The following is a 144179-nucleotide window of genomic DNA, read 5'->3' as shown; positions in this document are numbered from 1 at the left end:
CGTAATTGTGACAAAATTTCGTAATATTACTACAGCCGCAGTTCTGACATGCATGCTGAAGGAACAGACATTGTAGCCGGCCGAAGTGGCCGAGCGGTTCTAGGCGCTTCAAGGTCTGGAACCGCGCGACCGCTACGGTCGCAGGTCCGAACCCTGCCTCGGGCATGGATGTGGGTCATGTCCTTAGGTTAGTTAGGTTTACGTAGTTCTAAGTTGTAGGTTGGCTGATGACCTCGGATGTTAAGTCCCATAGTGCTCAGAGCCATTTGAACCTTTTTTTTTAACAAGCATTGTAAAAATAAATAGATAAGACATTACTTAGCAGGGACGTACTACGACTATTTATCATATTGAAAACGAACACTGGGAAATCGCGATTTATGTGAAATATACTGTAAGCTTCTGCAACAGGCTAAAAATAAATAAAACGACATAAATATAAGAAGAAGGAGAGAAAGAAGAGATGACGATCAAATGCTGTTAGTGATGATACTGTAGTTAAGGTCTATAAAAAGGGGAGGAAATGCTAATTACTGGGAAAAACTGAGACTGCTTAATTTTCTGAATAGGAGATATTTTTATGTCGTTCTTGGTGTGAATATACACTCCTGGAAATGGAAAAAAGAACACATTGACACCGGTGTGTCAGACCCACCATACTTGCTCCGGACACTGCGAGAGGGCTGTACAAGCAATGATCACACGCACGGCACAGCGGACACACCAGGAACCGCGGTGTTGGCCGTCGAATGGCGCTAGCTGCGCAGCATTTGTGCACCGCCGCCGTCAGTGTCAGCCAGTTTGCCGTGGCATACGGAGCTCCATCGCAGTCTTTAACACTGGTAGCATGCCGCGACAGCGTGGACGTGAACCGTATGTGCAGTTGACGGACTTTGAGCGAGGGCGTATAGTGGGCATGCGGGAGGCCGGGTGGACGTACCGCCGAATTGCTCAACACGTGGGGCGTGAGGTCTCCACAGTACATCGATGTTGTCGCCAGTGGTCGGCGGAAGGTGCACGTGCCCGTCGACCTGGGACCGGACCGCAGCGACGCACGGATGCACGCAAAAACCGTAGGATCCTACGCAGTGCCGTAGGGGACCGCACCGCCACTTCCCAGCAAATTAGGGACACTGTTGCTCCTGGGGTATCGGCGAGGACCATTCGCAACCGTCTGCATGAAGCTGGGCTACGGTCCCGCACACCGTTAGGCCGTCTTCCGCTCACGCCCCAACATCGTGCAGCCCGCCTCCAGTGGTGTCGCGACAGGCGTGAATGGAGGGACGAATGGAGACGTGTCGTCTTCAGCGATGAGAGTCGCTTCTGCCTTGGTGCCAATGATGGTCGTATGCGTGTTTGGCGCCGTGCAGATGAGCGCCACAATCAGGACTGCATACGACCGAGGCACACAGGGCCAACACCCGGCATCATGGTGTGGGGAGCGATCTCCTACACTGGCCGTACACCACTGGTGATCGTCGAGGGGACACTGAATAGTGCACGGTACATCCAAACCGTCATCGAACCCATCGTTCTACCATTCCTAGACCGGCAAGGGAACTTGCTGTTCCAACAGGACAATGCACGTCCGCATGTATCCCGTGCCACCCAACGTGCTCTAGAAGGTGTAAGTCAACTACCCTGGCCAGCAAGATCTCCGGATCTGTCCCCAATTGAGCATATTTGGGACTGGATGAAGCGTCGTCTCACGCGGTCTGCACGTCCAGCACGAACGCTGGTCCAACTGAGGCGCCAGGAGGAAATGGCATGGCAAGCCGTTCCACAGGACTACATCCAGCATCTCTACGATCGTCTCCATGGGAGAATAGCAGCCTGCATTGCTGCGAAAGGTGGATATACACTGTACTAGTGCCGACATTGTGCATGCTCTGTTGCCTGTGTCTATGTGCCTGTGGTTCTGTCAGTGTGATCATGTGATGTATCTGACCCCAGGAATGTGTCAATAAATTTTCCCCTTCCTGGGACAATGAATTCACGGTGTTCTTATTTCAATTTCCAGGAGTGTATCTCTGTCATATCGATAAATTGTACAATTACTGTTAACAAATTATTCCTCAAAAAAAAGGACGTGGTGTGATGATCCAACTCACTGTCGGAGACGTTATAGAGGGCGCCGAAGGAGGCAGATGTCACACGCCTTCGCGATGACGTTGAACCCAGCGACATGTCTCTGCTGTACAATCTCTTTGGACACTCTGCTCGTTGCTCGCCCATGTGCGTGAAAACAAATGACACCAGCAATAATTTAGACAAGTCAATGTATGTCGTCGCAAATTTAACTGTATCGTTCTTTCTTAGAATTCTTTCCGCTTTCTTATTTGAAGAAATTTACACAGAAAAAAAATATCAGTCATAGAAAATACACTGTTGTGATGTGTCTGCCGGACAGTCACGATCTGTAAGATGAAAACATAGTACGTGCAAGAGATGTTCTTCCGATGAACTACCTGATCGAAAATATCCGAGTTACCGGACAACCCTTTGTAATGTGAAATTTATCAAAAATGGTTCAAATGACTCTGAGCACTATGGGACTTAACTTCTGAGGTCATAAGAACTTAGAACTATGTAAACCTAACCAACCTAAGGACATCACTCACACCCATGCCCGAGGCAGGATTCGAACCTGCGACGTAGCGGTCGCGCGGCTCCAGACTGTAGCACCTAGAACCGCTCGGCCACCCCGGCAGGCGGAATTTATCACTAGAAGTCATGGGAGGCAGGGATTACTGTGTTCTTACTAGAGAAACAGCGCCAGCAGAATAAATCGATCAAGCAGAGCTCAGTGACTTCGAATGTGGACTATTCATCGGATGTCATCTGAGTAACAAATCCATGAGCGGCATTTTCACCCTTCTAAAACTGGACAAGTCCACTGTTGCTGATATGACTGTCAAGTGGAAACACATAGGTTCAATTATGGGTGAAGCAGGTGGTAGACATCAGTTTATTGGTAGAATGTCTGCGAAGTGAAATCAGTCTACAAAGGAGATTGCTTAAAAATCACCCATGGACCGGTTCCAGAATACTGCTCAAGTGTGTGGGACCTGTACCAGATAGGACTAACAGGGGATATTGAACGTATACAGAAAGGTCAGCACAAATGGCACAGGAAATTCTTTAATGTGTGAGAGAGTGTCTCAGAGATACTAAAGGAACTGAACTGGCAGACACTTGAACACAGACGTAACTGTCCGGACAAAGTCTATTAACAACGTTTCAAGAACCGGCTTTAATTGATTACTCTAGGAATATACAACCGCCTACGTCTTGCTCACATAGGGGTCGTGAGGATAAGATTATTGCACAGAGGCATTAAAAATCATTCTTCCCGCATTTCAAACGTGAGTGGAACAGTAAGAAACCCTTGTTGTTGTTGTTGTGGTCTTCAGTCCTGAGACTGGTTTGATGCAGCTCTCCATGCTACTCTATCCTGTGCAAGCTTCTTCATCTCCCAGTACCTACTGCAACCCACATCTTTCTGAATCTGCTTAATGTATTCATCTCTTGGTCTCCCCCTACGATTTTAACCCTCCACGCTGCCCTCCAATACTAAATTGGTGATCCCTTGATGCCTGAGAACATGTCCTACCAACCGATCCCTTCTTCTTGTCAAGTTGTGCCACAAACTTCTCTTCTCCCCAATCCTATTCAATACTTCCTCATTAGTTATGTGATCTACCCATCTAATCTTCAGCATTCTTCTGTAGCAACACATTTCGAAAGCTTCTATTCTCTTCTTGTCCAAACTATTTACCGTCCATGTTTCACTTCCATACATGGCTACACTCCATACAAATACTTTCAGAAATGACTTCCTGACACTTAAATCTATACTCGATGTTAACAAATTTCTCTTCTTCAGAAACGCTTTCCTTGCCGTTGACAGTCTACATTTTATATCCTCTCTACTTCGACCATAATCAGTTATTTTGCTCCCCAAATAGCAAAACTCCTTTACTACTTTAAGTGTCTCGTTTCCTAATCTAATACCCTCGACATCACCCGACTTAATTCGACATTCCATTATCCTCGTTTTGCTTTTGTTGATGTTCATCTTATATCCTCCCTTCAAGACACTATCCATTCCCTTCAACTGCTCTTCCAAGTCCTTTGCTGTCTCTGACAGAATTACAATGTCATCGGCGAACCTCAACGTTTTTATTTCTTCTCCATGGATTTTAATACCTACTCCGAATTTTTCTTTTGTTTCCTTTACTGCTTGCTCAATATACAGATTGAATAGCATCGGGGAGAGGCTACAACCCTGTCTTACTCCCTTCCCAACCACTGCTTCCCTTTCATGCCCCTCGACTCTTATAACTGCCATCTGGTTTTTATACAAATTGTAAATAGCCTTTCGCTCCCTGTATTTTACCCCTGCCACCTTTAGAATTTGAAAGAGAGTATTCCAGTCAACATTGTCAAAAGCTTTCTCTAAGTCTACAAATGCTAGGAACGTAGGTTTGCCTTTCCTTAATCTTTCTTCTAAGATAAGTCGTAAGGTCAGTATTGCCTCACGTGTTCCAGTATTTCTACGGAATCCAAACTGATCTTCCCCGAGGTCGGCTTCTACTAGTTTTTCCATTCGTCTGTAAAGAACTCGTGTTAGTATTTTGCAGCTGTGGCTTATTAAACTGATTGTTCGGTAATTTTCACATCTGTCCACACCTGCTTTCTTTGGGATTGGAATTATTATATTCTTCTTGAAGTCTGAGGGTATTTCGCCTGTTTCATACATCTTGCTCACCAGATGGTAGAGTTTTGTCAGGACTGGCTCTCCCAAGGCTGTCAGTAGTTCCAATGGAATGTTGTCTACTCCGGGGGCCTTGTTTCGACTCAGGTCTTTCAGTGCTCTGTCAAACTCTTCACGCAGTATCGTATCTCCCATTTCATCTTCATCTACATCCTCTTCCATTTCCATAATATTGTCCTCAAGTGCATCGCCCTTGTATAGACCCTCTATATACTCCTTCCACCTTTCTGCTTTCCCTTCTTTGCTTAGAACTGGTTTTCCATCTGAGCTCTTGATGTTCATACAAGTGGTTCTCTTATCTCCAAAGGTCTCTTTAATTTTCCTGTAAGCAGTATCTATCTTACCCCTAGTAAGATAAGCCTCCACATCCTTACATTTGTCCTCTAGCCATCCCTGTTTAGCCATTTTGCACTTCCTGTCGATCTCATTTTTGAGACGTTTGTATTCCTTTTTGCCTGCTTCACTCACTGCATTTTTATATTCTCTCCTTTCATCAATTAAATTCAATATTTCTTCTGTTACCCAAGGATTTCTACTAGCCCTCTTCTTTTTACCTACTTGATCCTCTGCTGCCTTCACTACTTCATCCCTCAAAGCTACCCAATCTTCTTCTACTGTATTTCTTTCCCCCATTCCTGTCAATTGTTCCCTTATGCTCTCCCTGAAACTCTCTACAACCTCTGGTTCTTTCAGTTTATCCAGGTCCCATCTCCTTAAATTCCCACCTTTTTGCAGTTTCTTCAGTTTTAATCTACAGGTCATAACCAATAAATTGTGGTCAGAGTCCACATCTGCCCCTGGAAATGTCTTACAATTTAAAACCTGGTTCCTAAATCTCTGTCTTACCATTATATAATCTATCTGATACCTTTTAGTATCTCCAGGGTTCTTCCAGGTATACAACCTTCTATCATGATTCTTAAACCAAGTGTTAGCTATGATTAAGTTGTGCTCTGTGCAAAATTCTACCAGGCGGCTTCCTCTTTCATTTCTTAGCCCCAATCCATATTCACCTACTACGTTTCCTTCTCTCCCTTTTCCTACACTCGAATTCCAGTCACCCATGACTATTAAATTTTCGTCTCCCTTCACTATCTGAATAATTTCTTTTATTTCAACATACATTTCTTCAATTTCTTCGTCATCTGCAGAGCTAGTTGGCATATAAACTTGTACTACTGTAGTAGGTGTGGGCTTCGTATCTATCTTGGCCACAATAATGCGTTCACTATGCTGTTTGTAGTAGCTTACCCGCATTCCTATTTTCCTATTCATTATTAAACCTACTCCTGCATTACCCCTATTTGACTTTGTGTTTATAACCCTGTAGTCACCTGACCAGAAGTCTTGTTCCTCCTGCCACCGAAATTCACTAATTCCCACTATATCTAACTTTAACCTATCCATTTCCCTTTTTAAATTTTCTAACCTACCTGCCCGATTAAGGGATCTGACATTCCACGCTCCGATCCGTAGAATGCCAGTTTTCTTTCTCCTGATAAAGACATCCTCTTGAGTAGTCCCCGCCCGGAGATCCGAATGGGGGACTATTTTACCTCCGGAATATTTTACCCAAGAAGACGCCATCATCATTTAATCATACAGTAAAGCTGCATGCCCTCGGGAAAAATTACGGCCGTAGTTTCCCCTTGCTTTCAGCCGTTCGCAGTACCAGCACAGCAAGGCTGTTTTGGTTATTGTTACAAGGCCAGATCAGTCAGTCATCCAGACTGTTGCCCTTGCAACTACTGAAAAGGCTGCTGCCCCTCTTCAGGAACCACACGTTTGTCTGGCCTCTCAACAGATACCCCTCCGTTGTGGTTGTACCTACGGTACTGCTATCTGTATCTCTGAGGCACACAAGCCTCCCCACCAACGACAAGGTCCATGGTTCATGGGGGGAGGTAAGAAACCCTAATAACTGGTAAAATAGACTTATCCTCTGTCAAGCATCTCACGGTGGTCTGCAGAGTACAGATGTAGATGTAGAAGGAACAATCACCGCTAAAACAAGACCAGGAATACCTTATCTACTGACAGACAGGGACTATCGAGCATTCCAGAAGGTGGTTGTAAAAACCAGTATGAAATCAGCGAAGGAGCTGGTCGTAAGTTCCAAAGCGCTTACAGCAATCCAACTAGCGTAGTGACCGTGCGTAGGGAGCTGAAAAGGTTAGGGTATGGTCTAGCAGCTCCTCGTAAGTGACATATTTCCGTGGTCAATGCTAAACTATGCTTGAGGCAGTAAAGAGCGCTGTAAAGAGCGAAGTCACTGGACAGTGATGTCTGGAAAGGGGTGATTTGTAGTGATGAATCACGCTATACCCTGTAGTAACGCATTGGAAAGTTACCTGCCGCCATGTGTAAGTCCGACTGTAAAGTACGAAGGAGTTAATGTTACGATATAGGAGTTTTTCTCGTGGTAGCATGTGGTTCCCTTACTGCACTTAAGAAAACGTTAAATAAGGAAGGATATGAACACATTTTACACCTTTGTGTAATGCGCAGAGTAGTGGAACAGGTATGAGACGATCATTATTTGTATTAGCTTGACAGTGCAACCTGTCACTGGTTCGTCAACAATAAAATTCCAGAAATGCAGTGGCCTCCCTGCGCCCAGACCAGCACCAAATGGAAGACGTTAGGGATGAGTTAAACCGCTGATTCCGCGCCAGACCCCAGCGTCTGACGTCGCTACCTACTCTTGTTTCGTCTGCTGAGGGAGAATGACCTGCTGTTATTCCACGTACATTGAGTCACCTCGTTGAAAGTGGCCCCAGTAGTGCTGAAGCCGTCGTAAAGGTGACACATCAGCATCCACTGACAGACATCCAGAAATTTTTTATTAGATTGTATATGTACAAACTCCTAAGCAGTAAAAGACAATCACAGTTCTACGGGACTGGCTATTTAAACGAAAAACTGTACACACGTGATTCCAGACTGTCAGTTATTTTTCTGCTCAAATAACGAAGCCCAGCAACTCTCATTTCCTAATCTAATTCCCTTAAGTTCGACCAATTTGATTCCATTACATTCTATTACCAATGTCTTACATTTCCTGACATTCAGATCATCTTATAATCTCTTATCAAGATACTATCCCTTTCGTTCAACTGCTCTTTCCAGTCCTTTACATCTCTGACAGAGTTACAGTGTTATCGGGAAGCCTCAAAAATTTTCCCCTAAACCTTAAGTTCCTTCCCAAAATTTTCCTTAGTTTCCTTTACAACTTGCTCAGTATACGGATTGAAGAACATCGGGGATAGGCTACATTCTAGTCTCACTCCCTTCTCAACTACTGCTTCCATTTCAAGTTCTTCCACGCATGGAAGACCAATCCCATTTCTGCACAAGTCGCAGAAAAGCTTTCGTTCCCTGTATTTTTTCCCTGATACCGTCAGAATTTCAAAGAGTCTATTCTAATCAATGTTATCAAAACTTTCTCTAAATTTAAAAAAGGCTTTAAATGTAGTCATGCCTTTCTTCAAAGATGACTTACATGGTCATTTTATTTTCAGACTGAAGTCCCATTTGTTTTTCCCTAACCAAGACGATATTCGTGCATTTGAGCTCCGTTACAAATTCAATCAAGGGAAAGGAATACAAGACGCTGTTAGTCGTCTGAAAATGGTTCAAATGGCTCTGAGCACTATGGGACTTAACATCTGAGGTCATCAGTCCCCTAGAACTTAGAACTATTTAAACCTAACTGACCTAAGGGCACCACACACATCCATGCCCGAGGCAGGACTGAAGCGCCTAGAACCGCTCGGCCACAGCAGCCGGCGTTGCCCGCTTGGGGATGACAGGACAGACACTGGTAGAAGTTAACAGAGACGTACGTCTGTTTTATAAATTGGTAAATGGTGTTTGACAGAGTCAACTGAGGAACTTCAAGGGTGTTGAGGTAGAGTAGATGCATAGGATACTGATAAAGTAACTGCTCCCAAGGTAAAAAGTGGTGGTAAGTCTTGGTGATAAGTAATCACAAAAATTGGCTGCTGGAAGACTTGCTGAACAAGGAACGCTTTTCAATATCTGTGCTGAAAAAATAAGAGGTAACGCATTAAAAAAGGAAGGAGTTTTAATGGTGAGATGAAAAACCGTGAAGACTATCAAAACATGGAGACAGGACCGAGCAGTTCGGGCTAAGAGGAAGAACTAATTTATGATGGAAATGGTCGTAAAAGTAGGAAGAAGAAAATTAAATGGGGCTAAATGTAGGAAACACGAAAGTAAATAGAATCAGCAAACATTAAGAATCCGTTAAAATATTACCGGAAAGGAAGACCGTGGAACAAGTAAAATGTTTTACACGTATAGGAACCTTGGTGAGAACCTAAGAAGTAGAATATCTGTGGGTAAAATGGAATTGGAAATGAAGTCCCATGCTTCTTTACAGAGCGTAGGGGAACGATGCGGAGACCCGCACCGCTTTACTAGGCAAGGTCCTAGTTGAGGTAGTTTGCCATTGCCTTCCTCCGACCGTGAAGGGGATGAATGATGATGATGAAGACGACACAACAACACCCAGTCATCTCGAGGCAGGAAAAATCTCTGACCCCGGCGGGAATCGAACCCGCGACCCCGTGTTTGGGAAGCGAGAACGCTACCGCGAGACCACGAGCAGCGGACATCTGTTCGTAAAAGATATCCTTAAAAAGTGAAACAATTGTTTAGAGTAGAAGGATTTTCAATAGAACTGACAAAGAGACTGACCATTTGGCTGGTACACGGAAGTCAAAAAGAAAGACAAAAAATACTTGGCTACTTACGAAATATGGTTGTGGAGAAGAATGCTTAACCCTCCTACCACCAGAACTTTTGTTGTCTCATTGAGTACTACTGGGGTCATATAGACCCCAAATAATTTACAGCGGATATACTGACAGTATTTTAACGAACTAATATGAAAACATACGCTACAGTTTTCAATACGGCATTAATGATTCCATTTTCATAAACATTACGATCAAGAAACAAAAAAATTAAACTGGTGTCCTATTGATCCCAGTGGTACTCAGTGCAAAGACCATGGGCAAATTTCTATGTGTTGTTAATGCAAAACCGAACAAACGATCATTGGATGTAACTGACTGAGAGAAAAAAGTAATCATTCTATTCTGGTAAATGTTACGTTCAAGAAACAAGCGAACAGTTTACGTTGGTGTCATACCGATGTCTGTGGTAATCGCAACAAAAACCATGAATAAATGTTAATGGGTTTTACATATAAAAATGAATGAAACATTGGATGAAATTGACTCAGAGGGAAAAAGTCATATATTATGAAAATAATAGTTTTGCAAACAAAAGAGATACCTATTTCTAAGGTTGTGCTAGGAGGATTAAAGTTAATGGACTTGTAGAAGGATGAATAAAGAAGTATTGCTAAGAATAGGAGAGGAAAGAAACTGCTCGATATGATAAGAATGAGGAAAACATCTTGGCTGGGGTACACATTGCGAATTAATTACTTGCAATTAAAAGACTTCGAAGCAAAGATTACAGGGAAGCGAGGGACAAAAATACTCCCAATGCTGGATGACATCAATAATTTAGGCATGTCCCAGGGGAGAGTGGTGGGAATCCTATTGTTCGTGAAGCATATTATTAACCTGTCAGACATTTATGGTAACCTCAAATATTCTGCAGATAACGCAGTTATCTACAATGAAGTACTGTCTTAAAAAGGTACACAAATATCTAATCAGATTTTGGTAAGATTTGAAGGTAATATAGAGGTTGATAACTTATTTTAAATGTTAGAAATGTAAAATTGTATACTTCACAGAAATAAAATAAGTAGTATCCTGGACTCATTCAACTTACAAGGGATATGAAATGGAATTATCAGATACTATTGAATTGATGCACAAATTGGTAGCGTTTTTCCGTAAGTTTAACAAACACATGAGATACACATAACAGAGACTTCAGTCCTCAATAATATATTCTCCTTCGCTATTTACAACAGTCTGTCAACACTGAGGTAACTTTTCGATTCCGCAACTGTAGAAATCACGTGGTTTTGAGGCGAAGAACTCGTCGAACCATGTTCGGAGTGCGTTTTCATCTGGAAAGAAAGCTCCTTGAAGTTTGTTTGGTAGAGAGCGGAAAAGACGAAAATCTGAAGACGCAAGACCAGGTCAGTAAGGAGGGTATGGAATGACTTCCCAACCAAACTCCCGTATATTTGTCAGTCTAGCAGAATGCATCTGGGCAACACCGTGGAGGATCACTTCACGCAGTCTTCCTGGGCGTTGTTCTTGGATTGCGTCTGCAAGACGTCTTAGTTGTCGACAATAAATGTTAGCCAGTGATGGTTACATTTCGGGGAAGCAATTCGTAGTACACCACGCTGTCGATGTTCCACGCTCAACCAATCCTTTCTTTTCCTTATATTAGCATATAGACGCCATTTCTCGTCACCAGTAACCACAGAGGATAGGAATGGTCGGTGCTGTCCACGAGTTAATTGATGACGAGCAAGAAGAGATGCACATATGGCCCACCCGCTGATTTTTGTGATTTTTGGCTTGGAGCATGCTATAACCATACATCTGATTTTCTAACCTTCTCCGTTGCATGCAAAATCGCACGATGGTAGGATGATCACAGATCATCATATTTTATAGTTCTCTAGTACTCTGACGTGGATCATTGGGGCTAAATGCGTTCAAACGATCTTCATCGAATCTCAAAGAGCTTCTTGAACGTGGAGAGCCACTAATGTCAAAACTGTCATTCTTAAAAGGAGAGAATTATTTTCTTACCGTGCTCTGTCCAATGGTATGATCCCTACACAAGGCGCAAATGGTTCAAATGGCTCTGAGCACTATGGGTCTTAACATCTAGAACTACTTTATCCTAACTGACCTAAGGACATCACACACATCCATGCCCGAGGCAGGATTCGAACCTGCGACGTAGCGGTCGCGCGGATCCAGACTGAAGCGCCTAGAACCGCTCGGCCACATCGGCCGGAAAGGCGCAAATGTTCTGGCTCCCTCCGCTGCTAGTAAAGCCCTCTATTGAACTCAAACAGAAGAATATAGCGGAAATGTTCATATTTCTCCACTTGACATTACGTTTTCTAGCGTTCACAGCTCCATTGCCGGCCAGAGTGGCCTTGCGGTTCTAGGCGCTACAGTCTGGAACCGAGCGACCGCTAGGGTTGCAGGTTCGAATCCTGCCTCAGGCATGGATGTGTGTGATGTCCTTAGGTTAGTTAGGTTTAAGTAGTTCTAAGTTCTAGGCGACTGATGACCTCAGAAGTTAAGTCGCATAGTACTCAAAGAGCCATTTGAACCATTTTTGAACAGCTCCATTCATTATCTCCAAATGACAAAATGACAAAATGCAAACTGAAATAGCAACAGTGCACTGTAAATGAAAAATGACAATCGATAAATAAACCCACAGAAACCGAAATACCAACATGCGAAACAAAAACACCACGAACTTATGCACCAACCTAATAAATCGGACCAACAGGGAACATGAAATGTCTTGTGGCGAGGGCCTCCCGGCGGGTAGATCTGATCGCCTGGTGCAAGTCTTTTGAGGTGACGCCACTTCGGTGACATGCACGTCGATAAGGGTGAAATGATGATGATGAAGACGACACAAACACTCAGTTCCCGAGCGGAGGCATTCTCCAACACAGTCGGGAATCGAACCCGTGTCCCCTGGCATGACAAGCCGGCGCGCTGTCCACTCAGCAACGGTGGCGGACAACAGTGAATATTGAATGTGTACAGAGAAGGGCGGCTCGAGTAGCCACTGGTTTGCAAGACTCGCGGAGATAGTCGCGAAAAAATGAAAGTCTGCTAACGAAGTTTCAAGCCGCGGTATTGTCAAGTGAAGAATCAAAAGATAGTTTTCATCCTCTTCGTATCGCTCTCGTAAGGAACCTGCAGACAAGATTAAAGGCTACTTACAACGCGCACAGAGAGGGTTTAAGGAAAATATACACTACTGGCCATTAAAATTGGTACACCACGAAGATGACGTGCTACAGACGCGAAATTTAACCGACAGGAAGAAGATGCTGTGATATGCAAATGATTAGCTTTTCAGGGCGTTCACCCAAGGTTGGCGCCGGTGGCGGCACCTGCAACGTGCTGACATGAGGAAAGTTTCCAACCGATTTCTCATACACAAACAGCAGTTGACCCACGTTGCCTGGTGAAACGTTGTTGTGATGCCTCGTGTAAGGAGGAGAAATGCGTATCATCACGTTTCGACTTTGATAAAGGTCGGATTGTAGCCTATCGCGATTGCGGTTTATAGTATCGTGACATTGCTGTTCGAGTTCGTCGAGATTCAGAGACTGTTAGCAGAATATGGAATCGGTGGGTTCAAGAGGGTAATACGGAACACCGTGCTGGATCCCAACGGTCTCGTATCACGAGCAGTCTAGATGACAGGCATCTTATCCGCATGGCTGTAACGGATCGTGCAGACACGTCTCGATCCCTGAGTCAACAGATGGGGACGTTTGCAAGACAACAACCATCTGCACCAACAGTTCGACGACGTTTGCAGCAGCGTGGACTATCAGCTCGGAGACCATGGCTACGGTTACCCTTGACGCTGCATCACGGACAGGAGCGCCTGCGATGGTGTACTCAACGGCGATCGTGGGTTCACGAATGGAAAAACGTCATTTTTAGGACGAATACAGGTTCTGTTTACAGCATCATGATGGTAGCATCCGTGTTTGGCGACATCGCGGTGAACGCACATTGGAAGCGTGTATTCGTCTTCGCCATACTGGCGTATCACCAGGCGTAATGGTATGGGGTGTCATTGGTTACACGTCTCGGTCACCTCTTGGTCGCATTGACGGCACTTCGAACAGTGGACGTTACATTTCAGATGTATTACGACCCGTGGCTCTACCCTTCATTCGATCTCTTTGAAACCCTACATTTCAGCAGGATAATGCACGACCGCATGTTGCAAGTCCTGTAAGGTCCTTTCTGGATACAGAAAATGTTCGACTGCTGCCCTGGCCAGCACATTCTCCAGATCTCTCATCAACTGAAAACGGCTGGTCAATGGTGGCCGAGCAACTGGCTCGTCACAATACGACAGTCACTACTCTTGATGAACTGTGGTATCGTGTTGAAGCTGCATGGGCAGCTGTACCTGTACACGTCATCCAAGCTCTGATTGAGTCAATGCCCAGGCGTATCAAAACCTTTATTATGGCCAGAGGTTGTTGTTCTGGGTACTAATTTCTCAGGATCTATGCACCCAAATTACGTGAAGATGTAATCACATGTCAGTTCTAGTATAATATATTAGTCCAATCAATACTCTTTTATCATCTGCATTTCTTCGTGGTGTAGAAATTTTAATGGCCAGTAGTGTATTTCCCGCACTCCATACAGTACGTGAATGGAACGGAAAGAAGCACTACCCCATTCTATGTACTTCTCAGTGGTTTTCAAAGTATGAATGTAGATGTAGTAATTCCGCAGTGAATCACTGTCGCACTGAGTAATGTGTGAGGGGAGACGTTTTACGAGCTCACAGTAAAACATACCAGTCACCGCCGAGAAAACAGCTCTGCCAAACAATAGAGATTTGCTATCGTATACAACGTGAACGAGATAAACCGCGCACTGTTATGGAAAGATACTCGGAGATCCAGTTTCTTGTCGACAGAGAAGCGGAACAGTTCATTATTATTCCACTCGCCAGCTTCCCGCTGGGTTTTGCGCTTCACGGAGTGCGAAGCCGTGCGAGAAATAGACGACTGGAATTCAAGACAAATGCACGATCTGGTAAAACGGAGGAACACCATAAAGGCTGCCCATTGTGAACAAGTTACCCCAGAACAGTGTTGCCAACTCAGTTTCGACCATGTCCCTATACGGCATATGAAAAGTCCCTACATTCACCTTGAAAGTCCCTACGGACGCAAAAAATCGTAGACTAACAGTAAAAAAAGGAAGCTGATCACGTATTGGGTTGTAACATTTCCCCCTTATTAACGGCTTTGTACACTGAACAGTCACTATTTAAAAAAAAAACTTTGAATGTTATTTGGGAAGCTTGCTGCTTTTAGTGTTTCGAGCAATTTTAGAATCGACGAAAATGTCTTTTATGAGCTCACCTATATGGTCTATTGTTGACACTGACAGTGAGTGCTCAGCAAATGATGTCACCACCGTTACTTTAGCAGCTTTGGTGTCCTCTGCGAGCTTCATATTTACGGTGCTTGTAATAGGTTCATGCACCAACGATGAAAGCACTGACTGTTTATTGAAATGTGACACCTGACTTTTGTGCGGATCGTTATTTGTCTGTTTCAGTAGTTCGCTTCTTCCAGCACACAAACCAATATCACACGCCTTCCAACGAGTAAGATAACTGTTCTTCGGATCCGCAGTTAACCATCCTTTAAACTGCTCTTCCTCTTGCCACACTTCGCTAAATTTCTGATTTCGGCTTTGACTGTCACTGTCTTCTAACTCTTTCCTTTTTCGGTGCTGAAGCCATAATAAAAAAAACACTAATATTACAGTTACACTCTCCAAAAAAGAAAATTTAGAACCTTATGTTAAGGCTAAAGAAACTGAAATCATCTTCGCGAGCTGTTTATCCTATTTTTTTCAACATGTGAACACACAACAAAAACAGAAATACGATCGCCGCTGCGGAAGTTAAGAATGTATCTATGGAAGTAGCAGTGGTGCAGAGATTACAGTAGACGCGCTGGAAGTTGCCTGGTGGGCCCCTGCATTCGGTCGTCGCCTGTCGATCCCATTCGGATGTTACTGGCTCAGGAACCACAGTCCGCAGGTTAGAAAGCTGTCAAACCAACAGACCCAACCTTCAGACAGTATTTAGAAGATTATTACCGTCCGTCAGTGTTTATACTTTTTCTCGATCATTCGTTACATGAAATGTATTTAGATTCCCTACAACTTACCTACAATGAATCAGACATCTACAGAAATTGCTATCACAGAACTTCAGTGATAAAGATACAGCACGTTTTTCAAAGTGCTGAAGCATACTAAGACGATGTTCCTTGTTTTGTAACTTTGAAATTAGAGCTACAAATTTAGCAACAAAAGGACGAAAATAAGCCAGAATCTCCAGTAGACGCCTATAAAAGAGCAACGGCGTTGCCAAATATTATGGACTGTTGAGTAATCTGTTGTGTACATCTCATGTAATAACGGCACTGCAGAGATATCTTTCGCAACCTTACGCCTTCTGAAGATGTGTCTTCACAGCAGGACTGGCACTGATGCATATCCATCGAGATATTACATCAACGATGAACGCTGAGGAAGTGTTGAATGTTTTCTATAGGAAACAAGAGGGGATCACATTTAATAATGACTATAATATAATTAATTTCTAATATACACTGATAGAACATTATGGCCACCTACCTAATAGCTGGTATGTCCACCTTTGGCAAGGCTAACAGCAACGACACGTCGTGGCACGGAAGCAATGAGGCCTTGGTAGGTAGCTGGATGGACTTAGCATCACAAGTCACCTAATTCCCGTAAATACCTAGGAGGGGGGCGATGAGCTCTGAGGCCACTTTCACATTCCAGATTTGATCAATCGGGCGCAGATCTGGCAAGTTAGGGGGCCAGCACATCAATTGGAACTCGCCACTGTGTTCCTCTAACCACTCCATCACACTCCTGGCCTTGAAACATGGCGCATTATCTTGCTGAAAAATGTCACTACTGTCGGGAAACATGATCGTTATGAAGGGGTGTTCGTGGTCTGCAACCAGTGTACCATACTCCTTGGTCGTCATGGTGCTTTTCCCGAGCTCCACTGGACTCATGGGTGCCCACGTTATGCCCCAGAGCATAACGGAGTCGCTGCCAGCTTGTGTCCGCCCCGCAGTAAAGCTTATGTTCCACTGGAAAACGACGGATTCACGCCCTCTAATAGGCATGATGAAGAAGTTATCGAAATTCATCAGACCATTCAACACTGTGCCACTGCGCCAACGTCCAGTGCCGATAGTCACATGCCCATTTTTCGTAGTTGCCGATGTTGTGGTGTTACTATAGGCAAATACATGGCTTGTAGGCTGCGGAGGCCCTTCATTAGGAGTAGTGTTCAGTGCATTATGTGTGCAGACACTTTGTACTTGTACTCTGCCCACTATTAGAGTCTAATGTTAGTTCCGCCGCGGTTGGCCTATTTTCTCAGTCTGCCAAGCCTATGACGTCCGACATCTGAAATGAGAGGTTGTCGCTATGTCTGGACATAGTTTCACCTTGGTTTCGCCACCTTCCCTCCCACTTACCCACCCACTCACACACACACCCACCCACGCACCTACCCACCCATCCACACACACACACACACACACACACACACACACAAACACACACACACACAGCATGTACATAAAGTATGGGAACACTTTCAACTATTTGTTGCACAAGAACAAAACTTTGTACAGATGTCATACATACTGCATTTTGAAGAGAAACTCTAAGCATTTGATATGCGAACCATGTGTGACCAAGCAGACGTCAGTACGGTAATCGAAGAGCCATACCTGTCCCAGCATGGTATCGTCGACCGTGGCAGTCACTTCCCGTATTCTCTCCCGGAGCTCTGCTACTTCACGTGGTAGAGGCGGTACACACAGCAGATCTTTAATGTATCCCCAGAAAAGAAAGTCACACGGAGTGAAACCTGGTGATCGGGGAGGCCGTTTCATGAAACAGCTGTCCTCTTCTGTAGCACAGCTGATCCATCAACGCGGCAGTTCAGTGTTCAGGTACCCACGAACTTGCACCATGAAAATGGGGTGGAGCCCCATCCTGCTGAAAGATGAACGAAGAGCCCAACTGCATTTGAGGTATCGGCTATTGCTCCAACATGTCCAAGTCTCTCGTTACACATTCCACATTCACTTCACTCACACTGGGACGTCCGCTTCTCTTTGCCAGGCACAAGAAACATGTCGTAACGAATTTCTTGTGCCAGTGGTAAATGGCTTTCCTTGTTGGTGATTTCTTACCGTACTTGGTTGTAAACATTCGTTGAACAGCTATAGCACACTTGTTTTTGTCGAACTACAACACAGAAAGCTTGCTCTGCATCTGAATTCTCCACGTTTGCGACTAGCGCTGACTATCGGCAAATTAATAAACTATGCTGTGGCGGTATACATGAAAAAATACTTTCTGGGTTTCTCTTCAAAATGACATACGTATGATGTCTGTACAATGTCTGGTTCTTGTGCAGTAAATAATTGAAAGTGTTCCCAGACTTGATGTACATCCTGTATATATGGTGCAGTTTGAAGGATGAAGAAAAATGCCCGCTCTCGGACTTCACAGTGCGGTTCCTCATATACTAGCAATAAGAAAATGCTCTCACAACATTTCGTCCTGCGCACATTTCGGGCAGCAAATGGACGTTAAAGACTGGCAATCTGGCAACACTGTAATCACGTAGTCAACAACTACCTCTGTCAGGATGTAGCAGTTGTGCTGTGCAGTTGGTGCAGTACACAGCCATTTGAGTTAGCATGCAGCAGACCAAGGGTTTGCTTCTGGAAGGAGGTTCGTTTATTTTTATTTGCTAAAAGCAGTCTGCGTGGTATGGTATCTGCTGTGGCGTCTTAATCGTCATACAGTGCTTACAATGGGTCTTCGACAAAACATTTGCAGCTATGTGCTACAAACACAGAAATGAAAATACAAACGTTTTCAATGGTCAGTTTTTAATGAAATCTTTTGCACATTATGGGCACTAATTGTATGGCACGGTTGCATCTACTATATTCCAAACTTGTTTTGTTTGTACCCTCCTCCAGTGGTCCTATCGATTAATACCAACTATTATTCTTGCCATGTTCGGGTTTATTACATGTCGTTAGGGCATCACGTCACCAGTGGGGCTAGTAATATGCTTTGCAAATAATTTCGATGTGACCATTGGGTGAGGATACACAGAAGACAGGTAGAAGTAGTGGAGTGAAACAATTTGCATCCACGACGTGCAAAAGACTTCTTTAAAAGCAGACCAATGAAAACGATAATATTTCCATTTCTGTGTTTGTACTACGTAACTGCAAATGTTTTGTAGAAGACACACTGTAATCGCTGTATGACGATTAAGGCGCCAGATAACGTACCTCACAGACTACATTTAGCAAATAAAAGCAAATACGCCTCGATGGAGACTCGAACCCTCAACCTGCAGCATGCTAACCCAAGATCCTTTCCACTGTACCAACTGCACAGCACTCTGAATCTACTGGCAGAGTTAGCTACCCTACATGTGATTGCAGGGTTGCCAGATTGCCAATCTTTAACGTCCATTGGCTGCCCGAAATATGCGCAGGTCGAAATTTTGTGAGCGGCATTTTTGTATTGCCAGTATGTGAGGAATCGCCCTTCGGGGTCAAAAAAATGGTTCAAATGGCTCTGAGCACTATGGGACTCAACTGCTGTGGTCATAAGTCCCCTAGAACTTAGAACTACTTAAACCTAACTAACCTAAGGACATCACACACATCCATGTCCGAGGCAGGATTCGAACCTGCGACCGGAGCGGTCGTACGGTTCCAGACTGTAGCGCCTTTAACCGCTCGGCCACTCCGGCCGGCTCTTCGGGGTCAGTGCACGAATTTTTCTTCACTCTACACTATATACGTTTGTGTGTTACAACGCTTTGAGAGAGGTGTGTAGTGAATCTTAGCACAGTATCACCGCGGTCTACCAGTTTCCGTGAAGAACAGGTAAGCACTGAGCACAACCCAAGAGGTGGTAGGCCAGCAACTGCAATAGTCTACACCATTCAGGTGACTGTTAATGACATTTTGAGAGAAAATCGTCGAAAAACATGTGAGAAAATTGCATATAAAGCCAGAATGTCTGTCACTTCAGTTTACACAATCATAACTGAAGAGTTAAAAAAGAGAAAAGTTGGTGTCAGATAGGTTCCGCATGATCTGAGTGAAGAGCAGAAAGTACGTCGCAAAAGAATCACAGAAGAATTTCGAACAGAAGGAGAACGGTTTCTGAGAAGGATTTATGTACTTGATGAAACCTGGACACGAGATTTTGAGCCAGAAAGTTCTTACACTCCACGCCCGAAAAAATTCTGCCGCCTACAACTAAAGGTGAAACCGACGATCTTGCGACATGAATGTAGTCATAGCTAGAGCGCCCAAGGGGACGTCTGTAACAGCGCTTACTACAAGCTGTTTCTGCAAAATGTTTTACGCCCGAAAATTCGTCAAAGAAGGCTTGACATGCTTGCCACTCGTGTTCTCACATTGCACAAGAAACGTAAGACCGCATATTATCCTACCACTCAGAGAAATACTGGACAAATATGAATGACAAGTATTTCCCCACTTACCATACATTCCAGATATGAGCCCACCAGGTTTTGACTTGTTTCCCAGATTGAAGGAACACCTCCGTGGAAAAGGTTTAATACAACTGATGAAGCTTCCAGTGAGATGACCTGAGTAATCAGATAGCTCAGAAATGAAGGTCCCCTGTTCAGAATACAGAAGTTGCCAAAATGTAGGGAAGCTGTCATAAACAAGAATGGAGATTATATTGAACGTTTGTAAAGGTATTTTGTAAAATAAATTTTACACTAAATGAAAAGCAAACTGGTGCTTTTCATTTATTATGATGTTGTTCTACCAAGAACTGACGGAAGGTTCTGTTAACATAAATTTTATACCTTTGCCAAGTCCTTAATTAAATGACAACAAATGCTTACCTATTTTTCCACGACGTACTCCTGATTATTTCCCAATACCAATTGCATTCCCAGACGTGGTATACGCGTAATCATGTGCCAAGGTACAGTCGGCTTTATTTACAATGTAGTGCTCTTTATTATGAAGTTTAACCCACACTTTTTTTTTCACTAACTGCTTATATTTTATGACCCACCGTCTAATTTCTTATGGTGGGTCGTATATTGCCACTTAGCCGCTGTGACTGGGTCCGGGGTCCGGAGTGACTGAAAGTAACACCACACCGGCTCCCGTCCCCACTCACACCGTTGCCCGTGTCCCGCCACGTGGAGGCGGGCTCTGTTTAGATCCATTTGATATCTTTTTTTTGTGCAGCATTATAAATACGTATAACTAATACAAAATCAAGTAAGATATTAATAAACAAAACGAAATTAAATATTTAGAAAGAAGGAAGGAAGAGAACTGAATAGAGAAGTTACAGGTATAATATTGCCCGTCACCTGGTTGTGGGCGGCGGCCCGGGTCTTGGAATGAACCTCAAGACGCTGGCCGTTGCTCACCATGCCTTTAACATCTACCATCCTAAAAACTGCCTTAACTAGAAGAGATTAGGGTACGTTAAAGCTAGAAACTAAGACTAAGACCTCCATGTCCAGCCTACTAAACTATTTACGATATACAATAGAGAGGTAACTGATTTTGTGCTTGGCTCAAAGTTGCTAATGAAAGGGTACTCGTAGTAAAATTAATAAGGTAATGACGCTAACGGTTTGTGTTGAGCCTACAAGGCTCCTAGTAGAGTACATCAGGCGCAAGCACCTCCCGGCCCCGCCGACAACACGACCTGAACTGTGGTTTTCCCCGATCTACCATAGGTATCCGTCGGGTTGGGCTCAAAAGAGAGGAACCACAATTAAGATCCTTCCATCCAGGACGTGCGCCGCCTCTTACCAGGGGGGGCGTGGGTCCCTTGAAGAGGTGCCCAACTTTAAGCTTCAGATGAGAAGTTCTTAGTATAGTGGAGGTTGAGGTATAGGCTGTGTAGGTTAGTTGTACAAACAGTTCACACTGAGCCAATGAGACTTACAATGATACGTGGTGTGGCAGTTAGCATCTTCCGGCCCCGCCAGCAACACAGCCTGAGCGGTGGTTTTCCCCGATCTACCATAGGTATCCGTCGGGTTGGGCTCAAAAGAGAGGGACCACAATTAAGATCCTTCCATACAGACTGTGCGCTGCCTCTTAACGGAAGGCGTAGGTCCCTTGAAGAGGTACCTAACTTTAAGCTCTTATTGAACATGGAGATGCTGTTAACTGTTTATATATAAGGTGCAATCTGTTTTTAGGATTGTGTGTGACTTGTGCACCTCTTGTCGGTTGTTCCACTCTGTTCTTTGAATTTAACTTGGTTGACACTATGGATCATCCACGCTGGACGCTTCAATATCTGTGTTGGTGCCCTGGTCTGTATCTGTTTCTTCTTCATCACTCGTGGTGCTAATCATATCTGTGTCCCCCTGGGCATCGTGACGTCTGTTTGGACCGACTTGCCTTCGGTAGGGTCTGTTGCGCAAGTATTCTATTTGTTGGATCTTCGAGATTTCGTCCGTTAGTTTGTTGAGTTCAGTCCACCTTTCCGGGTCGCGTATTATGGCATGTAGTTCGTTCTGTGTGTTCAGGCGATTTATGTGTACTGTGTGTCTTATGTTCGTGCGTTGTCCGCAGAAGAAGACAGTATGTTCAGGGGAACCTTCTTCCCAGCATGTGCATCTATTAGTCTGCTGCAGACTCACGCGGTACAGGTGCGAGGGATAAGGGCCATGTCCTGTGATGAAATGTACCATACCGTGGCTGGGATCAATATGTTTTGGTTTTAGTCTTTCCCGGATGTCAGGGAAGAAGTTGTATACACGGCGGCCCTTATCGCTGTTGGCCCACTCGCTCTGCCAGGTATCCACTCGCCATGCTCTGAGTTGGCGAGTTGTCTCAATTGGTACACCAGTGATCTGCCGAACCTGGTTTATTCTCCCCATCCTAAGCCAGTACATTGCTGCGCGGTACCTGATGGTGATATCTATGGGGAAAATTCCCATGACGACACATAGTGCGTCATTTGATGTTGTGTTGAATGCCCCTGTTAGTCGAAGTAGAACACTTCTTTGACCTCGACGTACAATGGTTCTGTTGGTTGAGAGATTTAACCTGTGGGCCCACGTACTGGCAGCAAAGCATAGTACTGACTCGAAGAGAGCGCAATGGTATGTTCGTGTCACTAACAGGGGTAGTCTGAATTGTTCCTAATTTAGCCTAGCCAGTTTGTGTAGTATTTTTTCAGCTTTGTTTGTGCATATTCGCATGTGTTCGTGGAAGTTCAATCGTTCATCAATGTATACTCCTAGATAGCGTGTGACTGCTAGTCTTTTTATGTTTGTGTCCCCGATTTTGACTATTGGGTTCCTGCGCAGGATACCCTTTAGCAATGTATAAGTTGTTTTGTTTCCTGCTTTCTTTAATTTATTATCTGTGCACCATTGGGTTATTGTCCTAAGTGTTCCATTGGCTCTTTCTTCTAGCTGGGCACGGTTATTTGCTGAAACTACGACGAGTAGATCATCAGCATAAGCGACAGCTCCATCTGTCAAGATGTGCTCCTCTACTAACAATAGGAGCGGTTCTATAACTATGTCCCAGAAGATGGGGCCGCAGATCGACCCTTGTGGACAGCCTTTTGTAATTCGTTTAATCAATTTCTGGTTGTCCATTTGCCAAACGACCGTTCTGTCTCTGCAGTAGTCCATGAAACTATTATACAGAGACTCCGGTACCTGCAGGTGTCTGAGCCTCTTGAACAAGGCTGGCCACCAGAGGTTATCGAAGTTTAACCCACAGTAGGTCTACAACCATTCGAAATGTGAAGTCTTTATGATACATCGGTATCTTAAAGTCGGTAGATACTGCGAACATAATGACCTCGCCCACGCAAACTAAAGGATTCCGAAACACCGATCAGGTGATACCTGACTCCTGCTTTTTTCCTCATGGCATCCTGAAAACCTTGGATCAAAGCCGTCACCTAGATGAAGTATTTCTTGACTTCCTAAGAGCATTTTATTCATACTAAACCTTACTGGCGGCCGCTGTGGCCTAGCGGTTCTAGGCGCTTCAGTCCGGAACCATGCGGCTGCTACGGTCGCAAGTTCGAATCCTGCCTCGGGCATGAATGTGTGTGATGTCCTTAGGCTAGTTAGGTTTACGTAGTTCTAAGTCTAGGGGTACTGATGACCTCAGATGTTAAGTCCCATAGTGCGTAGAGCCATTTGAACAATAAACCTTATTTATCGAAAACGCGGTTGTGTGTGGTATAAGCGAAATTAGTGACGGAACTGAGAATTTCTTCGTAGGGAGAACGCAGCATGTTATCTCGAACGGAGGGTCATCGACAGATGAATTAACTTCAGGTGTGCTGCAGGGAAGTATATAGGGGCCCTTGTTGTTCATCTCACGTATTAATGACCTTGCAGACAATATTAATAGTAACCTGACTTTTTGCAGATGATGCGAGTATGTACAGTGAAGTACTATCTGGGAAAAGCTGTACAGTTATTCAGTCAGACCTCGATAAGATTCCAAAGTGGTATAAAGACTGGCGACTCCCTTTAAATCTTGAGGGATTTAAAATAGTACTTCACAAAACGAAAAAACTTAATATCCCATGACTACAATATCAATGAGTCACGGTTGGAATTGGTCAACTCTTGAGGCGCAGTTCCACCGAGGCGAGATTGGATAACACGTGGCATTCGGCTATGACGCATGCTACAAGTAGCAATCGAACCGGGCGACAAGTTGCAACACGTCGCATGCGGCATTACAACATGCCACAGTGGGCAAATTGTCGACAAGAAACGTGTTGTCACTAGTCACCAGCTTTCCGACAAAAAAAATGGCGCTGAGCACTATGGGACTTAACATGTGAGGTCATCAGTCCCCTAGAACTTACAACTACTTAAACCTAACTAACCTAAGGACATCACACACATCCATGCCCGAGGCAGGATTAGAACCTGCGACCGTAGCGGTCGCGCGGTTCCAGACTGTAGCGCCTAGAACCGCTCGGCCACCCCGGCCGGCAGCTTTCCGACAGTCAGCGGATCATTGCAGCTTGTTTCGGGCGGCACTGGAATGGATGACTGACAAAACAGCTTCTTTTATTGCAGATTATCGTAATTCACTTAGGTTGTGGGAAATTAAGTCCACAGATTTAGTGCACTTTTTGTAATAACCTGGCACTGTGAATCTCAATGATCCAGAGAAATACGATGTTTCTTTAGTCAGAGATTAAATACGTAAATATGTTTGTGGTTTTCAGTTTAGTCGCCATTTCCTTGCATTATAAGAATTCGCATTTCTTCTTGCTGTACACATATCAGTAGTGATCTTGACAAGGTACACGATGTTCACGTGAGGTATGGTACCTCATAAACTCATCCCGTACGTCTTTTCCTTCTAAAGCTGACCTCCATGGACTGTGTTGCAAACTCTACATGTCAATATCATTCTGCATTTCGGAGCTCCATCATCCACGAACAAAACTCTTATCGCTTGTGTCGGCATATTAATGTTCCTTAAGTAGAGTACAGTGATTTAGAAGTGGAGCTTTTCTCAAGAACTTCCGAAGTAAACTCATGTTGTAGTAACAATCTCTGCATTTTACACAAAAGTGGTTTTCTAAACTGTTGCGAACAACTGGAAACGAGCGTGCGAGTCTGTAGCCGCAGCTACCGTCTTCTACGAAACCCTCGTTCGTGGTGCCTTGAAAAGGCTTCATAATATGGTCCTGCAGTCGAACCGCATCAACAACCATAAATACACATTGTGACACATTATCGTTCACAAGATATGTTTCATTACTACTGTACGATCATCAGTGAGTTGTATTTATTCCAAGGCTTTGTTCTGCAATCTACTGTTACTTTTTATGATATTGTTTGTTACATTTCTGCCTAAAGCATGCCATCCATGCTGCTGGATTGGTAATTTACGAAATAATAGGGCATGTCTTCCGTTTTAATAGCGTTTTGTTTAACTGGTGCCTTCTTGGCCAGCTCTGCCAGCAAAATTCATATTATATGTGAGTACAGGCTTTCTCGGGGAATTTCATATATGAAGTCTTCACGGGTTGTCAGCCGAGTAGCGTCGTCGTCTCGTAGCAACGTTTCGATGGAATGCGTCTCCATCATCTTCAGGCCTGAAGATGATGCAGACGCATTCCATCGAAACGTTGCTACGAGACGACGACGCTACTCGGCTGACAACCCGTGAAAACATCATATAAAAAATTCATATTCTCGCAAATGCAGTGAAGTGTTTTCTATATTTTATTAATTTTGATTACTTGATTCAGAATGATGTTAGTTAATTGCCCAACTGAGACACAAGGTGATGAATAGCAAAAGAGCAAAAAATTAAACGCTTTATTTTAAACATACTACAAAGTTCGCATAAATAACGTATAAAGAGATAAATTACAAGTGGTGATTACAAAGATGCTAGATTAAGAAACGATATACTGGAGCAACTTGCCAAAAAATATGGTTACAGTGATTTGGAAGCAAACAAGAAAATAAAGATTTTAGGGACAGCATCCTGTCGTAAAAGCTAAAAGCTGCCAAGTCAAAGAAAAGTGGTACATCGCCTAAACTAGAAGGAAAATAGTTTGCATTTTGATCTACGAGTATCTTATAAGACATTGCAGAACCAAGGGAAAAGATATCAATCTTGAGCGAAGCGGAGGGCTCTGAGGTCAATTCATATCAGTGAACCATATGATGATCCAGTAATACTGGGAGTGTTGTAGCTCTCACTATGCTTGCAGATTTAAAACTGAGTTAAACATTCTACCTGTCTTTTTTTCCTTCTGCGCAGATTTAAAACTCACTTAAATATTCGACACTCCCTTTTTTTTCCTTCTGTTACTCAAGGTTACACCAAAGTGCGCAGTTGCTGCCATCGTTTGAAAAGACATGCTGCACTGTTCTGATATTGCTTCAATAGTACTGACTGAGGTGCTGGCTCTATACAAACACACGCAACTTGCGGCTTGCGACTCCAGGCAACACATTTTCTGAGCAACAGCAACTGTGAAGCACAGTTTCATGCCGTACGCGAGAACTTGGAGACAGCACTAGGCGACGTGCAGCATGTGAATCGAGGCAACATATCACCTGTTGCTGCCTCGGTCGCATTCCACCTTTACTATTATCTGATTCCAACAATTTATAGGGATGTGAAAGGGAACCATCACATAGGTCAGTGAAAGGTGAGGCAGATGGCATACCTTGGCTCATTGGTAGAATGCTATGGACATACTTACGAAACACCCGTCCTAGAATATTGCTCAAGTTTATGGGACTCGCACCCAGACTAACAGGGGATACGGCACGCATACAAAGGAGGACAGACAGCATGAATGGTCACAGGTTTGTTTGACCAATGGCAAGGCCTGCCCCCACTTTAGTTGCCTATCCCCGACCAAGAATTCGGAAACGCCGGACAACTGGGTCAAATCGAATTATTTTTTTCGGGCATACGCGGTCTGTCGATGATAAGTTGGGCGATGGGCACAGCGTCCCGCGGTGAGCAGCGACATGAAAAGGGGGAATGTACAATGTAAATTGAACACTAGAATAACAAGAAGTTTTGTAAGTGCTTCATACAGACGTTCATCTTCAAATGTGGCATTTCTAAACGTTAAAGTAGATGTTCGAAATGTTGTCCATGTATCTAAATGCAACACTGAACCCGTGTCTGAAACGAGTTGCGAATGCTTTCAGGCAGTCCTGGGGAATAATGTAAATGCTGGAAGGATGCTACAATCCGCAAGCGTAATTCCCCAAGAGAGTTGAACTCGGTAGAGTATACCAGGCTTTTGACATGACCTCACACACAGGGTTTAAATACGGAGACCCTTGAGGCCATGGTACAGGCCTGCCTCTACCTATACAAAGTTGACCATATGTCCGAGTTACAGTGAGTCCAAAAAGTATTCGTCTAGCTGTAATTTTTTTAAAAAAAACTAAGTATATGTCACGTGAAAGGAAGGGAACATAAAATGTAAACATCCAGTCATATGCAACGAACCTCGGTAAGTCATATTTATTGATGGACAAGGAAATAAGTACGTCTATAGCGATAACAAATTTGACAAAATGGAGAATTTATTCAAGGGCTACTTCAAAAAGTATTCGTCCACTCATATTTTTTTTAATTTACAATATGAAACTATGATTTCAATTACAAAAATTTCCCTATACAGCTATTAGTGCTTGTAGTCGTCTGGGCATCGAGTTGACCAAGTTTGCCGTCAGAGGGGCTGCAGTTTTGTCTTGAAGTGCTTCTTTTAGGTTTCTTCTGTTAGAAATGTGTCTTCTCCAGATGCTATCGGTGTACTTCCTTTCAGCCCCATCGACGGGACGAAGTTCCCCTCACTCGGCTTCGAATAGGCCACAGCCCTATGACGCATGGCTTCCTTCTCCGGCGAGAGGACCCTCCAATGTGTGGTGCTTGTGGCGTCCAGGTCACTGTGCGCCACGTTTTATTGGATTGCGTTTTATTTTCTGACCAGCGGGTCGCGGCTGACTTGCCAGCGGACCTGCCATCTCTTTTAGGCAACACTCGGACGAATGTGGTTAAAGTTTTAAAGTTCTGTGCCCTGTCAAATGTTTTTACAAAGATTTAGGAAGAAGATTTTAATTTGCTCACTGTGTGACAAGCTCGCCCATATTTTATGTAAGTGGCCAGCCAATAACAATTTCCTGTGACATTTTTGTTGCTATGTTTCCCCTTTCCTTAGGTTTTACTTTCTTATGTAGCATTTTCCTTCTTTTCCTGCTTTCTTTGAGTGTGCGCTTTAGTTTTCTTAGGTCTGTCCGCATTCGTTCCTTTTAATGTGTGTCAGGGCGCTGATGACCTCGATGTTGAGCGCCCATAAGCCCCAACACACCACCACCACATCCAGTACTTTCCAAAGGTGTTCAATAGAATTAATGTCTGGGTGTTAAGTTGTTTTGGGGTATTGTACAGGAGCCACAGCCTTGTATTTAGAGCCGTATGCATTGAGTCGTTATCTTGTTGAAAAATGTAATTTCCTTGCAGACCTGATTTTTCGGTACTAGGATTCAGATTGTCCTTTAAAATGTTGATATACATATGGTGATCCATTGTACCTCCTATGAAATGTAATTTTTCAACACGTGCAGCACTCATACAGTCCCACACCATCAGGGAGCCACCACTGTGTTTAACCCTTGGCACAAGATTGCGTGGCAACATCTCCGCATTCTTCTTACGCCACACCATTCGCCTGCCATCCGACCCGAATACGTTATATTTACTCTCATCGGAAAATATTACTCTATCCCAGAAGTCTTCCTTTTTGAATCATTGTTCCATCGCAAAATGAAGTCGTTTCTTTCGAATCTGTTCACTGACCCAAAATTTCTTGCGCGCTACCAGGCCGTGAGACGCATACGTTTTGAAGGTATTTCTGATTGTGTTAGCACTTACTTTGTTTCCCCTAGACTCTAACTCCCCAGCCAACTTAGGAGCGCTGATTTTAGCTTTCTTCTTCATTTCCCTCATGATAAATCTCACGTCTGTATCAGTCAAAATGTGAGGGCGTTCGGCACGTGGGTGGTTTCTTAATGATTTTGTTGCGCAAAATCGATCTATTATCAACTGAACCGTCGATCTAGATCTACCGACTACTTTAGCAATCTCGTAAGATAATTTGCACTCATTGTGTAAGCGCAGAATAAGTTTCCTTTCGATCCGCGTCGTCTCACTACCCCAGCGGCTCATGGCGCTAATTGCACTGCATCGGCGCCGTTCAGAACCACAACAGGCGATAGAGTGGGGCCACGCGCAGTTTACTGTAGCGTGTGCCGGGGGTCGGCGTTATAGTTTAATCACTGCGCGCAGAATTTCAGCGCGTTCAGATGGTGGACGAATACTTTATGAACTAGCTCTTGTACAGGGTGTCCACAATGAGACTCCAACATTTGAACTCATAAAATCTGAGAGGAAACACAATTGAATGACGAACAAATACAGGAAAATCATACAGCAGTTCATCAAGTTTTCATACACAGGTGGGCGGTTCAGTACACTTGAACATGGGCGCCACGGGATGGCGCGAAGAATATCAAGTCTATAATCTATTTCGTGCCATGTGTTGCTGAGTATCTGTTCTGTGACAGAGTTAATGACAATTCGTATGGGGTGTTTTAAGTCTTGCAGGTCCTTTACTGGTGTAGCGTATACCCGGTCTTTCACATAACCCCACAAGAAAAAATCGAGGGGGGTTATATCGAGCGAACGTAGCGGCCAATGAATTGGACCTCCACGGCCAATCCATCGTTGCGGGAATGCGTCATTTAAAAATTTTCGGACATCAAGGCTCCAATGGGGTGGTGCACCGTCCTGTTGAAACATCACATTTGGCTGCAGGTCTGTTATCAGTGGCACGGCAAATTGTTCCAACATGTCCAGGTAGATGGCTCGATCCACAGTCGGCTCCTGAAAGAAAAACGCCCCAACAATGCGATTTATCATCAAACCACACCACAAATTAACTTTCGGACTGTCGCGCATGTGTTCCCTAGGTGCATGTGGATTTTCTGACCCCCATATGCGCACATTGTGACGATTGACAGCCCCTGACACGTGGAAGGTTGCCTCGTCAGTAAACATCACGCTTGATAAAAATGTCTCGTCCGCGGCAATGCGATCTAACATGACACATGCAAGTTCTTCTCGCTTTGGTCGATTATCAGGCTTGATTTCTTGCACAACCTGCACTTTAAATGCGTACAAACGTAATCGCTGATGAAGCACTTTGTGCAGTGTTGAGCGTTTCATACGAAGTTCTAGTGCTGCCTGTCGCACTGACTTCTGTGGACTTTGTTCGAATGACCGCCCCACTTGGTCCAAATGATGTTCGCTGATCCCAGGCTTACCACCACCACGCCCTTTCGCAACACTCCCAGTAGCCAAAAACTGTTCACACGACTTCTTTATAGTCTTAAACGACGGGGGCGCTTTGTTGTAAACTCGACGAAAGTTTCTTTGCACTTGGGTCGCCGATTTTGTCTCTGCATACTACCAGACCACTTGTGCACGCTCCTTCATATCCTCCATTTTGCTAAAACAATTGATTGCAGCTCCACTACGGCCACTTGGCGTATCAGATTTGCACACCACAAACTTGTTGAGTTGCTCTGTCTGCTCCTTCAGGATTCACAGGTCCACCATCTGAAATGAGAAAGACATAGGATATTAAAATGCTGGAGTCTCATTGTGGACACCCTGTATTACATTTTCTATTTTGCTAGCCTTGCTGTCGATTTGGATGTATTTCTTCCCCTGCTTTTCAACAAAAATGACTTACCGAGGTACTTCTTACATGAGTGGCTCTTTAGATTTTATAAACATTTCTTTTCATGTTACACAGATTTCGTTTTCTAAAAGGTATGCAGCTAGACGAATACTTTTTGGACTCACTGTAGAAGCTGGCACACTTGTAAATGAAAATATGCTGGAGCACCGTCATGCATGAACCACATGTTCAGGCGATGGTTCAGTGGAACATCATCATGTTCATCTGGAGGTGCAGTCCTCAGAAACTACATGTTCTGCTGCCCAGTTAGTCTCTGTGGTAGGAAACGTGGTTCAATTATGCGATCTCCGAGCAGTCCTGCACAGACGTTCAACGAATAACGCTGCTGATGTCGCGATACGTGTGTTGCATTAGGACTGACATCTTTCCAAATGTGACAATTATGGCTGTTGAAAACACCGTCACTGGTAAATCCAGCCTCATCCGTGAACACGATACTGCTTACAAACAGGGGAATCAGGGTACAATGTAGGAGGGAAGTCCGCATTATTTGAAGGCTTGGGCTCGCTCGACATGATATGGATACAGTACTTGCTGATGTTAAATACCTACACACTGTTATGACTCAGGACACGCTCATGGGTAGAGATCCTCCTTGTTGAAGTACTCGAACTTTCGTGTACATTGTGTAAAACCCTTTCGTCAATATCGGGTAATATGGATCTGGGTCGACCTCCTCGTACGTGATGTGCGAAACTCCCGGTTTCTCTAAGGCGCTGAAGTAACAGGCTGAAGGTACGTTGTCATACATGAAGTGCGTGTCGACGTACTCTTCATTGGTGCAACCTCTGTCCATGGTGTCCTCATGTTCGTAACTGACTGTGAGGTCGGTACGACACAGTGCACGGGGGAGGGGGGAGGGGGGGGGGGAAGGGAAGTATTTTTGCATGCGTAATCAAGCAGATAGTCGATCCGAACTCTTGAGGTACCAGCGTAAATACTGCAGTATCCAGGGGCGTTTACAGTTGGTTCCCAACTCGAATTAATGCGATACCTCAGCAACGGTAGATTTGAGGACCCATGTTTATTGGCACTTTTTAGCTACTTTTGGCCTGTACTTTCATGTGTGAATTATTGACCATCACTTCAAATGGTTCAAATGGCTCTGAGCACTATGGGACTTAACATCTATGGTCATCAGTCCCCTAGAACTTAGAACTACTTAAACCTAACTAACCTAAGAACATCACACACATCCATGCCCGAGGCAGGATTCGAACCTGCGACCGTAGCGTGACCATCACTTCTGAAGCACCCTGTTTATACAGGGTGTTCAAAAAAAAGTGTCGAATAATTTGAGAGGTGGTAGCACTCATCGAAATACGAAAAATAAGTCTAATAAATAAGGCTCCGGAAACACATACTTTCCGAGATAAACACGCGTTTCTAGATAGGGTTGTGTGACGTTTGGTTGCGGATATTGACGCTCCATCAAATCTGTCGGCAGGGTATTATGATGTCTTACCGTACTCAACCTACCATTAGCTGGTCTGCTGTCAGTTGTGTCGTTCGAGTCGTGTTGTAGACTACGTTAGTTTTCGTAGTGTTTGTGTGCCTTACGTACTGTCAATCCAGGGTAGGTATCACGATGTTTACCTTCTTCCAAACGCAGATTCACTTATGAGTTTACTGTTATTGCGCTGTTTGTACATACAAATTGTGTAGTACATTTACATTTTCTCTCTTCCACCACTTGTTAGCAACGAAAGCCTACAATTCGATAAGTGAAATGGCGGATATGATATTCTGACATGGTTTAGCATGTTGACGTAGCCTGCAAGCCCATGCCCTCTGCTGCAAAATATCCAAAGGACAAAGTGCCCTCTGATAAGCTGCTCGGTAGACTGCGTCTGAGGGACCTCAGAAGACTGACAGTGGAAGGCCCCCCACAGTCCACACGCCTGACATTGAGGAGCTTGTGCTACGTTCGGTGGAAGAAACCCCTGGGACCAATGTGCGATGATTAGCAGCAGCAGAAGCCGCGTCTCGCTCTCTTATCTGGTCGATACTTCATGAACAATTAACGTAACCATACATCTGCAGTGCGTTCAGGCCCTAAGGCCACAGGATCATCATGGCAGAGGCAGTTTTGTCAATGGCCGTTGCAGAATTGTGTCGTAGATACACTGTTCACATCCAAGATTTTATTTATTGATGAGGCTGGATTCACAAGAGACGGTGTTGTGAATTTCCACAGCCAGCATGTATGGATAGATGTAAATCCCCTAGTAATTCAGGAAAGAGGGCATCAACACCGATTCTCAATCAACGTATGGGCAGACATATTTGACGATATATTAATGGGGCATGCGTGCTACCACAAAGGTTAACTGGGGTACAGTATCTAGACTTCCCCATTAACGTATTGCCTACCTTGCTGGAGGCTGTGCCATTGCAGCAACGAATACATACGTGGTTCACGCATGATAGTGCACCAGTAAATTTTCGACACAGTGTGCGCAAACATCTGACGCAGACATTTCAGACTGCAGGATTGCTCATGTGGTCCCCATACCTTGGCGTGCTCATTTGCCAGACCTCAGTTCCGTAGAAATTTGGTTAAGGGGATATTTGAAGGGATTGGTCTACGTCACACCAATGTGCGGACACTACAGGGCCGCATCTTCAGTGCCTGCCAGGAGGTACAACAACAACAACTGGGTATACTTCAAAGGGTGCGTCATTCCTTACACCTTAGGGCAGAGGGCTGCATTGTCATGAGTGGACGCCACATTGAAACCTCCTCTAAACACGTGGTTATCGCAGAAAGTATGCATTTCCGGACCTTGTTTATTGGACTTATTTTTCTTGTTTCGATGAGTGTTATCATCTCCCAAAGTATTCGACACTTTTTTGAGCACCCTAAACAGAGCGAGAGCGAGCGAGAGAGAGAGACAGAGAGAGAGAGAGAGAGAGCTGTTTTGAATATAATACATACAGAGTGCAGTCTCATTAATGTGACCACCACTTATGTTCGACGTCAGTGCAAAGTAGCCACTCTGTCGTTAGGTGGCAGCATTAGCAGTAGAGGATATAAAAAGCATTTCAGGAGGACGCGGAAAACAGTGCCAACATCGTCGTAGCTAATGTGGAAATGAAGTAGTTTATCTAATGGCCATAAGGGCATGATCATTGGCTTACAGACCAAGGGTGGAAGCATTCTGAAATGGCTAAGTTTGTAAATTCTTGGTGTGCTGCCATGGTTAAAGTATACCATGTATGGCAAAATGGCACTCTCAAAAACCAACACTAAGGTATTTATGGTACACCATGGGCCTTGGATGACAAGGGTGAATTACGGCTGCGGAGATATGTACTGGCAAATAGAAGAGCAACTGTTAAACAACTGACCATTCAGATGAACCAAAGGGCCATCAATTGTGTTTTCTCAATGACGATTCAGTGAACACTGCTGCGTATGGGCCTCTCCAGCAGCTGCCTGGTTCATGCTGACCATTGTTCATCAGCGACAAAGGCTAGAATTTGCACGACAATACTGCCAATGGACCCCCTCTAAGTGGGGACAGGTGGACTTTTCAGATGAATCACGTTTTATGCTCCATCGGGCAGATGACCCTTGACGTGTATGGCATGAAACGTCTGAAGGCAAACACGCTCTAAACAATCATCAGAAGGGTACAGGCTGGAGGAGGGAGCGTTATGGTCTGTGGAATGTTTTCATGGCTTTCCCTGAGTGAGTCGTCATTGTGGACGCCAGAACGCATCAACACAAGAATTTATCTACCCTTGGGGACCACCTCTAACCCTACATGCAATTTGGTTTTCCTCAGCACGAAGGCATCTACCAGCAGGACAATTCAGTGTGTCACGGAGTTATGTGCCTGGTCTGAAGAGCACCAGACTAACAGACTACCCAGGCCACCAGACTCCCTGGATTTAAACCCAATCAAGAATCTGTAGGACTACCTTGATCAGGCTGTTGGCCATGGCACTTGAGTGGGCATGGCTCCACATTCCTGTCAATACCTTCCAGAACTTCACTGGTTCCCATGCTGCATGTCTCACAGCAGTCTGAAGTCCAAAGGTGGTTATTCAGGCTTTTGACAGGTGGTCACATTGCTATGACTGGACCGTGTATCTCTCTTTCTAGTTTCATATTGCCCCCCCCCCACCAAGCTAGTATTTTTCATAAATGATCAATTATCTGAAAAATGAGTTATCAAACATCCGCAGTCCTGAACTCTTTCAGATAATTAGTGCTCTGCTGTGGATGGATCCGAATGGTGGTACTGCTTCTTTATTCAAGTAGTTCCTCATTTGGCCTCACAAGGCTGAGTGGATCTGGTTCCAGACCTCCCACTCTCAAAAAAAATCTGAAGAGGTATTAGCAATCTAACCTCATTCCTTCTGCACTGAAGACAGTGATACTAACTATTCTCTTTTGCTATCTTTCTTTCTGTCTATCTTTTTCTTCATAATTTTTCTCCAGTAGCCCTGTGAGGATGTCACATGACATCTCACCAGTTCCATCAACGAAAACTTCACTCAGTTTTTTATTTGGTTGCTTAGGTGTTCGTGACACATGTATAGCAATAAAAAATTGTACCACTGCCCTAATGAAGTATTCAAAAATGTTTCCAGATGATACAAGACAAATCGGTTACCAATAAATTTTGAAAAGACTGAGTGCATGCAAAGATAATGATCTCAATCAGAAAAGTCTTAGTCCACCTAGCACTCAGTGTTACTGCTATACATGATTTAAAAATGAATAAATTATTTCATTCTGCAATCGTCCAATAACTAATGGGATATGGAATCACTTTTTGAGGATACCTGACATACAGGGACAGTATATTCAGATTACAGAAGCATACTGCAAGAAATATACACCGGCTGGAAAAAAATGTAGCATCCAGAAGAGGACAAGAAAACGAAATGGAACATCACAACATCATGCAGACAGTTCATAGACATACATGCCATGTGTGGATGAGCATTATTCCGATGGAAAGTGGAACCACAATACTGCCACATGAGAGGCAACACATGAGGATGCAGGATGTCCGTGACACATTGTTGTGCCATCAGAGTTCATTCAGTCACTACCAACCAAGACCTGAAGTTGTAACCATTGGCTGCCCACACCATGACACCAGAAGTAACACCACTGTGCCTCTCCAAAACATTGTAAGAATGAGATCTCTTCCCTGTCATTGACATAGTTGCTGACGATGGTCATCTGGGTTATTGCAGAACTGTGATTCCTCACTGAAGACAGAGCAATACCATTCACCTTGCTTCCTTGTCATGAAACAACTCCAATGCAGCCATTTGTATTGTGTTGTTAACAGCAACCTATGCTTGGGATGGTAATTCCCTAGTCTGTTTCCTACTGCTGGTCTCCAACCAATGGTTCCAGATGACCCAGAATACTTGTTCTCAGATAGCAGGCATAGGTGTGAAGGGGGTACAGTGTGCTTGGTATATAATATGATGAATATCCCATCTTGTGGTAAGATGTGATCAAGCAACAAATATACATGAACTCACACTCCTATCGTTCCTATGCAGTCCAACATCGGGCCACTGTCACTTATGAATGCCCCACAAATTTAGGATACTGCATGATTCAAGTAGCTGGCCAAGTGGAGACCCACAATGAGACTGCTTTCAAACTCTGTCAAGTGCTGATGACACTGTCTCATACGAGTACTCAGCATCTCAGACTCCTTCACAGTGGTGACTCTACATCTGATGCTCTTCACTCCCCTTGTATACCCAACCAGGCATTGTAAGTACATAAACAAAAACATTACTACTGCACTTTGGTGGCCATTCTATCTGTTAAAGAGAATTGCAGCTCTAATCATTAACTTACATGTCAATGATGTGTATGTATTCAAAGTTACATTGACATCCCACTATGTTCTCTTGCTGCTTCCCCTTTGTTTGTCAAGGCAGAGAATTTGGGGTTAACACTAGAACCGCCAGAACTAGTACTATACTTAGAACCGCTGATGTGGTCAAAGTGACCACTTTCTTTGTAAATACATGATTTGCTGTTTAATGTAAATATTAATGACCTTGATAATGCTGCGCTGTTTAATGTAAATATTAATGACCTTGATAACATGTACCACTTTAACTACATTTAATAACAGTATCATTGTATTTTATGGCAACAATAGGAACATAATATTACTAATATTAAAGAACATAGTTCACAATATTTATCTCCAACCATACTAGTTGTATTGCAGTAGTTTTAAAATTAGTAGAAATTAATCTTACTGGAGAAACTAAGTACCCATGAATATGTTAAGAGAAAGACCAATCATAAAATATGACCGTGTATAGTACTTAATCCTATTTAGAAGCATTACAAATTACTGTCTTTATTACTTTATATGTACATGGCCCACAAACATATCTTCTGCATTTACTGCACACTTCATTTGCCTTGTTTCTGCATTTCCTCGTTTGATATAGTTTTCTTACTTTCGCAGCAATTTCCACTTCTTCTCTTTCTTCATCACCATCGTCCTTTTCTTCCTTTTCTTTTCCATCCCTTGACGTCCTTTCCTGATTTCTGGTTTCCATATAGACTCTACATAATTCTTCTGCTAGATTTAGGATGAAATTCCTCCTACTTATTTTGATCCCTGTCACTAGCTTGAAAATGATCCATGCGTTGATGGCTACTAAATCAAGGATATTGTGAAATACGTGTACAGACGTGTAAAGAGAAGTTTTCATTTTTTTTATAGTGTTCGGCATTTCTTATCTTGCACGGTTGATAGTGCTGACAAGACTAGTTTTCTCTTTTCCAGTCTCTCCCCAAGTGTGACCATAGTGAAAAAAATATCAGTAGTCACATTTCGCCCCTTATTGCGATATGGAGCTACCAACTTCATTACTACTTGTTCTGGAAGTTTCCCATTAGGTGGCCTCTGTTCGTTCTTTCCTACATAAAGGAACCCATTACAAAGATATTTTGTTTCTACATCTGCTAGAAGCCAGAATTTGATTCCGAATTTATCAGGCTTATTCGGATACCTGGTTCTGCAGGGGAAAAGTTGTTCGTCAACAGTGACATTTGATCCAGGTATGTAATTCAACTGACAGTTATCTATAAAATGCTTCCAAGTAGTTGATATAAGTGCAAATTTGTCACTTTTCAAATGTTCCAACAGTGTATGTTTTTTTCATCAAAAAGCAGATATTTCAAAATTTCTTGAAACCTGTTTCTGCTCATTGTGTCAGTGAAAAATGGAGCTCCCCACTTTTTTGACCACAACTCATCTACTTCAATACATCTGGCACCTAGTGCACCATGAACATATGATAAAGCAACAAATGCATCTAATTCTTCTAAATGCAAACTACAGGAATCATTTCCAAGAAGCTGTTGTGCCTCTGCTTCTGTGCATTTCTTTATGCGTTTCAACATTGATTGATCAACTAAAAGGCGCCAGGCACTCGAATCATTATCATCTGAGACGTGCCATTTTGTGTGTGGAGTCGGTCCCCATGTTTCTTTCAATATATTCTGTTGACCTATCCTACCTGGAGTAGTAACGCTGAAGTATGCTACAGTCCACTCCGTGATCCTGTCCTTCCCCAGGAGTTTTGAGACAGTTTCTGGAAGTGAACCCCCACTTCGTTCTCCTCTTCTACGTCGATTCTGTATTGGTCCACTTACAGGAGGCACAGTTCTTTTTTTACCCAGGGTAGGTCCTTCTCTAGCATTGTTTATATTACTGCTTGGTCCTGGTTCAGCAACTGTGTGAGGAAAGAGACAATTAGAATTCTACAACTCATTATAAAGATAACATACCACACAATAAAATAGCAATAACAGAAGTAGCAGTAGAAGTGTCAGCTTTACTATAATAGTGATCATTATTCATATAGTAACAATAATAATAATAACAATAATAATAATAATAATAATAAAAGTGAATGTAAATTACCTTCATCTTCAGTCTTGGAGCTGTCACTCTCCACATTAGCGACAGGTTGGTAATCTTCATCTGTAGAATCTTCCACAAGGTCCTCAACTTCAGGATCATTTTCAGCATCCGATTCATACAAAAGTGTGACAATTTCTTCATCTGAAAGTGGCCGTGGCCGTGGCTGTGGTTTGTATCACTGTGACATCTGAGCCATGTCTACTGCTCTGAGACCAGTACTCAAATAATCAGTCTTGTTTATGCAAAACCCAATAGCAAACAATAAATGACATATTGCATTGTTGAGCTTTTAAATTCAAACAATGTGAATAAACTTCAGTAACCAACATATTTAGTACATTGTTGACGAGTGCTAAGAATTAATCCGGGGAGTGACACACAACAATCTTTAAATAATCTGTTTTCAAATATACATGTAATGTGGTCAAAGTGACCACTCGGCGGTTTTAATTATAAGTGGTCATTCAAAGAAAACTAATGAAGATAAAATAAATATTGGACTATTTATATGATCTACAAAAACATTTAGGAAAAGTCATTAACTCACAACAGCATAGATTAGAAATTGACCAAATAATAACATGTTAAAATATAAAAAGTGGTCAAATTGACCACTCGGCAGTCCTAGTCTTAAGTCTAGTACATACTGTACAGTCCTCTGCAAAGACTTGGCGTTTATTCAACTATTTCACTATATATAACCCCCTTTGTCATTACAAACGTTTATGTTTCTCTGAAAATATTGAAAAGCGTGAATATAACACTAGGACCAAAATCAACCTCTACAGAGACTTAACAGTATTACATTTGTATGGAAAGAAGCCAGGTACATCAGTACACAATGTACCAGTGCATATTAAATATCTCACACAATTTCTTGTCAAATGCTTAGAACAACTGAAACACTGAGTTTATTAAAACAAAACATATTAATGGTACCAGTTTATAACAGATACTTATAACCTACAATGTTCTTAACTGAGGAATATAGTTTTTATGAGATTTAGACATTTTATTTTTGTGTCACGTAGAACATTCAGCTATATTTGAATAATTGCTATATTCAGATTTTGGTAATTTTTGCCATGGCTTGAAAACATGAGAAATACACACATTAAATAGGAGTTAAAATGTTATTGGAAGCTTGGATAAATGTTTTGTGGATTTCTTGCTATGTCAGGTTCATATTCAATCTCAAGTTGCCAATGGTTACCTCTATCATCACCAGTAGGAGTCATCTATGTACCTTCCCCTACGCACTCATTTTGATATTCTGGTCAAGGTTTTCATCTTGCCCTAAGAGAATAGTAAAAAAGGTACTGAGTACAAGAATAGCTCAACAGAAGTATTATCTTATCAGCAGAAGATTTTAACACACTATCGGGAGCACCAAAATCACCAGAAATACTACTTTTTCCAACTCAGAGATGTCTTCCTGGTCTACATGGTGGCCACTTGTTGGACACTAATTCCATTGGAGGTATGTAGGCCTCAGTAAGTTTCTACTTGTGTAAATCTCCTCCATTTGTATTTGACTGTTCATTAGTAGTTTGTATGCCTTCTGTCAGTATTGAAAAGTAATTACTGAATTTGTTTGCAGTGGTTTGTATGTGTCATTTTCTGCCATAGCTATTATCTGGAAACCAATTGTAAGTTATCACATTCTTTCATTTATTTCTTGTTTTATAGTTACCAATATACAGATCATTTTCTGTTCATTCTTGAATTAATGTCTTGTTTGTAGAGTATCCATATCATGTTTTCCCAGTATGAACTGTGGTTTTACAATACAATTAGTAATGTTGTTTCAGATCTGGATACTGTCTGTCCTCTGAATTAGATAACTATCTCTGCCTGAAATAAGACACTCCAGCCACTATATTTAACAAAAGCCCAGAAAGAATTTCCCATATGAGTACAAACTCAAAGGATGAAGATTACAAGCTTACTTTGTGCCAAGGAGAGCACCATCTAACATGACTTAAAAAGTTAGAGTTGAGCCAAAATCAGATAAGAAAGAAGCATTGTGATGGAAGTGAGTTCAGTCAAGATTTAATCATTGATCTATTAGAAATAATACTTCAACTTCTATAGGGCATGGTGTGATGACATGGAGGTAATTGTGGAACCAAATAGTAAGTGGACATTAAACCAAGTAATAAACTAGTAGGAACACTCAGTGAAACCATAGCACAAAATGACCACCATTTTATTTGCATGACCATACAGTAGGGTTGCCAACTTCTACAGCACTCCAGCAAGGACAATATTTAACTCCATGTCACAACTGAAGTCTGTTCAGTAGATTCTTGTCTGATAATATAACTGTGAATATTCCTCTTTTCACTATCACTATCTTGTATCGAGGCATTGCGTAAATGTAGATGAAAGATGTCACAGAATTTCATGGTATTGCCAGTGTGATGCTCTATTTTGATTCTCTTAGCACTCAATCTCTTGATTGGTCCCTATATGTAACCTTGATAACACATTTGTACCTGGATGTTGTTGCAGTGGATGATAATAAATGGAATATTAAAAATGTGATAAATATAAGGTCCAGTGTTTGAGTCAATGTGTAGTATGGTTGGGCATCAGGCAATTTAAATTTTGGCCATGAAAGAAAAGGTAAAATTTTTTTGTCAGGATCTAGATTTTTTTCATTATAAAAATGTTTTAAATTTCTGTACACTGAACAATTGGCACAGCCTTGTTTTGGACTTGACAATATTATTCTTGTGGTAACATTTTCATTATTAAGGCCAAAGGTCTTATGCAATAAGCCTGTACTTATACCTTGCACATAGGTGCTGGTTGCTAACGCTAGCAGTGGACCTGATTGAGATGCCTCTAATTGATTTTTACAGGTATTTAACCATTTGAATTTTGTGCCTTTCTGGCATAAGAGGTTTAAAACATGAAATATTTCACCTGCTTAAAGTACAAATAACATATCCGTTATGTCAGTGAGGGAAAAAGTGTTTTTAACTTCCAATAAATGTTAGTGAAGTTGGGCATAATTTTTTTAAAAAGGAAACCTAATGTGAAAATGTGAATCACACAATGAGAGCTGATAGAGTAAATATAGGTAAAATATTGATAAAAGAGCAAGATAATTTCAAGCAAGTGTTTGTTGTAGCCAAAAGTGTCTGCCATTTTCAACAGAACTACGTGAAGCGTTCAGATAGAAGCAATCAACTAGATGTAGATTGAGTGCCTTCAGTGGCTATTGTATTGACGAAAGTAGCAGAAAATTCAACAAAATTATGTGATAAAGTGCAGTAGTTAGTGTGCTGTATCATAATTTTAAAAAAAGGGAAAATCCTTTGACAATATGTAACCTCAGTATTAAAAATTAGAGAAATGTATAGAGTAGCGCTATTTTCAGTGAACTACTTGTAAGCAATATTGGCCAGTTGAGAATTTTTTATCCAATGTTGTTCAAACATTTAAAATGATTGTTGATCCTTACTGAATGCAAAATACTGAAGAACACAAATTACAGGAATGCTAAATCTCACAGATTGATGTTAGTAGAAAAATTTCACTTTTTGTAATCTGGAGATTCCGTATGGAGTTTTACACATGCTGTGTGAACACCAAAACTAAGTATGTTGACATTTGTTAGTGAAATTTGATCAGCTCTTATTGACGTACTTGAATTCTTTGTACAATCATACTACAAAAAAGTATCCTTTATAAATGTAATTATTTGGTTAAGTTGTTTGAAGGACGAGCTCACATGTGTCCAAGCTAAAAGCTGTTAAAGAATAATTTCGTGTTGAGGCAGACAGAAGGCAGGACAACAATTTACAAATGTGTATTTAGAAAATTTTGTTTTGTTTAGGTCACAAAATATACATATAATATTTACCTTCAAATAAATCAGGTTACAGTGACTGTAACACAAAAGTGAGCATCCCATTCATTAAGTAAAAATATAAGAAATATATTTGCTCAATGTTAGTCCACCAAATAATGAAATTCAAATGAAACGGTATCTGAGATTGAACTGTGCTGAAAGAAACTACTAAACATTTGAAACATGACTTATCTGCCAGCAAGCTGCACATGTACTGATGACTTGTACTGGTCCACAGATGGAAGTAAACACACTGAAGTAAACAAATACACAGATAAGCAATTCTTATAGGTTCTGCCTCACAAAACAAGCTCTCATCTTAACCATAGTACACTATAGATCCATTGAACATAAAATTGTACACAGTGATTAAAAAGAAGCACATGTCATAGCTCATTACGAGAGGGGTAATAGAAGTGATCCCTAAAATTACCCTCTAATCTCACTGATGCATATCTGTTGTAGAATCCTAGAACCTATTATGGGTTCAAACGTAATGAGGTAACTCAAACAGAGTGACCTCCTCCATGTCAATAATTATGGTTTCCAAAAACATGCATTTTTCTCACATGACTTCCTGAAAGCCATGTATCAAGGCAGTCAGGTAGATACAACATTGCTTGACTTCCAAAAAGCAGCTGACACGATGTTTTAATATTTATAAATGAAAATATGATTATATGGGGTATCAAACCAAATTTATGACAGTACTGAGGAACTCTTGGGAGCCAGGTCACAGTATTTTGTCATGGGTGGACAGTCATCGACAGACATAGAAGTAACTTCAAGAGTGACTCAGGAAAATATATTGAGAATGTTGTTGTTCATGTTGTATGCAGATGATCTGATGATGCAGTTATTTATAATGAAGCTCTATTTGAAAAAAAAAAAGCTGCACACATTTTCAGTCACATCCTGAAAAAGTTTCTAATTGTTTAAAGTTTGGCGCCTTGCTTTAAGTGTAAAATTATGTACTTCACAAATTGGAAAAATGTACTATCCTATTACTACAGTAAAAATAATTCACAATTAGAAGCAGTCAGCTCAGAATATGGAAAATGCAGTCAGTCTACAGATGAGACCGCTCACAAATAACTTGTGCATCCCAATTCTAAAAAGGATTAACAGGAATGCTGAAACAAGGGTGGCTTGAATGGCCAAGGTATGTTTGACTCATGAAAGAGCATCACGAAAATAATGAGACACCTGAATTGGAAGGTGGCTGCAGATAGCTTTAAATTATCTGGTGAAAGCATACTTACAAATTTTCAAGAACCAGCTTTGGGTGAAGAATCCAAAAATATTCTTCAGCCCCCTTACAGCACTCTCATAGTAAATGTGAAGACAAAATTAAGCTAAAATAGAGCAAATTTTAATAACTTTTTATCTCCACATGCCAGTGATGAAGTCACAGTGTTAGAGAAATAAGAGAAACTCTTTTATATTCATGAATAATAGTCATCTTTATTGTGGGATTAAGAAATCCTGGATTTTTAGTTACAAATAACCTGACAATATCTGCTTCAAATATTTTCTTTTATTTTCTTCAGCTACAAGATGCACATAGAACAAGGTGACATATACAGCTACAGATGCAGACACAGCCCAAGATACAGTCCCATAGGATTCCCCTGCCAACATATGTAAAAAAAAAAAAAAAAAAAAAAAAAAAAAAAAAAAAAAAAAAAAAAAAAAAAAAAATACTCTGAATCTTAGCTGCTGCACAGAAAATGGGATCATACAGCAGATGTACACCATAACACAGAACTGCTGCTAAAGGTTACAGATTATATGTGAAATTATAACCATCTGTTCATTGTATCTGTGTAAATTAAATACTTTTTTATCTCCCAGAAAGCTAAATTAATTAAATTTGGTGATATGAGTGACCATAACACCAGGCCCAAAATTAACTAATTTAGCCAAAGAATGAAAATAAAAGTTACAGACTGGAACCAATACATTAATGGGTTGATATGGAATAATAAGCTGCCAGAGTTGATGAAAAACGGTAATAAAAAATCTCAGATCATAACTAAAAAATTCATAATTGAGTTAATGAATTTTAAAGCAGTCACAATTAAGAGCCTACTGACGTATTGTGACACATTTATGCAAATTAGATGCAAGATGTTTCAAATATCTTCATAAATCAACAAAGCAATTTCTATAAAACAGAGAATTTACAGAGTGAGGTAAATTAAGGACATTTTTATACTAATGTATGTAAAGAACATATTGTATTTTGACAAGCATTATTGATTGTGTACATTTATTACCTGTATTCCTAAGAGCTAACTATGTGTGTTGTTTGCAAAACCCATCATATTGATGACTCCACAAAAAAAATCTAAATAAATAAGTAAAAAAATCAAGCAAAGAGAATTCTATTGCTTCCAGAATGAGATTTTCACTCTGCAGCGGAGTGCGCACTGATATGAAACTTCCTGGCAGATTAAAACTGTGTGCCCGACCGAGACTCAAACTCAGGACCTTTGCCTTTCGCGGGCAAGTGCTCTACCGTCTGAGCTACCGAAGCACGACTCACGCCCGGTCTCACAGCTTTACTTCTGCCAGTATCTCGTCTCCTACCTTCCAAACTTTACAGAAGCTCTCCTGTGAACCTTGCAGAACTAGCACTCCCGAAAGAATTGGGATATTGCGGAGACTTGGGCAAGTGCTCTACCATCTGAGCTACCGAAGCACGACTCACGCCCGGTCGGTAGCTCAGATGGTAGAGCACTTGCCCGCTAAAGGCAAAGGTCCCAAGTTTGAGTCTCGGTCGGGCACACAGTTTTAATCTGCCAGGAAGTTTCATATCAGCGCACACTCCGCTGCAGAGTGAAAATCTCATTCTGGAAACGTCCCCCAGGCTGTGGCTAAGCCATGTCTCCGCAATATCCTTTCTTTCAGGAGTGCTAGTTCTGAAAGGTTTGCAGGAGAGCATCTGTAAGGTTTGGAAGGTAGGAGACGAGATACTGGCAGAAGTAAAGCTGTGAGACCGGGCATGAGTCGTGCTTTGGTAGCTCAGATGGTAGAGCACTTGCCCGCGATAGGCAAAGGTCCCGAGTTCGAGTCTCAGTCGGGCACACAGTTTTAATCTGCCAGGAAGTTTCAATTCTATTGCTACTTATCAGTCATGGGTGTGGTCTAGGCTCACAGTTGCCTGGCACATTAAGTAAGCAGCAGCAAGTAATCGACATTTTTAAATGAGGTGCTGCACTAAACAAGGGGACAGAAGAATTATGGGCCTCATGTAAGAAGTTTACCAGGGAGGATTAGGCAGTGACAGTAGCAGGGGCTGAGAGTAGTCTTGGTAGGGACTGGGTTTATGATATAGAATAGCCTAGATTGAAACTGGATTTATTATATTTACAGTGACTTGAACAGGACTACTACTCAAACTGAAATGACTAATGTTCACTTTATACAGCTGTTCCTTCATTACAATCAACTCCATCTTGACAGAGCTGTTATGTGAGTAAATATGGGAACTGAGAGGGTGCTGATGACTGCTGATAAGGCATACATTTTGGTGGTGACAGATGAAAGCATCCCTATGACCAGCTATGCTAGACACAACCTACATGTAAATAGTGTTTCGATGGGATGGTTGCTGAAGCTTATAATTGACAGGACCAAATTTTAGTGATAATGTGTAGAAGTGATTGACCTTTTTTCAGACAATAGCCAGGTAGGAGGTATCCTTGCTTGAGGAAGGTTTCTTCAAAACTGGAATATAATTAATTAAATAGGGAATGCAAAATGCAGATTGTACAGTAAATATACTTCATCATAATATTAGGGGAATTAAAGGCAAATTAGATAAATGCCAATAGATTTTGAGACAGACATTATTTGTATATCAGGGCATCAGTTATGTAGTGAAGAAATACCAAGCCTTTATTTGGAAGGGTGTGTCTTATCTGATTTTTATGCAAGGTGGAAGTGATGTACCTTCACTCATAATGCACATGATTTCAGAGATCACATATCCATACACTTCACAGGGCCACTTATAGAGGCCATCTGGGTCACCCTTTGGTGCACATTGGGAAGCTGCCAAAGAAGCAGTATTATTTAACTGTATGAAAATAAATGTTCTTCCTATTCTGTAATCTGTATTACTGTTGTCCACTCAATGTGTTCAGTGCTATGTGCCACCTGTACTTCATTGTGTTTTACATTGGCCCTATAAAGTACAGTGTTCCTCAAATCTTGTTTGTTCTTGCCATAATAAACTTGGCAATAAGTGAGGGTTAAGTACTCTCTGCGTGTTAGAGTCAGTACTAAGTCACCTGACAAACATATTGATGGAAGAAATAAACCAATGTATCACTGCCCAAGCTTTCATGGAACAGAAGCAGGCTCTCACCACCACTCTCAATCAAGTGGTATCTGCACTTTCATAACATGTTACTCTTCCGTCAGTGCAACCATCACCCGTTCTGGCATATGATGAATCAGTAAAGGATTGGGACTCCTATGAGACACAGTTATGTCAACAGTTCAAGGTTTTTCATTAGGGGATGCAAACCTGTGTAGGGCTTTCTCTATTTCCTGGATTTCATCATGCACGTATCAGTTGTTGTGCCAACTTGTGCCTTTGCAAGAACCAGTCAGCTTATCATTTGATGAAATTTGCAAGCTTCTCACAGCCTATTACTGCAACAAGATGCATGTCATTGTATGTTTGTAGAATATTGCCATCATCAGAAATGCCCAACCAATCTTTCAAAGCCTGGGCTGCAGAATTACATGGGTTGAGCCATCATTGTAAATTTGTCACTATGTACCCATCATGAACCCTATGCTGATCACATGGTGCATGATATTATTTGTCTGGCTCTGGATAGGGAAATCTGGGAAAAAGCACTTCAATGTGAGAATCTGATATTTATTGAAGTAGTCAGTATAACACATTCCTTTGAAGTGTCACAAGCCACAGGTGACCAGATTGCTGTGTGGGAGGCAGTATCAGAAGCTGCTCAGTCAACCACTGTTAGGGATGCTGCAAGCACAGGTGCTGACTCCATGGGTCCTGAGCTCACTCAAAAATTCATTTGGGGGGCCTCAGCCTCCCCCCCCTCCCCTCCAATAATTTAAGAAAATTATTAGTCATATTATGCTTTGTAAAACCACAAAATTTTGTTGGAACCTTTTATTTTCCTTGTTTGATGATAGTTACCTTTTAAGATACCTTCAGTAATGAGTTCAAACAAATATTATTATGATGGCGAGCAGGTTAACTGAAAATGAGTGGTGTGACTCACGACAGTGTTACAGTGCTGCGGGCACACTTAGAATTTGTCCTGATACGCTAATCATCAGGTAAAGTCTGGCGCCGGCGAGCCAGCGCTGTGGCCACAGTGACATCAAAAGGACTGGAGCAGAAGTGCCTGGAACCCTCCACCTTGCGTTGCCTTGAGACTTCAAGACATTAAGACGCTGTGGCTATATAAAGCTCACCCTGATGTCGCAGTCATTCAGTGTGGATGGTTTCATTCAGTGCATGCTGCTGATGTGTTTAATGTTCTGACTTTAGTGTCTAGTGGACTATTTTGTATGATTATATTTTATTCGTTTACCTTAGTCTCTTAGTGTATCATGAATTAAGTTCGCAATGGATAAATTTATTACCAAAAAGGCATGCTTGGAAGTAGTTGATACTGCAAGTCAACCTCCAACAATTAGTATGTCATCAATTGCTTCATCATCTTCAGGCAAGAACCATTCACAGCCAAAACCTGTACAATCCAGTAAGGGAAGATCATTTCAGAAGTCTTGGTTGATCAAATATACATGCTAGAATGTGAAGAATCTACCAAAATTTTTTTTCGAAACCTGCAAAAAGGCAGATGCTAAAAATCTGTTACAATTTTCTCTAAAAAAAGAAGATGCATTTACTTCCATAGGGTTTTCTAACAAAAAAGGCTTTGGAAAAATTTCATCTGCATGAAAATACGTTTATGCATAAAGAAGGTGTTCTTAAATTAAATTCTATCACTAACTGAAGTGTGGTCCCCTAGCTGAATGAACAGTTAGATAGTGATATGAAGAAAGGCCATTTAGCTCTTGAGACAATTTCTATGCTCACAAGGACTAGCAATTAGAGGGCATGAAGATGTAAACTCAAATTTTTTTCAATTGTTGGAACTCCAAAAGAATGACATACCTGAGTTTAAAGATTGATTAGGGCATTTGGGGTATAAGTGGACGTCCCACGATATTCGAAACAAGATCACTGATCTACTAGAAAAATCTGTGTTGAGAAAGGTATTGGCTTCAATTAAGAAGACTGAACATTTTTCTATTATGATTGATGAAATAAGTGATTCTTCGATTCATGAACAAGTGTCATTTTGTATTCATACTGTCAATGATTCCTTAATCATCAACAAAAACTTTATTGGCTTATACGAGACCCCCAACACTGAATAATAAACTCTGTTTAGTATTTTAAAAGACATTTTTACTCGTCTCGATTCATCAATGGATAACTTGAGATGACAGTACTATGATGGTGCCTTGAATATGAAATGTAGCTTCAAAGGACTAAAAAAAGTTAGTTTTGGATATACAACCAAAAGCACATTATGTGCACTGCACTGCTTACAGTTTAGACTTGGCAGTTTTAGACTGTCTCCACCATCTTATGTCTATGAGGGATATTATGGCTTTAGCCAAGGACTTAATAAATACCGTAAGGAATCCAATAAAAGGATGGGACTTTTCAGAATCATATGCTGTCAGAGCACCAATGACCAAGCTGTTCTATGACCCTCTTTGCCCAAGTCGTTGGACTATGCAAGCTTCTAGTATCCTGAGAATATTGAAAAACTTTCAAGAACTTCTAGAGTTTTTGGAAACATTTTCTGCAGAGGACAAAACAGAGGCAGGTTACAAATGTTCAGGCTACCTTGAGTCAGTCTCACAATTCAAAACTTATTTCTTTTTACCAATAGAGGATGTCAATGAAAAAATTCAATGCTCTCATCTAAGTGGTGCTGATCTGGAAAAAATGTATGAGGGCTTGATTTGTATACTGAATGGAAGGCATGATAGTTTTGAACACTTTTGGGAATTGTGATAAAAGAAAAACCTTCACAAGTAGATGATCCTTCACTTCCTCAGAATCGAAGTATACCAAAGAAGTATTAAAACAATGAGGCCAGATCACCGCACTCTTTCAAAACCCCAAAGGAATGTTACAAAGCTATTTACATTGAAGTTTGTGCAACAGTGCAGACTTGCATTACTGAGTGGTTTGCTTCAACTGGACTCACACAGTTCATTGCAGTTGAACAAGAGTGTTTGCTTTTAGTAAACACAGGTGAAACAAATTTGGAAAAATCAACTGAGTTTCTCAAAAAGGACCTAGACATTGAGAGACTGCACTTACACTTGAGTATGTTAGCTTTTGTGGCGGCGTTCGTAGCGACAAACACTTCGCTGTTGAAGCGGCTTACGAAGTCACCGCCACACTTTTAATAGCGGGTCGACCGGTCCGCTGGAACAGTGAACAGAAAGATGAAAACCCAAACACTCTGATTAAATAAAAGTCGGTACTTATCTTTATTAACGAAGATACCGAAACACAGTAGTGAACTCCGTGTCTACAGAAATCTGTCTAGTTCGAGTCGGAGCGGCTAGGTCAGCGTCGGCTGACGACAAACAACAACTCTGCTGCGATGAACACACAACTGACTAGCAAGTACACAAATCGGTGGCGAGTATACCACTGAGCGGCGAATACAGAACTGTCCTAGCGCTCGCGACTCCAGCGCTTAAGAAGCCAGAAGCCAGCGGTGGCGCGCGCAGACTTGCGGCGATTTGCTGTATCGCTGGCGCTGCTTATGCGGACGGCGTCCGGACTTTGATGCTGCCAACCTTTTGGCAGCGGGCTCGGTTGGCATTACTGGCTAGGATATAACATTAGCTGGTATCACTAATAAAAAACAACTAGTCTTAAAAAACATGCTTGATGTAAGAAAGTACATTTCACAAATGAGTGCACCTGGAGAAATGTTATGTGAAGTAGTGAAGTGCAATAAGCTTCTCCAAGTAGTTCCAATCATAACAGCAACAGCAAAATGGTCAGTTAGCATCCTTAGAAGTCTGACGTTATATCTCTGATCAACAATGGGACAGAAGCAATTGAACAACTTGACTGTTCTTTATGCCCACTGAGATGTTTCGGATGAATTGGATATCTGACCAGTCATCTACAACTTCATATTCAGTAATCCAGTCATATGGTTGACATTTGCACCTTCCTAAACACACTCTAGCCCTAATACTGACATTTAGATCAATATTAAAAATCTTTATGCAACAGAGAATTAAATACATGCATAATGTTAAATTTTCAGTTTCGAAATATTAATACTAGTTTAGTACTGTATTACTATAGTACTGCATTAGTTATTTTCATATAAAGGTACTTAAATATTTTTACGGTGTAAGACCCAATTAGAACCTGCTATTTACATACTTTTTGACTGAAATTGTTAGGCATTCTGTATTAACTTTATTAACTGTATTAAAGTATTAACTTTGAGATACTGTTTTTATTTAATGAACCCTAAGTCTCATTCAAAGTAAGCTTAAATTAGCTATTTCAATTATTAATCAAAGTGCTATTACTGTGTGACAGCAATATTCTATGTTTTATTCTTTTAATAATAGATTAGGAGTTATTTAAATATAATTTCAATCACTTCAGAGCTATACATTCACTGCTTTGTAATAGTCTATAAGCATGATTATTACTGTAAATTAAATTAGCTTTTTATGAAATACCATGCATGTTTATGTTTTGTTTCTTTTTTCAAAGCCAAAAAATGTGTCAGGCTCATTGAGTTTCCCAGAGTGTCGAGTTTTCAAGAGCCCAGCTTTTAGTGTTCTAATGTTGATTGTATGACTCTAAAATGCTTAAAAAACTTTAAAATTCACTATTTTTCATCTAAAATTTAGAAAATTTCCCAGAGCAAGACCCCCAGTATGCCCCCCCCCCTCCCCCCACTATTTTTTGAAGTCGGTGGCTCTGGCTGGAAGTGTTAAGGCAATGAGGAAACCATTGCAGCAGACCAACCTTCGACTCAGTGTCACACGGGCAGCATCGATTACGGCCACAGAAGCAGCAGGCCATGTCACATCAGCAGCCACATGCCCTCCTTCCATCTTGCCCATACTGCTTCATCCAACAAGAGTGTGCTGCATGCTCTAAGCTTTGAGCTGCTTGCAAGAAGTGTCAAAAGAAAGGTCACATTGCATTGGTGTATAACTCCTCTTCAAACCAGGCAGAAAGAGTAATACCAATGGATATAAATTGTGTCTCTGCAATGATTTTCTCCCTGAACAAATTGTTTATTGACTTGCGTGTGATTGATAAACCACTAAAAATGCAAATGGACACAGGACTGTAGAGACCTTAGTAAATGCACAAATGTACATGGACTTGGGCTCCACTGTCCTCGCAGAGGTTTCACAGAAATTGGTTAGCTACTATAAACAGCAGATTCTGATCTTATGTCAGTTCTTTGTTCCTGTATCTTACAAATCTATTGTTTCCCTCTCTCTTCCTTGTAATGGGTTGTTCCCATAGTGCAGCTCTGTTCAGGTTATATGCGTTTAACGCTTTTCGTTTCTCCACCGTCAATGAGATAAATTTAGTGTCAGATCAAGTTCCATATCAGCTACTGGAGTCCCTCTGCTCTGAATTTTTGTCACTTTTTACCCCTGAGCTCAGTTGTGCTACTGGTTTTCAGACCTACATTACCATGAAAGAGTCACCCGCTCTCATTTTTTTCAGGCGTGGCTGGTGCCTGTCACAATATATGATTCTGTTAAAGCTTCATGTCAATCACCCTATTCCTCCAGTGAATGGGCTACACCATGATTCTTCGTTAAGAAGCTGATGGGTAAGCTTTGCCTCAGCTGCAACTTCAGTGTCATGATTAATGCACAGTCTGTGATGGATACATACCCTTTGCCCCACCCTAATGAGTTGCTCATAAAATGATCAGGCAACCACTACTTTTACAGGACCAATTTGTTTTGGAAGTGTACCTCCAGCTACCCTTGGATGAGGCCACTAGGTGCTTTCTCATCGCCAGTACACCTTTCGACCTATATCAATATTAACGCTTGCCTTTCAGTGCGCTAAAAATTTTTCAGTGTTTTTTAGAACAGTTGACAGCCTTTGTGCCGAGCTCCATCAGCTACCTCAGAAATATCATTGCCCCATGTTCTTGCATCAAAGACTGCCTTAACAATCTCTGATTGTTGTTTTCTGTTGTGTGTTCTGCAGGCCTCAAGTGTAATCTTGCCAAATCTCAGTTTTTTCAGTTTTCAATTGAGTATCTAGGTTTTGAGATTTCTCACACAGGGGTCAAGTTTTTGTATCACCATGTTGATGCAATTGTACCTTTGCCAAGGCTGACCTCCTTTAAGGAACATCAGGCATTTCTAACTAAAGTTGCATATTAATATAAACTTTTACCAGACACAACCACTGGTGCTCAGCCCATGGACCCACCTTTGCATAAAAACATATCTTTTTTCTGGTCCCCAGCTTGGGACTGAGTATTTTCTTTGCTTAAATCTAAGCTTCCATCTGGCCACTTTTTAGATCAGTCAGCATCTCTTGTTGGCTACAGATACCTCTCGGCACAGTCTTGCCCCTTTGCTTATGCTTCTAAGACTTTAACTCTCACTCAGCAGCAGTATTCTTAGATGAAAATGAATGATTTAGCGACTGTGTTTGCTGTCAAAAAAATTTGTATCTTCTTGTATGGTTATAAGTTCGATTTAATCACAGATGACAAGCTGTTGGTTGCACCTTTTAACCCTTCGACTTCTGTGCCACAGAAGGCAGCACATCTTTTGCAGTGGTGGGCTCTCTCTCTCCCATTGTCATTATCAGGTCCATTAGTGGCCAACAGTGCAACATGCCAATGCCAATTTCATATCTCACCTTCCGATTGGATGGATCCTCATTTTAGTTGGGTCCTCTCTTTTGTGCAGAAGGGGTGGGATGGAAAACCACTGGGCCATGCCTCGGATCCCTTGCATAATTACTTCTCCTTCCAGCACTTTCTTTCTGTGTTTGACCTTTTTTTTTTAGCTGCAGAGGATGCTGCTCCCTGGATTGTGACTCCCACCTCCTTACGATGTAATGTACTGCAGCTTCTGCAAGTTGGTCATTGGGGAATCCCTCACTCTAAAGCTTCGGCCCACTAGCATGTGTATTGGCTGGGCATAGTTGGGACATTACTGGCTTATTGCCGCTTGCACTCACTGTGTTCAGCAGTAGGTGGCCCCTTGGGCTTCTTTTTCCGCCTGGTTGAAGCCACAGCAGACATGGCAGCATCTACATGTCAATTTTTTTTTGAGCCCTCCTAAATCAGTATTGGCTCAATGCAGTGGACCTATGTTCCATGTTTCCCTACAATGCACATTATCCATCCATGTCCATGGCAGGCACCGTTTTGGCCCTGTCTAAGGTTTATCCAATTGAGTAACTTCGTATATCATGGTTACCGATAATGGCCCCCAGTTGTTTCTCAACAATTTGCATCTTTTCATCAGGCTCTCCTGTTTCACCCTTAACCTAACTGTGAGGCCAAACATATGGTTCATATACTTAAAACTCAGATGTAGAAGCTTGTATCTGGCAGGTCCCCTGGAGCTGCTTTAGACCATTTCTTGAGTTTGTACCATTTCACTCAGGTGGGAGACAAGACCACAGTGGCACTGTTCCATAGACACCAGATCCTCCATCACCTGCTGCGTTTCACTCCGCATGCTCCATGATGGTTATGGCCAGGTGTACCTGTCTGTGCTCGTGGGTTTGCCTGCACACCAAACTGTATTTCTGCCATCATCGAGCATCACTGGGGCTGGCACCTATGGGTCACCCATGCTCCCAATGGGTGGACATCCTGTTATTTTGACCAGCTGTGGCCACGCACAGCAGGGTCTGTTCTGGAGGACCCACCATATCCCCCGCCACTGCTGATGGCTGTTTCTGTGTCACAGATAGTCCAGTTCACACTGCAGCAGGGGTCCCTGCCTCTGCCCCCACTCCTCAACTGCCGTTGCCAGTGCAGCCCCCACTGCACCTCATGTCACGACCGCCACTGCCTCTGTCCTGTGTGGCCATCGTCACCAATGCCTCCACTGATGCCTCTGCCACCACAATGAGGACATCACTGTGGAGATGCCATCCTCAGTCCTGCCCTGGGGTGGATGGTGTTCCAAATCACCCCCTCACCAAATCCACCCCTACTCGCAGGTGCCGGCCCACCACATGTTGTAGCAGTTGCCGTCGTTCGGTCATGAAGTGGATTCACTGCCATCATTGGTGATTTCTGTGACTACTAATCTCAGTGCCTTGTGAGATCAGTGCTTTTTTTCACAGTACCAGTGCTTTTTCAGTACCAATACGTTTTCAGTACCAGTGCTTTTTCAGTACCAATGCTTTTTTTGATAGCTATGCTTTTTTACTGTACCACACATTTTTTCCATACCATGCACTTTTTCTCTACTGTGCATTGTTTTCTGTACTGTGTATTTTTATGTGCCTAGTGTTTTTATGTAAGTAAGTGGTTTTCCCATCGCCTAGAAGGGGATGTACCTTGTGGGCATGTGATGTACCCTCACTCATGGTGGTGCAATTTCAGAGATCATGTGTCCATACAGTTCACAGGTCTGTCTACAGAAGCCACCTGGTTTGACTCCTGGTGCACTTTGGTGAGCTTCCAAAGAAACAATATTACTGAAGAGATTGCAAATGAGTGCTTCGCCTATGACGTAACATGTGTTACCATTGTCTACTCATTATATGTTATGTTGGCTCTATAAAGTAGTATGTTCCATAAATCATGTTTTTTTCCAGTTATAACAGAAATAAAGTGGCCATCTATGTCAAATATTGACATATCAAAACATTGCAAAGATCAAATATTTGAAAATTATACAGGAGATTTTGAATTTTCAGGGGAAATATATTTCTTTATAGCCCTATGCAGATTCCTTCAGTGCAAAATGCATAGTTTGCCTCTGCAAACTTGACATGGTGTTGGCTCTTAAGCAAGACATGAAGTTTATGTTGTATGAGGATTTAAAAATAAATTTTATGATTGATTTTCCAGATAAATGAATGTTAATAGATTTGCTGGAATCTTAATATCTGGTGCTGATCTCTAGTTGGTGGATATAGTGTAAGAAAACTAATGGCCTGTCAGACCATGATGCACTGATGTTAATACTGAAAGAATCAAGGCAAAATCATATTCTAAAGTAGTAAACAGGCATTTAAAGACAATCTCATAGAGTAATTTGATAAGAAATCTACAATACTGACAACTTTAAAGATAAAAATAATACATTTCTTCAAACATGTATCATGATCTTTCATAGTTTTTCCCCATTTAAAAAGGAGCAGCCATATCTGTAGTACTAATACAGTACTGACTTGGATAATTGATGCTATTAGAATACCATGTATGAGGAAATAGAAGCTGTTTCATAGTATTAATGATAGTCAGATCCTGGTAACAGGATTTGTGCTGATAATAAGTTACTGCAAAGTGTTGAGGAATATCAACAGACAGCCTTAAACAGTGCATTACACAAAAATGATAAAAAGCTTGCAGAATGAAATTAAATCTATATAGTCAGTTGTGAATAGGGTGACCAAGATTTGGTCACAGTGTTAAGAGAGGTGATCAATATCTGGCCATGGTTTTAAGGGAGATTTTGTCACAATAAATTTCAGCTGCACAACCACATCACATTTTCCTGTAATGTGTTAGAATGGAAACATAAATATTAAAAAACTGGGATATTAAGCTTACTGTTACTGTGTTATGTGATATGGTAGCATATTTTGGGGTAATTCCACAAATCAAAAGTTTCTAGAGTGCAAAAGTGTGTAAAAAGACACATTTGTGGTGTAAATTCAGAGACGAGTATTACACTGATTCTTGTCATTTTTGTGTCTTTAGAATGAAGAATAAATCTAATCTAATCTAAACAAATTATATATTTGTTTGCACATATAATACAACAATATAATCACAATAAAACTTAACAAATTTGCAACCATATATTATCTCTACCCCATAAGTGCTTATTTATAGAAGCTGCAAAAAACTGCAATTTTTTATCTTCCTGTTCAAATTTTTAAAAAATCCTCTTTCCAAGTAGAATCAAAATTTATTTCAATCATAAGCTCTGACCTAATCAGTTTTAAGCTGCTGCTGTTTTGCTGATCAGTCCTTTTACTGTCCATAAGGGAACAAATTGGCTCAAAGTATTGCAGAATGTGTTGTGTGAGTCAGTTGAGGAATAGATAATGTAATGAATGTGTTTAAACATGCATATCTCTATAATCAAACAATGGAAAATCCAGGATGGAATGTAACAATATTAGAGAAGGAAAGTTGGAAAGTTGCTACTCACCGTATAGCATAGATGCTGAGTCACAGATAGGCACAACAAAAATATTCTCACAATGATTGTTTTTGGTCATTACAGCCTTTGTCAACAATAGACACACACACACACACACACACACACACACACACACACACACACACACACACTCATGCAAAAGCAACTCGCACACACGACTGCAGTCTCTGGCAACTGAAGCCACACTGCGAGCAGCAGCACCAGTGCATGATGGGAGTGGCAAATGGGTGAGGGTAAGGAGGAGGTTGGGGAAGGGAGTTGGAGGGATAGTATGGTTGGGGTGGTGGACAGTGAAATGCTGCAGTTTAGATGGTGGGCAGGGAAGAGGTGGGGAGGGGGGAGGGGGAGAAGTAATGGAAAAGGAGAAAAAAAAGAAATAAAAAGATTGGGAGTGCTGGTGAAAAGAAGGCTGTGTAGTGCTGGAATGGAAACAGGGAGGGGGCTGGATGGGTCAGGACAGTGTCTAACAGAGGTTGAGGCCAGAGGGGTTGTGGGAACGTAGGATGTATTGCAGAAAAAGTTCCCACCTGTGCCATTCAGAAAAGCTGGTGTTGGTGGCAAGTATCCATATGGTACAGGCTGTGAATCAGTCATTGAAATGAAGTATATCATGTTTGGCAGCATCTTCAGCAACAGTGTGGTCCACTTGTTTCTTTGACAGAATTTGTCGGTGGCCATTCATGCAGACAGACAGCTTGTTGGTTGTCATGCCTACATAGAATGTAGCACAGTGGTTGCATCTTAGCTTGTAAATTAGATTAGATTAGATTTACTTTCATTCCAATTGATCTGTAGTGAGGAGGTCCTCCAGGATGTAGAACATGTCAGAAAAACAACAATACATGACAAATGTTTACAACTAAAACAAATAAGCTAATGTACCATTCCACAGGTCCCAAGTGGAATGCTCGTCATTTTTTAATGAACATTATATGAAAGAGTCATTTTACAAATACTAATGCACTGAATTTAGAATAAAAAAGTTTTTAAATTATTTATAAGGTAATAAACATGTAATACAACTACTATAATAGTTATTTACAATGAACACATTACTGCACTGAAATGGTGCAGAAGTTAGATTGAACTTACACACACACACACATATTTGCAATGAACACATTACTGCACGGAAATTGTGCAAAGTTATATTGTACTTATATATATAAACAGATCAGTTGGTTTTACTGAGAAATTCACCAATGGAGTAGAAGGAGTTGGCCACCAATAAATACTTTAGGCTTCTCTTAAACTGAATTTCATTGGTCGTTAAGCTTTTTATGGCTGCTGGCAAGTTATTGAAAATGTGTGTTTCTGAATAATGCACACCTTTTTGTACAAGACTAAGTAACTTTAAATCCTTGTGAAGATTATTCTTATTTCTAGTAATGATTCCATGAATTGAGCTGTTGGTTTGAAAAAGTGATATATTTTTAATGACAAATTTCATTAAGGAATAAATATATTGGGAAGCAGTAGTTAATATCTCTAGTTCCATAAACAGGCTTCTGCAGAATGTTCTTGAGTTCACACCACATATAACTCTTACTGCACATTTTTGTGCCCGAAAAACTTTAGCTTGACTTGATGAATTACCCCAAAAAATAATCCCATATGACATTATGGAATGAAAGTAAGCATAGTATGCCAGCTTTTTTATTTTTATATCCCCTATGTCTGACACAATTCGCATTGCAAATAGAGATTTGTTAAGTCGCTTCAGCAGCTCTGTGGTGTGTTCCTCCCAGTTGAATTATTATCAAGCTGTAGTCCCATGACTGGTTTCACAGGTAGCCCTGCCTTTGATGGGGTAGGTCATGTTAGTGACCGGATTGGAGTAGGTGGCAGTAGGAGGATATTTGTGACAGGGCTTGCATCTAAGTCTTGCGCAAAATATTTAATAATCACTTCCTGTCAGTAGTCAGCAAGTTATATCAAAATTTTATTGGTAATGTACAAAAATTTTGAAAGCTATTGTTCTGAGACAATTGCATCACATGCAGCAACAGCAAATGGGCAAATATAAAACTGAATTAATTATTACGACATTGAATATTAATGGCTCTCATGGGTATGATTGAATTTCAAGTACAATTATGAAGGTCAGTGCACTATACGTCACCTATGTACTCATTCTACTGTGCAACAAGTCTGTCAGGTGTGGTCAGTTTCCTGTCAGGCTGAAATACTCATTAGGGAAACCATTTTACAAAACTTGTGAAAGAGATAATGTATACAGTTACCAGCCAATTTCTCTGCTAGTAGCATGTCAGATATTTTTTGTGAAAGCTTTGTTATGTGAGAGTATTAGCACATCTCAGTACACTTAATTTGCTCTCAGATTTTCAGTTTAACTCCAGGAAAGGAATATCCACAGAAAATGCTATTTATTCCTCTGTGTGTGTAGCATTAGCAGGGCTAAATGATGGGTTGATGACAGTGGATATTTTCTTGGATTTAACAAAAGCATTTGATTATGTGAATTGCACAACACCCTTTTATGAGTTGGTATATTATGGAATTAGGGAAAAAGCTCAACTATGGTTCACTTCATATCTGCAAAGTAGGAAGGATGGGGTTGTCATCCAGTGATGAGTTTTGAATCTGAGTGGGGTTATATCAACAATCTGCCACTAAAAATAACAGATGATACAAAAAGTTTACATTTTACATGATAGAAACAGTACAGCTATGTATTTTTACAGACATTATTATTTTCACCAGTTCGTGCAGGCAAATAATGTAAATCAATTATTCCCTTTTGCAAAATATTTTAATTGGGATGAAGTTAATGAATTAATGGCAACATTTGTATGTGCATATTCAGATTTTACATGAATAAACATACAAAAAACATGGTTTACCAAGATATGTTTGAAGTGCATCACTTCTATGCTTTTTAAGCTTGTACAAATTGCATCAGGGTTTGCACAGATGTAAATAACAGAATAAATTAAAAACGAAATTTTATATCTGATAATCTTTATCCATTGCCTAGATATGATGTTTAAAGTTCAGCTAAATGTATTATGTAAAATATGTTCTTATGAGAATGGAATGCACATAAATGGTTTAAAGTGCATCAAATTAATTTAAAAAATGCAACCTTACAATAAAATTGAAAACTCACTTTCAAAATTCTAGCTTCATTTGCATTTTATGTGCAAAATACAGGTTTTTGAGAGGTTTTTTCGTGTGCCACTTCTGTGTTTTAAACTTATGAAAATTGGTTCAAATTTTTTAAGAAGGTAGACAAATATATATAATTAATGACTATCTTGTTGTTTTGTGAAAGTTATATCTGTTGCTACAATATTAGCAAATTGGTTTGAAAGACAATAAAAAAACCTATACGAGATCAGTGGTTATTCGAGTCACCAAAAGTCCTACATTGGTTGCAACTCTATTGTCGTCTAATGTCAACATTATGATAGAGCACAAAATAGGAACCAGAATGAAAAATGCTCGTTTCATAGCACAAAAAAAGCCAAATATGTCGTGGTCAGGGTCAGAAATGTAAGCAAGGAAAACTAATTTTTCGACTTATCTGCTAACGTCAAAGACATTCAAATTGATACATCATGATGTATTCACACATTTATACAAGTTAACTCTAATTCCCTACCACAGTGAGCTCTCTTAGCTGCAAGGTGTTGGCACACTTACTTCTTCCAAGTTCCTGATCCTGTGCACAAAACCCAGACGATTTGCCAGTCATAGGCAATTATATATAATCTTGTATGGCTGAAGAGCAAATATGTAATAGCTGGAAAAGTTTTTCATAAGGATAAAATTTATGTGGGTGGATATGTTTGTGGTTAGGGGGAGGGAGAGCAGTGCTAAAACAATTTTTTTATTTTTTCCCCCAGACCTATGCCCTGTTACATGTATGATGAGGGATGTAAGAACAAATAGACACAAATTTATGTGGCTTCAAGAGAGTGAGATGCATCAACAATAAGAAGTATCCCAGAGTGGGGCTGTATGCATCCTAAACTTTAAAGACATATTGTGTCATACCAGATGACAAGATAAATGCCATGTTGAATGAGATGATGGCATGTCTCATGTTATATGACATGACATCATGTATCATGTTACTTTACTTGACACAATGCATTATATTACATGACACTGAAACTAATACTAACAAATAAAAAAGTGTAAATATGTTGAAGTGTTTTGATTTGAATGTCTTCAAAGCTGTCAGATAAGTCAAAAAGCTAGTGACATCTTTTACATCCCTAACTCTGCCAAGGACATATTTATCTCAATTCTGGTTACATAATACGCAACAGTTTACTATTTTATTTAAGTTATTTATGTACAAAATGTTAGGTGATATCCTTTAAGTTATTTAATTATGTACATAACCTTCAGAAGGGAGTAGTAGTTGCTATATAAGCAAAAATGAAATGTATGAGTATTTAGCACTTCTGAGTTCATAGTCATTACACAGCTTGTATTTGGAAAAATTCTTATCAAGTGCTTAAATATCTTTGTGGATTGATTATTGTGGAGCTCTTCTATGCTGTACGAGTAGCAGTTAATTAAACATGCCTCCAATCTGACTAAAATTTGATAAAGTATTAAGTGATTTAATTTCTTGCAGTAACCTATTGCAAATCATTGTTCCATAATGCAATATTCCTTCAAGTCAGAGGCAAGCCTTTAGTTGCTAAGTGTGAAAATGTGCTTTTTTCATGTGTGGAAATCTTGATTTCTGAGGTGCAGAACTGAATTTTCAGTTTTATGTTTCTTCCTGATTATTGGAGGCAAAACGTTTTGCTGGTGCTCTCTGGTGGCATTAGGTATCATTTTGTATTGGTTACACCCATGATAGGCACTGAGGCATAGCCACTCTGCTGTATGCAACCATATTTTGTGTTACATCTGATCTAGTCTTTTGCTCATTGTGTAGGGGGTTGGACCAATCAAAATTAAAGTTCCTGATTTGCTTCTAAAAAATCTTTAACTGATTAGAGACATTCATTCTTATAGTATTCTTGTAGAAAGTGATTCTAAAAATTTCTTGTGGCAGTTAGTAAGTTTTCTAAAATCTGACTGCTCCAGGATTGGCAAATAATAAAGAACACCTAGTACTGCTGGCAAGCATCAGTGTAAACATTGTCACATAGAGGAAGGTGTAATGAAATGAATGAGGAACACTAACTTCGCTTAACGAAGGTTTATTCAGCAGTTGCACATACAAGAGCATGGAGCGAACTGCCTCCAGCCAGAAGACATACAGTATATATACAGCTACAGAGCATTCCACTTCAATGATTCTTAACATTTGTGGATACTTCTGCAATGTACTCAAACCAAATATAGAAATTAAAATTGCACAGTCCAGGTGAGTTTTGAACTCACAATACTTTATGCAATAGTTAAGTATCATAACCACAACACCACAGAACTACTCAGCTTCTTTTGTGACATTGCTCTCTCCTTAAGAGAACAGCATCTTGGTGTTATGTCATCCTAGTCCGGGAACGAGTCATCAGTCCCGCATACTCAGACTCCTGATGATTGATTCTCGCCCTGGTGGTGATCTTCTTAGAAATTCTTTTCCCACTACGCTCTTTGTCACCTTTCTGCTTGTTGCCTGTTGCTGGAGCTTTGAATTTACCCTGCATTGCAGGATCTTACAGGGCTTAATTCGAAGGATGAGGACTGTATCTCTGACCTTTCGTCATCTTATGTCAGGGGTGAAATCTTCAACTTCATAAGTAACATCAGACAACTGTCTTACAACCTTATAAGGTCCAAAGTAGCGCCTGAGGAGCTTCTCAGAGAGACCAACCTTCCAAACAGGAGTGAAGATCCAGACAAGGTCACCAGGCTGGTAGACAACACGGCGGTGGCTCGCGTCATTCCTTCGGCGATCGTTTTCTTGAGCATGCACCATGCAGAGTCGAGCTAACTGCCGAGATTCCTCAGCTCTGGTTAACACCTGGATGATGTAGTCGTCATCCACATCATCAGCACGTAACAGAAATACACTGTCCATCACCATAGTTGCCTCACGCCCATGCACCAGGAAAAATGGCGTAAATCCTGTGATGTCTTGTTTGGTGGTGTTGTTGGAAAACGTCACGCAATGGAGCACCTCATCCCAGTTGCTCTGCTCAACATTGACGAACATTGATAGCATGTCACCCAATGTCTTATTAAGATGTTCAGTAAGCCTGTCACTTTGCGGACGGTAAGCAGTCGTCATGTGATAAGTAATGTTGCACAAACGATTTATCTTTGTCACAAGATTCGGTTGAAAAACTTTTCCTCAATCTGTAATTAACGAACTTGGGGCACCGTGTTTTAATACAATGTTTTCCATGATGAATTTGGCTACCTCGAATGCTTCAGCTGTTTGCACGGCTTTTGTAATGGCATAGTGTGTCAGATAATCAGTGCAAACAATAATCCATCTATTGCCACTAGCAGACATTGGAAATCGTCTGAGGAGGTCAATCCCAATATGCTGGAAAGGCGTTTCGGCTGGTGGAATTGGTATGAGTTGGCCAGGTGGTTTTTGAGGAACTGCCTTTCTCCTCTGGCAATCTCGACAGTGTGACACATAGTGATGGACACTCCTAAATAAACCTGGCCAGAAAAATCTTTTGCGGATTCTATCGTATGTCTTAATAAATCCTAGATGTCCGGCCTCAGGTGTGTCATGGAATTTCTGTAGAACATCTAAGCACATGTGTTTAGGAATCACTGGTAGCCACTTCTTTCCAAATGGATCAAAGTTTTTCTTGCAAAGTAATCCATTAACTACCTTAAATTGTCATTTCACATCCTCTGACCGATTTAAGGCAAGCATCATTTGAGATATCTTGGCGTCCTTCTTCTGTTCAGCAGAGAGATCCTGGAGTGCAGCGAGACAGTCACTATCTTCATCAAAGTCTTGATGGTCTTGCACAGTGTTTCTTGAGAGACAGTCGGCATCTTGGTGTTTTCTTCCACTTTTGTACACTATAGTAATGTCATATGCAGTCCTGATTGTGGCGCTCACCTGCACAGCGCCAAACACGCATACGACCATCATTGGCACCAAGGCAGAAGCGACTCTCATCGCTGAAGATGACACGTCTCCATTCGTCCCTCCATTCACACCTGTCGCGACACCACTGGAGGCGGGCTGCACGATGTTGGGGCGTGAGCAGAAGATGGCCTAACGGTGTGCGGGACCGTAGCCCAGCTTCATGGAGATGTTTGCAAATGGTCCTCGCCGATACCCCAGGAGCAACAGTGTCCCTAATTTGCTGGGAAGTGGCGGTGCGGTCCCCTACGGCACTGCGTAGGATCCTACGGTCTTGGCGTGCATCCGTACGTCGCTGCGGTCCGGTCCCAGGTCGACGGGCACGTGCACCTTCCACCGACCACTGGCGACAACATCGATGTACTGTGGAGACCTCACACACCACGTGTTGAGCAATTCGGCGGTACGTCCACCCGGCCTCCCGCATGCCCACTATACGCCCTCGCTCAAAGTCCGTCAACTGCACATACGGTTCACGTCCACGCTGTCGCGGCATGCTACCAGTGTTAAAGACTGCGATGGAGCTTCGTATGCCATGGCAAACTGGCTGACACTGACGACGGCGGTGCACAAATGCTGTGCAGCTAGCGCCATTCGACGGCCAACACCGCGGTTCCTGGTGTGTCCGCTGTGCCGTGCGTGTGATAATTGCTTGTACAGCCCTCTCGCAGTGTCCGGAGCAAGTATGGTGGGTCTGACACACCGGTGTCAATGTGTTCTTTTTTCCATTTCCAGGAGTGTAGATCTCACCTTTTCTGTGTCTGCCCACACACCTTCATTTGTCACAAGGTGTCCAAGAATTTTGATTTCTTTTGCTCCAAAGAGACACTTTCTTGGATTAAGTTTCAGTACACCTTGTTGGAGACACTTAAGAATGGCCCTCAGTCTTTTTATATGTTCATAAAATCTCTCTGAGAACACTATAGTGTCATCTAAATAACGAAGACACATCGTCCACTTCGGGTGCCTTAGAAGATTATCCATAATCCATTCAAAAGTTTCTGGTGCATTACACAGATCATATGGCATTACCTCAAACTCATACAGGCCCTCAGGAGTGATGAATGCAGTTTTCTCACGATCATCCTCATCTACTTCAATTTGCCTGTATCCTGAGTACATGTCCATGGTTGAGAAAAACTTATCCCCTTCAGATAATCTAGTGTATCGTCAATTCGTGGAAGAGGGTAAACGTCCTTTTTAGCTATCTTATTAAGCTTCCTGTAATCAACACAAAAGCGCCAACTGCCATCCTTCTTCCTGGCGAGGTCCACTGGTAATGACCATGGGCTCTGCGAAGGCTGTATGACGTCATTCTTCATCATTTTCTGTACCTCATCGCAAATTTTTCGACGTTCCGTTGCTGACACAAGGTATGCTCTCTGGCTTATTGGTTGATAGTCTCCAGTTATGATCCAGTGCTTCACCATCGATTTGTCTAATTCGGTTTTCACCTGTGGATTGCAGTATTCAGAGAACTCTTGAAGAATGGCAAGTAGCTTCTTCCATTGTTCCTTAGTGATAGTCGAGCTAGAAGATCTTGTCTCATAGTAGTAGCACTAATTTAGCCCACAGAATTGAATTGACATGGGAGTGTTCTATGATGCTCAGCTGTTCTTTAATTAATGGCTCAGAATTTGGTATGCACATGCATCTTGGAAAGATCTGCAATTCTCGGCGACAGTTAACTATCCACAATTCACCGAATCTGTTCTTTGTGAGACAACAGAGGCTGGGATGACCAAGTTATTCTTCAGTGGTATGCTTCTCTTACATTCCACTACAAGATCCATGGGTTGATGCGTGAGATGACACATGATAGTTACCTTTCTAGTGCTGACTGCAGGAATGATCACTTCATCCAGCACGCACAGTCTCCACACACTCAGATGCGCATCTTCCTGTCCACAGTATCTAACCTCATCTTGCATAATCTTCGAGCGACCACAATCTATAATTGACTGAGAAGCTTTCAAGAAGTCCCATCTGAGAAGGACGTCATGACTACACTCTTGTAAGACGATGAATTCTAAGGGCTGTATATTGCCATTTATACCCAGACGAATGGTACATCTTCCTGTAGGTTTTACATATTTCCCATTAGCCACCTTCAGCAGAGATATTTTGCTGTCAACAAATATGGTTTTCTGCAACTGGAGACGGTACTTCTCCGAAATGACTGAATATGATGCTCCAGAGTCCACAAGAGCTGGGGCTGGTCAGCCATCCATGAGGATATCCACATGGTTCCCTACCAGTTTTTAGTGTTCGACGGCAGAGGATCTTTCTCTTTGGTGGGCTCACCTCCAAGGAAGGTCGCACCTTTTAGTTTTCCAAGTTGTTGCGGCTAAGTGCTGGAGCTTCTAAACAGCTATGGAGACCTTGATCGGCGTGTTGCGGAGCATCCTCTCCAACGGCTAGCTTGTGGTGATGGCGACCTATGTCGTCCTGCACTCACATCTTCTTGTTCATCTTTATCATTCCGGAGTTGGCGTCGGCTAAAATTGGTCTGCTGTCTTCTGGCATGGGCGTCATTAAATATCCGCTGCCTTTCTCGACAATAGCACACCACATGTCCCAGTCGTCCACAGTGTAAACATACTGGTTGGTTATCCTGGGCCCTCCAGACGTCAGCCTTCCTTTGTGCCCAAACAGGTTCCTCATGCGGCATTGTAGGAATGTAGCTCTGCCTGGGTCTCGATTTTTTCACAGTGTTGAAGGGAAATGAAGGACGAGAGATTGAGTTCAATGTCTGCACCACTTCCTCCCTTATGACCCCTTGAAGCGTCTTGTTTTTTTGCTCACCGTGCAATCCAAGTGCCTTCTGAACTTCCTCTCTCACTATCTGATGAAGAACACTTGTGAAATCAGTTGCTTCCTCAATCACAGACATCGATACGGCATTTGGAAGCTGTTCAAACTTCTTTTGTGTAATTCTTTTTTGATGCATTGTCTCAATATACTGGCACCATTTTATGAAGTCGGCTGCTGTCGAAACCTCCTTCACGAGTAGGGTTTGAAGCATGTCCTCAGCAACACCCTTCATGAGATGTGCAACCTTATCTTCCTCTTTCATTCTAGGATCCACTATTTTACACAGCTCCAAGACGTCTTGAATGTAGGATGCAGTAGTTTCTCGTGGACGCTGTGCCCTGCACTTTAATTTATCTTCAGCCTTGCACTTCTGTCGTTGTGTGTCACCAAAATACTTGCTCAGTTCCGCCTGGAATACTTCCCAGTTTGTGAACTTCTCCTCATTCTTCTCATACTATTGCTTGGCAGTGCCCACCAAGTAGAAAAATACTTTAGCCAAACTAGTGGTGTCATCCCATTTGTTAAATTTTGCTATACGCTCATATACCTTCAGCCACTTGTTTGGATCTTGGCCATCATCACCAGAGAACCCGGAAGGATGTCTCATGTGTTGGTACATAGTTGCTGTCATCGTAATGTCCTCTTCTTCTGCTGTCTCTGATAGATTGCAATCTGTTGAATATGGCTCGAACTCGGGTTTCTCGCCACGCAAACGGCGACTCTGTCATGGCCTGTTGGGAGCCACTGTGTCATCGATAAAGTGTGCTATCACAAGTTGCAATACTCAGCGCCTCCACCAGAATAATGTCATGTAGAAGATGGTGTAATTAGATGAATGATGAACACTAACTTCACTTAACGTAGCACTTGCACATACAAGAGATCGGAGCAAACTACCTCCGGCCAGAAGACATACAGTATATATACAGAACATTCCATTACAATGAGTCTTAACATTTGTGGATACTTCTAGAATGTACTCGAACCAAATATAGAAACTGAAATTGTACAGTCCAGGTGAATTCACAACCCTCTATGCAACCGTTAAGTATCATAACCACTACACGACAGAGTTACTCAGCTTCATCTGTGACAAAAGTCTTTCTATCAACAGTTGCCTCAGAATATAATGGTATATTTTAGTATACTATGAACAGAAGCAAAATAAAGTTAGGCTATTTTCTGTGACAGCAGTTTTTGAGGACTCTCATTAGGTAACACGTAATCCTCAACTTCTTTGATAGATTTTCTGTATATGAGTCACAGCTTAGATTATCCTGCAACCAGATTCGTAGAATTTTTATATTATTTACTGATTAAATAGTTTTATGATTCCACTGGATATTTATAACCTGTTCAACCCTATTTCTTACACTGTGGAAGTTTAGTACTATTGTGTTTTTGTCATTAGCTATCACTTGATTTTCATTGAATCCGTTTGAGATATTAGTCAAAGTCTCTGTTATAGACATGTCAAGTATTTCAGTGTATTTTCCATTGATCAAGACAGATGTATTCTCTGCAAACTGAATAATATTTTGGAGATATTTATTTAATATCAAGTCATTTACACACAGTCCAGAGAAAAAGAACCCATGTACAGATTGTTGTGCTACACCATCCTTAATGCCCTGATAATCTAAACAGCATTTATTCAAATTGATATTTTCACAAAATTACGTTTCAACCAAATGTTTCTATCCACTCAGGTACAATATAAGCCACTTTTTGGGCATATCCCTGAAACGTATATTGTGGAGTTTGAAAATTAATGTCTTGTAATCAGTAATATCAAAAGCCTTGGATAGATCAAGGCATATGTCAGTGATACATTCCCCACTGTCTAACTTACTGAGCACTTCAATCACAAATTCATAAACGTCAGTGTCACTTCAGCAGCTTTATCTGAAACCATTGTGCTGTGGATAGTATTGATGTTTATACAGGAAATCTGAGAGCTTCTTGAGGAAAACTTCTTCTAGTATTTCTGAGAATCCAGATAATAGAAGAAAAGGCTTACAGTTTGCTATGTCTTCTTTCCTCCCATCATTGTACAGCAGCTTGATCTCTATTCACTTTAAACAGAAAGGGAAAGTTGTTACAGAATTGTTACATAGATAGCAGAGATTTCACCACACTTCTTAATGACATAATATGGTTTGCATTCTTGCAGCTTTAGAATATTTGGAATTTAAATTTTCGGTTATTCTTAAGATTTTTTCTTCATTTGATAGAAAAATAAGAAGGTAGCAGGGTTGCTGTTTGACAGTTCTGGCATTATATGAATATTATTCCTGTATGATCTGAATTGATTAACTAACTTTTCTCTAATATTTGAGATATATATAGTTAATGTGTTCATAATTTCCCTTGGATTTGTCATTTTCTGCCTTTATGCTCTAACAGCACACTGTGATTTTATGGCCTATCATTGTCATTTTACTATTTTCTGCACCATTCTTGTTGCTGGTGGTTCTGATGTAATTATCATTTGTCATTTGCTCTGCCTCTTTCACACCTCTGTTAAGGATCAATTTTTACTTTTCAAAACACTGATGGAATTCATCAGGTCCTGGTATTATGAGTTTTTAAGATCCCATAGAGTCTCCACTTTTCTGTACAAGAAAACAGTTATACTTCTGTATGTGCCCACACATCTATACATTTCATCTCCTGTTTATCATCCAAGTATGTAACTGAAGTATTGTATGTTCAGATGGCCAAATCCATGCATTCTCTCATCCCTCCTAAAATATTATAATGGCTGATTTCTATTCGGAGGACAATACATTGGAGATAATGGTCACTAACGTTTCCAGCCATACATTCATCCCTGTACATGTTTATAAGCTCTTGATCAGTAATAGTTCACAACTATTTACTAATTGTGGTTCAGGAATTTATAGAGGTATGCAAATTTTATGCTCCACACCAACCAGTCAGTTTAAGGTTATCTTCAGAGTACTTGTCGAAATCACTAATAGGACAGTAGATGTACATGTAAAAACTATAAATACAGTGAAATAAGTATTAAAAGGAGAAATTCATTACTCTTTGCTGATGTGGTACCAATGGGCAAAATATTTCAAAACAACTTAGTAAACTGGAACATTAACATGACATCTTTCATAAAAGCAGGTGCACCTAAGAATGAGGTAATGAAGGATCACAAGAAATTATCTAAGCCACTAACAAAAAGTAATGTTGATTTTATTAGGAGGCTCTAATGATCTAACCATAATTTTACTAAATGGCAATCAGAGCAATAGTGAAAACACTAATTCACAAAATGTAAGCATCATCCTCTTGAATATAACTACACAGTATGACTTAAGCCCTACACCATGTGAAAGCAAAGAAATTGAGAATCATGAGAATATGATTAATGTTCATTCACATTCCACACACAATGCTGTTGTGAATATTATTCTGAATAAATATAGGTGTGGAACTTACAAGATCCCACATTGTGTGACCTGCCTAAACTCCATAAAGATACATCTCAATCTAAGAAGCAGAAGCAACAGAAGCCTTACCAATTATCATCTATTGGGGAAGAGGAAGACAGCAGTTCTATCTCACTTCAAGTTATAATGATACAGCCTTCCCCAAAATTCATATGAAATGTCTGATACCACCTTTTTGTATATGCATCCGGATAAATATCAGACAATTTAGTGCTTCCTAGGGACTTTATGTGTGTCTGTATGTATATGATTCTGTCCAATTTTCTAATAATACTTTATATTCATTGTGAAAGCAAATAGAAGGTTCTGGAAAAACGTATATTGCCATCATTATGAAGAGATTGTTGTCATTAACAAAATTACGTACAAATGCTGGATTGAATGTATAATCAACAAACTGAAGGAATAAATAAAAAGCAACAGATAATGAAATACTTTGGAAGTGATTGCATAGGTGGCCGGCACCTCTAAGTACCATAATTACAATCGAGTAACGAATTAACACAAAGAACCTCATTATCTTGAAAATCAGCTTTAATGTTATTAGCAAGTTATTTATTTTCATTTGTTATTTATTTTTATGTCTTCCTCTGCAATTAATAGTCCTTGTAATTACATTTCTAATTAACTCTCTAATTGTTTCATCTCACAGTTTTGCAGTTTCTGAATTCGAGGCTTCATTTGTAACTTTCTCATATGCAGTTGGATAAAGCACAAGATTTGTAATACTATTACATATTAGTAACCAAATCCAAACTGTAATTAATTACATAACTAAAATAATATGAGATACAGTATTGTAATTAAAGTTCAGAATGATTTTCTTATGGAAAACTAAAGATATTACTAGAAAGGATTGTTATTCAAATAATCTATTTTATACCTTATTCGGCTGTAACATCAGTTTCTTTATGTTTTGTAAATTTTAATTGTAACATTGAAATTATACAAAATAAATAATGCAATATTTTGTGAGCAATTGTTAAAATTCTATACAAGGGAAATCAGTGAGGCAGGCAGTCAGTTAGTTGTTGTTGAGTCTGCCAGAGAGTCTGTTTGGAAGTCAAAGATATCTGTGAAGTCTGTGTTTTGCTAACATGACGAGTGTGCACTCTGGATGTCAATTAATGTGAATAAAATTTTGTTAAGCATGAAAATTTCACATTCATTCATCAATGGACCATGCAGAAGAAACTTAAGTTAAGTAACATTCAACATGAATTGTTACAAAGTGATATTTTTACTCAAGGACTACACAAAAGCAACAGTTAGATAAGTACCAGGAGAATAAAAGTCTCACCCAGTTTGCTTGTAGTAACACATTAAAATAAGCAACTGTAACAGGACATCCTTCTCTAGCACTACTTTTTGTCAACAGTAGTTGTTGATACCAGTATTACTTTTCAAATTTTGGACAGGTCAGTATTAACTCAGTTGCTTTTTGAAAACTTTCATGAAATTTTATACGCAGTATGTTATGTTTTAAGCTAAAACTTATGAAAAGGAGTTACTTTATAAAACATTTAGTTTCAATGTTTTAATTGATAAGTAGTAGTTCTGAATGTACAGTTAAAATTTCTTTTTAGAAACATTTGTAATTAATAATTATTTGCACACTGAAAATTTATGTTATTAATTATGTGATCCTGTACTGTTTACTATGTTTATTTCCGGATCCATTTATGATATAATAATCGAAATTAATAATAATGTAATGGAAACTAGTAGAAATTTATTTGTTAAGAAAAATTATAAACCCATTGGACCACGGTTATTTCCGCTGAGTGTGAGAGTCGTAAGTATGCCTCTGACGTGATAGGAGAGTCAAGAAGAAGAATGACAGGTGTGACAGATGCCAAACAGTGAAGGTAAGTACTGTAACCAAACAAGTAGACGTCAAATGCAAAACATACATAACATTTAGGATAAATCCAGACAACAAGTTCCCCTGCCTAAAGAGTATCTGCAGCAGTTTAAAAAAAAAAAAATACTGAAACAATCACTCACAAAACAGATTTTAACACTTCATACATCACATATACCAGATGTCACAAAGAAAAACAAACCATTGGAAAGAGTAACATGGGGCATTTCACAGACTTAACAGTCCTCCATCAAAACAGGCAATCAATTAAAAATAAAATACAATTATTAGAAGTTGAGCTCCAATCTTTGAACTGCACAGTAGTTTGTATTACTGAGCACTGGTGTAGAGACACAGAAATCCAACATGTAGTATTATCACTGTATGAAAAGGAAACTCCTACTGCAGAACTACTTCAAGGGTTAGAGAATTATGCACTTATATCACAAAAGGAACTCAGTTCAAATCAAGACATGACCTCAGTACTGTAAGTGAAGATAGACACTTTGAAATGTCAGCTATTGAATTAACAGGGCTTGATATCATGAAGAAATTAATCATTTTTTGTGTGTAAAGATCGCTCAGTGCTAGTGTGAGCACTTTTTTCAATAAATTAACTAAAGTTCTAGACAAAATCTCAAGTACAAAGGTCAACATAATTCTGTGTGGGGACATTAACATCAACACTAATATCATAAATAAATCCAGCAGCACCTTCATAAACATCCTTCAAAGTTTTGGCATGTCCCTATTGGTCAATAGTGCAACATGGGTTACTACAATGTCTTCATCAGTAATTGACCATGCGGCCGCAAATATGGGCAGGGAAAAATGTGATGTAGCTGTAAAAGATCTCGGGCTATCATACCATCTCTGTCAAATAACAACAGTAAAATCAGGCATTGAATCATTTCCTAATCTACAAGCCTACAAACTACATCTATCAGAAATCAAAATAAAAGGTTTTTAAAAAAAAAAAAACTAGAAAAACAAAGCTGGGATGAAGTGTATAAGGAAACCAACGTGAATATGAAATTCTCTAAATTCTCCACATTGCTTTAACTGAACTTTGAAAAGGCATTTCCAAAAGTATGCATGTCTGTATCAACATCTCACAAAAACAGATGGATAACAGCAGATTTGAAGAAGTCCTCCCAAACACTTAAACACCTCAGTTCCATGAAAAATTTTTATCATGCACACAAAAAAACTGTAGGAAGGTACTGATTGCTGCAAAAAAGTCATTTAATGACAAAATAATATATAATGCAGAGAATAAAATCAAAGCAGTCTGGGATGTTACAAAAAAGGAAATGGGGAGAGTCAAACAAATGCAGAATAAAATACTGCTAAGGGAAGGGAATAAGGTAATAAATGAGACACAACACTTAACAAACTATGTAAACGAGAATATTTCAAGTATTGCAGAGAAGTTACAGCAAAAATTCCCCAAAACAAATATAACACCTGTAAATAATGTTGCACTAAATAGAATGATGTTACTTCCAACCATGGAGAATGAAGTCAATAAAACTGTTCAAAAACTAAAAAATAAAAAGTCAGTAAGCTTAGATGAAGTACCAATGTGTGTACTGAAACAATGCATAGGGATTATACAAGGCCCCTTAACAAATACAATAAATGAATCCTTCACGTCAGGGACATTTCCAGAGCAGTTAAAACAGGCAAGAGTTGTACCTTTGCTTAATAAAGGTAATGCAGAAGACACAGAAAATTATTGGCCCATTTCCTTGCTGTCAGCATTCTTAAAAATAATAGAAGCAATTATGAAAGACAGATTAATGAATTAGGTGAATAAATACAATCTTTTAAGCAAATCACAGTTTGGTTTCCAAAGTGGCAAAAATACGGAGTCAGCTATAGTTGAATTCACAAAAGTTGTACTTAATACTCTTGATAAAAATGAGTGCGTCACAAGCATATTTTTGGATCTTTTTAAGGCGTTTGATACAGTCAACCACAAGATTCTATTAAATAAATTAGAAGAACTAGGGACAAGAGGGTAGCTAATGACTGGTTTCGATCATACCTAACAGATAGGGTACAAAGAGTAGATACTTCAAATAGGCCCAAACTTTTAGTAAAACACTTATCAGAATCAAAACACATTAATATAAGTTTTGATTTTATCCACACTGGATGAGAGGTCATGGTTGTGAATGTCAATGTTAAAAAATATATAAATATAATAGAGGGAAACATTCCACATGGGAAAAATATATCTAAAAACAAAGATTCTGTAACTTACCAAATGAAAACGTTGGTATGTTGATAGAAACAATAACAATACTTCAAATTAGAAGAATTTTGTGTGTGTGTTTGTGTTTGTCATTGTTTCTATCAACATACCAACGCTTTCGTTTGCTAAGTTACAGAATCTTTGTTTTTAGATATATTAAAAAATATATATAAGGGTTCTACAAGGTAGCATATTAGGACCAATACTGTTCCTGAAATACATCAATGACTTTCCCAGTGGTGTTACTCATGGTGGAAAAATTCTCTTTGCTGATGACATTATAGTCACTGAGAAAACAAGAGAACTCCTTGCCAAGAAAGCAAATGAAACTCTCAAGGAAGTTTATGATTGGTCAATAGTGACATTGAGTGTAAAGAAAACTAATTCCATGAATTTCAGTTTTAAGAGGAAAAATGACAATGCTAAATTAAATGAGGATGGCACCTCTATAGACTGTGTAACAAATGCAAAATTTCTAGAATGAATATTGATTCTCAGTTGAAGTAGTGTGACCACACAAAGGTACTTGCAAACAGAATGTCATCAGCATGATATGCCCTTAGAATCCTATCATCAGTGTGTAACATGCAGTGTCTTTTAGTTACATATTATTCATATGTACATTCAGTTATTAGCTATGGCATTCTTTTTTGGGGAACAATTGCACAAAATATGAACACAATTTTCAAACTCCAGAAAAGAGCCATAAGAATAATAACCAAAAATAGTAGTTGAGCTCATTGTAAAGATCTGTTCAAAACACTGGGAATCTAACTGCTCCATGTGAATACATTTACCAATCAGTTATACACATCAAAAATAACATTGGTAATTATTGCACAAACAGCTCTGTCCATGATCATGCAACAAGAGAGAGATTCAACTTACATTTACCAAGAAAAAATAAACATAAAACTTAAAACAGCATTTTCTACCAAGGAATAAAACTATACAATAAATTACCAAAAGAGATTAAGGAAATTGCAAAAATACATTTATTTAAAAAGGCAGCTAAAAAGTACCTGTTATGCAAAACATTTTATACATTGAAGGATTACTTAGATAAAACAGAGTAATGGTTTGCAAAACAAATGTCCAACATTCCACATTAACACCTTCACTTTATATTTTTTCAATTCTTTTTTCATTTCTAGAAATACAGGGTTATTACAAATGATTGAAGCGATTTCACAGCTCTACAATAACTTTATTATTTGAGATATTTTCACAATGCTTTGCACATACATACAAAAACTCAAAAAGTTTTTTTAGGCATTCACAAATGTTCGATATGTGCCCCTTTAGTGATTCGGCAGACATCAAGCCGATAATCAAGTTCCTCCCACACTCGGCGCAGCATGTCCCCATCAATGAGTTCGAAAGCATCGTTGATTCAAGCTCGCAGTTCTGGCACGTTTCTTGGTAGAGGAGGTTTAAACACTGAATCTTTCACATAACCCCACAGAAAAAAATCGCATGGGGTTAAGTCGGGAGAGCGTGGAGGCCATGACATGAATTGTTGATCATGATCTCCACCATGACCAATCCATCAGTTTTCCAATCTCCTGTTTAAGAAATGCTTCTGCTTTAGCCTTTTCCGTAAGATTTTCCAAACTGTCGGCTGTGGTACGTTTAGCTCCCTGCTTGCTTTATTCGTCGACTTCCGCGGGCTACACGTGAAACTTGCCCGCACGCGTTCAACTGTTTCTTCGCTCACTGCAGGCCGACCCGTTGATTTCCCCTTACAGAGGTATCCAGAAGCTTTAAACTGCGCATACCATCACCGAATGGAGTTAGCAGTTGGTGGATCTTTGTTGAACTTCATCCTGAAGTGTCGTTACACTGTTATGATTGACTGATGTGAGTGCATTTCAAGCACGACATACGCTTTCTCGGCTCCTGTCGCCATTTTGTCTCACTGCGCTCTCGAGCGCTCTGGCGGCAGAAACCTGAAGTGCGGCTTCAGCCGAACAAAACTTTATGAGTTTTTCTACGTATCTGTAGTGTGTCGTCACTATAAGTCAATGAATGGAGCTACAGTGAATTTATGAAAACGCTTCAATCATTTGTAATAGCCCTGTACTTACCCCCAAGCTATGCATAGCACAATACGAACATCTCTTCCTCTTTCTGAGCTCAACATCTCACACATTATGGAGGAATGCTGACTCAGTTGCAAATGGGAAGTTTGATACAGAAAATAACCCAGGGATCACCAGTGTGTATGAGAGAACAGTGAGGCATTACATTTTTTAATAAGTTGTTTGTAAAAATAAGTATTGTATACCAGGAGTAAATCTAATGATTGTCCCTAACTAGAAGTCTCTAAATATATTTGTACATGATTTAGCTTATTGTAAATTGATCTGAACTTGTAAATACTTTGACAGTGTCCTATATCCTTGTTAAAAGGGACCTACAGATGAATAAAGCTACTACTACTACTACTACTACTACTACTACTACTAATAGCAACTTAGACCTCATGTCTGTGGACCTTTTCCTAAATCTAATACATTTTGTTTTGTTTTTGTGGTAGTTGATGTATTTACAAAGTTCATACACCTGTTTCCTATTAAGAAAGCTACCAGTAAGCAAATCATTTCTAAGTTTGAAAACACATATTTTAATCAGGTGTTTATCTCCACAAAAAAATGTTCTGACAATGATTCTCAGTTTACATTACAAGCTTGGAAAGACTTTGTTGATCATGCTAAAATAAGGCATATTCTAACCTCTGTGTACCATCTGTTGAGTAATCCTGTAGGAACATATATGAGAGAAATTGGAAAACTGTTTATAACGTATTGTAGTAAGAATCGTACCAGTTGGATGGATTATGTAAGTGATTTTGAGGATCTAACAAACAGTTTACAACATTCTTCAACAGATTTTTGCCATTTGAAATCATGTTTAATCACAGACCAGCAAACATTATTTCTGAGAATGGTAAGTTTCTACTATGTAAAATTCTGTCACCGCAAGACAGACAAGAGTGTGTCAGGGAGATGATTAAAAAGCAGGGGATAGGAGAAAGGAGCGACATGATGGCAAAGACAGATTTTTCTAAGTTTGAGGTAGGAGATCTTGTATTGGTGAAAGCCAAAGAGAAATCTAAAGTGATATAAAAAAAATTCTTCGATATTTATATAAGACCATTTGAAATTCCTGAAAATCTGCATCCTAATGCATTCAGACTTGAGTATCCTAAATCTAAGAAGTTCTTGGGATTACACAACATCACTGAACTGAAAGCTTATAGACATGATCCATAAGTATCTAATTTTTTTTATTTTTCTTTGTCAGGTATATAGTATGTAAGATGATGTGATTTCTCAAGTTCTGTCTTATCTATTGTTTGAGTGTAAGTCTATGCCACAATATATTTGCTGGTTCATGCAACTGTATAATTCTGTTTTGTAACAGATTTCTGCTTTATTTTGCTACATATATGCCATATGATTAAATGGGTAGATCCTATTACAGTTTTGAAATATGACAATGCCATTAAATATCTAGTGATACATTTCTAAGTTTGGAATGCTATTAGTGTTAAACATTATTATTATTATTGTGTACTCTGCAGAAAGTGATTTATTTTAATTTTCAGGAACTCTTTTGGGTAAAGACTTGGGTGTTGTGGTAAATTCGATAAAGACTCATTGTATTCATGTGTACTGTAAATATTAGGAACAATGTCTTGAAATTTCATACTTGCAAACCAAGCACATGTGAATGTTAAACATAAAATTCTTATGTCAGTACATCGTGGTCTATGGTTCATACCTCCCTTTGTAGGCATTTGTCAGATCCTGAGTCAGTGCAGTCCAACTTGTCTTGCTTGTGTACATAATTTCTTTCAATCTGCTAATTTCAAAGTGAATGTTACTTTGAAATATCTTTACTATATATGTGTATATTTATAAATTGTTAGCCAAGAAATTATCCTAATTGCAAAATTTTTGTATTTATATAACTTTCAAGGAACTATTTGTTTGGAAAAGAAGTCACTGCTATGGGCAGTGTTATTTCACATAAATGTATGTTTTTTCAAGTAAGGGGTTTAACTTCCCAGTACATTATGTTTGATTGGGGTTGATGTTCTATGACTAACAATTATGTTCAACACAGAAATGTGAAAATGTATAATTAACTTCCCAGTACATTATTTTTGACTGGGGTTGATGTTCTATGACTGACAATTATGTTCAACACAGAAATGTGAAAACGTATAAAGTTCAGGAGTATATTATATGAACCATGTTGTAAATTATTATCTGAATCTGATAAAATTAGGCACTGTTTGGTTAGCAGTCATGCATTTCAATGAATTTTCTTATATCAACACTCAGCATGCATTATTTATTTGTAAATGAATCTTCTAGGCTTCTGTGTGCATAGGTTAGTTTGTGTGAACAATTAGCAATAGTGTGGAAAACATTTACATTTGTGATCATGAACTGTGTATAGACTAACTTATATAATTAGATGTATACATTTCTGGTTTCACACATTGATTTTAGTCCTCATGTTACTCGATTATGTTATCATTCAAAGTTACATGCTTAACTCTGTTTCGGCTACCCCTGCTCGCCGTGACTCTGTGTGTGTGTGTGTGTGTGTGTGTGTGTGTGTGTGTGTGTGTGTGTGTGTGTGCTCCAGGAGAGTGTGCAACTATTGATTGAGGCTAGATGCTTCCTCTAATTATTCTTTACATATGTTTTAACTTATTGATACATGATTATGGACTTTTTTCATTTATTCATTTTGCTGTGTCGAAACATTTCTGCTGGTGTGTACATGATGTAGTTGGGATTCATAGGTTGGTCCCCACACTGTAAGCATAGGCCCTAATATTTTTTCATTTTTTTTTTTCTTTTCATGAAACAACATGTCCTTACATACTCTTCTTTATGTGGCTGATTGATTTTGTGCTATACCCCTACTGGTCAGTACCCATCGTTGTGAGTTTTTCAAGTCGGGTCACTCGTCATACACGATTTTTTTTTCTCTTTTGATGATTTTGAAAGTGTGACTTCATAGAAGTAAAACTTGCAATTTGCAATTCTAGTGTTTTACATTGCCTTTGCGTTTATTTCTACAGTTTAGTGTTTTAATGTTGTAGTTTTGACTCTGTGTCATTTGTCTTGGGACAGAATGTTCCACAGATCTGAAAATCTAAATGCCACATCCTCATATATGTATAGTTTATGACTTGTATAGTAGATATTTTTCTTATGTTTTCTGTATTAGGTTATGCATCAGATACATCTATACATCTGAATTCTACTTTATGATGGTTAATATCCTTATACTTGTGGTATTTGCTATGTTTGTAGGAACAATGTTTCACTTTTGTATTATGTTCATTTACATTAGGCTATTATGGTCACATTTTTCTACAATATTTTATTATTCATTTTCACAGACATTAACAGACACTTCAGTGATGATCAAACAACCTAAAATTTTCTTGTGATTTTGGAATGTAACTTCAACATTCTGTATTCTATCTTCTGGCATCGTTTTGTACACCACTTGGCAACCTTATAGTAAGTTACAAAATTGTTTCCATATTATGTGAAGGGGGTGTTGTAACATGACTTCCTCCTCTAGTATTACTTTCCCTCAACAGTAGTTGTCGATACCAGTATTATTTTTCAAAATTTGGACTGCTTAGTATTATCTCACCTGCTTTTCTGAAAACTTTCATATAATTTTATACACAGTATGTTATATTTCAAGCTAAAATTTAGTTTCAATATTTGTAATCGATAAGCACTAGTTCTGAACATAGAGTTAACATTTTTTTAGGAACATTTGAAATTATGAATTATTTGCACACTTAAAATTGCTGTTATTAATTATGTGATTTTGTACTGTTTACTATGTTTATTTCTGGATTCATTTATGATATAATAATCGAAATTAATAATAATGTAATGGAAACTAGTAGAAATTGATTTGTTAAGAAAAATTGTAAACCCGTTGGACTATGGTTATTTCCACTGAGTGAGAGAGTCATAAGCATGCCACTGATGTGATTGGACATATATTTGTGTGGAAAATGTAATTTTGGCTTTGTTAATGTGAAAAATCAAAATACTGTTTGATATACTAAAATGTGAGAAAATATATTTACATAAAAAAAATGCTGCAGCAACAATTTTCAGATTTATTTAGTTCAGACCAACCCTGAGGACCTGATGTGACATTCTCAGCTACAAGTATCAGACCCATAGACAAGAAGAACTGGAGCCCTCTCAACATGACAAGCTAAGTAAACTAGAAAGTTTATTGTAATCTTCGCTCCTCTCAAATCTTCATAAAAGACTTTGCTTGTTAATTGCTTGGACTGGACATTGTTTAATGTGGGCAATAGATGGAAGTAGGAAGGAGGAGAGAGACTACACAACCGAGAAAAATAAACTTCTGAACTTACAGGTAGCCATAAATAACATTAACACAGAATTGAGACCCCTGTTGTAAATATAAAAGAACATTGGCTCAGAGAAAAAATTTTTAGTTTTATAAATCTAGATAATATATATATTAATTTCATACTTTGCTGAGAAGAGTTCCTTCATGGAGTCAGTTGCATATTTGTAAGGAATAACGTAAGCTGCCTAGTAACAGTAATTCCCAAGGATAAATATACTGTAGAAAAGCACTTTGAAGACATGGGTGCAAAATCTGGACTGAAAAGTATAATTTACATTGTACTAAACAACAAAATACCACTTATCACTCTACTTACAACATATAACAATGAAAACAATCAATATTCGACAAAATAATTCATTTAGATAGGTTATAAATCTATCTACCTGTATATATCTAAAAGGAAAGATGATGAGACTTACCAAACAAAAGCGCTGGCAGGTCGATAGACTCACAAACAAACACAAACATACACACAAAATTCTAGCTTTCGCAACCAACGGTTACCTCATCAGGAAAGAGGGAAGGAGAGGGAAAGACAAAAGGATTTGGGTTTTAAGGGAGAGGGTAAGGAGTCATTCCAATCCCGGGAGCGGAAAGACTTACCTTAGGGGGAAAAAAGGACAGGTATACACTCTCACACACACACATATCCATCCGCATATACACAGACACAAGCAGACATTTGTACCTGTATATCTATTTAAATTGCTTACAACACATGGTTTTCATAATACTGCCCAGAGTTTTAATAGGATAAGCAGAAATACTCAATCTGCTATTGATTTTATAATTACCAATGTTGACCCCAATTGTTAGAAATGCCTGATACAGGAAATAAGTCAGTCAGATCACAATTCATAGACATAATCGTGAAGGTCTTACAGAGGTATCAGCATCTCTCTAATACAGAGTTTCTAAAAAAAATTGGAAAATGAAAACTGGCCAAACTTGTACCTTCCTGGTAATATAAATGTTAAATGTAACACTTTACTGGATATTTACTTAGAAGTTACAGAAGAGTGCCTACTGAGTAAAACAAAGGCAGTGAAGAAAAAGAGAGGGCATATGCCATGGTTGACAACGACTTTACTTGAGTCCTGTAAAGAACTAAAATGTATTTAATATCTTTGTAGTATTGACCTGACTAATCTGATCAGTACTGCAAAGTTTACAAAACACTTACAATAAGGACCACAAAAAAAAAATTGTGAGAAACATCAGTGCTCAGTCACAGAACAAAGTCAGGAGCAAATGGAAGATAATTAACAAGAAAACAAATTTCATTTTTGGTAACAGTTTTCATTTTTCAAAGACCAAAATAAGGAAACCACCACTGTCCATAAATATGTATTTTTGCAAAGTTATTTGGAGGGTGAGCCAAAATATCTCATTGATAGCACACCTGTCATGTCTGAAACAGGTGATGAAATGAAATGCAACCTTCATGCTAAATATGGTGATACTGATTATGTCATTCAAGCCCATCTTCATTTCTTTAAATAACTGCAGCCTGTGCAACCAACTACGCCTGCTTCTTTGAACAGAGTGATCACAAATACCTGTTACCCCCTATCACATATGCTCATAATCATACGTTGTTGCATTGTATTAATATGGGGTGACAGTAGAGGACCACTTTGAGGTAATGTGACTGTTCTCCACCACATATGATGTGAAATTCTCTTCAGCATTGCTGGCATGATGGCAGCAAATGCACATTGAAGAGCATCCTTAAGTTTGTCAACCCTCTTGTAAAGTGAGGCAGCAACCTTCTGTTTAATGAATCTCCATAATGCACTGTCACAAGATGACAGCTTTTGGGTTGCCACTCCAAAGATGCAGGCAAATGGACAGAACCATGTCCAATCCATTTGTAAGGAAATACCTCACTGACAAGTTCTCTAATGGTGGTGCTCAATCCTCCTGGAAATATACAGGGTGAGTCACCTAACATTACTGCTGGATATATTTCGTAAACCACATCAAATACTGATGAATCAATTCCACAGACCGAACATGAGGAGAGGGGCTAGTGTAACTGGTTAATACAAACCATAAAAAAATGCACGAAAGTATGATTTTTAACACAAACCTAAGTTTTTTTAAATGGAACCCCGTTAGTTTTGTTAGCACATCTGAACATATAAACAAATACGTAATCAGTGCTGTTTGTTGCATTGTAAAATGTTAATTACATCCGGAGATATTGTAACCTAAAGTTGATGCTTGAGTACCACTCCTCCGCTGTTCAATCGTGTGTATCGGAGAGCACCGAATTACGTAGGGATCCAAAGGAAACGGTGATGGACCTTAGGTACAGAAGAGACTGGAACAGCATATTACGTCCACATGCTAACACCTTTTTATTGGTCTTTTTCACTGATGCACATGTACATTACCATGTGGGGTGAGGTACACGTACACACATGGTTTCCGTTTTAAATTATGGAGTGGAATACAGTGTGTCCCAATATGTCAGGCCAATAGATGTTCAATGTGGTGGCCACCATAGGCTGCACACAATTGCAATCTCTGGCATAATGAATGTCGTACACGCCGCAGTACATCTGGTGTAATGTCTCCACTGGCTGCCACAATACGTTGTTTCATATCCTCTGAGGTTGTAGGCACATCACGGTACACAGTCTCCTTTAATGTACTCCACAGAAAGAAGTCCAGAGGTGTAAGATCAGGAGAACGGGCTGGTCAATTTATGCGTCCTCCACGTCCTATGAAACGCCCGTCGAACATCCTGTCAAGGGTCAGCCTAGTGTTAATTGTGGAATGTGCAGGTGCACCATCATGCTGATACCACATACGTTGATGCATTTCCAGTGGGACATTTTTGAGCAACGTTGGCAGATCATTCTGTAGAAACACGATGTATGTTGCAGCCGTTTGGGCCCCTGCAATGAAGTGAGGATCAATGAGGTAGTCGCCAATGATTCCGCACCATACATTTACAGTCCACGGTCGCTGTCTGAGCCAGCAAGGATTGTCCACGGACCGGTAATGCATGTTCCATAGATTCACTGCCCCATGGTTTGTGAAACCCGCTTCATCGGTAAACAGGTAGAACTGCAACGCATTCTCTGTTAATGCCCATTGACAGAATTGCACTCGATGATTAAAGTCATCACCATGTAATTGCTGATGTAGCAACACATGAAATGGGTGAAAGCGGTGATGGTGCAGTATGCGCATGACACTACTTTGACTCAGTCCACCGGCTCTCGCAATGTCCTGTGTACTCATGTGTGGGTTCATGGCAACAGCAGCTAACACACCAACTGCACCCACTTCTCCTGTGACGGGCCTGTTACGGACCCGTTTGTGTGCTAAAACCATACCTTTTGGATACAGTTGGCGGTAGATGTTTTGCAATGTGCGGCACAATTGATGCTCTCTGTCCGGGTACCGTTCTGCATACACCCTGCAGGCTTCAGATGCATTTCGTCGACACTTGCCATAGATGAGTATCATCTCCGCCTTTTCAGAGTTCAAATACACCATGGTCACAGTTCCTACAACACTACACTATCACAGACATCTTGTAACACAGTGTACTACAGTTGGTCTGCGTGCGGAGACGAATGCAGAATAACAATAGCAGCAAGCGCTATATGCGGACACTGCGACAGCTAGACCAAACCACAACAGTGCACTACAGCCACACTCGTAAACACGGTCGTCATCGTAAACATGTCCCTGCCGATGATGCTTGCCGACAGTGGCCCGTGTTTGTTACAACATGCCACTGAACGTCGGAGGTTTCAAGCGTCAACTTTAGGTTACAATATCTCCAGATGTAATTAACATTTTACAATGCAGCAAACGGCACTGATTACATATTTGTTTATATGTTCAGATGTGCTAACAAAACTAATGTGGTTCCATTTAAAAAAACATAGGTTTGTGTTAAAAAACATACTTCCATGCATTTTTGTATGGTTTGTATTAAACAATTACACTACCCCCCTCTCCTCACGTTCGGTCTGTGGAATCAGTATTTGATGTGGTTTACAAAATATATCCAGCGGTAACGTTAGGTGACTCATCCTGTATACAGCTGTGCATTCCGCAGTCTTGCAGATGTGGAATAAACCCACTGCTTAACATGATGAGATATCCAATGTGATTCACAGCACCATTGAATAAATATCAACCTGCCAGATGGATTGTGTATTATGCATCCCTCGTCATTTCATGTGGTGTGTTGTGTTTCAGTTATTCATTAAAAAATGTAGGTTTTATTTACTCCAGAAATAAATATGTTTCTTATTTTGGCAATGTGATATATTGCATACTTATCTGAGAAGAACAATTTCCCCCTTGAAGGAAGAGGTGTAAAGACATTGGGCGTTTGCTCACAACCTTGATGATGTTTTTGCTTGCCTTTATCACTCAATTTGTTTACAAACCAAGGCCTAACTGCCTTAACTTCAAATCATTCTTCATGTATTTTTGTAATGTTGAGTATGGAATTCTCAATTCCTGTGACTGCTTACGAATTGACCTTTTTGCTGAAGGTTCAATTGATGCTGCAGCCCCCACACACAATTCCAGTATTGTTGATGGTCATCCTGAGTGAGGCCTATCTTTTACGTGACCAGTTGCGAAGGGCCTTTTCTCTTGCCATAAAATTTTTGTTTTTGGTGAGGATGGTTTCTGGAACCTTACATTGAAATCATGCTGATTGTCTCTCATTAATTTTCCTATATGGGGTCATTCATGAGCCCATATTTTTTCACGGTATAAGTGGACTCATGAGCCATGATTGAGATGTACACTGAGCTAACAAAAGCCATGGGATAGTGATATACACATATACAGATGGTTGTAGTATCATACAGATAGGGTATAAAAGGGCAGAACACTGGTGGACCTGTCATTTGTACTCAGTTGAAACGTTTGAAAAGTTGTCCAATGTGATTATGGCCATACAACAGGAATTAACAGACTTTGAATGTAGAATGGTAGTTGGAGCTAGACACACAAGACATTCCATTTTGGAAATTGCTAGGGAATTCAATATTCTGAGATCTGCGGTGTGAAGAGTATGCTGAGAATACCAAATTTCAGGCATTACTTCTCACCATGGATAATGCAGTGGCCTATGACATTCACTTAACAATGCAAGCAGCAGCATTTGCATAGAACTGTCAGTGCTAACAGATAACCAACACTGTGTGAAATAACCACAGAAATCTATGTGGGATATATGATGGATGTATCTATTAGGACAGTGTAGCAAAATTTGGCATTAATAGGCTATGACAATAGATGACCAACATGAGTGCCTTTGATATCAGTGTGACATCATCTGCAGTGCTTCTCCTGAGGTTGTCACCTAATCAGTTTGATCCTAGATGACTGGAAAATTGTGGCCTCGTCAGATGAGTCCTGATTTCAGTTTGTAAGAGTTGATGGTAGGCTTCAAGTGTGGTGCAGAGGCCACAAAGTCAGGTACCCTATTTGACAACAAAGCACTGTACAAGCTGGTGGTGGCTCCATAAAGTTGCAGGCTGTGTTTACATGGAATTGACTGGGTCCTGGATATCAAGACCATTCACATCCATTCATGGTCTTCATGTTCCTAAATATCAATGGAATTTTTGTGGATGACAATGTGTCATGTTACTGGGCCACAGTTGTTCAAGACTGGTTTGAAGTATATTCTGACAATCAGAGAAAAAGATTTGGCTACACAGATTGCCCAACATGAACCCCATCAAATATATATGGGACATAACTGAGAGGTTAGTTTGTGCATTAAGTCCTACACCAGCAACACTTTTGCATTATGGATGGGTATACTGCCAACCTGGTTCAGTATTTCTCTGGAGACTTCCAATAACTAGTTGTGTCCATGCCACATCAAGTTGCTGTACTACGCCAGGCAAAAGGAGGTCCAACACTATATTAGGAGATACCCCATGACTTTTGTCACCTCAATGTACATCATCACCTGGAGCAATAAAAAACAACAAGTCATTAACATCTGTGTAATACATACAGGGTAATCGGACTTTGTTATCAGTCTGTACAATGAGTGGAACTGCTACCTCTATGCACTGAGTGCTCTCGGAGAAAATACAGATAATCTTTGTTCTAAGGATACTATATGCATTTCCTGAAGAAGACATCAGCTGACAATGGATTACCCATGCTAAGTAAAAAGATATTGAGAAAGTTGATGTGGCTCTCAATACAGAAAAAACCTGTGGGAATTTCACTGCTGCAACATCTTTAGTACCCACAGCAACAGCTTTCAAGATAGAAACAAAGTCCACATACACTATTAAACCATAAAAATTAAATTCAGTGCCGTTTTGTGTATTCTATGAAACTAAGGAGCACTTGGCACAGGAAAGTAAGAAAATAAGCACCTTGAAAGACTGCACAGGAAAGCTAAAACAATCATCATGCTGCTATATTTGCGTAAAAAGAGGCCAATTATCAAAAATATGTAGGAAATAAGGTGAAACACTTTCTTCAAAATGAAAGCAATCTCATCACTACCCCATTTGCTTACATATAACTTAACCATTACATCAGAGAAAAAAAATACGAACTCAGAATTCAGGTATTTGACCTATTGGCTTATGTAAATTGACATGCTGCATCCTAGATGCAGGAAGTCAGTCTACATCCATTACTGCATCACTTGCCAATGAATTACACAGATATCCTTCTGATGATTGCACATTCAGTATGGTTAGTTGTATGATTGAGGCATGCAAGCCACCCCACCCTGTCAGGGTCTTTGATTCATGGTACACCGGTAACAATTATCCTGTATTTTGAAGAAACTGTTTTGTTGTGTACAACCCCTGGATTTTTTAAAGCAACACTCTGCATCCTTTTTAGTTGAATAAGATGAAAACCTGTTGCTAGTAGGATTTCTGATGCCACAGAATTTCAACTTCTCTAGGAGAACATTGTGACCTGCATGATCAAATGAGGTGTTTCTCCTGTATGGATGGAGTCACAGCTGAACAGTAACAACAGTTTTCACTTCTTCTGAACAGCCAAGTACACAGATCATTAATTTAAGGCATTGGCATCCATTTTTGACACATAAGGAGGGCAGTAAGTTGTATATTTAAGTTTTTGTCTGCTTTTATAGTGTACTTTTTCATTTAGTCTTGTTAGCATGGGTAAGATGTGTGCGTGCTTTGTGGGGACACAGGAGGAGCTGGCTACAGTTTGTAAACACCTGAATGCACCTTTGGCTATCGTCAGCCACCTTCAAGCTGCTATCCCAGGGTGTAACGGTGGCAGAGAATCTTGCATTTTGCTTGGAACACCCCAGGTGTCACTTGTTTCACCCAGAAGCTCTGCTGCTGGACACCTCTTAGTGGACTCAATGTGTTGGATCAAACCTCACAACAGTGTAACAAATTTACATCATTCAAGGCAGAGGGCTAAAGGAGGCTGGTTGTCGGGCCTCACCTATTCATCCAGGGAGTGAGCAGGTGGCTGTTCCTTCAGCAGGGTCCGAGCAGGTATGTGTAGATAAAGGTTTGGTAGTTGTCAGCTGCTCCAATGCTAGGTGCATTATAGAGGCCCTAAGGATGATAATGTTCAGCACTGGAAAGAAAACCAATGTGCAGTCTGTACGCCTGCCAGGGGCCTCATCCAAGATGTGGAGGTAGCCTTGCCTGCAGCTATGGAGTGTGGAGTATTCAACTGTCTGCAAGTTGTGGCTAACTTCAGCATCAACAACACTTATCACATGGGTTCTGAGGCTATTGTCAGTTCATACAAGCAGCTGGCAGAAATGGTGAAGGCTACAGACCTCATTCAGGGTGTGCAAGCAGAGCTCACAATTTGCAGCATTATTTCCATAGTTGATTTGGGTCCTTTGCTTTGCAGCTGTGTGGAGGGTCTCAACCAAAGACTTTGGTGACTCTGTGATAGTCGGAATAATCAGATGTCAATTTGTAGGACTTTTCTTCATAGGTCAGATGTGCACTACATGAAAGAAGCAGCTTAACAGGTAGCAGAGTACTTATGGAGTGCACATAGGGTTTTTTTTCTAGACTAGGTGATAGTTTGAGGTACTCTGACAAAATGTCACCAGTCATTACACAGAATGAAAAGTCAGACAGTGCTCAGAGTAAAAACACTTTGACTATATCCATTTTGTCAGTAAATTGTCAAAATACCCATAATGAAGTTCCCAAATTTTCTGCCCTCCAGGAAACTTCTTATGCTTAAATTATTATTGGGACTGAGAGCTGGCTGAAACCTGAAGTACAAAACTCTGAGATATTTATTGAGGCATGAAACATATATTGAAGACAGATTAGATGGCATAAGAGAGGACTGTTCATTGCAGTTGACAAAAATATTGTCTCTATTGAGATTGAAGTCGAGTGTGACAGTGAAGTTATTTGGTCACATGTAACAGGTACAGGTGAAACCAAAATAATTGTTGGATGTTTTTATCGGCCACCAGATTCCACTGTCGCAGTTCTAGAGTCATTCAAAGAAAGTCTACGATCAGTATTGCATAAATAGCCACTTCATGCAATACTAGTTGGAGGCAACTATAACCTACTGAGCGAAGACTGGGGCAGCTATAGATTCATTACAGGAGGTAGAAACACACAGTCTTGCATAGTACTTTTGAACACTTTTTTGAGACGTATCTTGAGCACCTAGTTCAGCAGCCTATGTACAATGGAAATATCTTAGAACTTGTAGTTGCAAAAAGGCCAGGCCATGTTACGAATGTCAGTATAGAGACAAGCATTGGTAAACCTGATGTTATTATAAGAACTAAGGTTATGAAAGTTAATGAATCAGTCAGCAAGGCTAGGAGAGTGTTTCTGCTAGAAAGAACAGGTAAGCAGTTGTTAGCACCTCATGTAGACAGTGAATTGATATAACTTAGTTCAAGTAAGATGGACATAAAGGACTTATGGGTGAAGTTTAAACAGATTGTAAATCATGTTCCAGACAACTATGTCCATAGTAAATTGATTAATGACAGAAATGACCCCACGTGGTTTAGCAACAAAATTTAAAAAATGTGGAGGAAGCAAAGACTGATGCCCTCTTGGTTCACAAGAGAGAGCACAAATGATAACAGGCAAAGGTAAGTAGAGTTTCATGCAGCTGGGAAAATATCTATGCACAAAAATTACAACTGTCATACTGAAGCAAAAGATCTGGCTGATAATCCAAGAAAATTCTAGTCCTATATAAAATTGCTAAGCAGGGCTAAGGTTTCAGTCCAATCAATCACTAAACAGTCTGGTGCGGCAGTTGAAGATTGCAAAATGAAAGCCTAAGTTTTAAATTTCACATTTAAGAAATCATTCACACAGGAGAATCAATCACACATACTGTTGTTTAACCATCAAACAGACTGCCACGCAGATGACATAGAATAAGCATCCCTGGTATAGAGAAACAACTGAAAGAGTTGAAACCAAATAAGTCACCAGATCCAGATGGAACCCTAGTTTGGTTTTGCAAAGAGTACTCTATGGCATTGGCCTCTTACTTAGCTCGGATTTATCATGAATCTATCATCCAGCACAAAATCCTGAGTTACTGGAAAAAATTGTATGTAACTACTGTATATTAGAAGGTTAAAGAACAGATGTGGAAAACAACATGCCAATATCTCCAACATCGATTTTCTGCAGAATCGTTGAACATATTCTCAGTTCAAATATAACAAAATTTTCTTGAGACCAAGAAGCTTATGTCCATAAGCAGCACTGTATTAGAGAGTATCACTCATGTGGGACACAGCTTGCCATTTTCTCACATAAGTGAAGGGCGAACTATGGATGGAGGGCATCAGGCAGATTCAATATTTCTAGATTTCCAGAAAGCATTTCACATAGTGCCCCACTGCAGAGTGTTAACTTTCATTGCATTGACTATAGTAAGTTGTTCGTATTTTAAAGCTACTTCTTTTTTAAGCTTTCAGTGTGTCGATAAGAAACATACATGTATAGGTAATATAATGAAAAGGATAGACTGCTATTTGCCATATAGAGGAGATGCTGACTCACAGACAGGTGCAACAAAATGACTGCTAAACATTTGAGCTTCTGGCTGAAGGACTTTTTCTATAGGAGAAAACGCTCACATGTTGACACAAACACAACTCCCACACACATGACCATTTTCTCTGGCCACTGAGATTGGTCTGTACACAGCAACTGTACCTACCAGGAGAGCCATGTGTTGTGCATGGACATGATGATTGATGCAGTGTGGCTTGTAAGTCAGAGCGCATGTGGTTTGGAAGACAACAGGCAAAATACAGGAAAGGAGAGAAACAAAAGGATGGACAGTGAGTAAAGTAATGTGCTACAGAAGAATAACAAAGGAAAACAGCATTGGGTTATGGGATGGAAGAAAAGTCATTTGGTAAAATCAAATAAGGGAAAATCCAGGATGGAATAACTACAGTATTATGAAAAGGATAGGTTGATAATATTGTTTTTACCTTATCTTAGATTTGTAACCACCCAGTTAAATTGTTAAAAGCTTAGCCAGCCAGTGTTGTAATTTTGAAATGAGAATTAATATGAATGTTGCATAGTAAATATTTCACGTGAAGTGCTGTTGCAACATAGGAAAAAGTCAATTTTGGAAACAATGCCACTGAATATTAAAAGTAATGCTATTAAGAAATACGACTGACTGACTACACAAAATAAGGGGCCACGTACATTCGCAAGTGAGTGGTTTGAAATAAGAATTAATACTGTAAGGGAAATGGGTCATACGTATAATTATGTCGATACACACTCAGTTGTATGCGAACATCTGATCAGGATAGAGGCACAAACGTTCTAAGTACTATCATTCCCTGTGGCCTGGGTAAAAAGAATTGTGGTTAAAATGCATTTATTCATCTGAGAAAGAAAATAATTGAATTTTGTAATTAAATGAAAAGAAAGATTGCAGGTTCGGAATGTCATGGCAAATATGACCTAAATATTGAAATTGTCATTGGTGGCCTCGAAGGGAAAGAGATAAACACATTTACATACCTCTATTGTTGAGCAGCACTGTTGTGAAGATTTTCATATAAATTCTCCATACAAAATTAAAATAATAATAACCTTCCAGAGTTAGAGGATCTGGGATCCATGGTATCGTAAATGAGAAAGTTGTATTGTTTCAGAACTTGCTTTCATTACGTAGCACAATTTCACTAGTAATTACAGAGCACTTTGCTTGTACGTCTTCTTACCAGGCATAAAAACAATGAAAGGTAACTATTACTAAAACTAATAAATGAAGAGAGTAAATCTTCTTTTGTCCATCAGTGTTAAATACTTTCCAAACAAATCTTTGGTACAAGAGTCAAGTAATTATTTATACTTTTATCAATAAGAAAAAATTATTAAGTTCTTTATAGATTTTCCTTTGTTTGATCCCATCTAATGGCTTTCCTTCCGTCCCACAACCCAGTGCTGTTTTCCTTTGTTCCTATTCTCTATGTGATGACTGGGTGTTGTGTGATGTCCTTAGGTTAGTTAGGTTTAAGTAGTTCTAAGTTCTAGGGGACTGATGACCATAGATGTTAAGTCCCATAGTGCTCAGAGCCATTTGAACCATTTGAACCTATTCTCTAACATATTATTTTACTCAGTGTCTGTCCTTTTGGTTTTCTTCTATCCTGTGTTTTACTTGTTACCTTCCAAACCATACATGCTCTGACTTATGACCCACACTGTTTCAACCATCTCATCCATGCAGAAATCACAGTTCTCCCATCAGGTCTAAGCAGCCAGAGATAGGGGTAATGAGTGTGTGAGTTGTTCTTGTGTGAATGTGTGTCTGTTTTTATAGTGTAAAAGAAGGCCTTTTGGCCAGAAGCTCAAATGTCTTGCAGACTTTTGTTGCACCTGTCTGCAACTCAACATCTCTTCTACATGGTGAGTAGTAATCTATCCTTTTCATAATAGGCATTATTTCATCCTCAGTTTTCCATTGTATAATATGCATAAAGCAATCTAGTCATGTTAATACACATACACAGCAGCTAATTGCAACAAGGTTAATAATTTCAAAGTATAAAGGAATTTCTACCCCAAGTAAGAAAGAAAATAATTTTTAATTGCAAACATTGCAACTATAATGAAATTCCTCATTTTTGTATACTTCCCCCCCCCCTTTTCATTGCATAAAAACTACTCTTCTAATAAGCCCTGAAGTTTTCTCTCTCTCAGATGCATTTTATACAGCATTATAGGGATCATGCAGAATCAATCACTAATTGCAACTGGTCTTTTAACAGGTACATCTTACCCTAACAGTAGCTTACAAACAAGAGAGATCTGACATTAAATAATATTAGACAGATGCTTCTGTGAAATGACTAATTAGTTGCCAATTGCAGATATTGATGAAACTTTCCATGCTTTCGTTATTTTTTATATATTGTGGGTGTCACCTGCCTATTGTTGGATACAAAGTAATTTGGGCTGAACAGCTTTTGAATATGTGTTTAGTCTGAGACAGAAATTGTGCTGGATTCACAAATCTCTATTGAAAAATAACTTATTATTTTCCAGCTCATAAACAGATCACTACAGGTGCAATGGATTATCAGGAATGCTCAGCCAATAGCAAAAATGTATCTGAGGATAAGGAGAATTCAAATGAATAGAACTAGTTACTACTGTAATCCAGAGAGACGTAGTGTACAGAGCTAAAAGTAAGAGCATGGAACAACAAAACACGCAAAATTCACATACCAAAGAGCTAACAACACACAGAAAGAATAAGCATGTGTGGAAAACAAAGTGGCCCTGGTGACTGCTGAGGAAGCTGTTTGAGATTTGAGATCTACGGTCACCTGACACTGTGCACACACACTACTATCACACCAGATACACATAATGTCAGTGCTTGGTGAGAATTTTGATTGATAGCCACAACAACATGCATAGTTGGCACTACATCAACACCTTTCTCAAAGCAGAACATTGCCTCAGAACAGAACTGGAAAATGTGTGTGTCGGCCAGGCCAGGTCTTGTGGGCCTTTGTTGTTTGCAGCTGGCCACAGCAACTCTGGTGGAGACAGTCGTACTGATTCTGGATGATGCTATGGTCTGGATGCTGCAGTGGCTGGTGGCACCTCATAGAAAATGTACACAGAATTCATGCAGTCTATTGACATGGTGGTGGACTTGTTACTCATAGCAGCGTCAAATGTCTGTGTACCTCTTCACACCACCCACTTCACAGCTATAATAGTAACTCCCACTCAGGCCATGTGTTTGACTACCTATTCTCATTTAACTTTTTCAGCACCCTTTTCATTAATCACCTTCATACAGTCCTGTTCATAATAGTCAGTGTTCCATAAGGATATTAAGAATATTTATTGTATTTACCCATTATCAACTTAAACTTCCTCCTTATCTACTTTACTTCAAACAAATCTACAATAGGTAACATACACAACACAACCCATTAACAAATATTTAACAAATTATCCTTTTCACCAGACTACCACAGTAACTAATTACCTTCAACAAGTCAGCCATTTGATGTAATTGCTCCCCTTAAGCAGACATATTTTTGCCTCCCATTAAAATATCTGCCATGTTCATGATAAAACTAAAGGAAACAACAAATGCTGTTTACAACTCTGTATAATATTATGGAGCAATTTACTCCCTATTTTATACTACTACATCTGCATGATATTCTTTTTTATTCATTCTCATTTACGTGGTGAAATTCATGTGAGCTAATCAGTAGTTCTGCCCCCTTAGCACATGAGTAACACTTTTATGAAAATTAAGGTCGAAGTGGTTATAAAATTCAAACTTAGTGAACATCTTTATAAACTCTCCTTGGTTGCCACTTGTATAAGTGAACTGTATCTGCTAACCTGGACTTGAAATATCTTTTTTTTTACCTTTACCATTTTGAATGTGATTGGTGACATTCCAAAAACTGTGCATAATTTACTTTTGTCTGAAGAACTGTGATCTGTGGAATACTGATATTTCAAACATTTGTTGCTAATGAAGTTATCAAGAATAGTAAGTGCTGGCTTGATGTTGATGGAATATAAACAGAAATGTAAGATAAGTTGGTCAACATTGAAATTAAAATGTCTAGTTTAAATAAATGAGGAATCATGAAAAATTGATGTGTTGTGTTTGTCATTCAGCTGTTTCACTATCAATAAAAGCAATTTCAGATTATCAGACTTTGATTCTGAGTGCATCATTGAAGAACTTTGTGCTACAACCAGGTCAGTACACCTGCAGTGTCACATAGTCCTCAGGTATTCATGCTTGCCAGAAAGGTATTTCTGTCTATAAACAGCTCAGCTGTATGCTTTAAAGGAGCATAAATTTTATCACCTGCAGTTTTTGCTTAGGATTTTCAGCTAACATCTGTATTTTCTTACTGATCCAAAGATCAGAACCCTGCTTTTCTTTTATGTTTCTCATGAGTTCTTTCACCTTACTGCTACCTTCTGCTTTCTTTAAAAAATATACTTTTTATGGATTGTTGAATGTGACACCACTTGCCCCCTCCTTCATGTTTAATGGCAGTAATGAAAAAATGTCAGCCACTGAATTCTGATCCTCTGTATCTCTAAATTGAACTCTTGAACAAAAAAGCCCTTTGAATCACTCTATTGTGCAACAGCTTATTTTGCACTAAAAAAGTTAATTCCCTGTGATATGAGCACACAATTATGTTCTGGTCTGTTAATAGATAATGATAATTGCAGAAAACCCACACTATTGCTAATGTTTCTTTCTCAGTTGTGGTGTAGTTTCATTCACAGGCTGTTGGCAATCTGCTAGCAAAAGCTGGAATTCTTCTGTTAACTTCCTCCGCTGTTTCTGTCATTTGGTAAATCTCTGCACCCATTAAAATCCTGAAGAGTCACAGGCAACATGATACTCCTTTGTAATGCCAGGATAACTTAGAATAATAGGTTCACTTAGCACTTGCTTGATTTTCCAAAATTCTTTTATATTTCAGAGGACAAATGTCATGATACATCTTTCTTTAACACATTTGCTAAGAGTACACTATTTAATGTCTGGTCTGGCATGAAATATCAGCAAACTACTACTAAACTGAGATATGGGTTAAGCCGCTTTCTGTTTATGGGTTCTAGAAATTCAGAATAACTGCAAATTTTCCAGGATGGTGTCTTATACCTTCCAATGTGTTCTAGGAATTTTAATTTGACCCTGTGAAATTTGACCTTTTCCAGATTAAGAGAAACATACAGCATCCACGATCTAGGGCTAGTTTCTGTGACTAGTAATCAAAATATGCTGGATCTGGAACTGCCAATGGGCATCTGCCAATGAGAAAAAAGAAGGAATAAATGATTAATGGGAAATCTCATATAAAGATGTGAAACAAATACTAACAAAGAGATAGAGGGACTGGCCAGGACTTACCTCAGCTCAGTACAGCCGATAGATACACAAAAAACAGAACTGAAAATTTACGTTCCTAGCTTTCGGAACAAATGTTCCTTCATCAGGGAGGAGAGAGGAGAAAGAAAAGGAAGAAGGGAAAGTGGATTCAGTTACTCACAACCCAGGTTATGAAGCAACAGGGAAAGGAAAACAGGGAGGGTAGCAAGGATGGAGGCATGGTTGTCAGAGGGAAGCCAAAGATATTCTACTGTAAGTACTGTGCCAGCTTCAAACCAAAAAGGATGCATACAGAAGTAAAGAGGTATACAGTATAAAGATAAACACAACTATGCAGGATGAAAAGATGCGTGAATGGTTAAAGATGAAAGGAAAAGAGGAGAAGACTGAAGAGTCAATGGGAGTGAGGTTGTTTAACGTAGGTTCAGCCCAGGGGGCTGGCGGGATGAAAGGATGTGTTGGAGTGCAAGTTCCCATCTCCGCAGTTCAGAGGGGCCGGTGTTGGGTGGGAGAAGCCAAATGGCACATATGGTGTAGCAGGTTCCTAGGTCCCTAGAATTATGCTGGAGGGCATGCTCTGCTACTGGGTATTGGATATCTCCTAGGCGGACAGTTCGTCTGTGTCCGTTCATGCACTCAGCCAGTTTAGTTGTTGTCATACCGATGTAAAAGGCTGTGCAGTGCAGGCATGTCAGCTGATAAATGACATGTGTAGTTTCACATGTGGCCAGTAGCAGGGCTGGAGTAAGTGGTTGTGGGGGGATGCATGGGGCAGGTTTTGCAGCGGGGTTGGTTACAGGGGTAGGAACTGCTGGGTAGAGAAGGTAGTCTGGGAATATTGTAGGGTTTAACAAGGATGTTACGGAGGTTAGGGGGGCGACGAAAGGCAACTCTGGGGGGTGTGGGGAGAATTTTGTTAAGGGATGATCTCATATCAGGGGTTGACTTGAGAAAGTCATATCCCTGGCGGAGTAATTTGTTGATGTATTCAAGGCCAGGATAATACTGGGTTCCAAAAACCTCGTTCCTTATCATGCTTACCAACTTCATCCTAACCCATAATTACTTCACTTTTGAAGGCCAGACCTACAAACAAATCAGGGGAATGGCCATGGGAACCAGGATGGCTCCGTCCTATGCTAACCTCTTTATTGATGACACCGTTGTGGTCTGGACTCATGGTGAAGAAACACTCCTTAATTTCCTCCATAACCTCAACTCCTTTTCGAATCTGAATTTCACCTGGTCCTTCTCCAAAACCCAAGCCACCTTCCTGGATGTTGACCTTCATCTTGTTGAAGCTCACATCCACACCTCTGTCCATATCAAACCCACAAACAAACAACAGTACCTTCACTTTGATAGCTGCAATCCATTCCACATCAAACGTTCCCTTCCCTACAGCCTAGGTATTCGTGGCAAACATATCTGCTCCAGTGATGAATCCCTCAACAATTACACCAATAACCTGACCAGTGCTTTCCTCTCCTGCAACTATCCTGCAGACCTTGTCCACAAACAGATCTGCTGAGCAATACATTCCTCCCTGTCCAACAACAATGTTCCTACCCCCAGACCACACAGAAGCATCCCATAGTTGTGTTTATCTTAATACCGTATACCTCTTTACTTCTGTATGCATCCTCTTTGGTTTGAAGCTGGCACAGCACTTACAGTAGAATATCTTTGGCTTCCCTCTGACAACCATGCCTCCATCCTTGCTACCCTCCCTGTTTTCCTTTCCCTGTTGCTTCATAACCTGGGTTGTGAGTAACTGAATCCACTTTCCCTTCTTCCCTTTCTTTCCCCTCTCTCCTCCCTGATGAAGGAACATTTGTTCTGAAAGCTAGGAACATAAATTTTCGGTTCTGTTTTTTGTGTATCTATCGGCTGTACTGAGCTGAGGTAAGTACTAGCCAGCCCCTCTGTCTCTTTGTTAAAAAGAAGGAATAAACAATAAAGAGATAACATTCTACATGTCAGAGCTTGGAATGTCAGAAGTTTGAAAGTGGTAAGAAAGCTAGAAAATATAGAAACAGAAAGGTCAATTAGGTGCTGGTAAAGATTTTTTAATCAGATGAATATAGAATAATAGCAACAGCAGCAGATAATGGTACATTGGGACAATTTGTTGTGATCAGGATAGAAGGGCAGAGAGTGATCTACAGTGAACAGTTCAGTGATTGGCCACATGGTTTGAGGTGTCACATCATGGACTGCACAGCCCGTCCCGCCAGAGGTTATTTTTATTTATTTATTTATTTATTTCTTGTTCCGTAGATCCAGTTAGTGAATCAATCACAAGGATATGGAACGTTCGAGTCCTCCCTCGGGCAAGGGTGTGTGTGTTGTTCTTAGCATAAGTTAGTTTAAGTAGTGTGTAAGTCTAGGGACCTATGATCTAAGTAGTTTGGTCCCTTAGGAATTCACACACATTTGAACAGTTCAGTGATTGGGTTGTTCTCATCAGATTTGACAGCAAACTAACTCTGATAATGACAGTTCAGGTAGATATGCTGTTGTTGCAAGCAGAAGATGAAGAGATAGAGTATATAAGGATAATGAATGGGTAATTTAGTATGTAAAGGGAGATGAAAATCTAATAATCATGGTGGATTGGAATGCTGTTTTAGAGGAAGGAATAGAAAAATTGTTATGGGAGAATATGGACTGAGCAGGAGAAATGAGACAGGAGAAAGACGAACTGAGTTCTGCAAGAAATTTTAGATACCAATAATGAATACTCTACTCAAGAATCACAAGAGAATGAAGTATACTTGGAAAAGACCTGGAGACACAGAAAGATTCCAACTGGATTACATCCTGGTCAGACAGAAATTTCAAAATAAGATGTTGGAGTGTAAGGTATGCCCAGGATCAGATATAGACTATGGTCATAATTTAGTAATGATGAAAAGTAGACTGAATTAAGTTTAAGAGAATCATCCAGAAGAATCACTGTTGAAAGAAATGGAATACTAAAGTACTGAGGAATGATGAGACATATTTGAAGTTAGCTAAGGACGTGGAAACTGTGATGCAGAACACCAGAGTAGGCAGTTCAGTTGAAGAAGAGTGAAACTGTATAAAGAGGGCAATCACAGATGTTGGAGAGACAAACATACGCACAAAGAAAGTAATTGCAAAGAAATCTTCAGAAACAGAAGAACTACTTCAACTGATTGAAGAAAGAAGGAAGTACTAAAATGCTCAGGGAAAGACAGGAATACAGCAGTGTTAATTACTTAGAAATTAAATAAATAGGAAGTGCAGGGAACACAAGATTAAATGGTTGCAAGAAGCATATGAAGAAATAAAAGAAGAAATGATCATTGGAAGGACTGACTGAGCATACAAAAAAGTCAAAGCAACCTTTGGTAAAATTAAAATCAACATTAAGAGCACAAAGGGAATTACACTGTTAAATGCTGAGGAGAGATTAGATAGATGGAAAGAGTACATTGCCTCTATGAGGATGAGGACATGTGTGATGATCTTGTCTGACAGAAGAAGAAATTGAAGTTGATATCAAAGACACAGGGGATCCACTATTAGAATCAGAATTTAAGAGAGATCTGGAAGACTTGAGATCAGATAGGGCACATTGATTGATATCATTCCATTGGAATTCTTAAAATCATTAGGGGAATTGGCAACCAAAAGCCTATTCAAGCTGATGTGTAGAATATATGACACTGGTGACATACCATGAGACTTCTGTGAAAATATCATCCACACAATTCCAAAGATATCATGGACCAGTAAATGTGACAACTATCACATAACCAGGTTAATAGTTCACGCATCCAAGCTGATGATATGAATAATATACAGAAGAATGAAATAGAACATTGAGGATCTGTTAGATGACAATCAGTTTGACTTTAGGAAAGGTAAAGGTACCAGAGTGGTGGTTCTAACATTAGATTTTGTAATGGAAACAATATGATGAAAAATGAAGACTTGCTCACATGATTTGTTGATCTAGAACAATTGTTCACCAATATAAAATGGAGCATGATATTTGAAATTCTGAGGAGGAGTTAGCTGTGAGGAAATTACTCAACAGGTTTTCTAATTACTCTTGCTGTCAAGTGTTTAATCCATCTAAATTCCAGAAAATCACATTCTTTTTATTCCTGTTCAATCCATGAATATTTTCAGATACCCCACTGATATTCAAATTTGTCTTTATATCCACATTTTTGATGTTCTCAGTAGAAACATCCTCTGGAAATTAGGTATGGTAATGAATTCTTTATCTTTATCAGCATCCCCCCTTGTCTCCGCTGGATATTATTTTATGATCAGTCAGTGAAATGTTTACTTTATGAACCATAAGCCAGTCTACATCTAACAAAATATCTAATTTTAAATTTGACACAACAAACATTTTTGTAGAAATATCATATCCAGTATTTGGACCTTAACCATTGCTTCTTGTTAGATTTCTGTACATTGATTACTTATAATCACCAACAAAATCACTCCTCTGATAGAAAACACCTCTCTCAATATTAGTTGTTACTTCTTGCTATAGTTATTAATTAATTAAGCTTATCTGGCTACCTGTATCAACAAGCAGGTGGACACTCCAACTAGCTATTTTGCATTTAACCGTAGGTTGTAATCAGTTACTGCTTTCTACTTCTCTTTTTCTCGAGAGCACATTCCTCAGATGTTCCCCATTTTGATAGTTAATGAATGTTGTTGTGAAAGTCATCCCCTTCCCAGGTGTAGGCTCAGTGGGATTTTCTACAACATTGCCCATCTGACTCATTTACTAGTGTTGGCCATTGGTTTATTTTGTTCAGTTGGCCCTATTACACAACCCACACTAACACGTCAATTTGTCTCACCATTTCTCTCCTTCATTATACATCCCTATCAAATCCAGCCACATGGCATCGTGTTACAACTCGCACTGTGACCAATATGCTGCATGATGCCCAACTTCACTCACAACGTCCATGGCGAGGTCCATCTTTGCATCCACGACAAGCCAGAGATAAATTCTGCCAAAATTTTTACAAAGGCACAGATGGTGTTTAGAAAGGATAGATTGCATGCAACCAGTGGTGATGTATTTGTTGCTGTTAATAGTAGTTATCCTGTAGTGAAATAGAAGTGGGTAGTTCCTATGAATTATTATATGTGGCGGTTATACTCAACATCTGAGCTAGGTTAATAATTGGCTCCTTTTACCGACCTCCCGACTCAGTAGCATTAGTGACAGAACAACTGAGAGAAAATCTGGAATACATTTCACAAAAATTTCCTCAGCATGTTATAGTCTTAGGTGAAGATTTCAATTTACCAGATATAGACTGGGACACTCAGGATGTTTAGGACGGGTGGTAGGGACAGAGCATCGAGTGACATTATACTGAGTGCACTATCCGAAAATTACCTCCAGCAATTAAACAGAGAACTGACTTGTGGAGATAACATCTTGGATCTACTGATAACAAACACACCTGACCTTTTCGACTCTGTAAGGGCAGAACAGGGAATCAGTGATCATAAGGCCATTGCAGCATCCCTGAATATGGAAGTAAATAGGAATATAAAAAAAGGGAGGAAGGTTTATCTGTTTAGCAAGAGTAATAGGAGGCAGATTTCAGACTACCTAACAGATCAAAACAAAAATTTGTGTTCTGACACTGACAATGTTGAGTGTTTATGGAAAAGTTCAAGGCAATCGTAAAGTACATTTTAGATAGGTATATGCCAAGTAAAATTGTGAGGGATGGGAAAAACCCACCGTGGTTCAACAACAAAGTTAGGAGCTTCACTGCAAATTTAAATGCAGCCAAAACCTCTCAGACAAACAGAAGCTAAACGATGTCAAAGTTAGCGTAAAGAGGGCTATGCGTGAAGTGTTCAGTGAATTGGAAAGTAAAATTCTATATACCAACTTGACAGAAAATCCTAGGAAGTTCTGGTCTTATATTTAATCAGTAAGTGGATCGAAGCAGCATATCCAGACATTCTGGGCTGATAATGCAATTGAAACAGAGGATGACATGCATAAAGCTGAAATACTAAACACCTTTTTCCATAGCTGTTTCACAGTGGAAGACCGCACTGCAGTTCCTTCTCTAAATCCTAACACGAACGAAAAAATTGCTGACATTGAAATAAGTGTCCAAAGAATAGAAAAGCAACTGAAATCAGTCAACAGAGGAAAGTCCACTGGACCTGACGGGATACCAGTTCAATTCTACAGAGAGTACGCAAAAGAACTTGCCCCCCTTCTAACAGCCATGTACCACAAGTCCCTAGAGGAACGGAAGGTTCCAAATGATTGGAAAAGAGTACAGGTAGTTCCAGTTTTCAAGAAGGGTCATTGAGCAGATGAGCAAAACTATAGGCTTATATCTCTGATGTTGATCTGTTGTAGAATTTTAGAACATGTTTTTTGCTTGCATATCATGTCATTTCTAGAAACCCAGAATCTACTCTGTAGGAATCACCATGGGTTCTGGAAACAGTGATCGTGTAAGACCCAAGTCGCTTTATTTGTTCATGAGACCCAGAAAATATTAGATACAAGCTCCCAGGTAGATACCATTTTCCTTGACTTCCAGAAGGCATTCGATACAGTTCCGCACTGTCGCCTGATGAACAAAGTAAGAGCTTACGGAATATCAGACCAGCTGTGTGGTTGGATTGAAGAGTTTTTAGCAAACAGAACACAGCATGTTGTTCTCAATGGAGAGACCTCTACAGACATTAAAGTAACCTCTGGTGTGCCACAGGGGAGTGTTATGGGACCATTGCTTTTCACAGTATATATAAATGACCTAGTAGATAGTGTTGGAAGTTCCATGCAGCTTTTTGCGGATGATGCTCTAGTATACAGAGAAGTTGCAGCATTAGAAAATTGCAGCGAAATGCAGGAAGATCTGCAGTGGATAGGAACTTGGTGCATGGAGTGGCAACTGAGCCTTAACATAGACAAATGTAATGTATTGCGAGTACATAGAAAGAAGGATCCTTTATTGTATGATTATATGATAGCGGAACAAACACTGGTAGCAGTTACTTCTGTAAAATTTCTGGGAGTATGTGTGCAGAATGATTTGAAATGGAATGATCATATAAAATTAATTGTTGGTAAGGTGGATGCCAGATTGAGATTCGTTGGGAGAGTCCCTAGAAAATTTAGTCCATCAACAAAGGAGGTGGCTTACAAAACATTCGTTCGACCTATACTTGAGTATTGCTCATCAGCGTGGGATCTGTACCAGGTCGGGTTGACAGAGGAGATAGAGAAGATCCAAAGAAGAGCGGCGTGTTTTGTTACAGGGTTATATGGTAAGTGTTATAGCATTACGGAAATGTTTAGCAAACTCAAGTGGCAGACTCTGCAAGAGAGGCACTCTGCATCATAGTGTAGCTTGCTGTGCAGGTTTCTAGAGGGTGCGTTTCTGGATGAGGTATCGAATATATTGCTTCCCCCCTACTTACACCTCCTGCAGAGATCACAAATGTAAAATTAGAGAGATTCAAGCATGCATGGAGGCTTTCTGGCAGTCATTCTTCCCGCGAACCATACGTGACTGGAACTGGAAAGGGAGGTAATGCCGTGGCACGTAAAGTGCCCTCTGCCACACACCGTTGGGTGGCTTGCGGAGTATAAATGTAGATGTAGATTCAGCATGGCTCAGATGGACCCAACAACATGCCAAATGCCCAGGATTGGCATCACGTTCTCTTCACTGATGAGTGTCGCTTATGACTTCAACCAGACAATAGTCGGAGATGTGTTTGGCGGCAACCCGGTCAGGCTGAATGCCTTAGACACACTGTCCAGCAAGTGCAGCAAGGTGGAGGTTCCCTGCTGTTTTGGGGTCACATTATGTGGGGCCCACGTATGCCACTGGTGGTCATGGAAGGCACTGTAACAGCTGTATGATACATGAATGCCATCCTCTGACCAATAGTGCAACCATGTCGGCAGCATATTCGTGAGGCATTCATCTTCATGGATGACAATTCATGCCCCCATCATGCACATCTTGTGAATGACTTCCTTCAGGATAGTGACATCGCTTGACTAGAGTGGCCAGCATGTTCTCCAGTCATGAACCCTATTGAACATGCCTGGAATAGATTGAAAAGGGCGGTTTATGGGTGACATCACCCACCAACCACTCTGAGGGATCTATACCGAATCGCCATTGAGGAGTGGAACAATCTGGACCAACAGTGCCTTGATGAACTTGTGGATAGTGTGCCATGATGAATACAGGCATGCAACAATGCAAGAGGACATGCTACTGGGTATTAGAGGTACAGGGTGTACAGCAGTCTGGACTACTACCTCTTAAGGTCTCACTGCATGTGGTGCAACATACAATGTGTGGTTTTCATGAAAAATAAAAAGGGCAGAAATGATGTTTATGTTGATCTCTATTCCAATTTTCTGTACAGGTTCTAGATCTATTGAAACCAAGGTGATGTAAAACTATTTTTGATGTGTGTAATAGCGCAAACATCTTCCTCCGACGATAAAATGTAGAAAATTTTTGTGTGTCTTTCTTCCCCAATGCAAAATGAAAACCTTCCAAGAACTGATTATTATTTGTATTTACTTATCCTGAATCAGTTTGATTTACTGGGCAGCTGTTAGTGCTAGCTTACAAATTACCATTTTCATATTCACTAAAATTCCAGTCTACATTTTCACCCAATTGTTTTGCTGTTCTCATCATCTTCCTCATGGGATGGTGATGTCTCCAGAAATCGAGTTGTATTCTTTGCATTTTCCTTTATATTTCTTCTTGCATCTAATCTTCAGATACAAAAACTTTCTACACTCAAATCACATTCTTGCAATTTCCCAATAACCCAAATTTGAACTTCTGCTATTTCCTTTTCCAATATCTTGCCTGAAGATTCTAGTTCTTCCCAGACCCGACAATTTTCTCTTTTAATTTCATCACTATTAGTAAGTTAGTTAAATGTTCCATTGATCAATAGCACGGAAAACTGTTATGATGTGGAACGTGTCAAATGCACAAGAAATGTGCACAGGAAACAAGTGGTTTTTTTTTTTTTTTTTTTTTTTTTTTTACCTTATAGTGTTATACCTAAATATTTCTATTATCTATCCCATTCCCTTAAATGGCACAAAATGCATATATTATATCTCCAGATTTATTTACTCATATTCAAGAATTTGTCTATGGTACAGAAGGAGTTGTCAAGGAGGTATGATTTCAATTTGTTTTTGAAATTATTACTGCTGTCTGTCAGACATTTTATTTCATCTGGTAATTTATCAAAAAGTTTTATAGCAGCATATTTTACCCCTTTCTGTGCCAAAGATAGGTTAAGTAAAGGATAGGGTAGGTCTTTCTTTTTTCTGGTATTGTAATCATGAATGTCACTGTTGATTTTAAACTGGTCTATGTTGTTGAGAAAAAATTACATTACTGAGTAAATGTACTGTAAAGCAGTTTACGTATCTGTGGTGCCACAACTCCTGTAACATGTTTTCAACTTTCACAAACATTATGCAATTGATTATCAAAGTATCATTTTAATCCTCCCTTCAGAGAATTCTTAGTGTACTCCATATTGTCATTAACTTTTGTTTAATGTGCACCCAAACCTTTTTCTTAAAAACTGATAGTTGCTGCGAGCACTCCAAGTCATATTTTTTTCTTTTGAACTATCTTCCTTCTCCATTTCCTCTTGTAGTTCTCTCAGATTCCTATTTTCCTGTTCCCACTGATCCCTGTCTTTATTTCCCCTTCATATCTGATTCAATATTTTCTTAACTTCCTCTAATTCTGTCACTTCTGTAAAAACTGGTTTATTCTAGATTATGTACAGTAAATATGATGTACATAAAATAAAGTAGCTACAATCAATGCTGTATAGTTCTTGATGAAACAAAGCTGTCTGTCCCATCAAACCACAGTTCACTTTAGTTAATTAAATAATGTAAAATGACTCCTGAATAGTTCCTCAATACAGTATATACAGTCACCAAAACATGCATGCACTAAGAAACATTCTCCATGTTCAAGCCCCAATCAGCAGTTACTTTATTTTGTCCCAACAAGAGATTAAACTCATATTTTCAAGCTCATATTCTCAGTAAACCACATCCTATTCAATGTCCACAGTCATCCTATCATTCAAGAGTGAGTACCAATCCTTCCCGTTTCTTGTGCACAGCATCCTCACTCGCTTGGCAGCAGCAGTTTGATTATTGTTCATATACCTGCAGGTGGTGTATACTCTGTAATGCACACATATACAACATTACTAGTTCCAACAAAAGGCTTACAGTTTATCTTTATATACTCTTAAACTAAACTCTATACTGAGGAATTTCATTATGTCATGGAATATTAAAATTTATGAAAATGTCTCCACTAAACTGCAAAATTTACTGAAAGTACCCTATGAGTAAAAATCTGTCAGGTGTTACAATCACCAGAATATCTGTAATGTTGTTTAGAAAACCTCACATAGTTCATAAGATAATGAATTCATGTAATGACTTCAGGTCCTAAAGCCATGTGTCTCATAGTATGAGATTAACAGAAATTTATATTCATTGCCATGGCAACCAACTTCCTAAAATGCCATCATGTTGTGACAAAGATATTTGTAAATATCTCAAACTAATAATGCAGTGATCAGTTGAAATAAAAACATTTAACATGTGTGGCATTGATAGATCATATTGACCATGATTAACACCATCTTTCAACTCTTTATTGCTCTGCTGAGCCTCCATGTTAGTTTTTAGTTCTGTTCTGTATCTCAAGCTGTGTACTCATTTATGACTAACTACAAAATGTATCTCTATGTGGAATTTAATGGGGATAGTTATTGCATTTGACCAATAATCGTATCCCGTTCCCATACTGGTGACCCCGAAGTTTCTACGTCTTGCGTGACGTCCGTGCCAGGTGTTGTAAATCAACAGGTTATGCACACGATGCCATGGCTCCTCACCCAATGCTTTGTTCAAAGATTTGGAGGCCCAAATACGACAAACAGACCACTCCAATTCTTTTGCCAATGGCCGGCTCACCAGTAATTGACAGTGATTTGTGATCTCCAACCAAGTTAACGTCAAACTTTGTTGTTCTACAACGGTCGAGTGCTACACCGTTAACTCAAACAATGGACTCAGGTTTTATATTGCTGGACTGTGCTCGCCAACATGTGTAATGTGAAGTGGATAATTTTCAGAACTGTGTAACTACTGATCAATCATGTAATGTTCAAAGTGATCTGCATTCGCACACGTACTTTGACTCTCAATGGACTGCAACATTGGTTACAATCATGCCGTGTGCAATGCCACCATTCATGCAAAACACACATGCTATAAACCACTTTCAACCTATTTTGGTTTTGCCTCACTCACAAACTAACAATGGACATTTTCATGCACCATACTCCCGTTGCTCACCCATCAGACCTGATGCTCAGTTTTTTGACCACGTGGGCTTGAGCACATCTTACGGTGCTTCACCTTCCAGGAATGTTTTACTGCCACAATGTGATCTTCAGCAAGTTTCACAAGTAATTTATAGTCCGACCACATCGGGTGTGTTCCCAATGTGCACAAAAAACTCACACTGTTGTTACACGAAGTACCAAACTCCCCCCACCGGTGTACCTACCTCCTTCTCTGTTTTTTCTGTTAACTTTCTACATTGCCGACATCGATGAACCAATTCTCGGTATGGATTTTTTTGTCACATTATAAACTCTCTCCAAACATGGTTCAGGGCTCAGTGCTACATCATCCCACTAACACTCAGATACTGTGCTCCCGCACTTATGTTCCACGTTCTGTTTCTCTTGTGACACGTGAGTTAGTACACAAGTGCTCTGCCCTTGTGGGCAACATTGTGACCTGCCTCACTAACCTACTGTCAGAAAATGACTTGGTGGCAAAACTCCGCAGGGAAAACGATGAGCTGAAACAACAAATAGCACACACTTACAATGAGCTCGTCACGGCTCATACCTCGGTGCTCAAACTGCAATCCACAGTGCCGCCACATCAGCTCAGACACTCAGCAGGTTAGTCCAAAAACATTAATTGTGTGTGACAATTTGCATCCATTAGACACTGCATCCTCAATGCACTCACTATGTTCAGTGTCATATGTTTCAAACAATGCTTCTAATGACAGTGGCGGGTGCAATACAACCATACCCATCATTCAGGCAGCCACCCCGCATGTTGATAAACATTCCCCCTCTCTTGCATGCCAGCCATGTGATTCGAAGGCCATCACTGTTCCCCGTGCGACACCAATGCCTATCTTGCCCATGCTGCTTACCCAAGGCAAGGCTGACAGACAGTTGCTGCATGTCCCAACCCACTCTACGCTGCGCATGCAGCCGACCTCGCCAAACAAGTGCACACTGCGCTCACGTAATAGGCATGTGACTTTCGTGCTACCTTTTTCCACTTGTGCTAATGGTTATTCCTCATCATGCCCAACTTGTCCAAAAACTTCAAGTCAGGGCATTGCTCAGTCTCGTGTGCAGTTCTCAGTTCAAAAAAATGGTTCAAATGGCTCTGAGCACTATGGGACTTAACATCTGAGGTCATCAGTCCCCTAGAACTTAGAACTACTTAAACCTAACTAACCTAAGGACATTACACACATCCATGCCCGAGGCAGGATTCGAACCTGTGACCGTAGTGGTTGCGCAGTTCCAGACTGAAGCACCTAGAACCGCTCGGCCACTCCGGCTGGCAGTTCTCAGTTTCTTCCATCACTGATGGAATAACACACAAGGTAGTTACGACTATTAGGGACAAGGTTAGATGCCTCAACCCCATTAAGTTGCGTGTGGCCTGGCAGGAAATTAATGAACTTTCAGAGGCAGGTATCCTGAAACCATTGGACAGGAAATGGTCTTCACCAATACACCTTGTCACCAAATATGACCTTTCTTTCCGAATGTGCGGTGACTACAGGTGGTTAAACACTCATACCATCATGGACAATTACCCAGTGCTGAACATAAACGATTTCACTCATATGTTATTGGGCGCCACAATCTTCAGTCTTATTGACTGTAAACATGCCTTTCACCAGATTCCCATTCCAAGGACAGCTATTATCATGCCGCTCGGTTTGTTCCAATACAGTTTCATGCCATTTGGCCTGAAAAATAGGGCAGAAACAAGGCAACATTTCATTGACTCAATCTTACGACAGTTCGAGTTTTGATTTGCATATCTGGATGACATACTCATTTTCAGCAACTCGGCTGAGGAACACGAAAATCGTTTATCCGAGGTAATCCAGAATTTGAACTGCAATAGCATCGAGGTCAACAAGGACAAATTCCAATTGCGCCAGTCTTCTGTCACATTTTTTGGTTACACCATCACCACAGATGGAATACAGCCCCCCAAATCCAGCTTGCAGCCCATCACGTCACTGCCGCCTTCGGCAACTGACAAAGAAATCCAACGTTTCTTGGGTACAATAAATTACTGTTGTTGACATCTGTCTCCTGCTGCTGCTGTGCAGGCCCTGCTGACAGACATACTGTCAGGCAAACAGACTTCCAGCCTTAAACCAGTTCACTGGACTGAACCTATTCTGGAGGCCTTCATGGCTCTAAAAACTTCCTTAGCTCACGCCCTGACTCTCACCCAGTGTGGCATCGATAGGTTGTATCAACCATGATTAACACCATCTTTGGACTCTTTATTGCTCTGCCAAGCCTCCATGTTAGTTTTTAGTTCTGTTCTGTATCTTAAGCCATGTACACATTTATGGCTAGCTACGAAATGTATATCTATGTGGAATTTAATGTGGATAGTTGTTGTATTCAACAGATAATGGTATCCTGTTCCCATACATGCATAGAACATTCCAGCATTTTTCATTGTGCTGTAGGTGGATACTGACAGACCATAATGGTAAGACAGTGAAAAGAAAAAAAAGAAAATCAGTTTACCTCTTGTCCTGATGTGAAATTCTGCCAGTACGGTTTTGTAGAAACATCACAGAAATTAACAGAAAATTTCAGTGTACTAGGCTTTCACTACGTTTGCAACAATAAACTGCTGATATTTCAGAGCTTTTTCCTGTTTTTCAGTGCATCAATAGGAGACATGTGTATAGTTATCTAGTCCAGTTAATTCATGAATAACAAATTGCAACCATGTTAATTATCTCAAAGTGTAAATGATTTTGTAAATAAACTATGAATGAATATATTTTGTAATTGCAAACCTGGCAACTACAATGAAACTCCTCATTTACATGTGTTTCTCCCCTATTCATTACAATAAAAATTAATGTCAAATAATCCCTGAAGTTTTTCCTCTTACAAATGTTATTTTATGCAACATGTTATGAATTAAGCCCAATCAATCAATAATAACAGTTGACTTTCTAATAGCTTCATCTTACCCTAATGGTAGCTTACAAACAAAAGAGAGGTGGTTACAACATGTATTCTACCTGTCGCTCACATCATTTATTGATTATCACTGTCTTTATGGTTAACTCTTTTAATAAGGTTCAAGAGGAGTAAGATTTACAGTAAATATTTTACTTATTTTCTTTTCTTGCAGTTGACTCCAGTTCTTCTTATCTACGGGCTCATTCTTGAAACTGAAATTTTTAATATTATAGGGTCTCATGGTTCCAATTGACATAATTAATTTCAAAGCAAGCCTGTTCAGATTTTTTGTTTTCTTCATGATAATTTATTCTCTCACATTTTTCGATATCATACTGTGTTTTGAATTTTTACATTAACGAAACCAAAAATTACATTGTTCCTCCCAGAAATAAAAACACGTCCTCCGATCACATCAGAGGCATGCCACTACAACTTCACTCTGCAGTAATAACAATATTCCAAAGGGTTTACACAGTTTATTGACAACTGAATTTCTATTAATTTCTATTATTATTTCATAAATGAATCCAGAAATAAACATAATAAAATTGTGTAATTAATAATAGAGATTTTAAGTATGCCAAATATTTCGTAATTTGAAATGTTTCTAATAGAAAATAATTTCAACTGTACGTTCAGAGCTAGTACATATTGATTGCAACAAAGAAAATAAAGTAATTTCTTTTTACAGATTTTAGCCTGAAACATAACACATCATGCAAAAAATCAAATGAAATTCTTTTATTAAGACAGCTGAGATAATATTAACCTATTCAGAATTCGAAGATATTTCTGGTATCGACTACTTCTATCGAGGAAAAGTAATGGTAGATACAATATCCCCCCCCCCCTCCCCCCATCCTCACGAAATTTGGAAACAATGTGTTCACAGTATTTTGCGATAGACTGTAAAGTTTGCCTAATGGTGTACAAAATGATGCCAAAAGATAGAATACAGATGTATAGAAGTATCTGATGCATAACATATTACAGAAAACATAAGAAAAATATGTACTATACTAGCTATAATTTATACATATACAGGACATGGCATTCAGATTTTCAGATCTGTGAAACATTCTGCCATAAGACAATTGATACAAAGTCAAAACTACGACATTGCAACACTAAAGTAGAAAAATAAACTCAGAGACAATGTAAATTACTAGAATTACAAACAGCAAGTTTCCAATCATAAAGTCACACTTTCAAAATCTTCAAAATACAAGAGAAAAAATTCAGAGCCTAAGTGTATGATGAGTGAGCCGACTCAAAAAATTCACGATGATGGTTACAGATCAGAAGAATATACTCAGTCATGAGTAGGAATATAACACTAAATCAGTCAGTCACATAAACCAGAGTATTTAAGGATATATTGTCTCATGAAAGGACAAAATAATTAAAAAATATTAGGGCCTAAGCTTACAATGTGGGGATTGACCCATGAATCCAAACCACAGACCCGCAAAAAATGTTTCAACACAAAAACATGAATAAAGTTCATAATCATACCAGTAAGTTCAATCACATGTAAAGAGTAATTATAGGAATCATCTAGCCTCGAGAAATATTTGCAAGCTCTCCTTGAGTACACACACTCAGACGCAATGACCAGGGATATCCAAAACAGAATTAAGCATAAGTTTGCCCAAAACTCAAGTTTCAATCAGATGCAATATTGCAGTGCTCAGGATAAATACAGGCAATCAGCATCATAAATAGCGTCAAATGATGATGTAATTGAGCAGTTTGATGACCAAAGTCAGTGTGTCACATCAGACACGTACACATCTTGTTATACTGTTTGTACTAGTAAATGTCTTCCACACTATTTGCTAATTGCTCATACAAACTAACCTACATACATTGACACCTAGAAGTTTCATCAAGAAACTGATAAAAAATAAATACATAACATATTGGGAAGTTAATCCGCACACTTGAAAAACACACATTTATGTGGAGTAACACTGTCTTTGGCAGTAACTGTTTTTTTTTTTCTAAACAAATAGTTCCATGAATTCTTTATATAGGATAATTTCTTGGTTAACAATTTATAAATCTGAGTCACAGAACTGATGTAGTTGACAGATGCTTGAGTACATTACCCAGCACCCATGATCTCTTGTAAATCGACTGCACCAGCAGGGTACAGCCATACAGCAGTCTGGGGAGTGGATCTACCCACAACTCTCTGTTTCCTCCCCAAATTTCTCATCACATGGTCCAATGGATAGGTTATTCCTGTCTAGCATTCACATCAAGCCCTGCAACATTGTTTTGTGTACTAAATATGCTGTTCAATACCTTCCACACATCACATGGCATATGCTCTGCCTATGTATATATTGCAAAAGCAAGTATATAGGATTTACATCAGATAGGATTAAAAAGTGTTCACATATGAAGCTTCAATAAACAGAGTTAAATGTAATGAAAAAAATGAACAAACAAGGTGATAAAGCACAAATATATTATAAAACATAACTCTATAGTTGTATGAACTTATAAATATAGTGTATCATAGATTTAAACTCAGTAAATAGATAAGGCAGAACTTTAAAAATCATGTCATCTTACATACTACATTCCTGACAAACAAAACACAATTATATAGTCATATGAATCTGCAAACATAGTGTACCATAGATTTGAACCCAGTCAATAGAACAGACAGAACTTTAGAAATTACATTATCTTACATACTACAATCCTGAGAAACAAAATGCGTTTATATAGTCATATGAATCTGCAAACATAGTGTATATTTTCTTCCAGACTAGGGATCATTATGCATCCATGTTCAAAGGTTCTGTCTTCTACACTAAACATTAAAAGTACTTGAGATTTTAACAATTTGCTTTGCTTACCAGTAGCTCCTCTTACCTTTACACATACAATGGGCAATTCCACAAAATTCTTAGTATACTTAATCTTGTCCATAAATTGTTCAGATATACCACAAATTGGGCTAGCTGTATCAATCAAGCAGTTACCTTCCCATTGATCAATCTTAATTGTAATGTATGGTCACCCAAAATCTGAATCACCTTCTCTGTTGTTAGATACCTCAAGTAAAATGTCACTTTCAATTTCATCAAATGCTACATCCACACTGTCGTTATAGAGTTTTATCAACTTTGCTGGTACGGTATCACAGAATTACTTTGGTTATTCATTTTGTCAGGTAAAGATTCAACACAATGAATGGACTTCATGGCACCACTAACATCACTTGTTCCAGAAGGAACACAAAAATGCATTACTGTCAAATTTACACTTCCTGTTGAGATCTTCTTTCACTTCAATCCAGCAAGTGGGATACAAATTTTGACTAACCACAGCTAATCTATTCCAGAATGCACATTTATCTATGTTATAATCAGTCTGGTCCCAGACAAACTTCAAAAAGTATTCACCTTTATTCTCTAGGCTTACAGATATCAAACCTTTACTATTTGGATAATTACTCTTCAAGACATTAATGAAAAACTGCCTTGACTGGACCGGTATTCCATGACTCTTGCTTACAATATCACATGAATCGCTTACCTAACCTGTACTGTCAACATCATCCACAAATAACTATGAAACTTCATTAGACTTAAACTCCACAAATATGTGATACTCATCATCATCACATTCCTCCAGTTACCTCATCTACAACATCACTAACAACACAAGTCTCATAACCATCAAAGTCACTTACCTCACCTACATTCATTTATAATAAGCTACCAGTCTCAGATTTACCAACCCCAGTTATGTCACATATCTCAATCACATCTACATAAAAAAAAAAAAAACACCTAGTTCAGATCCAATACAGTAATCACCTGATTTACGTACATTAATAACACTGTTTTCTGACCAAGAAAAGAAATCATTAATACAGGCTACATCAAAATTCTCACTACTCTCACATTCTAGTTTGTGATTAGCAGCTGCATCACCATAGTTAAACATAGTACCCCAAAACTTTTGATCAAAACATTAATGAGAAATTTTATATTTCAGGTACATGTGCCATATCATTAACACTGTTATTATTGTCTGATTGCCATAGTTGTCCCTATTATTCCTATCCTGCTAATGTTCAAAATTTCTCTCTCTATTGACACTTTGAGTCTGATAAAAGTTACCATTATCTCTGTTTCTGTAATTATTCCCATTGCAATTTCTGCATACTTCTTTCTGCTGCCCTATCCCACCTGTCAACATAAGGTAAAAATGGTTCAAGACAATCATTAAGTCCATGCACTAAATCCCACTGCAACCATTCTGGTAATCTCCTTTTAGGTGCATCAGCCAAGGTCATTACATCAAATAGTTTGCCAAGGTGCGTTAATTTTTTAAGTTGATTCTTACAAAACTGTTTCAAAACACCATACCTATTCCTATAATTAGGACCATTCAAAAATTCACTTTCAATTCTCCCCTGTTCACATTCTGACCAATATTTATTTAAAAACTTTTTCCGAAACTTTGATATATTTCCCATTGACTTAAATTTAAATTTTCCCATGATAGAGCTTCATCTTCAAGACATCTTTTAACAAATTTCATTATTTTGTTGTCACTCATGCCTGACACAGAACTATCTCTACAGTGGTGCATAAAATCCACTGAATGTAAATTTTCTGATGAAAAACTTCTGACTGGAGTGTTGGACCATGCAGTACCATTGTTTGCACATAGACTTTGATTCACCCATGTTTACTGAACTGCTGAAATGTTTTGATCTAAAACAGTTACATTAATTTGCATTTTGTTTTCAACATTTAAAATTTTTTGGTCTAAGCAGCAATGTTTTGTTCCATTTTCTTGCACTACAGACTTCTGGTCAACTCTGACATCATTAATATTCTTTGATTGTGTTGCTGATTCAACTATGAACCCATTTTCAAAGCAATAAATTTATTTTCTAAAACATCAACTTTTTCATTCACACTTTTTAACCACTCTGACAGCCCATTTTTTAGCTCTGAAACCTGATTACTAAGTTTGTCCATTTGGTCTTGCACCCTGTGCATTTTACTATTGTTTCCAATTTTCCGGTCATTTAATTGTCCTCATAGTGAGGTAAATTTGTCAGTTAACCGATCATTAACTGCACTAAACTTGCTATTGTAATATTTCTTCATTTCCTCTAGTTTTCTCAAAAGTAACTGCAAAATATCAGTTTTTACTGTTTCTTTGCTGACTACAATTTCACTCAGCTCAAACATCTCCTGACTGGATCCTACAGCTTTCACTTCTACTTCACTCCTACCCTCATCTCTATTCATTTCGTTAACAAGCACGAGTCCACAAACAAATTAACGTAACAAATAGTTTGTACTTATCTTTCCTTTTCGATGTCCCTGGTTGTAGTTGTAAAGTCCTCTTTCATTTGATTCAGTCCACCATTGTTGGTAGTACATCATTAACTGTTGATACTATTTACTTTGTTGGCTGGCCCTCAGTCTCCTTTCTCCATGTGATCAGAAATCCATTCATACATCACCACTTGTAATCCACTGCTCCCTCATATCATGTGTGGATTGTCACTGTCTTTATGGTTTACTCTTTAAATAAGTTTCAAGAGGAGTAAGATTCACAATAAACTTTTTAATTATTCTCTTTTCTCATAGCTGACTCAAGTTCTTCACACCTAGGGGCTGATTCTTGAAACTGAAAATTTTGACATTATAGGTTCTCATGGTTCCAACTGACATAATTAATTTCAAAGTAAGCCTGTTCAGATTTTTTGTTTTCTTCGTGATAATTTATTCTCTTACATTTTTTATATCATACTGTGTTTTGAATTTTTACATTAACAAAGCCAAATATTGCATTGTTCCTCCCAGAAATAAAAACACGCCCTCTGATCACATCAGAGGCATGCCACTACAACTTCACTCTGCAGTGATAACAATATTCCAAAGGGTTTACACATTTTCTTGACAACTGAATTTCTATTAATTCATATTAGTATTTCATAAATGAATCCAGAAATAAACATAATAAAATTGTCTAATTAATAATAGAGATTAAAGTGTGCCAAATATTTTGTAATTTGAAATGTTGCTAAAAGAAAATAATTTCAACTGTACGTTCAGAGCTAGTACATATCGATTGTAACAAAGAAAATAAAGTAATTTCTTTTTACAGATTTTAGCCTGAAACATAATACATCATGTACAAAATCATATGAAATTCTTTTAGAAAACAGCTGAGATAATATTAACCTATTCAAAATGCAAGGATATTTCTGGTATCAACTACATCTATCGAGGAAAAGTAATATTAGAGGAGGGGTGTCCCTTTACAAACATGTTTGACATTAAAGAAACTACAGAGATTATTCTGCACAGAGATTAATTAGTAAACAACCATAGATACTGATGAAGTTTTCATTAATTTTATCCTTTTCTAAACATTGTGGTTGTCACCTGTATGTGTTAACCACTTGACATCTGGCATCAGAAAAATGTAGCCTGGTTGGTTCTTGGCAGTGCCACAATGAGGTGCCACCATCTACTTGTAATTTTCTCATTATATGAGACAGAAAAATGTGGTGCAATTATTTGCTCTTGTCAGCTTTCCCCCACTTTTAAAGGTTCGTATCCTATTTGTAAAAATAAATCTTTGATGTGCATGTTTTTTGATGATCAAGCAGCTCACAAACAGCATCAGTGAGAAAAAGTAAAAAAGCAAACAGACTCACAAAAAGGAAGGAATGTTGTAAAGGGACACCCTCCTCCAACATTACCTTCATTCAACATAAGTAATCGATACCAAAAATATTTTCGAATCTTGTACAGGTTATTATTATCCCAGCTGATTTTTGTATACGAAGTATTATATTTCAGGCTAAAATGTATAAAAGTAAATTATTTTATTACTTTTTTACTATCAATATGCATTAACTCTGTATGTACAGTTAAAATTGCTTTTATTTTAGCAACATTTGAAATTACAAAATATCTGGCATACGTAACATTCCTACTATTAATCACACAATCTGATGCTACTTACTAAATTTATTACTGGATTCATCTACAAAATAATGACATAACTTAGTGAACATTCTTCTTTTGTCAAGAAAGTTTGTAAACTCTTTTTGTTTTGTAAACTCGTTGGAATATTTTAGTACTGGAGAATGAGTTAGTAGTAGTGGCCATACCTCTGATGGAATAAGATATGTTTTTATGTTTGACAATAACAATGTAATTTTTGATTTCATGGAAGTGGAAATTGTAAAGACAGTGTGATATAGAAAAATGTGATAGAATAAAAAAAAAAGTACAAAAAAAGAAATAATCAGTAGGCCTGCTTAATAGTTATCATATCATCTGGAACATGCAAAGTAAAAAATTTCAGCTTCAAGAATCAATGCCTAGACATGACAAATTGGAACCAACTACGAGAAAATGAAGATAAGTAGAAAAATTATTTGTACATCTTATTCCTCTCCTAGCTTATTAAATGAGTCAATTATTTAGAAGAGTCAAAATGAACTGGTGATCTGAAGGAAGCTAAGATTACAATTATGGGCATCGCCCGGGATCAGTTGACTGGTAGTGAAGTTCTGTCTGTTGCAGAAGAAGAAGGGATACTGATTTGTGTCAATTGCAGTTTATATGAAATTCCGACCACTTGAAGAAAGAAGACAGAGAACTGTCCAACAAATTCGTATCAATAGTGGCAATATACAACCAACCGGATTAATTGAAAGACAGCTTTACAACTACAATGAGGGACATCAAAAAAGGAAAGATAAGTACAAGCTATTTGTGAAATTAATTTGTTTGTGGACTTATGTGATTATTAAAAAAAAGAGTAGAGATGAGGGTAGTAGTGATGCAGAAATGAAAGCTGTGGGAACCAATCAGGACATGTTTGAACCGAGTGAAAGTGTAGTCAGCAAACAAACAGTAAAAACTGATATTTTGCAGTTAATTTTGCAAAACTAGAGGAAATGGAGACAGATAACAATAGCAAATTTAGTGCAGTTAATGAGCAATTAACTGAAATAAGAACAGACAATGAAGCAAATTTACTTCACTACAAGGATAATTAAATTACCTAAAAACTGAAAACCATAGTAAAATGAGTAGGGTACAATACCAAATACACCAACTTACTAATCAGGTTTCAGAGCTAAACAAAAGTGTTGTCAGATGGATTCGAAAGTGTGAATGAAATAGTTGATGTCTTAGAAAATAAAGTTTTTGTTTTGGAAAATGAGCTACTAAGTGAACCGGCAAGACAATCGAAGAATGTTAATGACATCAGAGTTGAACAGAAGGCTGTAGCAGAAAAAATGGAACAGAACTTCAGTAGTTTAGATAAAAAAATTTAAATGTTGAAAACAATATGCAACTAATGTAAATATTTTAGATAAAAAAATTTCAGTAGTTCAGGAAAACTGCATTCACAACAATCTGTATTCAAACAATGGTACTGTGTGATTCAACATTCCAATCAAAAGTTTTCCATCAGACAATTTACATCCAGTGGATTTTCTGCACTATTGTGTGTCAGGCATGAATGATGATCAAAAAATTAAATTGGTCATCGTAACTGCTGTCTGCTTCACGTCTGCTGTGCAGCGAGCTACCTCAATTTAAGTATTAACTGTATTTTTCTCACTTGTCACTTCTTCTTCCATATGTTTTTGCTTTTAGGAAGCTTTAATTGTTGAGTGCTAGTAATAGTGTTCCATAGATTTTGTGTTTGTTTTGAATACAGTCTGAGAGAGTCCCTTTGTCAACCATAGTGCCAGTAGTACTAGTGTCTGTTTTCAATACAGTCCAGAGACAGGTAGTGCTATTTTTCATTGTTTTCTACAAGAAGTGTCTAGCAACCACAATTTAGTCAACAATCAGCTGCCTTTAGTGAATTAGCAGTCTAGTTAAAAGTTGATTAACTCCCTACAGTAAATTGATTTCTTAGGATGGATAGGATGTGTGACTGCTGTGTATGGACGCAGGAGGAGCTGGCCACTGTTCGCGAACAGCTGAACGTGTTGATGGCTGCGGTCAGCCGTCTTCAGGCTGCTGCCTCGGAATGTAGCAGCAGTGGGGAGTCTGGTGCGTTGCGTGGTACACCCCAGGAGTTACATGCTTCACCCACTGTCCCTGCTGTCGAGACATCTTCGCGGGTACCGGGCGCAGTTGGGCCACTCTCTCCCCAAGGGGAGAGGCGGGTTCAGCGGCATTCGCAGCGCACGAGGCGGAGGGTAAATGTGGAGGCTGGCTGTGTGGCATCGCCCGCTCTACCTGTGAGTGGACATGTGGCCGCTCCTTCAGCAAGGTCCGAGCAGGCACATGGGGGGAGGGGTTTATTAGTTATTGGGAGCTCCAACGTTAGGCGGGTGATGGAGCCCCTTAGGGAAATAGCGGAAAGGTCAGGGAAGGAGGCCAGTGTTCACTCTGTCTGCTTGCTGGGGGGTCTCATCCGAGATGTGGAGGAGGCCCTGCCGGCAGCAATAGAGAGCACTGGGTGCACCTGACTGCAAATTGTTGCTCATGTCGGCACCAATGACTCCTGCCGTCTGGGTTCAGAGGTCATCCTCAGTTCGTACAGGCGGTTGGCGGAATTGGTGAAGGCAGAAAGCCTCGCTCATGGGGTGGAATCAGAGCTAACTATTTGCAGTATCGTTCCCAGAACCGATCGCAGTCCTCTGGTTTGGAGCCGAGTGGGAGGCTTAAACCAGAGGCTCAGACGATTCTGCGGAGATCTGGGGTGCAAATTTCTCGACCTCCGCTATCGGGTAGCGAAATGTAGGGTCCCCCTGAATAGGTCAGGCATGCACTACGCACCGGAAGTGGCTACAAGGGTAGCGGAGTACATGTGGGGTCCACATGGGGGTTTTTTAGGTTAGAGAATTCCCTCCCTAGGCCCGACAGGACGCCTCCTGAGACGCGGCAAGGTAGGAGTAGGCAAAATGTAACAGGGAATAACAATATTGATGTGCTAATAGTAAACTACAGGAGCGTCTATAGAAAGGTCCCAGAACTGCTCTCATTAATAAACGGTCACAACACCCATATAGTACTAGGGGCAGAAAGTTGGCTGAAACCAGACGTAAACAGTAATGAAATCCTAAACTCAGATTGGAATGTATACCGCAGAGACAGGCTGGACAGTGAAGGGGGAGGCGTGTTTATAGCGATAAGAAGAGCAATGGTATCGAAGGAAATTGACGGAGATCCAAAATGTGAAATAATATGGGTGAAGGTCAAGGTTAAAGCAGGCACAGACATGGTAATTGGATGTCTCTATAGGCCCCCTGGCTCAGCAGCTGTTGTGGCTGAGCACCTGAAGGATAATTTGGAAAATATTTCGAGTAGATTTCCCCACCATGTTATAGTTCTAGGTGGAGATTTTAATTTGCCAGATATAGACTGGGAGACTCAAACGTTCATAACGGGTGGCAGGGACAAAGAATCCAGTGAAACTTTTTTAAGTGCTTTATCTGGAAACTACCTTGAGCAGTTAAACAGAGAACCGACTCGTGGCGATAACATATTAGACCTTCTGGTGACAAACAGACCCGAACTATTTGAAACAGTTAACGCAGAACAGGGAATCAGCGATCACAAAGCGGTTACTGCATCGATGATTTCAGCTGTAAATAGAAATATTAAAAAGGGTAGGAAGATTTTTCTATTTAGCAAAAGTGACAAAAAGCAGATTACAGAGTACCTGATGGCTCAACACAAAAGTTTTGTCTCAAGTACAGATAGTGTTGAGGATTAGTGGACAAAGTTCAAAACCATCGTACAATATGTGTTAGATGAGTATGTGCCAAGCAAGATCATAAGAGATGGAAAAGAGCCACCGTGGTACAACAACCGAGTTAGAAAACTGCTGCGGAAGCTAAGGGAACTTCACAGCAAACATAAACAATAGCCAAAACCTTGCAGACAAACAAAAATTACGCGAAGTGAAATGTAGTGTGAGGAGGGCTATGCGAGAGGCGTTCAATGAATTCGAAAGTAAAGTTCTATGTACTGACATGGCAGAAAATCCTAAGAAATTTTGGTCTTATGTCAAAGCGGTAGGTAGATCAAAACAAAATGTTTGAGACTCGAACTCGGGACCTTTGCCTTTCGCAGGCAAGTGCTCTATCATCTGAGCTACCGAAGCACGACTCACGCCCGGTACTCACAGCTTTACTTCTGCCATGTGTTAAAATAATGTCAGTGTCTGCTCCATACATACCCTACTATTCTTCAAGAACTGTGGATTTTTTGGTTAGGTTTTTACTGCTCGTAACGTTCAATAGCAAACTGTTGTAGCAGTATGTGGAGGTTTGCCAGTTAACTATTAATGAGACTTATGGGAAGTTAAAACAATATTGCACTGGCCATATATGTGTATTATTGGCAGGGGAGGAGGAGGGGGGGGGGAGGAGGGAGGCGGAGGGGGGGGGGGGTGTGAACAGTGAAAGTAAACATCCATGAAATGCAAATGTGCACCTGTTGGATACATGATTTACAATGAACATGAAACATAACAGTCTAACTGAAACCTATTTAAACATTTAAATTTTAACCATAAACAGTAATTTTGACGTAGAAGTGTAGGCAAATAGGTACATGTGGAAAGGGTACGAAAAAACTAATTAGAAAATGATAATTTTGCTAACTTGTAGAAGTCCATTAATTGACAGGAACATTTTTTATAACCTGTTTCATCTGCAATATATAAAAACAAGAAAACCATTGTCAAAGAAATAATTTTATGGATTTGTTAACATATGAAATATAATATGCTTGTGGAATCAAATATGTATTTACTCTATAGGAACTATGATAATTATTGAAATGTGTAATTGGTTTTAGGATGAATATTTTAATTGTTATTTAGTGAAAAAATCATTTTAAGCAATTACGAAGATTTTTCAGGATTGTTTAGGTTATATACATAGGGGTAGCCATATTGGCATAGTCAGTCAGTACTCTGTGAGTATTTGGACAAAAAGCATGTAGCTTGTTGAGTAGGATTCATTTAATTATTGTAAGTATGTTACTACTTGTTTCAGATTTGTCAAGATGCTTGGATTTACTTTGAGATCGTAATAAATACTCAGTATAAACATTACACTTGATTAAATATTCATTTAACTTTGTAGTTAAATTTTACAGTAGCTGTCTAAGAAACCAAGACTACAGCTGCAACAGATCATCTGCAACAATGAGTACACGATATTAAATCAAACTTATTCATAGAAACGTTATAGACATTACTGCACTTCCACCCCCTATTTTTTCAGCCAGTACATTGACACTGAGGACAAAAAATGAAGAAATAAAGAAGGCAAACTGTCACACCATCTTCTAGTCAAGTTGTGCCACAAATTCCTGTTTTCTGTTCAGTACCTCCTCATTATTTCCATGATCTACCCATCTAATCTTCAACATTCTTCCGTAGCACCACATTTCAAAAGCTTCTATTCTCTTCTTGTCTACACCATTTATCATATATGTTTTACTTCCATACATGACCACACTCCACACAAATACTTTCAGAAAAGACTTTCTGACACTTAAACCTATACTTGATGTTAACAAATTTCTCTTCTTCAGAAACACTTTCCTTGCCGTAGCTAGTGTACATTTTATATCCTCTCTACTTTGACCATCATCAGTTCTTTTGCTCCCCAAATAGCAGAACTCGTCTACTACTTTAAGTGTCTCATTTCCTAATCTAATTCCCTCAGCATCACCTGATTTGATTCAACTACATTCCATTATCCTCATTTTGCTTTTGTTGATGTTCATCTTACATCGTCCTTTCAAGACACTGTCCGTTAAGCTGCTCTTCCAGGTCCTTTGCTGTCTCTGACATAATTACAATGTTGTTGGCATATGTCAAAGTTTTTATTTCTTCTCCATGGATTACTGGTTGCTCAAGATACAGATTGAATAATGTCAGGGATAGGCTACAAACCTGTCTCACTTCCTTCTCAATCACTGCTTCCCTTTCATGCCTTTGACTCTTATAACTTTCATCTGGTTTCTGTACAAATAGGAACTACCCTTTCACGCCTTGTATTTTACACCTGCCATCTTCAGAATTTGAAAGAGAGTGTTCCAGTCAACATTGTCAAAAGCTTTTTCTAAGTCTACAAATGCAAGAAATGTACATTTGCCTTTCCTGAACCTATCTTCTAAGATAAGTCATATGGTCAGTATTGCCTTGCATGTTCAAAGATTTCTACAGATTCCAAACTGATATTCCTCGAGATCTGCTCCTACCAGTTTTTCCATTTGTTTGTACAGAATTAGTGTTAATATTTTGCAACCATGGCGTATTAAACTGATAGTTCAGTAATTTTCACATCTGTGAACGCCTGCTTTCTTTGGGATTGGAATTATTATCTTCTACTTGAAGTCTGAAGGTATTTCACCTGTCTCATATATCATGTTCACAAGATGGAAGAGTTTTTCATTGCTGGGTCTCCCAAGGCTATAAGTAGTTCTAATGGAATGGTGTCTACTCCCAGGACCTGGTTTCGGCTTAGGTCTTTCAGCGCTCTGTCAAATTCTTCATGCAGTATTATATGTCCCATTTCATCTTCATCTACGTCCTCTTCCATTTCCATAATAGTGCTCTCAAGTACATTGCCCTTGTATAGACCCTCTATATACTCCTTCCATCTTTCTGCTTTCCCTTTTTTGCTTAGTACTGGTTTTCCATCAAAGCTCTTGATATTCATACAGGTGGTTCTGTTTTCTCCAAAGGTCTCTTTAATTTTCCTGTGGACAGTATCTATCTTACCTCTAGTGATATATGCTTCTACATACTTACATTTGTCCTCTAGCCATCCCTGCTTAGCCAATTTGCACTTCCTGTTGATCTCATTTTTGAGACGTTTGTATTCCTTTTTGCCTGCTTCATTTTCTGTTTTATATTTTCTTCTTTCATCAGTTAAATTCAATATCTCTTTGGTTACCCAAGGATTTCTGCTATCTCTCGGCTTTTCACCTGCTTGATCCTCTGCTGTCTTCACACTCTTACCTCTCAAAGCTACCCATTCTTCTCCTACTGTATTTCTTTCCCCTATATTTCTCAATCGTTCCCTAATGCTCTCTCCGAAACTCTCTACAACCTCTAGTTCTTTCAGTTCATCCAGGTCCCATCTCCTTAAATTCCTACCTTTCTAGTTTCTTCAGTTTTAATGTATAGTTCATAACCAATCAATTGCGGCCAGAGTCCACATCACCCCTGGAAATGTCTTAAAATTTAAAAGCTGGTTTCTGAACCTCTGTCTTACCATCATATAATCTATCTGAAACCTTCCAGTATTTCCAGGCCTCTTCCACATATACAACATTCTTTCATGAATATTAAACCAAATGTTATCTATGATTAAGTCATGCTCTGTGCAAAATTCTACCAGGTGGCTTACTCTTTCATTACTTACCCCCATTTCATACTCACCAACTACTTTCCTTCTCTTCCTTTTCCTACAGTGAATTCCAATCCCCTATGACTATAAATTTTTGTCTCCCTAAACTATCTGAATAATTTGTTTTATTGCATCATACATTTCTTCAAACTCTTCTTCATCTGCAGAGCTAGTTGGCATACAGACTTCAACTACCATGGTAGGCATGGGCTTTGTGTCTATCTTGGCTACAATAATGTGTTCACTATGCTGTTCATAGTAGCTTACTCACATTCCTATTTTTTTATTCATTATTGAACCTACTCCTCCATTATCATTATTTGATTTTGTATTTTATAACCCTGTATTCACCTGACTAGAAGTCTTGCTCCTCCTGCCACTGAACTTCATTAATTCCCACTATATCTAACTTTAACCTATCCAGTTCCCTTTTTTAAATTTTCTAACCTACCTGCCCAATGAAGGGATCTGGTAGTCCACGCTCCAATCTGTAGAACACCAGTTTTGTTTCTCCTGATAATGACATCCTCTTGAGTAGCCCCACCAAGAGATCCAAATGGGGGTCTATTTTACCTATGGAATATTTTACTCAAGAGGTCTCCATCATCATTTAACCATACAGTAAAGCTGCATGCCATCAGGAAAAATTATGGCTGTAGTTTCCCTTGCTTTCAGCTGTTCACAGTACCAGCACAGCAAGACTGTGTTGGTTGATGTTACAAGGCCAAATCAATCGATCATCCAGACTGTTGCCCCTGCAACTACTGAAAAGGCTGCTGCCCCTTTTCAGTAATCATACGTTTGTTCTGGCCTCTCAACAGCTACCCCTCTGTTGTGGTTGCACCTATGATACGGCTATCTGTATCACTGAGGCACATGAGACTCCCCACCAATGGCAAGGTTCATGATTAAAGTTCTTTAGCACCATATTCAGCAGTGGGTTACCATGAGTCCCCATCCTCTGAATAATTGTTAGAAGGCCCTAGAGTGTTAGGTATTCCTGACCCAGCTCTGTTACAGTTCACTGCTATCACACTCATATCTTGTGAAGAAAAATGTCATTAGCATACAAGAAGTGTTTGTTTCCATGATGGCTTCACTATTTGAAATAAATCTTATGTAGAGAAGTTCAGCTTCAATAGCAGTGTGGAATAAACTTGTTACTGATTATGTATATTATTTTTAAGTTGTCTTAATGCTTTGCCAACTCAATTATGTACCTCACTCAGAAAGTCATTTACTTAGATCAAACGTTTTATCTGAGCCGCCAACAATTGTTGTTGTACAGGGCAGGCTGTTCAACTAAAATAAAATATAGATTTTATTCAGTCAATTTATACATACTGAAGAATAAAAATAAAAAGGACTTAATTATTACTAATTAAAAAATGGAGCATTTTCTAACAAATGAGTTGGTTGCAGGGGGTAACTTGTCCCATAAATAGAGGCACCAGCCCAGTTCAATTAAGAAGGAAGTTTCATAGTTTTATCTGAACAATAAATTTGGAAACAAGGACCTTAGAATTCCTTTCGCCAATAGCACTTTAACTCACAATAAAATTCCTATGCATCTTGGAGTACTGTAGAAAGAATGTTAGGCTATATGGAATACCTGACAAAGACAGCTGCAAAATTCTGTTCAAGAAATAACATCATACAGAAACTATGTGGCACCAAATGGAGGTCCTTGTCATCTACATTATGAACAACAGATTTAGCTCTGGTTTATTCAGTAGCAAAATACTGCTGCCCCATCTGGATTTTATCAGCTCCCACATCAGTAAAGCAGACATAAAAGTGAATCAAACAGTTCAAATGATTTTGGTGCAGTTAAGAGTACTCCCACCTTCTGGTTATCAGTCATAAATCATATACTTCCACCCCAGCTGTGATGACATCAAGTACTCCTTAGAGAATTAAAAAAAAATTCAAAACAAGTAATAACTTCCATTTCATTCATTTTCTGAGTACATTAATAGAAAATGACTCCACACTAGAAATTTATTACTTGTGGAAGTTGCATTTAGAAAATAACAACTCTGATATTGTGCAGTACTGGAAGAAAACTGGGAATGATATTGTAACTGCAGATCTCAAGAAATTCTGATGTATCTCTGAAAAACTAGCTTATTTTGACTTCCCAAAAAGTCCTGGGTAATTTTAAACTATATTACAACCACAGCAAATATATAGATTGACTGTATGAATAAAAGCTACCCACCTCTGAAGTGTGACTGTGGAGGAAAAAAAGCAGACAATCCAACATACAGTGCATAAATGTTCACTGAGAGCCTGTAAGGTACAATTTGAAGACTTCTTGAATATGACTCCGATAGTTTGTTTAGCTGTATTTGTAACCAATGTGTTTCTTTATGAATGTTATTTTTAATTTATGATCACTTTTAATGATGCCTTATGACAAACAAATAAACAAATACTGACAACATGTCATATTTTCACTATAAAAATGTCATCTACAGCAACTCAAATCCATTCATTACTAATTGAATCACTAAGAATAGTTATCTTTCATGACTGATTTTCCATTTATGATAAACTGCATGTTGGACATGGATTCAAATGCAGACCCCTGCATTTTGTGGGCAGTGCTCTTACTAATAGAGTTATTCAAGTATGATTCATGAATCTACTCTCACAGCATTGCTGCTGCCAGTAGATCTCTCTTACCAATTGTAAAGCAACTACTAACACATGAAATACAATCCTGAGGAAACAATAAACAATTGTTAACATGTAACAGGCCAGTGATGTGTGAAGTTGAATATTCCCGTTGCCAGAAGAAGAGTAAAGATGTTTCATAGAGCACAAGATATCATCAATAAAAACTAAATTTTATGCCATTTACCATTATATACCTTCATAAAGTAGGATCCAGTAGTACTGCCTCTATTTAATTCACAGCACCATAAAGATGAGTGCTATAGATGTTAACATCAGTGGCATTGACAGTCAGCTAAAACTGCTACCACTGAACAAAGCTCCAGGTTTTGATTAAATCTTTGTCACATTCCATACATATATTGCAGCTGAGTGAGGTTAGATAGAACCCATTTTACACCTACTACACCTCAGAGGTCGCTGTGGTCTAGCAATCAGTAGCTCAGCATTTTTGGTCAGAGAGCTGGCTGGTCTCTGCAATAAATTAAAAAAAAAAAAAAAAAAAAAAAAAAAAAACTGAGTGAAAAGATCAACAATGAACTTCAACAGATGTCATGTGACGTCTGCTATGGTGAAATACAACACACACACACACACACACACACACACACACACACACACACACACATGCACGCACATACATACATACAAAATAGGGGTAGCATGTCTGATTGCTAATCAGAATCTCTTGAATCATGAGTCTGATCCCAACCACTGCTTACATTTTGAACAGAAATCGCCAACAATGGCAGCCAATGAGTTACAATATGAGAAGGCAGTCTTATTCCATCTACAAACTTCTCAAAGATGACAGAAGAGTAGATAGAGGTTCAGGACATTATGCATTATCTTTGGGATGGGAAAATGTGGACAAATCCACTATGATCAAAGACATGAGGTTGCAGAAGGTGATGGAAACCACAGTATTAAAGATATGTAATGTGTGTCAACAGGAAATGTGACATGTTGCTGAAAAAGTGCCATGGTGATCTCTCCATTGTCAAAATCATTTGGCTCATTCCCAGGTTCATTCTTATCAACAAAAGTGGTATCATATGGTTGTCAAACAAAATTTGTGACTTAGTAGTACCTTCTTGAATGTTTCGTGTTTTATGTGCTATATGTGTTCATAATAGGCATCAAAATTCTCATCCAATTTATGCATTATGTAGTACAGCTTCTCTGAATTTACCGTGTAGTTGTTGTGAAACTTGAGTTTCTCTTGGCACATAAATTGTTAAAATAATCAGGGGAATGCAGCTGAGTTGTGTCTTCAACAACTAATGATATTTTAACAGGTGTGCATCCTGTCATTTTCAAGGCACATCTAAGATTAGAGACCTTTTAGGATTCATAAAAGATGATCTTGGTTTGGATATGGCTGGTGTCTATCATATTTCTTGCTGTTGTGGCACCTCATATACTGGTCAGACCTTCAGGACCGCGGAAGACATGCATCACACACACTTCAACAGCTGAACAAATCTGCTATGGTTGAACAATCCCTTGGCACTGATCATCCTGATCATCCTATGAAACATAATGACACAGAGATTCTGGCATCCATTTCCAGCTGCTGGGGTGGTGTCATTGAGGAAGCAGTTGAAATTAAATTGGAAAGTGACTTTACTTTCTTAAATTCTGCATGGAATCCAGCTCTCTCCCAGCTCAAATAATGGAGAGGCCAAGTTCATTCTATCTCACCTGCTGGTTTCTAATTAACTATTAATAACTTATGATATTGGCCATCTATAGTTGTGTGGTGGCACTAGTGTTTACAGTGTGTGTGTGTGTGTGTGTGTGTGTGTGTGTGTGTTACCTTTCCACATATGCTCTGTAAAGTTTGGAAGGTAGGAGGCGAGGTACTGGCGGAAGTAAACCTGTGAGGGCAGGGCGTGAGTCGTGCTTGGGTAGCTCAGTTGGTAGAGCTCTTGCCCACGAAAGGCAAAGGTCCCGAGTTCGAGTCTCAGTCTGGCACACAGTTTTAATCTGCCAGGAAGTTTCATATCAGCACACACTCTGCTGCAGAGTGGAAATCTCAATTTGAAGTATTATTAATCATGAAGCAGACTCAAAAAAGCAAACAATATTCATATATCAGTATCAGTGAGATACATGACAAGAACATTAAATATTTAGGTGTTAAATTCATTGAATTCTTCATAACAGTAGCCAAAAACTAAGGGATAAAAAATTATTCATTGTTTACAGCAGTTTCACAGCCAGGAATTTAATCCTTCTCATTATGTAACTCTAATAGAATAAAACTGACATATAGGTACCAGAAATGGAGACCAATGGATGAGGCTCCATGTGTGAAGTTTCTGAGCATCCACTAAACTGAAGTGGTAACAACTTGTTGATAACAACCAAAAAGCTCAGTTCTGCCTACTTTGCCCTTGAAACATTCTGTCTCACTGAGTAAACCTGTGGACAGGACTGTTTGGATACTTTGCATACTCTCAATCAATACTCTGGTGTAATCTTCAGGGGCAATGTCCCTAAGGTTAAAGTATTTATTCTGCAGAAGCTTAGAACTACCATATTGTATGAAGCTGATAACCAAACATCCTGCAGAAGTCTCTTCAGGGATCTGGGATTATTACACATACATGCCAAGACGTAATCTGATTTATAGTAAGTGCAGTTCGAACAAGAGAGACACTATGTTGCCTTCTGCAGTTCACAAGCACACTGGTTAGTGGTAAAAATAATTTTCATATAGACTATACATCCCTCACCAACATTCAGGCTAGAGTTTTGTATGCTAGTATAAAAGTGTGTAACAAGTTATCAGTAGAAATCAGGCAGGAAATTGAAAAATCCCAAATAATTCAAAAACAAAATAAAAGAATATGTCATTAGCCACTCATTCTACAATTTATCAGAAAATCCCTTGATTTATTTTTGCTGATGTTCATCTCATAAATTTGTTTCAAGACATTATCCATTCCATTCAGCTGGTCTTCCAGTTCCTTTGCCTCTATGAGAGAATTAAGTGTCACCAGAAAACCTGTAATACTTTTTTAGTAACTTAAAATCCAGCATGGAATAATGGCAATATTAGGGAAAGATAGATTGCTAGTCATCATATAGAGGAGACGTTGAGTTAGAGACAGGCCCAGTGAAAAGATTGCTATTCATTTGAGCTCTCAGCCACAAGGCATTGTAGCCAAAAGCTCAAATGTATAGCAATCTTTTTGTTGTGCCTGTCTGCAGCGCAATGTGTCCTCTATATGCTGAATAGTGATCTATGAAAATGATAGTTGCTACTCATCATATAGCAGAGATATTGAGTTGCAGATTTCACAATCTATGAAAAGGACAGTTGCTACTCACAACATAATGGAGATGCTGAGTCACAGATTTCAGACCTTTTTGTGATATTGTTACATTCCATCCTGGATTTTCCATTGTTTGAATAGCAATCTATCATTTCCACAATCTCTTCAAATACTTTATTTCTTATCCCTGATTTTTAGTCCCCTTTCAAAAATTTCCATTGGTTTCCTTTACAGCTTGCTCAATTTACATATTAATTAACACTGGGGAAAAGTTACAAACCCATCTCTCTCCATTCTCAGCTAATGCTTCCTTTTCATGTCATTTGACACTGATGACTGGTCTGGTTTCTGAATAAGTTGTAGATGCCTTTCTGCTTCCTGTATTTTATCCTTGTTACCTTCAGACTTTGAACAAGTGTATTCTAGTCAACTTCGTCAAAAACTTTCTCTATATCTACAAATGTTAAAAGTGTAGGTATGCCTTCTAAGATAGCTCATTGAGAGTCTGACAGTTCAAATCCTCATATGGCCATCCAGATTTAGGTTTCCTGTGCTTTCCCTCAATTGCTTCAGGCCAATGTTGGAATGGTTCCTTTGAAACAGGCCTGGCCAATTTCCTTCCCCATGATTTCCTAATCCAAGCTTATGTGCTGTCTCTATTAACCTCGTTAGTGGTGGGATTTTATACTCTAATCTTACTTCCTTTTTACCTCCTTCATTATGATATTTCTGGAAAACGATGTGTGAATAAGTGCAAGAAAGCAGTAAGCAGGTTCAAATGGATGTAGGATTCAGAAGTAATGCAGAGATGAAGAGAACTGAAAAAGACAGACATGTATGACACAGCTGTATCAAACTAGTCTTCAAACAAAGAACAACAACAATAACAACAGTAACAGACAAAGAGAAAAGGGACAGTTATTTAACAAAGGTACTAATGTAAAAAGCAAATGATATTGCATCTGGCCAATGAACAAGTGCATAGAAAATTTCAAATGTAGTGAAGTAGCTATTAAAGAGAAGGTGAGAGTTGCAAGCAAATAATAATAGTAACATGACAGAATATGGTTAATTATATAAAATTATCTGGAAATGCCACTGACAGTATGTGAGGAAAGAAAACAAAAATGATTCATATAAACAATTTAAAACAACAACAGTATAAGAGAACTAAACAGAAATGTATGCTGGATAGAGACTTTTTATTGTCATTTATGAAGCCACATTAACAATTCATGTAAAATTGAATAAGCATTCCAAAATTTATTTAAATGGTTTTATAGCTCAAGAGATGGATCAAAAAAATAGAAAGTTATTACTGAAAATAATGGAATTCTGGAAGCTGTGTCAGACAGCATTCGTAAATCATCTTAAGGTAAAGAGAAAGGACATGTGCCTGAAGATTCCAGTGTAATAATTGAAATGGTAATATAATACAAAGGGTATCTGCAGATGGAGGCAGTTACCTAAAACTTAAGCAATGCTGTTATTTTTCTACTTCACAAGAAAGGAGGCACACAAGATATAAAAAACTGTCAATCTAACAACCTCCTCTGATTTTTTTTTTAAATTTTTTTAGTCACTAGTCTTCTGACTGGTTTAATGCAGCCCACCATGAATTCCTCTCTTGTGCCAACAACCTCTTCATCACAGAGTAGCACTTGCAACTTAAATCCTCAGTTATTTGCTGGATATATTCCAATCTCTGTCTCCCTCTACAGTTTTTGCCCTCTACGGCTTCCTCTAGTGCCATGGAAGTCACTCCCTGCTGTCTTAACAGATGTCCTATCACCCTGTCCCTTCTCCTTGTCAGTGTTTTTGACATATTCCTTTTCTCTCCAATTCTGTGCAGAACCTTCTGATTCCTTACATAATCACTCCACATAATTTTTAGCAATTATCTATAGTAAAACATTTCAAATGCTTCAGTTCTATCCTGTTCTGGTTTTCCCACATTCCATGTTTCACTACCTTATAATGCTGTGCTCCAAATAGACATTCTCAGAAATTTCTTCCTCTAATCAAAGCCTATACTTGATACTATTAGAATCCTCTTGGCCAGCAGTGCCCTTTCTGCCAGTGCTAGTCTGCTTTTGATGTCCTCCTTGCTCCATCCATCATTGGCTATTTTGCTGCCTAGGTAGCAGAATTCCTTAACTTCATCTACTTCGTGACCATCAATCATGATGTTAAATTTCTTGCTGTTGTCATTTCTGCTACTTGTCATTACTTTCGTCTTTCTTCAATCTACTCTTAGACCATATTCTATACTCATTAGACTGTCCATTCCATTCAACAGATTATGTAATAGTTCTTCACTTTCATCGAGGATACTGAGGATAGCAATGTCACCAGAGAATCTAATCAGTGATATCCTTTCACCTTGAATTTTTATTTCCACTCCTGAACCTTTCTTTTATTTCCATCATTGCTTGTTTGATGTGCAGACTTAACAGTAGAGACAAAAGGCTACATCCCTGTCTTCCACCTTTTTTAATCTGAGCACTTTGTTCTTGGTCATTCACTCTTATTATTCCCTCTTGGCACTTGTAGATATTGCATATTAACTATCTCTCCCTATAGCTCACCCCAATTTTTCTCAGAATTTTGAACATCTTGGACTATTTTACATTGTCAAGTGCTTTTTCCATGTCAATAAATTGTAGTGTGTCCTGATTTTTTTCTTAGTCTTGCTTCCATTATCAACTGCAATGTCAGAATTGCCTCTCTGGTGCTTTTACCTTTCCTAAAGCCAAACTGATCATCATCTAACACATCCCATATTTTCTTTTCCATTCTTCAGTATATTATTCTTGTCTCATGTTACACAGAACATATTCATCAGAATAATCATTAAAAACCTATAAATAACTGTTTTTAGAAGTCGGTATAGCAGGATGCAACATTTGAAATTCATTCAAAACATAGCTATGTCTAGAGAAACAAACCACTGCTTCAACCTAAGTTAGCATAGTGATGAACATGTAAGTTAGTGCAACAGTTTACATGACACCTCATCAGCATAGGGAGAAATTCGGAACCAAAAGATAACTCAACCAAAGAAATTTCATTCCACTAAAACTATTCTTTGTAGTCTTAGCGTAAGTTTTCAGATCCTAAAACTGAGAAAACAAAAAGGAGAATGTGTTGTTTTTAAAATACTGGCACCACATTTGTTTTGTGGATGAGTTTGTACTGTTTACTTTGAATGCAGACAAACTTAAACAATATATGGAAGAACTTAAAATTGTAAGTTGGAACAATGGTCTAAAAATCAATTATAATAAGACTAAAATAGTCTTGAAAAGAAAACTGCACATGTTAATAATGAATTTGGAGATCCAGTTGATGAGTATTAGTATCTTAGGCTAATGAAGACTGCAACCGGAGGCACAACGAAAGAAAAATTGAGAGTAGAAATTATCTATACTATTTTGGTAAACTGAAAAGGGCTTTCAAAATTTTCCATTGTGTCAGAGATGAGAGTCCTACTTTCAGTGTGCATTACCAGTTTTGTATTTGTATTTGTATTTATTTATTTATCCTGTGGATCACATATTGTACAAAGTACACATGATATAGGAAAAGTCATTTTTCTTAACAAATATCATTTAAAAAAATGTACACAAAATTGTTCATTGATGAATATAGTAACTTCACATACAGAGAATACAACAATTTACATGGGGAACTAAGAAACATGTAGGCAATGTAGTGCTACTTTAAATTTACACAAATAATCACTGAGATTACAGAATAGTGAAAATGTCAACCGGAAACACAACAGAAGGACAATGTCATTTAAAAACTACATTAAACATGAAATTTACATTGAGATTTCACAACAATTAAGTTTTAATACTAATAGAATGTTTACTTGTACATTCAAAAAGCGAGTTGAAAAATTTTGGGAAGTGAAACTTAAACATAGTTGTGTATAGTAGAAATTAGGTTATTATTTTGCCTACAGAATGTTTTACTCTAATCACAGTGTTTTACAAAGGAACTTTATAATTTTTCATTTCCGGGAATTCTTGTACTGAATAGAAGCAATGCTTTGTCAGAAATGCCTTTAGTTTATTTTTAAATATTGGATCTGGAGCAGTTTTTATTTGTTCTGGAATTTTATTGTGTAATACGACACCCAGATGAGTTATATATTTTTGGTATGATGATGTCCTTGAAAAAATTTGATGAATATTTGATTGCCCTCTGGTATAATGAGCGTGTATATCATTGTTTTGGATTAATTTGCCTGTTCTTGAGAGGTATTCCCTGGTGAATAGGATTGTTTCTTGAATGAATAGGCATGGGATGCTTAGAACATTAAGTTTTATAAATTGACATTTACAGGATTCCAGCTTTTTGAGGCCACAGATTATCCTCAGTGCTCTTTTTTGTAGTTTAAATATATTTGTGCTGTGAGTTGAATTTCCCCAAAAGATGATTCCATAGCGGAGCAATGAGTGGAACTGCGCATGGTATGCTTGCATTAGTGTGGATTTACTTGTAGTAGATTTTAGTATTCTTAGTCCATAGCACAATGATGAGAGTTTCTTTGATAAGTTGTTTATATGTGTGTCCCATTTTAAATTTTGTTGGACCCATAGACCCAAAAATTTTGTTGCATTTACATTTTCAATTTTATCATTATTTAACTTCACTTGGATAGTTTTTTGACTGGATATGGGAATTAGATGGAAGTTGATACATACAGTTTTCCCACTATAAACAATTAGGCCATTTTTGTTAAACCACTCAGAAAGTTTTTTCATAGAGTTATCAGATATTGTCTGAAGGGATTCAGGGCTAGATCCAGTCAACACTATGCTTGTATCATCAGCAAACAGGATAGTTTTTTGTGGGCTCATACGTTCAACAGGATCATCTATGTAAATGAGGAAAAGAACAGAACCCTGGGGAATACCATATCTTATTGTTCTTTCCTCTGAGAGGAAAACTGTGTTATTTGTTTTATCCTATACATTAATATTGTATTGAAGTAATACCTTCTGTCTGTGGTTTTGTAGGCAAGAGCATAGCCAGTTGTGAGCCACACCTCTTATTCCTCTTCTTTCCAATTTAGCAAGCAGTATTTTATGATCTAGTACGTCAAAGGCTTTAGAGAGATCTAAGAAGATACCTGCAGCTATATTATGTTGGTTAACTGATTTCAGTATGTGGTCCAACAGTTCAAAAATTGCTGTCTGGGTGGATAAAGATTTACTAAAACCATGTTGTTGAATGCTGATTGGTGCGTGGTTTTTTATGAAATTTATAAGCCTGTCATAAAAAAGTTTTTCCAGGATTTTTGAAAAGATGCTTAATATGGATAATGGTCTATAATTGGATACTAAATCAGGGAACCTTTCTTTAGTAATGGTGAGACTTTAGCTATTTTGAGAGCATCTGGAAAAATGCCAGTTCTTAATGATTGGTTGTAGATGGTTGATAATGGCTTTACTATATGGGGAGCACACACCTTTAATATGAGGTCAGGTACTTCATCATAGCCACTAGAGATTTTATTGCATAACAATTTTATTATGTTCATAATTTCATCAGGGTTTGTTTCATAAACAAACATTGTAGCATTAGTGCTGTTTGACGTATAGGTGGAATTGAAGAACGATACCTTGCAGTTTGCCTGAATGAGATCTTCTGCTAGTTAGGTGAAATATTCATTGAACTTGTTTACAACTGTGTATGGATCTGTGACCTTAGAGTCATTAAGTATTAGAGAAATGTTTTCCTTTTTGGGTGTTGAACTACAAGTTTCTTTTTTAATAACTTTCCACTTAGCTTTCATTTTGTTTGAAGAGTTTCTTATGAAATTGTCATTCCATAAAAGTTTTGCCTGTCTAATCACTCTAAGATAAGGTTTTTTGTAGGCTTTACAATAGTCAGAAAATTCTTCAGTGACTATGTATTTTTTGGAGCAATATTGGAGAAATCTGTTTCTCTCACTAGAAATTTTGATTCCTTTTGTTACCCATGACTTTCTATTTTGATTGCTTGAAGTTTTTGTTTCAAAAGGAAATGCTGTATTAAAGTAATAAAGCAGTGAGACATTATCTTTTAGAAAAAAACAATACAGAAACTAAGTAGTTCAATAAGCAGTTGGAAGATGCACTAGGAGAGACATGATTTTTTTTTAAATTTCACTGGTTCATTACTATCATCACTGACTTTGTTCTTTTAATATAGTAATTCAACATATTTCACAGCTCAGTAGTGCATGTCACATTAGAAAGAAGCCCAGTTTTGAATTTTCTCCTCCACCCTCACCAATTATTGATAACCAATGAGATTCTGTCTTCTTCATGGTGTCTTCTCATGAGTAATGTGTCTTGTCATGAGTAATGCTAGACAGTTGTAACACAGTTTCATTAAATGTGGTCCATAACCAAAACACTATAAGATTTGACTAGAATGCAAATATTGATACAAAGTAACTACTCGGTGACAGTGTCACTCTTTAAGTACCAATAATATCAACACTAACCCACCATACAGTGTGTGGTGGTCAGAGCATTGTGTACCCCTACTACTTCCCCATGAAATGCACCCAGGTTTGAAAATGAACATTCTGACCCATTTCCTGTGTTGAAGAATTTGATGCTTCTTTTATTTGAATATACACAATACTTGGTTTTTACTGAAGAACCCAATACATTAATGCTCTTTTCAGTTGTTACAGTTTGATTATGTTTCTGAAGTGAACAAGAACTTATGTATGTTAAAAAAAATGTAAATCCCAAAAAATTAGTCACCCAGATAATTTTACATCAGATATAAGCAAAAGCAAATAGAAACATCAGTTTGAGAAATAATTTAATTTTCAATGACACATGAATTATAACTGAATGAATTATGAATTGCAGTGTATGTTTCTATCTTTGTAAGCTGTTTGCCATTCAACTGTTTGGTGTGAAAGTCTTTTGTTCTGACTCATATCAAAAGATCATGCAGATTAGCAGTGTTAGAGAGCAGGTACATGTAGTTGTTCTAAGCAGTTTGTAGTTTGCAGTATATTTTTTACATCTTTAAATTTGAAAACAGTTTGTATGATCTTCGCTGTTTGAAAATTGCATATTTATTTAATCATTGCCATATTGTTACATTTATTTTGTCTGGACAATAATATGAAATGGAGTTTAATTTTGCTTGGTGGAGTGATTGCAAGATTTTGTTATTGGGATCTGTCATTGAAACATTACAATATTTTTTCAAAAGTATGCAAAAATGTTAAATTATTTGACTATGTACCATCAAGGTAATAAGTTTCTGGGAGCATACAGTTCAACAAGTATTCATTCTAAAAATTAAAACTGGGGACATACAGTACTGCAAAGATGAATGCTCATCTCAGTGGGCCATTATTTTGATGAGGAGCCAAAATCAGAGGAGAACTAATAATGTATTTTTTTTCTTGAATCACCTCTCTCAACATTGCAGTTTTGTTTCAGCATCATGTGAGCTAAGACAGTGTACCTAAATGAAAAGATAGTTTTCAGTATCTTAATAATTCAACTAGTAGTATTTATGGATTGTTGGACAAAGGGGTAGTTTCATGCACTTCCTGTTCCATTCATGAAGAATGTGTAGGATGGCAACTGTTAGTATGCCTACTTCAAATATAAACTGTTATGGTTATTATGTGAGATGCATTTGAGAGGAAGTAATGATTCTTCCTGGAATGTACAGTCTCAGAATTTTAACAACAAATATCTTTCTTGGTGTCTGCCACCAAAGTTGCATGAAGATCTTCTAAATGTGAAATGATAAACTCTGTAACAAATTTCATGCAGAAGTACAGAGAATGAGAAGTGACCTAAGTGAAGAGAAGGCCACTTCTTGCTCGGTATTATCACTTGTGTCAAGCATTGTACTTTAATTCTTTATTTTAGAGGTTTCTTCCACTTACACATTTTGAAACCATGCACTGTGATCACTTGTAATGAAGATTTGCACTGGCAAACTGGGCTTCATGATTACAAAAACACAGAGATTCTATATAATTACTATGATTCATGTATGAGATAGCTGTAATGGTGCTAAACAGATCACAACCAAGCTGGCTGGTTCTGAGCATGAAACAAATTCACTGACACTTCCAAAGGATGGACTGTTAAAAGTATGTATATAGGATTAGCATCAGAAAAATGAAACAATACAATACACTATATCTGCTTTTTGGTAGTTATTAGCATCCAAATTAACTTACATAATGATAAGCATCTGTACAGATAGAGATAGGAGTAGAACTGCTACTAAACAAAGTGACACAAGAGAGAAGCCAAACAAAATAAACAAATATTTGACAGAGATATTTCCAGAGTTGAAACTTCCTGTCAGATTTCAACTGTCAGCCAGACCAAGACTCAAACTCGGGGCCTTTGTTTTTTGCAGGCAAGTGCTCTTCTCACTGAGCTACCCAAGTATGACTCATGATCCATCATCACAGCTGTACTTCCACCAGTACCTCATCTCCTTATAGAAGGACAGGTCATGAAACCATTCTTGAGTAACTCAGTTGGTAGAGCACTTGCCCCTAAAAGGCAAAAGTCCTGAGTGCAAACCTCAGTCCATCACACAGTTTTAATCTGCCAGAAAGTTTCATATCAGTGCGCTCTCCAATGGAAATTTCCAGAGTTATCAATATTTTAAAAATACTATGCAAGTATCTTTTCATTGTAAAAGAGCATATGATGTTTGAATAAACCTTTACAACTGACAATGGGAAATAATTCACAAAAGAAAAATGTGTCTTTCTCCATTGTAAAATCCAGTTCCAATTTTGTAGGGATAATTATATACTTTTGTGATAGTTGTTTCCCACAGGAATAATTACAGTAACAGCTGTAAGTACTATTAAGCTGTTTGCACTAAGTGCACATCTAGTTAAAGCCTCTTTAAGAATGCTTACACTCATTTCCAAATACATTAACTCTAGCAGTATTTCTGACTAGTAATGAGAATCACTTCAGACAAACTGATTTAGACAACTACAATACAATACAGAACCATAAATTCCATACAGCCTTTTCCTCATTGTCTAGAATTCCTACAGGGATTCTATATTCTGGTGTACATGTGTTTTCAAAGCTGCTGTTGGACAGGGCAAGAAAGTGGGACTATGTATAAATTTTAAATAAAATGAGAATGATGTTTAGCTATCTTCTCTGCTAACAAACAATTTGATTAGCTGTTAGCTGGATTCAAAGATAAGCAGAAATTAAAGTTCACTGCGAAGCTATATTAGGAATACAATAGCTCCTCATTATAACGGAAGGTATAACTATATTTCTTCAAAGTAGTAGCTTTCTTTGTAGTATGAGAATGTTTATTTATAGCCAGTGTATAGTGGAGAATACTCTGTATACTATTAGTAACTTTACTGTTCCACTTGCAAATGGAACGAGGGGAAAATATGGCTCCATTTGAGCTCTAATATCTTTTGTCTTCATGGTCATTATGCAAACTGTACATTGGTAGCAGTAGAATTGTTCTGCAGCAAGGCAGAATGCTGGTGCTCTAAATTTTCTCAATAGTGTCTTGTGAAAAGAGCATGTCTTCTCCCCAAGAATTACCATTTGAGTTCATGAAGTATCTGTAGTACTCACACACTGATAAAACACAGTGGATAAATCAAGCAGTAGACCTGTAATCCACTTCAATGGCTTTCTTTAATATGACTTGATGGGATCCCATATACACTAGCAGTATTCAAGAATGGACCATGTCAGTGATCTGTACATGGCCATCTTTATAAATCAAGCTACATTTCACTAGAATTCTCCAAGTAAACTGAAGTTGGCCATTTTTCTGATCTACTACCCACCTTACAGTCGTCCACTTCATATTGCTTTGCAACAAAATGCCTGGATATTTAATAAACATGACTATATCAGCCAGAATACAACTAATACTGCAACTGATAATTACATGATTGTTTTTCCTACTCATCCACATAAACCTACATTTTTCTACATTTAGAGCAAGCTGTCATTCATCACACCAAATAAATAATCTGTCTAAGTCATCTTGTATTCTCTTACAATCACTTAATGACAACACTTTCCCATAGTTAACAGCATCTTCAGCAAACAGTCGCAGAATGCTCCTCACCTTATTCATCAGACCTTTTATGTATGTAGAGAACAAGAGTGGTGCTATCACACTTCCATGGGGCACTCCTGATGATACTTTTATCTCTGGTGAACATTTGCTTTCAATGCCAGCCTACTAGCTTCAGTTACTTAAAAAGTTTTGTAACCACTCACTGATCTGGAAACCTATGCTGTATGATTAGACCTTTGTTGACAATCTGCAGAGGGGCACTGTTTCAAAAGCTTTCCAGAAGTCTAGGAATGTGGAATCATCCTGCTGTCTTTCAACCATGGTTTTCAGAATATCATGTACCGTGAATTGTGTGAATTGTGTTTTATTCATCTCACGCAGTAGATTTGCAATCCATTTGGTTTGCGTACAGGAAACATGTCAAAAATTTATAAAACAATTACAATGATTTTTATATTAATAAATAATAGCACTATAATAAATAACGATATTATAAGGATAACACATTGTACCCAGCTCAAATTTCCAGTTTGTCCCACATGAATTCATCCACTGAGTAATAACATTTAGTGTCAGCACCTCATATAGCTTTCTTTTAAGTGAACCTAAATTCATCTGCATCAACTTGTTCCCTTTTAATTTATTACAAATTTTCAGTCCCATGTATTGAGGTGGTGGGTGGGGAGCATAAAATTTTCTTTGTTTCTGGTATCACGTGAATGGACAAAATGGTTTCCCTCAAATAATTCATGTCTGGTGTACAAAAATATAATAATCTCATACATGCATAAGGATGGCAGAGTTAATATTTTAAGTTTTCTAAATAATGTTCGGCATGGTTCTTTGTGATTTGCAGTGCACATATTTCGTACGATTTTTCTGTATTTTTAGTATCCGCACTATGTTTGTCGAGTTACCCCAAAAAACAATACCGTACCTAATAATGGATTCGAAGTAGCTTGTATATGCTACTTTGCATGTGTCCATGTCATTTGCAATTGACAATACTTGCATTGCATATGCAAAGCTGCTCAGTTTGTTTGCCGGGTATTCAATGTGTGCCTGCCAGCTCAAATTTTTATCTAAATTCAAACGTAAGAATGTGACTGAGTCATCTTATTCTATTACGTGGTTGTTGTGTACAATTTTAATCTGCTCACATTTTGACTGTTTGATTCTGAACTGCATCACTTGAGTATTAGATATGTTTAGATTCAACTCACTTAGCTGAAACCAAGTTTCTAAGGTGCTGAGGGTACTGATCTCAGATTTGGGAATTTTTTCCAAGTCCTGATCTTCAACTAAGACAGATGTATCATCTGCGAACAGAAATGATGGGGAGCTGATACTTAATGGTAAGTCATTAACATAAAAGAGAAATAGGACTGGGCCTAATATGGAGCCTTGTGGAACACCCTGATTTTTTTTTTTTTTTTTTTTTTTTTTTCCAGCCAGAAAAATTATATGTGCCATTTGAAGAAATGCTAACTCTTTGCTCTCTGTTGGATAAGTTGGATTTAAGCCACTGTAGGCCACTGCCGCTAATGCCATACTTTTTCAAGTTTGTAAACAAGCAATGCATGGTCTTTGTGAGGCCGCAGAAAATTCCTGCCACCTGATGATGTACTTATTTTCTCTATGAAACTGTTTACTGCATAGATGGTGTTTTTACCCTGCTGAAAACCAAACTGATTCTTTCGAATAACAGAATATTTTGCAATGAAGTTTTGGATTTGTGCAACATCAAGTTTTTCAAGGACTGGGACAATCAAGATAGGATGATAATTTCCCGTGATCTCTCTTGATCCCTTCTTGAAGAGTGGTTTGACTTCAGCATATTTCTTGCTGAACTTTGGTGGGTAATCCATCCCAACCTACAGATTTATTGTTTCTTAATGTTGGAATAGCATTTTCTACATCCTCCACATAAACTTTTGAGAATTTTGTAAAGTTTTCAGAGGTTTTGCCTAGCCGAAAGGGATTTGCTTTGTTGTGATAATCTGTTACATCTACATCAGACTTTGCTACATTTATAAGGAATTCATTAAAGTAGTATGGTATTTGAGTTGGATTTACAATAATATTTCCTTCAATGAAAAGGGCAAGCTGAGATTTACATGTGTGATGCTTTCTAAGTATGTGGAAATTTGTGGATAGAAGTTGTTGTATTAGAAGATAATTTATTATACACTCCTGGAAATTGAAATAAGAACACCGTGAATTCATTGTCCCAGGAAGGGGAAACTTTATTGACACATTCCTGGGGTCAGATACATCACATGATCACACTGACAGAACCACAGGCACATAGACACAGGCAACAGAGCATGCACAATGTCGGCACTAGTACAGTGTATATCCACATTTCGCAGCAATGCAGGCTGCTATTCTCCCATGGAGACGATCGTAGAGATGCTGGATGTAGTCCTGTGGAACGGCTTGCCATGCCATTTCCACCTGGCGCCTCAGTTGGACCAGCGTTCGTGCTGGACGTGCAGACCGCGTGAGACGACGCTTCATCCAGTCCCAAACATGCTCAATGGGGGACAGATCCGGAGATCTTGCTGGCCAGGGTAGTTGACTTACACCTTCTAGAGCACGTTGGGTGGCACGGGATACATGCGGACGTGCATTGTCCTGTTGGAACAGCAAGTTCCCTTGCCGGTCTAGGAAAGGTAGAACGATGGGTTCGATGACGGTTTGGATGTACCGTGCACTATTCAGTGTCCCCTC

The 144179-nt window shown here is 39.1% G+C and overlaps 1 protein-coding gene across 1 annotated transcript; it reads right to left on the bottom strand.

Annotated features, from left to right (window-relative positions):
• Positions 1 to 38119: 38119 nt before the first annotated feature.
• LOC126153182 (uncharacterized) lies at positions 38120 to 116281 on the bottom strand. Its single transcript, XM_049916052.1, has 3 exons — positions 116183 to 116281; positions 38916 to 39078; positions 38120 to 38724 (listed from the first exon to the last, which is right to left on the bottom strand). Exons 1-3 carry the CDS (start codon positions 116279 to 116281, stop codon positions 38120 to 38122), a joined length of 867 nt encoding a protein of 288 aa, XP_049772009.1.
• Between the last annotated feature and the right edge of the window lie 27898 nt (positions 116282 to 144179).

This window comes from Schistocerca cancellata, chromosome 2, assembly GCF_023864275.1.
Source record: "Schistocerca cancellata isolate TAMUIC-IGC-003103 chromosome 2, iqSchCanc2.1, whole genome shotgun sequence".
NCBI classification, from domain to species: domain Eukaryota; kingdom Metazoa; phylum Arthropoda; class Insecta; order Orthoptera; family Acrididae; genus Schistocerca; species Schistocerca cancellata.
Note: the sequence above shows the minus strand (reverse complement) of the source record. Positions and strands in the feature narration are given on the sequence as shown.

Coding starts and splice junctions, on each gene's coding strand:
- LOC126153182 (XM_049916052.1), bottom strand. CDS start 116,281: ATGAATAGAGATGAGGGTAGGAGTGAAGTAGAAGTGAAAGCTGTAGGA. Junction 39,079..116,182: donor TTGTAGTCAGCAAAGAAACA/GTAAAAACTGAT, acceptor TACAAACCACAG/CCACGGCCACGGCCACTTTC. Junction 38,725..38,915: donor CTCCAAGACTGAAGATGAAG/GTAATTTACATT, acceptor TTCCTCACACAG/TTGCTGAACCAGGACCAAGC.